The sequence below is a fragment of the Oryx dammah genome, unplaced genomic scaffold (genome assembly GCF_014754425.2).
Source record: "Oryx dammah isolate SB20612 unplaced genomic scaffold, SCBI_Odam_1.1 HiC_scaffold_3, whole genome shotgun sequence".
Classification (NCBI taxonomy): domain Eukaryota; kingdom Metazoa; phylum Chordata; class Mammalia; order Artiodactyla; family Bovidae; genus Oryx; species Oryx dammah.
The window spans coordinates 20,970,349-21,114,527 of record NW_024070187.1 but is presented as its reverse complement, the minus strand read 5'-3'; the positions used below and the strand labels follow the sequence as shown (position 1 = coordinate 21,114,527).

The 144,179-nt window shown below is 38.1% G+C and overlaps 1 protein-coding gene, 1 long non-coding RNA gene and 1 pseudogene across 2 annotated transcripts; 2 read left to right on the top strand and 1 right to left on the bottom strand.

The window, feature by feature from the left end:
- The first annotated feature begins 37,455 nt into the window (after window positions 1–37,455).
- On the top strand, window positions 37,456–37,939 carry LOC120861866 (annotated as a pseudogene).
- A 16,190-nt stretch (window positions 37,940–54,129) lies between these two features.
- Window positions 54,130–122,866, bottom strand: TACR3 (tachykinin receptor 3). The gene is made up of 5 exons (XM_040237745.1): window positions 122,258–122,866; window positions 95,633–95,821; window positions 93,522–93,672; window positions 56,403–56,599; window positions 54,130–54,791 (listed from the first exon to the last, which is right to left on the bottom strand). Exons 1-5 carry the CDS (start codon window positions 122,800–122,802, stop codon window positions 54,479–54,481), a joined length of 1,395 nt encoding a protein of 464 aa, XP_040093679.1. The 5' UTR covers window positions 122,803–122,866; the 3' UTR covers window positions 54,130–54,478.
- Window positions 104,006–131,936, top strand: LOC120861865. Its single transcript, XR_005720630.1, has 3 exons — window positions 104,006–104,214; window positions 114,282–114,294; window positions 131,925–131,936. It is a non-coding gene; the product is annotated as an uncharacterized LOC120861865 (long non-coding RNA).
- Window positions 131,937–144,179: the final 12,243 nt, after the last annotated feature.

Below are 144,179 nucleotides of genomic sequence, written 5' to 3'. Positions count from 1 at the left end.
ATCCTTTAAACATGGAAGAGGGAGATGTGTCAGTATTAGAAGGAGGTAATGTGAGAAATACTCAATCAGCCATTCCTGTCTTTGCAGTAGGGAGGGGGCCACAAACCAAGAAATTCAGGTGATCCCTCGCAACTGGAAAAGGCAAGGAAATGGATTCTTTTCTAGAGCCTCCAGAAGTCCTGCCACCATCTTGATTTTAGCCCTTTGAGTATCTTTTTTTTGTTTTTTAATTTATGACTTCCAGAAATGTAAGATAACAAATCTGTGTTCTTTTAAGCCACTGTTTGTGGTATTTTCTCGTTAGAGCAATAGGAAGTTAATACCCTTGCCTGAGACTTTAACTTCTAACTAAACAACCTAAGTTATTTATACCTGAAATCATGATTAAATTCATTTTCAGAATCTTTTATGGCTGATAGTTTTGTTTTCCACTCCGATACGAAACACTTGCTTGTATTACAGAAAATTCTGCCCTCTACCCCATTGGGCTTCCCTGGTGGCTCAGGGGTTAAAGTGACTGCTTGGAATGCAGGAGGCCTTGGTTCAATCCCCTGGAGAAGGAAATGGCAACCCACTCCAGTACTCTTGCCTGGAGAATCCCATGGAGGGAAGAGCCTGGTAGGCTACAGTCCATGGGGTCGCAAAGAGTTGGATATGACTGAGTGACTTCACTTTCTGCCCCATTAATCTTTTAAAATGAAAAATATATTTTACTTTCTTCTCAATTCCTTTGAAATTTTGCAGCTGGTACTCAGGAGTTCTTATATGTTTTTCCCCTTCAGCTTTGAACAGAAAGTCTTGTGTTTGGATTGCTCTTTATTCCATCTCCTCTTCATTCTTCCATTTCTACTTAGTAAAGCTTGCACCATATTAATGAAATCCAACTAAAATATACTGCCTCCTTTAAAACTGTGATAAAATACACATAAAATTTACCATCTAACCTATTTTTAAGTGTTAACACACTTAAAACACAGTTCATAGTGTTAACTACGTCTACATTGTTGAGAAGCTAATCTCCAGAACTGTTTCCATCTTTCGAAATTGAAATTATACCCATTTAACAACTCTCCTTTCCCTTCCCCCAACCACTGGCAGCCACCATTCTATTTTCTGTCTCTAGAGTACTGCTTCATTTTTGAAATAGTCCCTGATTATTCGATTACTCCACTTAGAAGAGACTTCTTCCTGGTGTGCAATTCCATCAGTGTGCTTAATTTCACCAGGACCCCTATATTGCCACACAGTGGTATTTTTATATACCTTGTATTATTTTTCTACTGTTCTGTGCACCAGATACCCTCTTCTGTCTATGGGCTCTTTTGCTCTCTGGCCTCAACTGGGAGCTTGAGCAGGAGATTAGAAGAAGGGAAAGTGAACGAGGTGTTGGCTTGGGAGAACCCTTGCTCAGCTACAGTGGGCTGGCTGCTTGTCTCCACCACAGCTCCTGTTGAGCAGCCTGGCACACACTGTCTTCTCTGCTCACTCTTTAGGACTGAGGTCAGTGGTAACAGCTTTCTGGTGTTATCATCCCTGGAGGTACTACACCATATGTTCTGATTTCCCTACACCCTGTACCAACTTTTGTAAATAGTCCTTTATTACCCGGCTGTGGTGAGCTGTCTGTCTTTTGCTGGGACCAGGACTTTTTAAGCTTTCAGAGAACATCTTTATGATACTTGTTTCGTTCTATCTCTGCTCCTGTCCTTGGTCTACTGCCCCTATTTTGAGTTAGGAAGACTTGCCCATAAAGAAAAGAGAGTATGGAAAGAGACCAAAAAATAGATTCTTTCCTTGGGTATAATACCAAGTTAGAAAGATAAACAGCTCGTAAAGAGGATTAAGTCATAGGTAATGACATTTTGGCCCTCAAAGTCTTTAAAAGACTTTATCTATATCTATATATATATAAATCAAAATCCTTACTTTCCCTCTTTTAAAATGACCTGTCATTATGGATCACATTTTTTAATGAAATGTATTTTCTGTTTTTTAGCCTTTTTTCTCAATAGAATTTTCACATACGTTTCTTCAAGTTTGCTTTTCACAAAAGAGATTACTGTTTACATTTTTCTTTGTAAGGTGGTATAATTCTCAGAACAATGAGATTCTTAAAAATTGCACATCCATGAAATTTAGTAATAAAATTTTATTTAATTAAGCGTGTATTTTGGCCATGTAAATATCCTCATTTAAAGTCTCTGTTCAAATCTTCCCATTTTAATAGAGTTGTTGCCCTAATAATTTTTATTGCATCCTTGTCTTTTTAATCTTATTAATGTGAAAGAAGTATATATGTATTTTAGAAACTACCACATTTTGCTTATTTTATATAGTTTCCTTCCAGTTTGTAGTGTCTTCTTTTTTTTAGCAGTTATTCCAGCATTGGATATTAATTTATTGGACTTGGCAGTACCAGGTCTGTGGAACAATGGATTTCCATAAAGGTTTGAGTATGTCTCTAGATTCTCAGCTGTCTTTTCCAATTAAGACAAGGCTGTCTTAATTACTAAAGCTTTATTATTAGTCTCAATATCTAGGAAGAAAATTCATGCTATTTTTAGTCCCTTGCTCTTCCATAGAAATTTTAGAATTTGTTTGTCAAGATCTAAAAAATAATAGGAATTTTAATTGGAGTTGTATTGATTCTAATAATCATTTTAGAGAAAAATAGATATTTTTATAGTTTTCTGTCTCTCAGCAATGAATTTATTTTGTCTCTATTTATTTAGGACTCCTTTAATGTCTTTCAATAAAGTGTCATAATTTTCTTCATTAAGTTATGAAGAAACTTAAACATCTTCAACTATGTTTATTTTCATTTTTGTATTTTTGTTACTTCTGTTAATAGGAGTCATATTTATTATGTGTTAAATTTTATAGTTTGATTTTTCATGCCTTAGGTAAAGTAAGAGTAAAAATTTTTGCTATCAAATTGATTAAAAATTAGCATATTAATTAAAGTTAAGAAGTTAACTGAAACTTCCTATATGTAACATTTTCTTAATCTAAAATATCAGTAAAATAAATATTAATAACCCTAAAAATTCTTATAAAAGGATTTCTCATGATTTCATTTAGAGACTTAATAAAGAAAGTGTGAATTAACACAAGGAAGATTTTTGTACAATTTTTTTTCTTTAGTATGTTAAGTGTCAGAGGATGTTGGAGGTTTCAGAACTGCTTAAAAGTAATTTTTTTCTACATACTCCTTTCATTCTTCTTCATACTTTTTATGAAATCCATATCCGTTGAAAGGTACCCAAAGAAGTTAGAATTGGCACTTTAATCTGTGGACTAATTATTGGTTCCATTGTTTAAAATTGTTTTTCATTTACAGTCAATTTCAATAGCACACAGCACATTTGACAGAGTTGACTTTTTTTTTGAGTTCTATATTTAGCATATTGTTAAAGCTCCAGGTTGCTGTATTTCATCTTGACGTTGCCTCAGAAATCTTATCAGATATTAATATCACTTTGCTTCTAGATTGATTCCTAACATTGTGTTTCCAGATAACTACTTTATGCATTAGTTTGCTCAAATGCTATTTTAAGCTTTCTACACTAAAATCATAGCTGTAGCCACCCTACATCTTCCTTACCTAAGCCTAACTGGTTCCTAGAGATAGATAACTATTTTTTTCTGGGTGACTTCAGTCATTCCACAAGTGCTCTACAAGGCATTCATGTTTTGCTGGTCGGAAAATGCCTATCTTCTTATCTGTTATGGTTTAGGTCTTGTCTGTCACAGGAATACTATACTCTGATTATTTGATTACAATTGGGCTTTTATGAAAAACTCAATACAGAATTATTTCTAAAGCCCATGCCTTTTTAGTGTTATTTATTATTAGCTCTTCCTATTACTGTCTGGTACTACACACTAGAAATGATATTAGAATTTTTTATTAAGAGAAATTGCATATTTATCAGAAATTGCATTCTAAGTTTCTGATAATGGAATAGATACTTGTGAACACAGTGAGCAAAACCAAATATTTAGGCTTTTGTATATTAAGAATTTAATAATAAAATATTTCCACTGAAGAAATTGAAGCATTCTATTTTTTTTGCATAATTTAATATGCTATCAAAATTTTCTCTGATTAGTAAACAATATTTTTAATGAGGACAGTGATATAGTTAGAAAGTGTCATGTTAAATGTTCAATGACAAAAACCAAAATAAAACATGCTGGAATGGACATTGCTCTAGAATGTAAACCATTTTCAAGTTATAATATATTCTACATAGCTAGTCAAAGATAAAATAAGATGAAATAAAATTTTTATTTGTATACAAAGTTCTTTATTAGAACACATTTTGAATTTTCAAAAATACCTAAAACCTCTGGATATTAGCAAGTTTCCTAATGCTAAATTAATTTGTAGTTAATATAGATAACAAGAGAGCTGTCTCTAATTAGTGCTCAGTGGTTTAGTAAAAATTGTCAGTAGGATATCCTGGAAAAGAGAATCATTTACATTTTCAGTTGGCTATAGACTAGTCTTTCACAAAAGCAGTAAAGTTTTAGTTATAAAACATTAGGCTCAGTTATAAGGATTTTGCCTATCTCATTTTATCTTACAAACCAAAGAGAAATAGAAATTGTTTGCAGCTATTTGACAAATTTTTATCAACCCATGGTATACTGGAGTCATCTTATAATGAGAGTTGATGGTGCTCATCTCTGTAATTCTGTGTTCAGTGGCATTGTATCGGTAATTTGAGATCAAGCATGGTGGGAGGATTTATACTCCAGAAATGGGCAAATGCTACAAATACTGTTTTTTTTTTTAAATCAACTAGAATGCTGTTTGTTAAACATTATTAGCATACCTCTGATAACAATCTATATTTTATTAATTTAATCTTCATAATAAACTAACAATGTGGGTTGTTATCACCATTTTATTAAAGAGAAAATTGCCAGAGACTAATTTTCTGAGGATTTTATGCACAGTAGAGTCAGGATTCAAACCCAAGTCTCTCAGATCCCATGGATAGTTAATGTGAAAATTTAATTATTTATTAATAAAATGAATAAATCAATAAAAAATTTTCCTATTTCCTTGTTGAGATGGATGTTTAGGTCACCTTTTAATATTACTCATGGCCTACCTTGAAGTAGTAGTAGTAGGAATAGGGGTAGGTGTTTAGTGGCTAAGTTGTGTCTGACTCTTTGCAACCCCATGGAGTTCTCCAGGCTCCTCTGTCCATGGGATTCTCTGTCCAGGCAAGAATACTGGAGTGGGTTGCCATTATTTGCAGGATGGCTTGAAGAAAAGAGGAAACTAGAAGAAGAATACAGTATGAGGTTTATTTTGGTAAATCTATATGCAGAAAAAGATGAGTGAAGAGCTGACAGAGAAAGCATAGATCATATCTCTTGATTGTTTGGAATATCCTTGTTACTCTCAGCACTGGATGAATGATTTAGCAATCCAATGTAAAATAAATCAATATTAATATTGAATTATGACTAACATAAGTATCAGTATTAATGCTAACATCACTATCATTGCTATTACTACTTCTACCATGTTTTGAGTGCTTACTGTGGCCCAGGCTTGTGCAAAATGTTTTCTTTGGGGGGTTTGTATTTTGGATTTTGTTTTATTTATTGAGGTAAAATTGACAGATAGAAGTGTATTCATTTCAGGTACGCTGCTGCTGCTGCTAAGTCACTTCAGTCGTGTCCGACTCTGTGTGACCCTGTACATGGCAGCCCACCAGGCTCCCCTGTCCCTGGGATTCTCCAGGCAAGAACACTGGAGTGGGGTGCCATTTCCTTCTCCAATGCATGCAAGTGAAAAGTGAAAGTGAAGTTGCTCAGTCATGTCCGACTCTTAGCCACCCCATGGACTGCAGCCTACCAGGCTCCTCTGTCCATGGGATTTTCCAGGCAAGAGTACTGGAGTGGGGTGCCATTGCCTTCTCCGGATTTCAGGTATACCACATAGTAATTCCATATTTGTATACACTGCAAAATGATCACCACAATAAGTCTACTTATCACCCATGACCAGTGGCCAAAAAATGTTTTTCTTGTGATGAGAACTTTTAAGATCTACTCTCGTAGATCTTTCAAATGTACAATTATTATTTTTTTAATTAAAAATTTTTTTCTTTTAATTGGAGGCTAATTACTTTACAATACCGTGGTGGGTTTTGCCATACATTCACATGAATCAGCCATGGGTGTACAGGTGTTCCCCATCCTGAACCTCCCTCCCACCTCCCTCCCCATCCCATCCCTCATCCCAATGGACCAGCCCTGAACGCACTGTCTCATGCATCAAACCTGGAATAGCAATATCTTATTTGAATCAACCATGTATTTAGCACCTGCTCTGTGTAAAGCATTGTTAAAGTCTCAAAACTTCACGAAGAAGTGTTAGGGACTGAATGTTTATATCGCCCCCAAATTCTCTAAGAAAGTGAAGTTGCTCAGTCGTGTCCGACTCTTTGCGACCCCATGGACTGTAGCCCACCAGGCTCCTCCGTCCATGGGATTCTCCAGGCAAGAATACTGGAGTGGGTTGCCATTTCCTTCTCCAGGGGATCATCCAGGCCCAGGGATGGAACCCAGGTCTCCCACATTGCAGGCAGACGCTTTAACCTCTGAGCCTTAAGTCCAAATCCTGAGATGGTAACCCCCCAATGTGATGATACTGGGAGATGGGGCCTTTGGAAGGTGTTTAGGTCATAAGGGTTGAGCCTCATGAATGGAATTAGTGCCCCTTCAAAACTGACCAGAGCAGTCTCTCTCCCTTTCTAACAGGTGAGGACACAGTCAGGATGGCTTTCTATGAATCAGGAACTGTGAGAAAAAAATATTTGTTGTTAAGCTACCTAGTTTATGGTATTTTTGTTATAGGAGTCCTAAATGACTAAAACAACATGTACTATTGTACTGTTGTAAAATGGGACTCCAGTTTGTAAGTGAGAAAAACAAGCTTTAGAGAAGCTTTCCAATTAATGGTCTAGACTCTCTCTCTCTCTCTCTTTTTTTTTTTTTTGTGTGTGTGGTAATTACTTTTTTGGGGACATTTATTATATATATATATATATATATTTAAATTTATTTATTTTAATTGGAGGCTAATTACTTTATAATATTATAGTGGTGCCATACATTGACATGAGTCAGCCATGGGTGTACATGTGTTCCCCATCCTGAACCCCCCTCCCACCTCCCTCTCCATCCCATCCCTCTAGACTCTCTCTTAACCTTATCTTGATAATGTGTGATTTACTAAACTGCTAGAATTCCCTTGCAGTTTTCTCTAAGACAATGTAATTGTGCATGACTAATATGACATATTGACCCAATAGGTCTTGAAATGATACGAGGAGTACCATCCTGCCCACTTAACTTCTGAGAGGAGGATTTATAAATCCATACCAAAGGGTGACATATTATAATGCAAAACCTTATCCTTTGGCTATATGAAGCCAAGATGTAAATAAAAGTTCAGCTTGACCAAATCCATAGCTTTTCAATCTCTCTGTTTCTACAGAGAATGAAAGGGACCACAAGGAAAAGATGACAAGGGGTTCAACACATGGAGGAATGAGTTAACAGCTACTGAACAGTTCTAATTGTTCTAAGAGCTGCAGTGGAAATCAATATTTAAAACACTAAGAAGTACAGTAGGCATTTTCATTTCTAATTTTGATGGGATTCTGAATTGGAGTTTTGACTTCACTTCTTAAATTTTCTTTGTCTGGCCCTATAGAAAATGCATGTCATTCAATGAAATTACATAAGATATAAGATTTTTCTTATTTTTCTTTTGGTTTCTCATAAGAAAAATGCCATATTTATTTCAAAACGTGTGTTACTTCAGCCAATGCATACTAAATGTAAGGTTTTTGAGCAACATGGTGATGAGAAACCAGGCAATTTAGTGGTCTCATGATTCAGACTTGAAGCAGCCCAGAGTGAATGCTATATAATACCACATCCTCAAACTGTGGAAGACCATGATTAAACTGTCAGTTCTAGGTTGATTTTCTTTCTCTCGGTATATGTCTCAAAAAATAATTGCAGTTTTGACTTTCAGAGCAGTTTTGATTGCTCTGTATCTATTGGAAAGCATACAATTCTTCATTGTTTCACAGCTCCATTAGAGATAAACGGGAGAATGCAAGGCAATGATTTGAGAACAACATACAAGATTGGGATGGAGCTGGTGGCGTGATGTACTTATGCTTTATAATACAAAAGGCATTGCAGAGATCATTGTCCTTCTTTTGAAGCTCTGCATAATACTTATAAGATAACTTCAAAAACAAGTTAGAATAAACTAAAAGAAAACCAGAAAATGATTATTTTAAAGTTTCCTTTTTTGTTATTAATCAAAAATATTAGGGCACATAAAACCAAAAATATGTCTTGAGTGCTTTTGAGTTTTAGAGTGTTATTTCTATTAATCATTAATTATGACAATTATATGTGCTAAATCATCATTACTTGTCAGATGCTGTTTTAAGTAGTCTACGTAGATTTTCTTGCTTGAAATTTCTGTTGTTATTAGCAGAAGCTTCCATACTTATTTCTGTAAGAATATTATCATGAAACAGATAATATCTGAGCTGTCTCACAAAATAGATATTTTGAGTCAGAATTTATTTTTTCAACAAATGTTTAGTGAATGTTAGCTATATAGGATATCCTATTTAAATTCTAGGTAATAAAAAAGACTAAACTTCTGTCCTTATGTACCATATATTCTAGAAAGTAAGACAGAAAATAAATAAGTACATAATATTATAAGTCAGTTCAGCTCAGTTCAGTCGCTCAGTCGTGTCCGACTCTCTGCGACCCCATGAATCCCAGCACGCCAGGCCTCCCTGTCCATCACCATCTTCCGGAGTAGCAAGACATAAAATAAAATAAAATACAATGGAGTGATGGGATAGTGATGGAGTGATGTGGTTGCTATTTCGGGTAAATTAATGAGGGACTTTTTCCCCTGAGGGGGTTCCTTTTGAGTAGAAGTGTACATGAATATTTAGGGTGAGAGTATTCAGGGAAGAAGGCGCAGCAAGTCCAAAGACTCCAGAAATTGGAATGGATAAAGAAGCTGGATGGCTGAAAGGGAATAGGCAGGGAAAAAGTGGGAGGAAATTAGGTCAGAGAGGCAGCCAGGAGTCAGTCAATCAAACACTTTGCAGGTCAGGATCACACAGACACATGCACTTTTAACTGCCTGGTCTCTCTTTTGTTTCTTTGTAATTGTTTGGAAACATCACATTCTAATTAAATAAAAATGTCTGTCTACTCTAAGACTGAATTATTTGAGCTGAAATTTGGAGAAAAACAAAAAAAACATTATTCTGACTGATCTCATTTTAAATCCATGGTCCGCAGCTACAGGTGAGTGGGATCAAGAATTCTGACATGAACTTGTTAACTATGAGATGCTTATTATAAATTCAGGTGAAGGTGCAGAATTGGATAAAAAGTAAGGCGTGTAGGGTGGGAAATGTGCGGTGATGGGAAAAATTTGAGTTATTTCTATGTAAATGGCAGGTGAGGGGATTAAACATGGCTAGAAAATAGTCCAAAGACTGAGTCCTCAGGGACACCAAAATTTAGCATGTAAATAGAAAATGTGCTTCCCTGGTAGTTCAGTAGTAAAGAATCCACCTGCCAATGTAGGAGACATGGGTTTGATCCCTGGATAGGAAAGATTCCTGGAGAAAGAAATGCCAGGGAGATCCCATGGAAAGAAGAACCTGGCGGGCTACAGTCCGTGGGGTGACAGAAGAGTCGGACGTGAGTTAGCCTCTAAACGACAACAAACAGAAGATGCAGAAAGGACGCTAACAGGGTAATGAGTTGGGTAGGAAATAACTCAGAGGTTTGTGGCATCCTCAATGTCAACTGAAGACAGTGTTCTGAGTAAAATGAAGTGATCAACTATGTCATATACTGTGGGATAGTTGAATAAAAGGGAATTGATCATCAGAATTGGCAACATGGATGTCTTTACAGGGGCCAGTCTAATGGAAACAGATTTGAGAGGATATGCAAAATGGTGAAGTAGTTTGCAATTTGGGCAACACTGAAGGAATATTGTTAGAAAGGGGATTGAAAACAGAGTGGCAGTTAGAACAGCATAGAGAATTCAGGAAGGATGTTTCTTAATGGGAAATATTATAACATATTTGTGTGATAATTGTAATAAGCAATTCAGTTTAGTTCAGTTCAGTTGCTCAGTCGTGTCTGACTCTTTGTAACCTCATGGACTGCAGCACGCCAGGCTTCCTTGTCCATCACCAACTCCCGGAGCTTGCTCAAATTCATGTCCATCAAATCAGTGATGCTATCCAATCATCTCATCCTCTGTCATCCTCTTCCCCCACCTTCAGTCTTGCCCAGTGCCAGGATCTTTTCCAATGAGTCAGTTCTTCCCATCAGGTGGCCAAAGTGTTGGAGTTTCAGCTTCAACATCAGTCCTTCCAATGAATATTCAGGACTGATTTCCTTTAGGATGGACTGGCTGGATCTCCTTGCAGTCCAAGGGACTCTCAAGAGTCTTCTCCCAAACCACAATTCAAAAGCATCAGTTCTCTTGCATCAACTGATTTCTAAAGCAAGCATCAGCTCTCTTGCTTTTTCAATGATTCAATGGATGTTGGCAATTTGATCTCTGGTTCCTCTGTCTTTTCTAAATAAGTCAATTCAGTTCAGTCGCTCAGTCATGTCCCAACTCTTTGTGACCCCATGAATCGCAGCATGCCAGGCCTCCCTGTCCATCACCAACTCCCGGAGTTTACCCAAACGCATGTCCATTGAGTCGGTGATGCCATCCAGCCATCTCATCCTCTGTTGCCACCTTCTCCTCCTCACCCAATCCCTCCCAGCATCAGGGTCTTTTCCAATGTGTCAACTCTTTGCATGAGGTGGCCAAAGTATTGGAGTTTCAGCTTCAGCATGAGTCCTTCCAATGAACACCCAGGACTGATCTCCTTTAGGATGGACTGGTTGGATTTCCTTGCAGTTCAAGGGACTCTCAAGAGTCTTCTCCAACACCATGGTTCAAAAACATCAATTCTTCGGTGCTCAGCCTTCTTCACAGTCCAACTCTCACATCCATACATGACCACAGGAAAAACCATAGCCTTGACTAGATGGACCTTTGTTGGCAAGCTAATGTCTCTGCTTTTTAATATGCTATCTAGGTTGGTCAAAACTTTTCTTCCAAGGAGTAAGCGTCTTGTTCTTTCATGGCTGCAGTCACCATCTGCAGAGATTTTGGAGCCCCACTCCAAATAAAGTCTGACACTGTTTACACTGTTTCCCCATCTATTTCCCATGAAGTGATGGGACCAGATGCCATGATCTTAGTTTTCTGAATGTTGAACTTTAAGCCAACTTTTTCATTCTCCTCTTTCACTTTCATCAAGAAGCTTTTTAGTTCCTCTTCACTTTCTGCCATAAGGGTGGTGTCATCTGCATATCTGAGGTTATTGATATTTCTCCCAGCAATCTTGATTCCAGCTTGTGCTTCTTCCAGTCCAGCGTTTCTCATGATGTACTCTGCATAGAAGTTAAATAAGCAGGGTGACAATATACAGCCTTGATGTACTCCTTTTCCTATTTGGAACCAGTCTGTTGTTCCATGTCCAGTTCTAACTGTTGCTTCCTGACCTGCATATAGGTTTCTCAAGAGGCAGGTCAGGTGGTTTGGTATTCCCATCTCTTTCAGAATTTTCCACAGTTTATTGTGATCCACACAGTCAAAGGCTTTGGCATAGTCAACAAAGCAAAATAGATGTTTTTCTGGAACTCTCTTGCTTTTTCGATGATCCAGTGGATGTTGGCAATTTGATCTCTGGTTCCTCTGCCCTTTCTAAAACCAGCTATAAAGAGTGTGAAAAAAGTGATGATGAGAGAGAAGGTATAATCTTTGAAGCAAGTTCTTTGAGTAGGTGAGAGGAGGTGGGACCCAGTGCCCAAGTGGAGAAGTTGTCCTTACACAGAATCCCAGAGTTTGCCTTTGTAATTGGACATTCCTGAAAAAGAGAATAGTGTGATCAAAGACCTTGTGTAATGGGAATGAACATGATCTGTTTGAGAAACTGAGAGGAGTTGTGTGGTAGGAAAACAGAGAAAGGGAGCAAATCATTGGTGCTGAACTTGGACTGGCAGGTGTGGCACAGGTTATACAGGGTCCAGGTGTCTAGGGTGAGATTTTTGGTCTTCATTCTAATATCGGTGAAAATCACTGAAGGGGATCACCATGCCAGCAGTCTGTGTGATGTAATTGGATTTGGCTGTTTTGTAAACAGATTGAAGGCAGAGGAGTGAATGAATGCAACGAGAAACAGTGGTGTGCTGTTGCATTGGTTTAGGTGAGAGATTATGGTAACCTTGGAGTGTGCTCAGACTGGAGATGATGAGAAGTGGAATCCTCCAGCTGTATTTAGGAGGTAAAAATCAAGACCTGTTGATGAGCCAGATTTGGAAAATGTCAGAGAAGAAGGAAAATTCCTTCTTCCTTATAGATTAAACTGCTTCTTATCTATTAAAACTCAGTTCAATATCTCCATTCATATTAACATTTTTTGACTATCCCAGTAGCATTAAAAACAGGCTCATGTCCTTTAAGTTCTTTTCGGACAATATTTAGAACCCTTTATGGCACATAAAGTGATTTCTCTGCTGAAGTAACTGTATCTTCAGTTAACAGCGAGCTGTGTGGGGGAAGTAGAGGGTAAGATGAATTGAGAAAGTAGCGTTGACTTATGTATCATGTTTAAAATGATAGCTAGTGGGAAGCTGCTCTACACCACAGAGAGCCCAGCCTGGTGCTCTGTTACAACCTAGAGGGGTGGGATGGGAAAGGGAAGGGAGGCTCAAGAGGGAGGGGTTATATATAGAATTATGGCTGAATCATGTTGTTGTATGGCAGAAACCAACACAACATTGTAAAAGAACTATCCAATTAAAAAATAAAAATATATAAGATAGGATTGGGAACACGTGTACACCCATGGCAGATTCATGTTGATGTATGGCAAAACCAATACAGTATTGTAAAGTAAAAAAAAAAAAAAAATAATGCTGCTGCTGCTGCTAAGTCGTTTCAATTGTGTCCAACTCTGTGCGACCCCATAGATGGCAGCCCACTAGGCTCCTCTGTCCCTGGGATTCTCCAGGCAAGAATACTGGAGTGGGTTGCCATTTCCTTTTCCACCTAATAAAAATAAATAAATGATAAATGGTTTACACTGCAAAAAAAAATAATAAAATTAATAATGACCACTTAAAAAGTGACTTCTTAAAAGCAGTGACCACACTTCTTTCTTTGTATTCCAACATGTGACATCATATCTTTCAAATAATAGATGTTTATTGAAATTTCTATTGACTAAATGATAGAGTAAATTAAAATGTCATAGATAAATAAAGCTAAAATTCATTAAGCACATATATATTTAATAACAAATAAAGATTTTTTTTTTTGGTAAACATATGTACAAAGATGGCTTAATCCACTAAAGGAAGATCTTTAAATCTGAATTCTTAGAAAAAAAATTTAGTAGTGTACATTTGTTATAATTATGGAAGACAGAAAATTCATAATTTTCAGTCTTCATTCATTATCCTATAGCTTTTCCAGTTCATTTCAAAGAATATTTTTGATTAACTGCACAAACAGTTTATTAATAGATATACTAAAGCAATTGTTTTAGAAATATATTAATAGTATTTATTCCACTGAAAAGTGATGTATTTCAAAGTTTTAGTAGAAATATATCTTGAAAATGCTTTGGGAATTCTATTAAAACTATGAAAAAATGACATATATCAATGAATATTTTGTAGTGTTACTTAATTTTTCCAATATTCATATTCCACTTAATTGTTTTTCATGTAAATTAATTGTATCTCCTTTAAATATTGTGAGGAATTATTATGTAGTTTTGTCTAGCTTTCCATGTTGTATAAAATACAAATTAAGGAATATATTATGCTAGATATTTTTTTGTTATTTGATATTTATTAGTTTGAATTTTATTCCCCAAAATTTATTGAGTGCCTGTTGTGTACAAGGTACTATTTAGGTGCTGCTGCTGCTGCTAAGTCGCTTCAGTCGTGTCCAACTCTGTGTGAGCCCATAGACTGCAGCCCACCAGGCTCCTCCATCCATGGGACTTTCCAGGCAAGAGGGTTGCCATTGCTTTCTCCGATTTAGGTGCTAGAAGTTCCAAAGCTTGGAATCTCCAGGGCCAAGACAGAGAGACTTCCCAGTCAAAGGTCAGATTTAGGGCAAAGCATGAAAGAAGTGCTGTAGGAACATATGGGAGGGGCTGGCTGACTTGTTCTTCCTAGAGAAATCAGAGCAGCTGTCTCAAAGAGGTAACTCTTGAAATGTCATGAAGGAAGAGAGGTCTAGGAAGGAACACATATAGAAGCAGCAGCATGGTCAAAAGCCTGGGTCATGAACTGTGTATGCTCAAGTAATTAGGAAACGCTAAGCATGACAAGAACAAAATGTTCATTTGGCTTAGTGTCAGACAATGAGGCTGTGTATTCTTTTGGGCTTCTCAATAAAAAAGCAACACACAAAAATATTCATTGTTTATGAAATGAGATTTGTCCTTATCATTCAAAGAATGAATAGTAACAACAAAGATCGTCTCAATTCCCAACTATTGACCATCTGCTGAACGCTGTGAAAATAATTAAGATGTTATAGATAGAATATGCCAACATTTATTAAATATGCACTCATTTTTAGGATTAGTGAATATGGATCTATATGAAAGGAGACACTAAAAGATGATTCATAACTTCTTAGGTCCCAAGTATGGTGATGTCTCTAAGAGGAAGTGCTTCAGTTCTGAAAGATTTCTTTAATACTTCTTTTCCTAGTTTGGATCAACAAGATCTACAGCATAAAAAGGGCTCTGGAAACCTGGTAATGTCTCTAAAGAGACTTAACTCTACACCCCAGAAACCACAACAACATTGCTGGGGATGTAAAGGAGAGGGACCAAATCCCCAGCACACCGTGGCTGCCATCTTTAACGTAGCCTGCACTGAAGGAAGATAAGCAGCATCACTACATTGAACGTGAGGAGACTGTGATGTGAGGAACTTCCCTGAAGTTGACCCCCTAAATTCTGAAAGTCAAGGTAAATTCTACTCCCAGGAAGAAGATGAAAGAAGTGTGGTAGTACTAGGCCATTCCTGACTGCAGAACTACAGAAGAGAAATGTAGCTGTGAACCTTTCCAGGCAGTAATTCAGCCTTCCTGCCTAATCCCACATTTGTGCTGCTACTGCTAAGTCACTTCAGTCGTGTCCGACTCTGTGTGACCCCATAGACAGCAGCCCACCAGGCTCCCCCGTCCCTGGGATTCTCCAGGCAAGAACACTGGAGTGGGTTGCCATTGCCTTCTCCAATGCGTGAAAGTGAAATTGCTCAGTCGTGTCCGGCTCTTAGCGACCCCATGGACTGTAGCCTACCAGGCTCCTCCGCCCATGGGATTTTCCAGGCAAGAGGACTGGAGTAGGGTACCATTGTCTTCTCCAAATCCCACATTTGTAGAAATAGCCAAACAGATGTCTAGATGGAACAGGCCTTATTCAAAGAAAAAAAGATGAAAAATAAACAGAAAAGTACTCCCATAGAATCTACAAAAGCAAAAGAGAAAGTAAAATGAAGGTACATAAGCAGAAGGGACATTGAAATTTAAAGGTAATGATTTTTTGTCTAGGTTTTAAAAAGTGATAATATTATTAGCAGATCTCATTAACAGTGTTTGAGTATTAAGATTAAACTTTAGGGTAGGGTAACAGTTTTTGCTACTTGTTCTCAGCTATTAAATATAGTCCATTTTTGTATATTAAAAAGACAAGTCCTATCTAAATTGAAACCTCAGCCTCCCATTTCAAACCCCCACTGTGCCTCCAACTCAGCTCAGGCCAGACTGTGCAGTCCAGCAGAGAAAGAGGGTGTGATCTGGCCGTTCCCCTTTTTCCCCTGTTCTACTCCCTCATCACCGCTGCTTTCACCTCCAGCATTGGGACAGGGAGGGGCCCAAGAGGAAATGGTACTGTCGTTATTTGTCTTTAGACCTGTCTGCCAGATGCATTAAAGTTAGCTTTTTGTGGGTTCTTGGAGAACTCTATCCACCCAGCTTGGACCTCTCATACTCTACTTTCTGATGCATTGACTTCAACCAGCTTCTCATTGCTCTAGCTCAACAGCTGTTGGGGTGGCATAAGCTATGCTGCTTCTTTCTGCAGGTTTTTATCCACAGCAGATTATTATCCTAGAAGGGCATCCTTTGAAAACCGATCAAGCCTGGCTAAATTCTAGAGTATCTGTTTTGATTTGTGGAAGTTATTCATTTTTCACGCTCCTCTACCAAGCCCTGGAAGTTCAAGCCTCTTCTCTATATAAGAGAATGTTTGTTGCAGAGGATATTATTAGGTTTGGGACTTTCTATTATATTTTCATAATTATGCCCTTTTTTATGATTTGAGAAACATTTTCTCTGGGTTTGTGAGAGGTACGATTAGCCCACTCAAAGCATCCACTGCAGAAAGTAAATAACTTCAGATGAGGCTAATACTAAGAAACAGTCTTTTTTTTACACGCTTGGGAGAAGAGAATGCAATTTGGGAAGTTTGCAATTCTTATTAAAACTAAATTCCAATATGTACTAAACTGCAGAGCAGAGGATATAAAAAGCAGAGTAGGAAAACATTTTCTGTCAATGTATTTAGCAAAATTTAAGGAGAAAGAGCTTGGTGAAAAAAGAAGAAAATTTATTGATCTATAGGAGTGTCTACTGGGTCACATGTATTAATTATCAAGCCAACAAATATGTAAGTAAGTGGCAGTTCCCAATTTATGATCAACTTAGGAGCAATTAATGATAAAAAGAGAGAATTAATTGAACTACTCTTTCTGTAATTACAGACGATTCACTGTTGTATATGTACTTGCAGCAGACTTGGCATATTTTGGCAGGCAACTGAAGGGTGCCAGAAAGACATCTCCAGAATATCTCTACCACCCAGATCATATAATGCCAGGAATTTCACTATGTGTAGTTTCTTCTTTTGGATTGAAGTCTTGCTCTCTCCAGGGAGAGAATAGAACTCTTTAAACTTTGCTGCCTTCTTTCACTGGAAATAAGAATAGCCAATAATACTGTGAATTCACAAGGGAAAAACTCTGCAAGGGGAGATAACATAAAAAGAAAAGTTGGAAATTACTAAGAACTCTGCCTTCTTTCTTATAAGTGGGAGGGACATGCCCTGCTCTCCTAGCCATTCAAATTTTCTCATCATGCAAGACTGAGAGCTGTGAAAACTCTAGGGAGTATAGAATCGAACAGTCTCCATGTTCTTTTTTAAAGCTATAAAACTACTGGAATATGGAGCATTGTACTGGACTGAAAAGTATATCCAAATACTAGCTGAAACAAATAGGAAATAAGATTAGAGGTGGAGAATCTATAACATGACCTTTTCCTACTGTTTAAAGTATGAATGCATATGGACCAGGATAAGACCATAACATGGAAAAAGAAAGATATTAAGATAAAGCCAATAATTTTACTTTTCAAAAACAGTTTTTTTAAAACAATAAAGCAAGTAAAAATATCTGAGGGATGCATAAGAAAAACTGAAATTCTCAAAAAACTCAGTTTCAGAGCAAAAAACCATCTATATTGAATTCAGTTGTATAAAGCAAAAGGCAGAAGGACAATTAAAAACTTCTCAATTGAATTTGATTCTTATTTTTTCTGAATTGTAAGGGCATAAATATGAAAAATAAAAAAGACTGTTTCACTGTATTCATGATTTATTATAGAAACCACTTAGGAGAATAAATATTTTGAACTATCTGCTGCTGGAATTCAGTTTTAGTTTGTCATAGTGAGCATCTTTTCATATGTTTGTTTGTTGTGCATGTATCTTCTTTAGTGAGGTGTCTGCTCAGATCTTTTGCCTATTTTTAAATGTGGTTGTTTCTGTATTGTTGAGTTTTAAGAGTTTATTTTTTTATTTTGGGTACAAGAGTTCTTTACAACTTTGGGTATAAGTCCTTTATTAGATATGTGTTTTGCAATATTTCCTCTCAGCCTGTGGCTTATATTCTCATTCTCTTAACAGTGTCTTTGCAGGGCAGACTTTTATTTATTTATTCAATAAAAGTAAATAAATGAATAATTGGCTGTGCTATGCCTTTATTGTGGGGAACAAGCTCTTCATTGCGGGGCACAGGCTCTCTAGTTGTGGTGTGTGGGCTGCTCTAATTGAAGTGGGTGGGTTTCATTGTTCTGTAGCATGTGGGATCTTAGTTCCTAAACCAGGGATCAAACCTGCTTCCCCTGCATTGGAAGATGAATTCTTAACCACTGGACTGCCAGGAAAGTCCCTAGACTTTTAAACTTGATGAAATCTAATGTCAATTTCTTCTTTCATGGATTACATTTTTGGTAGTTGCAAAACTCATCACCAAACTCAGGGTCATGTAGATTTTTTCAATGTTTTCTTCTAGAAATTTTATAATTGTGCACTGAACATTTAAATCTAAGATTGACCTGAGGTTAACTTTTGCATACAGTGTAAGCTTGTAAGTTTTTTACTTGAACAACTAAGTATATAATGGTAGGATTTACTGAGATGGGAAGACCGAGAGAAAAGTCAGTTTGGGAGTTGGAGATCAGAATCAAGAAGTTCAGGTATCAGTTCAGTTTAGTTCAGTTCAGTTGCTCAGTCGTGTCTGACTCTTTGCGACCCCATGAACTGCAGCACGCCAGGCCTCCCTGTCCATCACCAACTCCTGGAGTTCACTCAGACTCATTTCCATCAAGTCAGTGATGCCATCCAGCCATTTCATCCTCTGTCATCCCCTTCTCCTCCTGCCCCAATCCCTCCCAGCATCAGAGTCTTTTCCAATGAGTCAACTCTTCGCATGAGGTGTCCAAAGTACTGGAGTTTCATCTTTAGCATCATTCCTTCCAAAGAAATCCCAGGGCTGATCTCCTTCAGAATGGATTGGTTGGATCTCCTTGCAGTCCAAGGGACTCTCAAGAGTCTTCTCCAACACCACAATTCAAAAGCATCAATTTTTCAGCGCTCAGCCTTCTTCACAGTCCAACTCTCACATCCATACATGATCACAGGAAAAACCATAGCCTTGACTAGAGGGACCTTAGTCGGCAAAGTAATGTCTCTGCTTTTGAATATGCTATCTAGGTTGGTCATAACTTTTCTTCCAAGGAGTAAGCGTCTTTTAATTTCATGGATGCAATCACCATCTGCAGTGATTTTGGAGCCCATAAAAATAAAATCTGACACTGTTTCCACTGTTTCCCCATCTATTTCCCATGAAGTGATGGGACCGGATGCCATGATCTTTGTTTTCTGAATATTGAGCTTTAAGCCAACTTTTTCATTCTCTACTTTCACTTTCATCAAGCTTTTTAGTTCCTCTTCACTTTCTGCCATAAGGGTGATGTCATCTATCACCCTGTTTGACAAACATACAATTATGTCAAGTAGGAAGTTGAATAAAGAAGAGTCTAATTCTCAGATGCCCATCCTTAATATTAGGAAGTTCAAAAATCTTGGTTATACCTTAACCAGAACCTTGAACTCCATTCCTTTCCATCTCTTCTCCTTCCTAAAGTATATTGAGACAAAGTACCAACTTTCTGCTTTCAGACATTTTGTTGCTTATATGAAGTATGCAATAGGACTCCCATCCGAGCCCTATTTTGGTGCTTAGTATGTGATAGCATGCTTACCTGCCTCCTGCAAAACTGGTATGCAGGTTAAGAAACAACATGGAACAATGGACTGGTTCCAAATTGGGAAAGGAGTACATCAAGGCTGTATATTGTCACCTGTTTATTTAACTTATATGCAGAGTACATCATGCAAAATGCCAAGCTGGATGAATCACAAGCTGGAATGAAGATTTCTGGGACAAATATCAATAAGCTCATATATGCAGATGATACCACCCTTATGGCAGAAAGTGACGAGGAAATAAAAAGCCTCTTGATGAAAGTGAAAGAGGAGAGTGAAAAAGTTGGCTTAAAACTCAACATTCAGAAAACTAAGATCATGGCATCTGGTCCCATCACTTCATGGCAATTAGATGGGGAGACAGTGGAAACAGTGACAGACTTTATTTTGGGGGGCTCCAAAATCACTGCAGATGGTGACTACAGCCATGAAATTAAAAGAAGTTTGCTCCTTGGAAGAAAAGTTATGACAAACCTAGACAGCATATTAAAAGGCAGAGACATTACTTTGCCAACAAAGGTCTGTCTAGTCAAAGCTATGGTTTTTCCAGTAGTCATGTATGGAGGTGAGATTTGGACGGATAAAGAAAGCTGAGCACCAAAGAATTGATGTTTTTTAACTGTGGTGTTGGAGAGGACTCTTGAGAGACCCTTGGATTGCAAGGAGATCCAACCAGTCAATCCTAAAGGAAACCAGTCCTAAATATTCATTGAGAGGACTGATATTGAAGCTGAAACTCCAATACTCTGGCCACCTGATGCGAAGAACTGACTCATTGGAAAAGACCCTGATGCTGGGAAAGATTGAAGGTAGGAGGAGAAGGGGACAACAGAGGATGAGATGGTTGGATGGCATCACTGACTCAATGGACTTGAATTTGAGTAAACTCTGGGAGTTGACGATGGACAGGGAGGCCTGGCTGGTGTGCTGCAGTCCATGGGGTCACAAAAGGCAGATGTGACTGAGTGACTAAACTGAGCTGAACTGTATGGAAATCAATCCTGAATAGGCACTGAAGGGAGTAATGCTGAGGCTGAAGCTCCAATACTTTGGTCACCTGATGGGAAGTGCCGACTCCTTGGAAAAGACCCTGTTGCTGGGAAAGGTTGAAGGGAAGAGGCGAAGACGTGGTTGACCCAGAGACGAGATGGTTGAATGGTATCACTGATTCGATGGACATGAGTTTGAGCAAGCTCTGGGAGGTTGTGGAGGACAGGGAATCCTGGTGAGCTGCAGTCCCTGTGGTTGCAGAGTCAGACATGACTGAGCAACCACACAACCTGTGATAGGAAAGCACTGGCTCGTTGGTGAAATTTTACCTTGATGAGATCTATTCAAACTATGGGACAAGAGGAAAACTTTCAGATACTGGAACATATTTAACCCAGAGGCATAAATCTTTGAAATTTTGCTGTTATATCTGCTGGCAAGGGGAGAAAAGTAGAGGGATACCGAGTCAAATGGGCTTTTGAATTGCAATTCCTTCAACCCTTGAAAAGGGGTGAAAAACCCACCGGCCAACACGGGAGACACAAGAGATGCGGGTTCGATCCTTGGGTTGGGAAGATCCCCTGGAAGAGGGCACGGCAACCTACTCCAGTATTCTTGCTTGGAGGATCCAATGGGCAGGGGAGCCTGGTGGGCTGCAGTCCATCAGGTCTCAAAGAGTCGGACATGACTGAAGCAACTTGGCATGCATACATGGAAGTGGGACACCAATAGAAAGAATATAGCTACATACCAGACCTCATTCCAAGGGAGGTTGGGAAATGTAATGCAGTTGGGCATTCATATATCCAGAAACCATGGGGGAAAACTGAAGAAGAGCTTTCGCTACAGTTACAGCTCCATTTGTTCTTTCCTTCTCCATTCTCTGTATTCCAGAGACATTGAGTTTGAGTTGCTATATTGCTCTTTCCTTTCCTGTGGGTTGTGCCATTCTTTCTGCTTCATAAGCCTTTCATCCTCTTCTTCACAAGCTGAAAATTATTCAGAATTAAGAATATTTTATGTACCTGCAGAAAGTTGTTGTTTCCTATATGACACTAGGAGAACTTTAATAACTCATTCAATGACTGCCATGCTGGAATGTAAGATTCAGGAGTAAAACTCTGTCTTGTTCTCCACCAAATCCCCAGTATCTGGCAGATAGCAGTTGCTTGGCAAGTATTTCTTGAATGCATGCGTGGATGAATGAATAGGTGAATGGGTCAGTACGAACATAGGTAAGTTTAGGGATAATGGGAAATAAGCAGAGGCAACTCCAATATGACATCTTTGGTTTTTGCCTATGAATGATAACTGCAAAAGCAGAGTAGGTAGTTGCTGGAAGAAAAATTGAGAAGATTGGTGAAATTTGTGTGGTTACAAAGAGAAATGATGAAGGAAGACTAATGAGTAAAAGGAAAAAAGAGCCAATAATGTTAAATGTTTAATTGTGGTTGAAAACCACAGCTACATACCAGACTTCATTCCAAGGGAAGTTGGGAAATGTAACGTACATTGGTAATGTACTGTACTGTACTGTAATGTAATGTACATTGGTAGCTAACCATTATGATTTTCTCCAGTGTTGTATAGTTTCAGAGACAAGGCATTTTGACGATGATAATGCTTAATAATGGCTACAATTTATTTATACAAGAATGAGTTTAGCACTTTATATGTAATGATTCATGTAATATTTTCAACATTTTCCTTATTTATAGATGAGGACACTTAGGATTAGGAAATATAAGGCCTAAGCACATGTAATTATCTGTTAGAGAAGCTTTTTGATTGCACTCTCATCTGCCATACCTCCAGGACAGGGATTTACAAAGCAGGCTGGCAGAGGTGTGAGTGTCACAGGAAAGCAATAACGGTGCTGTGAGGATGCCCTGGAAGTGCTGGTTCCTAGGGTCAGTTTGAGTTAAGAAGATATAAGGCCTCATGGATGTTTAGTGGGAACAGGTAGCGGTAAATGTAGGTATGCAAATTAAATTTTCACATTTTAGATCAGAAGATGAATTTGGGAAAATGACAAGACTGGAAATATAGTCCTTAATAACATTTTGTCAGAGGGGAATGGGAGTGAAGATTGTTAAATGGCTGTCCACATGGGCTTTGTCTTCCAGAATAATAACAGGAGTCGGTGGAATAAAAGACTATAATCAGGAGACTAAAGGCATAAGAAAATGGAGAGGACAGTTAATGACTGTGATGAAAATGAGAAGCACAAGGTATAGTTGAATCTTTAGGGGTTTAAACAAGGAGGGATTTTGGGGTGAACATCAAATGTAATGAGAATGAAATTGCAGTGGATAAACAGGAGAAAGAAGAATGTATCTTCTCACTATAAAATATTGTACAAGGAGAATTAACAACTTCTGTGCAGGACCTTTATATCATTAGAGGAGAGCTGGGGTATAGTTAGGGGCAAGAGGTGAAGGGAATTGTTAGGATATTGTGCATTATAGAGAAGTTCTTTGAAACAGAATGGGATTCAATGTGGTTCCAGTCAGCAAGATAATGATAGCTCTGGGAGGGAGAAGAGATAAATTAGATGGAGGGCTTTGCAATGTGGATTATAGATCAAGGGCACTAGAAAGGCAAGGAATACAGAGGAAGATGGGATATACTTGAAAGTAACTAACTAGCCTCAGGGTTCCAGCTGGGGCTTTGATGGTAAGTTGTTCTGTTGCCACTGTAATTTCAGATCCAAGCATTCTGGGGGAGCTAAAGAACAAGAGGTGAATTGCAAAATAATATTAAGGGCTACTAGAGTGAGAAGAAGCCAGGATAAAAATAGAGAACAAAGTTGATCTAGGTGGAATACATTTTAAAAGGATATGGTGATTTGAGGGAAAAACAAGAAAAATAACACAGTTTTTTTATTTAAAAATTTTACCTTTTGTGTTGCTCATTTACTTTTTAGTGGCCGAGGCGGTCCAAGTGTTCTCCTCAGCTTGACCAAGTTTCTACTGGTTTCTTTCTGCCTACGCATGGCTCAGTGGTAAAGAATCTGCCTGCAATGGCAGGAGACCCCGGTTCAATTCCTGGGTCGGGAAGATCCGCTGGAGAAGGGAGAGGCTACCCACTCCAGTATTCTTGGGCTCACCTGGTAAAGAATCCACCTGCAATGTAGGAGACCTGGGTTCGAACCCTGTGTTGGGAAGATCCCCTGGAGAAGGAAAAGGCTACCCACTCCAGTATTCTGACCTGGAGACCCGCTTTGGAGGGTCGCAAAGAGTCAGACACGACTGAGCGACTTTCACTTCACTTCCTGCCTATAAGACTCTCTCTCTCATCTCTCCCTTTTAGGGAATCCATATGGCCTGACTCCCCAGGTCCCTCCCCTTCGTTTCCCTAGAGCATTTAATTTAGATAAACATGTGTTATTGTACATTCTTTTTCTGCTCTATTGAGATGTAAATCTTTAAAAATCCCTCTGGCCAGTTTTGACAGTTTCTGGTACTATCTTTTTCAAGGACCTGGGAGCTATGTCTATGAAATATAATCATCACAAAAGATAGTGGTCCCACCTCCCTGTTTCTCTGAGAGGGTCAGTTCAGTTCAGTTCAGTCACTCAGTCGTGTCCGACTCTTTGCGACCCCATGAATTGCAGCACGCCAGGCCTCCCTGTCCATCACCATCTCCCGGAGTTCACTCAGACTCAAGTCCATCCAGTCCGTGATGCCATCCAGCCATCTCATCCTCGGCCGTCTCCTTCTCCTCCTGCCCCCAAACCCTCCCAGCATCAGAGTCTTTTCCAATGAGTCAACTCTTCGCATGAGGTGGCCAGAGTACTGGAGCTTCAGCTTTAGCATCAGTCCTTCCAAAGAAATCCCAGGGCTGATCTCCTTCAGAATGGACTGGTTGGATCTCCTTGCAGTCCAAGGGACTCTCAAGAGTCTTCTCCAACACCACAGTTCAAAAGCATCAATTCTTCGGTGCTCAGCCTTCTTCATAGTCCAACTCTCACATCCATACATGACCACAGGGAAAACCATAGCCTTGACTAGAGGGACCTTAGTCGGCAAAGTAATGTCTCTGCTTCTCAATATACTGTCTAGATTGGTCATAACTTTTCTTCCAAGGAGTAAGCGTATTTTAATTTCATGGCTGCCTAATTTCAGTTTCCCCAAGTTGTAGAACTATCTCCTGTCATAAAGATAGGAGAAAGTTTGCTTTTTCTCTGGGTGAGGTCAATCAGCAAACACAAGTGGCTCATGTTCTCCTCTCATCCCAGTGATGAAAACGTCTTACCCTTTGTTGCTGGGAGTTGAGTGTAGCTGACTTCTGGTCGCTTTTTCCTATTGCAGTAGACTTGAGTGAAGACTTACACTGTTTAACTTTGCTCCAACTTTTGCTTTGACAGTAGCTTGAGAGTATTTTCTGTCATTTTCTTAAAGACAGACTTTTCAAAAGTGGACTGTTTCCTAACGAAGGGCAGGGAAATAACAACTTGAAATAGCTTAGGAAATTTGATCATTCACAAAAAATTTCCAAGCCTGCACAAATTTCTGGAGACAATTTTCACAGAAAACCTTGGGAAGTATATATTAAAGTATTCTTCTTTTCCTGGGATAGAAGAATGACACAGAATATTTTCAAAGTTAAGAGGAATAGAAGTTTGCCTTTGCATTACTGGTATCGACCTCTAATCTGGGCTTTCAATGAGTCTTGCAATGGGATGATTAAACCTTCTGCCAAGGGGGTCTCTGAGAACTTCAGTTGTATTTTCCAAAGGCACCACTGACCATACATTATTTCCTCTGCAAATCACCCTCTCATTTATGCTTTGTCATCAACGGCATGCTGACGTGCCATGGTCCATAGAGTCCATGAAATCGTAAAGAGTTGGACATGAGTTAGTGACTGAACAACAGCAACAATAAATGACAAATCAGGTGCTTAGCCAGTGCTTGATGGTGACAGTCTTTACCCTGTTTATAAAAGCAAGTGTTCAGGTACTGTATATTAGAAAACTTACTAATAGTATGCTCATTGAGACTTGAGGTGGTGATTAGGAAGCATCTCCTTGAAATTCTTGTCTTGGAACCACACGCTTAAAGGTGTGGTTTAGATATTTTAGACCATAACTGCTACTGATACAATCTTTATCAGTAGATATTAATTCCCTTTCCAAATAGTTTTTCTTCTATTGAGAGAATATATATATGTACTGGGTGTTAGTTTGAAAAAATAATATAAGAATCAAATATCTGTGAACATGTGAGTAGATACTATTATACTTACATGAACCTCCTTAAAGAAACAATAACAACAGCAACAACAGCAATAATACTTATAGAAAAATAACTATGCATTATCTGTCGCAAAGAGTTGGACACGACTAAGCGACTAAACAGCAATAAACTTTTGCTAAGAGTTTTGCACATATTATTTAATTTGTACAACAACCAGATATTTAAATTATGTACGTAATATGCATGATGCTCAGTCACTCAGTCATGTCCAACTCTTTGTGACGCTTTGGACTGTAGCCCGCCAGGATCCTCTGTCCTTTTAGGATTTTTCAGGCAAGAATACTGGAGTGGGTTGCCATTTCCTCCTATAGGGGATCTTTCCAACCCAGGGACTGAACCTGTGCCTCCTGCATCCCCTGCCCTGCATGTGGATTCCATGGTGGTTGCAAATTCTGTTTCTTTTGCCTTTTCCAGCTCAGCTTAAGGGAGAAGGCTAAACACCCCTTCCACTCTCTCTCAGGAGAGGAACCATCACAATGGTCTCTATATGGATTTCCTTCATTTTTATCTAGTTCGAATTTGTTAAAGGATTCATTTTGATAGCTCTTATTAAGTTCAATGTGTTTCTCATAATGTATCACCCATTTTCTCCAGCTTTGAAGTATTAGGTAAAATTTTGAGACAACAGAAAAAGTTCTATTCTCTTTTCTCAATAGAAAATTTGATTATAAATTTGTTCCTCCTTATCATGCTTAATTTTCATTTCAGTGTAAGTAACTCATAAAGGGAAAATTCAGAAAAGATAAAAGAGAGATTAGAAGACAAACACACTAAAACAAAACAAAAACAAATTTAAAACTAAGTCTACTGCTCTGCTTGAATAAAATGTCATGGAACTGGATAAATGTCTAAGAATCAAGGATTAGGTTATATAATCTCCAAAAGGCATTCAGGTATTATTTTAATTGTCTTTAAATCCTTTCTATCTTTATTTCATAAGGGTTACGTTTCATAGAATTCTCCTACAAATCAGAGATTAATGTACTCAGAGAGGCTAAAAAAATCAAACTCTGGGTGTCATCTCCTCAGGAAATCATTTGGAGAAAATTAATGGTCTATTCTGTCCTAACCGAGAGTTTGTTTTGCAGGGAAACACTTCACTAGGTCAATTTCTGAAGCAAATCTTATTTAAACTCTATCTGGGGACATTAGCTGCTTTTTGAGTCTCCTAAGAAGCAACTAGAAAAGCCACATTTATTTTCTTTAACTGCCAATGAATTTATGACATTTCTATTCTAGTGTTTCCAGTGTTCTATGAGCTAGATTAAACTGGGCAATGGACCCAAGTTAGGACTTCTTGAAACCAATTTCTGCTTAGAATGAGATTTTGATGTGTGTGTGTGTGTGTGTGTGTGTGTGTGTGTGTGTGTAAATGTGTTTATTTCTCTTGCATAAATAGTCAAAAGTGGGATTTTTGAGCCATACAGTAAGTGTGTTTTAACTTTATGAGAACCTGTCAACTGTTTTCCAGAGTGAGTATCCCTCATGCATATTCTCCTTTATTTGGATTTTTTTCTCTATACCAATTGTACACTGATAACAAGGACTTCCTTTGTGACTCAGCTGGTAAAGAATCCGCCTGCAATGTGGGAAACCTGGGTTCAATCCCTGGGTTGGGAAGATCCTCTGGAGAAGGGAAGGATACCCACTCCAGTATTCTGGCCTGGAGAATTCCATGGACTGTATAGTCCATGGGGTCGCAAAGAGTCAGACACGACTGACCGACTTTCACTTTCAGAAGAATAAAAGAATTATGACAATGGGAATTATGCTATCTGTAGGATAGAATTAGAAGGGAAAACAGCTTTCTAGAGGTGGATCCCTTAAGTTGCAAATAGTATAGCAATGGAAAATATATGCTCCTGATTTTCAGATCAGTTCAGACTTCAAGCATGAACATAGGTCCTGGTTTTGGCATTCAAAAGGACTCTGCTAAATTTTCTTTCATAATAAGTAGTACAAGAATTATACAGTTATATACATTTAACTTTTGCTGTGGAAGACTATTTTATTTTTTAACTTAATGTCTTGAGGTCTGGTTCAAGATCCTGCAATATACATTTAGCCATAGTGAGGGTTTGTCTTGGGACTTATTAACTCAAAGTACTCAAAATGTGGTTATATAAGTATGCTTCATGTATACTAGAGTTCCATTGCATGGAGCTCCTTTAACTTGATTTAATGAACATTTATATAATGCTTAACAGTTTTACCCCTTAAAATAGTCATTTTGTTATTATCTCTCATAAGAAAAGTAAAATTTTGGCTCAAGTTAGCTTCTGCTTGGAAGTCTTTAGCTGCAGGATCTAAGGAGGTCCAAAAGGAGGCCCTGACAAATGAGAACTAAAGTATCATTTGTTCACGTTGTGCTCTCATTTCTTTGACCTTTAAGGGAAAAAAGACGATTGCTGATGTCTGTTAGATTCAACCAAGGTCATCCATTTAAGACATCAGATTAAGGACCAAGGCACAAAATCAATCCATTCCCATGCTTAAACCCTTTACTCAAAGAAAACAAGCTTTTATTGCAATTTTCTTCAAATTCTCCATTTTCATTTGAGTTTTCAAATCATCTTATTTTTGCTGTGGTGCTGCCTTTCCCTGTTCTCTCTGGCTAATTCCTTATTTGAAGGCAGAACCCAAGCTAAGGTTCATGGTGAAGCCGTAACTCCTCTGCAGATTGACCATATGCTGATTCATCTTGTGATCTAACTTTGATTTCCACTTGGTGAGATTAAGATTCCATGGAGTATTGAGCACATTAAAGCCAGCCACTACCTGTATGTAGAATTCATGAAAAAATACCACCCCCAAGACAGTCTTAAGCCCTTCATCCTTTGCTGAATAGCAGCAACTTCAAGTTGTAAGAAAACAAACAAACAAAACAACAACAAAAGAAAAGGTTGGGCAGTAGGATCTATGTCATTCCTACTTTCAAGCATTGATGAATGATATGGGTATTTAATTTTAAACAGCTTTCTATAATTTGACTATTATATTTCATAAATACCTTTATTGTATCCATGAATATCTATGATTGGTCTGGAAAAGCTGCTGACTAGAAATGAGATAGTATTTAAATCTTTATTCCAAATTCAGGTTTACCATGGCTACCTTGGCTGCCTGGCTTTTATCTCTCCTAAAGGCTGTTGGTAAACTACAGCTTTCCTTCAATCTCTTTATTTACACTACGTTAAAAATGACAAAATACTCTTTTCCCTAGCAATTATCTTCTTATCTCAAAATTACATCTTTCGCAGAATGAAATTATCTAAGGAAGCAATTGTAATGTGTATCAGCTCAGATCAGTATGTAAGCTTATTAGCAACTTTACTAAAAGTTTTAATTTCCTAAATTAAAGTACAACTTTTAAATTTCTGTGAAGAAATTAATTATTGAGATAAGTTGGTTAAATGCAAAGAAATAGTTGTGTCTGCAGTTACTAAAATTTTAATTTTGAAATGTTAATCTCCATGTAGTGAAACTATTATTGACTGGATCTGCTTAAAAGGCTGTCATATAATTATTTTTGATAGAAATTGCTTTAGTATAACTTTAGTATAATACTGGTCAGAAAGAAATGCAATAAATTAGCCTACAAAGATTATAAAGCCTTAATTCAGTTTGGGGGCATCCTCAGTTAGATGACTTTGTTTAATTAGTATCAGTTCATTGGAGACAGGAGCTCTGGAATTTAATGCTTTGAATTTTACATGCCAATAATTTTGTGATTTTTGAAATATCTATTTTCTCTGAAGCTACTTACTCTTTTATTTTAGATGTTTTTCTGGAGGATAAATTAATCGATATGTTTATAACCTTTGAAAATTATTTTCTCCAATAAGTGGTTCCTCTGCACTAAAACTGAGATTGATATTATCATTTTTCCTATTTTAGACATAGATATCGATCAGAATTTTCAAAATTTAATGCCCCAATCTCTCAGAAAATAAAAACAGTCATGGTTGTATGTAAGTCAGTTATGATGCATTTAGATAAGGATCATTTTAAGTCTGTTTAATCAGAAGCTCATACCTAGATGGTCCCGAGGTTGGTTCACAGGTGTACTTGTCTTTCTCAGTCAGACTTATTATCCCTAAACATAATACCTACTGGGCTTCCCACATGGCGCTAGTGGTAAAGAACCCACCTGCCAATGCAGGAGACATAAGAGACATGGGTTCAGTCCCTGGGTTGGGAAGATCTCCTGGAGGAGGACATAGTAACTCACTCCAGTACTCCTGCCTGGAGAATCCCTTTGACAGAGGAGCCTGGTGGGCTACAGTCCATGGGGTGGCAAAGAGTCAGACACAACTGAAGTGACTTAGCACGCATGCATAATACCCTCTAGGTCCATCCACATTGTTGCAAAAAAGCAGAATTTCATTCTTTTTTAATGACTAATAATTCATTGTATGCATATATACCACATCTTCTTTATATACTTATCTGCTGATAGGCATTTAGGTTGCTTCCATGTCTTGGGTACTGTAAATAGTGCTGCTGTGAATATTTGGGCACATATATCTTTCTGAATAAGTATTTTCTTTTTCTTTGGATATATTTCCAGCAGTGGAATTACTAGATCATATATAGTTCTATTTTTAGTTTTTGAAGAGCCTTCATACTATTTTCTGTAACAGCTGTACCACTTTATATCTGCACCAACAGTGTAGGAGGGTTCCCTTTTCTCTACATTTGTTATTTGTGTTTTTCTTGATGATAGCCATTCTAATAGGTAATCACAATCTCACTGTGATTTTGATTTGCATTTCTCTGATGATCAGTGAAGCTGAGCATCTTTTCATGTGCTTGTTGGCCATCTGTAAGTCTTCTTCAAAAAATGTCTGTTCAGGTCTTCTGACCATTTTTAAAATAATTTGTTTTTTGATATTGAGATGTATGAGTTTTTTACATATTTTGGAATATTAACTCCTTATCAGTCATATTATTTGCGAGATTTTCTCCCATTCTGTTTTTTTTTTTTTTCATATTGTCCATGGTTTCCTTTGCTATGCAAACTTTTAAGTTTAATTAAGTTTCACCTGTTTAGTTTTGCTTTCATTTCCTTTGTCTTAGGTTGTTGTTCACTTGCTAAGTCATGTCCGACTCTTTGCTACCCCATGGACTGCAGCATGCCAGGCTTTCCTGTCCTCGGCTGTCTCCTGGAGTTTGCTCAAATTCATGTCCATTGAGTCGTGATGCCATCCAATCATCTCATCCTCTGTTGCCCTCTTTCCTTCTGTCTTCAATCTTTCCCAGCATCAGGGTCTTTTCCAATGAGTTAGCTCTTCGCATCAGGTGGCCAAAGTATTGGAGCTGCAGCTTCAGTCTCAGTCCTTCCAATGAATATTCAGGGTTATTTCCTTTAGGATTGACTGGTTTGATCTTCTTACTGTCCAGTGGACTCTCAGGAATCTTTTCCAGCACCACAATGTGAAAGCATCAATTATTTGGCTCTCAGCCTTCTTTATTGTTCACCTCTAACATCTGTACATGACTACTGGAAAAACCATATCTTTGACTGTATGGACCTTTGTCAGCAGTGATGGCTCTGCTTTTTAATACACTGTCTATATTTGTCATACCTTTTCTTCCAAGGAGCAAGCATCTTTTAGTTTCATAGCTGCAATCACCATCTGCAGTAATTTTGGAGCCCAAGAAAATAAAATGTGTCACTGCTTCCACTTTCTCCCCTTCTATTTGCCATGAAGTAATGGGACCAAGATCTGTCTTAGGTGGTAGTGTTTTGGTCGCTAAGTTCTGTCCAACTCTTGCAACCCCATGGACTGTAACCTGCCAGACTCCTCTGTCCATGGGATTTCCCAGGCAGGAATATTGGAGTTGGTTGCCATTTACTTCTCTAGGGGATCTTTCAAACCCAGGGATCAAACCTGGATCTCCTGCATTGCAGTTGGATTCTTTACTGACTGAGCTACAAGGGAAGTCCCTCTGTCTTAGGAGACAGATGCAAAAAAAAAAAAAAAAAAAAAATTGTGGTGATTTATATGTGTCCTGCCTGTGTTTTCCTCTATAGGTTTTGAGCAAAAGACTCAAGCCAGCACTTACAAGAAGAATAGATCTATACAACCAATATGTTTTTAAAAGGGTACTCAGCTTCATTGGTCATCACTGAAACACAAATTAAAACAATAAAGGATAGGACAGCTAATGTGAAAAAACAGTCTCAAAGTGGCTGAAGACATGCAGTAAATGGAACATTTGTAGACTGCCCATGAGAGTATCAATTACTGCAACCACTTTTGACAGTATCTACTAAAACTGAACTTGCATATGCCCTAAAACTTATGACTAAGGCACCTAGAGACAAATATAAGAATATTTCATAGCCTCACTTTTTGTAATGTCCCAACACTGGAAATATCCAGTGTTCAAACATAGAACAAGAGAGTACTATACAGAATTAACAAATTTCAAATCCCATGCAGCCAAAGAAGGTCAGTAGTTGCTTTCAAATGTTAGTTAAATCTTTAGCTCACTGTTGGATTTTATTTTTGGTGGTGACCTATTGGACTTGACATAGCCCTGTAACCTAAAATAGAACTAAAGTAGAACTTCCTATCATCAAATAGTACATTATATGTTATATGTTGGAGATGGTGTGAAGCAGAATAATTTTGGGGAAAATGCTCAACATCTCTTTATAACAAATGTTCAGTGCAAGTATTACACATAAATCAGTAAAAAATCATGTTTCATGATAAAATTAATTTCTTCTTGTTAACAAATTTTATTAAATACATATTCTGAACCATTGCTCAATAATGAAATATATAGCATTCGTAGTTCAAAAAAGTGAGGCAAGTTAAACTGTGTTTCAGCTTTTTAAAACTGCATATTTAATTTGTTTCACTCTTGTGATCACAAGCATCTATATAAATTTTCAGTGTGGTGCTACAGCACTATAACTTTTGTATATTTCTATACAATTGTACTGAGGTTTAACCAGAGTTTGGGAGATATGACTTAAAAATAAACAAGATTAGAACTCAGTCTAATAAAGCATAAAGGGCAAACTGTCTCTCTTACATGCTTATTTACAGCTTGTTTATTTTGCTATAATTTTAAGAATGGATTTTGACTAGATGCTCACAAGGAAGTTATATGAGTTCTATTCAATCCTCTTTAAAACTGTCTAACAGTTGAGAAATCTGTGTAAATTAGAATTTCAGAATTCCAATTTTACTTCTTTCTGTGTACTGTCTCAAAAGTTATTAGACGCTGACTGCAGTTGACCATGTCTGTTTAATTATGGTTTTTATTATTATGTAGGTACTGCATTTTAGGAATTGTTTAGAAACATGAAACTCGTAATATGAGTTTCACAGGAAACCTCTGTGAAACAGTTATTTTCCCCATTCTACAGAAGAAAATTAAGATTCAGAAAGATCACAAAGCTAGCAGGATTGGAACAATGGCTTGTATTAATCCAAACTTTATGCTTTAACAGCTGCATTCCTTTGCTTCATTCATCTGTTCTTTTAACCGTTTTATATTAATTTTCCTTATATGTCAGACATGGCCCTGGATACTGAGATTCCCTTGGTACATAAGCCAGTGAAGATACAGCTCCCAGTCTGATATGGGAGACAAGTTATCAAGTAAATAAGTAATAAGTAAACAATAAAGGTATCATATCAAAAAACGTATGAGGTGATAAGGTGGAGACTGAGAAATCAGGAAATATATCTAAGAAGAAATATTTTAACTGAGATCTGATTTACAATAATTAATCAGCCATGACAAGATCAGAAGGAAGGTATCGCTTGGCAGAAAGAAGCTAATTTAAAAGCCCAAAGGCAAGAATTCTAGGGAGAGAAGAAGAATTTAGTTCTATTGTTGAAACAGAGTGGATGATGTGAAGCCAGATGAATCAAGGAGACAAGCAGAATCAAATCATGTAAGACTTTGTAAGTCGGGAGAAGAACTTATATTTTGTTTTACGTAGGATGGAAAACTACTAGAATTTTTAAACTGGCTATTGCGTGAATAATGAATTTTTCATAGGAAGTGTTAAGACTAAGAGTCCAGATAGGGGATCACTGTGTTGATATGGGCGAGAGATGCTGTGCTGTGCTGTGCTTAGTTGCTCACAGTTGACAGATGAGAGCAACATCTTAGTTGTTCTTAGTTGTCTGGCTCTTTATGACTCCATGGACTGTAGCCCACCAGGCTCCTCTGTCCATAGCGATTCTCCCGGTAAGAATACTGGAGTGGATTGCCATGCCCTCCTGCAGGGGATCTTCCTAGCCCAGGGACTGAACCCAGGTCTCCTTCATTGCAGGTGGATTCTTTACCATTTGAGCCACCAAGGAAGCCCCAGGTGAGAGATGATGCTAGCTAAATATGAGAGGCAATGCAGGTGGAAAGAAACAGATAGTTTTGGATTACATTTCTGAGGCAAAGTTGATAGGACCTGCAAACAGATTAAATGTAAGAGGGAAAGAAAATTGTAGAAGATAGCTTATTGACTTAAGCAACTTGTTGGTTGGATGGTAGCACTATATATTAAAATGCAGATCAGAAGGAATTCATTTTGGGGATGTTATGATCATGTCCTATTCATTCCATGGCTGAAGGAGAGCTCCTATGTTCCAAATCATAGAAGATGGTCAAATAACAACACCTGACACTAGACAGATGAGACCAACAACTTATTAGTCATGTATTCTCACAGCCCAGGGGAAGAGGATACCACGTGCTATGCCAGGTCTAACAGGTGTTGCACTCTGGGCCTCAGCGAACCAGAAGGGGCAGTGGAAGTAGGTCGTATAGTAGGGTGAGTTGCCCGTGGTTCCTGCCCTCTGGTTCCTGCAGTAGGATATGATTAGCTTGCTTAAATAATTTCACAAGTTGGTAGGCAGGTGATTTTGTTAGCTTGAGGACCAGGTGGGGGCAGCTGGTTCAGCTGATAGGGAACCAGTAAGACAGGAAACATTTTCTATTGGGTAGGAGCATTTCTGGCAAGAGCAGGGAACTCACAGCTAGAACTTTGGGACCCTGTGAAGCCCAAAGATGTCATGGCAGCACTTGAAATATTAGATCTTATAATACAGCAGGAAAATCAAGTTCTCTTTGGTCATATTATGTTTGAGATGCTTGTGTGAAGATTCTATTCAAGTAGAGCTGTCAAACTGTATATACACATCTAGAACTATGAGAGGTCAGAGCTGGAAGCAATGATTTAGGAGATAGGAATATTTAAAATGATGACTCTGGATGGGAGAATATATTGATAGGGAAGAGAAAGGGGCCTAGGACTTAGCTTTGGATACATTTTCAAAGATATCAAATGTACACTGAGAAAAGGAGTGTCTAGCAGACTAGGAAGTGTAGATGGTGAGACTGGAAGAAAACCAAATGGCTGAAGTTTCTTGATCCAAAAGAAGCTTTCCAAGAAGGAAGGGATCATATGTGACAAATGCTCCTGAGTTGTCTTGTAAGATAAGTAGTCATTAGAATTAAAACATGATAACCACAACGAGAGTCTCTGTGGAGTTGTGGGAAATGGAGAGGATATTGGAGACTCTTTGTTGATCCTCATTTAGAGTTCATCTCTCTTTCAGGGCCTGATGTAAGAATTTGTGAGTTGGGTTTTATAGGGTAAGTACTTATCACCTGAGAAGTCACAAAGGGCAGAGGTACAGCAGTCAGCTCATGGTGCTGCCTTCCTCTTATGTCATACTCCCTCAGTATTTACCTCTGGAGCCTTGATAACCTTCTTTTAGTTTCACAAGCAAGACAAGTTCCTGCTTCAGAGCATTTGTATACACTTTTTTTCTCTGCCTGAAAAAAGAAACTTCCATTTTCTTAAGGATAATCTAAATCAGGATCAGCTTAGGTTTCTGTTTAAATGTCTCTTTTTCAGGAATCCTCCCCATGCTTTCAAATGAGGTTATGTTTCTCCAATTGCATTCTCACTGTGAATTCTTCCTTCACAACTCTTCCATGGTAATCATTAAATGCATATCCATGTAATTATTTGAGTATTGTCCCCTTCACTTGACTATAAGTTCTATGATGTTTCAGACTCTATTTTGTTCTTAATGGTATTTCATGTGCTCAACACAAATGCTGGTATAATGAGAATGAACAATAAATATTTCGATTATTGTCTTCCCAGTCATAAGTGAAAATGGAAGAGCTTCATTCAATAGGAAGGATAAGGACAGAACCCATTTTTAAATTTTTTTTATTTTTTATCTTATGTTTAGGATAGCTTTTTTAAAAAATTGAAATATAGTTAGTTTACAGTGATGTGTTAGTTTCAAGTATACAGCAAAGCAATTCAGATATACATATATATCTGTTCTTTTCAGATTGTCCTCTAGTTATTACAAGATATTGAATATAGTTCTGTGTGCCATAAGAAGGTCCTTGTTGTTTATCTTTTTTATAAGTGTGTATATGTTAATTCCAAACTCCTAATTTTAGGATAGCTTATTGGAATAATTTTATTGAAAATATTAGTATGTGGTATGGAATTTCCATGCTGAACTTCATCCTTTAAAGATCTATTCAAAGTTTTAATTGTAATATTGAATTAAAAAATAATTCCAGGGAAGACTACCCTAGTTAATATAGTTCTTTACCAAGTTATTTCATCTATCTTTGTAGCTATTTTTATATTGCATATATCTGTTAAATATTAGTAAATGACAAATATGGGAAAATTTTGTTGGTGTTGGAATAGTGCCTTGGAATTATTATTATTTTTTGTTATTTCATGGACATAAGTGTTAGTAATCTACTCAGGAGCAGTAGAAAAGGTTCTGAGGAAGGGCACTCTGACATGGATTCATTACCTTTACTTCATAGGGTGGTCTTCACCTCATTCTGAACTTGATGTCATTACATTCTTGATCTCCCTATCTTTCTTCCCCCCTCCACCTTAAGTCCTTGATCTTTTTACTCATACCTGACTCTCATCTCTTCCTTCATTTCATCCCTAATCTTAAGAAATTAGTCTCAGACATGCAGTAAGTTCATCTGTTTTACATTAAAGTCTTCCTGAAGCAAAAATGAGTTTATTAATGTTGCTAGGTTAAAATAAAATGTTATGTATCCAGTAGCTCCAATAGCTTGTACAAATAGTGTAAAATAATTAAAAAATCTTTTTTTGGAGCTTAGTGAGGCCTTGCAGGGCAGGCAGGCCCAGCCGGCGTGTGGCCACAGCTGGGGAAACTGAAGCTGGGGCATCGCGCACACAGGCGCCACCCGGCTGGGCTGTGAGCTGGCCGCAGCATTGGCAGTGAGGCCTCCAGAATGCCAGTTGGAGCTCTGCAAGGCAAAGCAGAGGCTGCGCCCTGGTCGCAGGCAGGGGTAGAAGGCCTGCAGGTCCGCTCTGCCTCGCACAGTGGATGCGGATGCGGCAGCGGGCGATGGATGCCCTAGAGGCAGAGAGCTTCTCTGCTTCTCTTACGCCTCTGATGCAGAATTTGATGCTATGGTTGGCTATTTAGAGGACATTATCATGGATGATGAGTTCCAGTTATTACAGAGGAATTTCATGGACGGGTACTACCAGGAGTTTGAAGACATAGAAGAATATAAGCTAACCTACACGCCTTTTTAAAATAAATATATTTCTTTGGTACAAAAGTATATAGAACAGCTGTTGAGCGGATTCCTGGATTTAACATGGCGGCTTTCACTACAACTTTACAGCACCATAAAGATGAAGTGGCTGGTGACCTTTGCGATATGCTGCTCACATTTACGGATTTCCTGGCTTTTAAAGAAACGTTTCTGGACTACTGAGCAGAAAAAGAGGGCCGGGCCCTGGACTTGAACAGCGGTTTAGTGGTGACTTCACTGTGCAAATCATCTTCTGTGCCAGCCTCCCAGAACAATCTGCAGCCCTAGGCCTCACCACTAGGTGGTGGGCTCTTCCTGGAGGTCGGCAACTCAATAGAGTGGGAGAGGCTTTGGCTAATGATGTCAGAAGAATACATACTAACTCTGTTCTGCAGCTCATTAATGTTAAGTATTGATGTGTCAGAAGAAAATTACTTGACCTTCTTGGGACAAGACGTTCTTGTTTTTGGTAACCCTAGTACTCCTCCCTGAGTAGACCCCTCTCTCAGACTTTGGAGTCTGGCTCCTGCAGCAAACCCAAGTCCAGCATTCCACCTGGGATTCCCGCCCCCAGCATTCATGTCGGGGTGTCTGTGTTGGGAAAATCCACCATCACCAACTCTCTTGGCTGAGCTGGCCTTACATATCCACTCAGGCTTTTCGTGTACTCACAGCTCTTTATATGGATCACAGCCCTGCAGCCTCAGTGGGCGTTTTGACTGGGAGTAATTACCTAGGGGTTAACTCAAGCTAGCTGCCCATCTCAAGATTTCTGGAAATCCTACCATCACAGCTAGTAGGGATCAACTTACAGAGATTTTCTTTACCTAAAAGCTAATGTGAAACTGAATTCCTAGTCTTATATGTGCAGTCTTTGTATCACTGTCTTCTACAGGTCCAGATGTTGTCCCATTGTTTCTATTTTTTTTTTGTTTTATTTTTTTTTTAATTTATTTATTTTTTAAATTTATTTATTTATTTTTAATTTTTACTTTACAATTCTGTATTGGTTTTGGCATAGATTGACATGAATCCACCACAGGTGTACATGCATTCCCAAACATGAACCCCCCTCCCACCCCCCTCCCCACAACATCTCTCTGGGTCATCCCCGCGCGTCAGCCCCAAGCGTGTCATATCCTGCATCAGACATAGACTGGCATTTCGATTCTTACATGTTATTATACATGTTTCAATGCCATTCTCCCAAATCATCACACCCTCTCCCTCTCCCTCTGAGTCCAAAAGTCTGCTATACACATCTGTGTCTCTTTTGCTGTCCTGCATACAGGGTCATCATTGCCATCTTCCTAAATTCCATATATATGTGTTAGTATACTGTATTGGTGTTTTTCTTTCTGGCTCACTTCACTCTGTATAATCGGCTCCAGTTTCATCCATCTCATCAGAACTGATTCAAATGTATTCTTTTTAATGGCTGCGTAATACTCCATTGTGTATATGTACCACAGCTTTCTTATCCATTCATCTACTGATGGACATCTAGGTTGTTTCCATGTCCTGGCTATTATAAACAGTGCTGCGATGAACATTGGGGTACATGTGTTTCTTTCAATTCTGGTTTCCTCTGTGTGTATGCCCAACAGTGGGATTGCTGGGTCATAAGGCATTTCTATTTGTAATTTTTTAAGGAATCTCCACACTGTTCTCCATAGTGGCTGTACTAGTTTGCATTCCCACCAACAGTGTAGGAGGGTTCCCTTCTCTCCACACCCTCTCCAGCATTTATTGCTTGCAGATTTTTGGATCGCAAACATTCTGACTGGTGTGAAGTGGTACCTCATTGTGGTTTTGATTTGCATTTCTCTTATAATGAGTGATGTTGAGCATCTTTTCATGTGTTTGTTAGCCATCCGTATGTCTTCTTTGGAGAAATGTCTATTTAGTTCTTTGGCCCATTTTTTTATTGGGTCGTTTATTTTTCTGGAATTGAGCTGCAGGAGTTGCTTGTATATTTTTGAGATTAGTTGTTTGTCAGTTGCTTCATTTGCTATTATTTTCTCCCATTCGGAAGGCTGTCTTTTCACTTTGCTTATGTTTTCCTTTGTTGTGCAGAAGCTTTTAATTTTAATTAGATCCCATTTGTTTATTTTTGCTTTTATTTCCAGAATTCTGGGAGGTGGATCATAGAGGATCCTGCTGTGGTTTATGTCAGAGAGTGTTTTGCCTATGTTCTCCTCTAAGAGTTTTATAGTTTCTGGTCTTACATTTAGATCTTTAATCCATTTTGAGTTTATCTTTGTGTGCGGTGTTAGAAAGTGATCTAGCTTCATTCTTTTACAAGTGGTTGACCAGTTTTCCCAGCACCACTTGTTAAAGAGATTGTCTTTACTCCATTGTATATTCTTGCCTCCTTTGTCAAAGATAAGGTGTCCATTCTATAACCCTCATTTACGTGTTTTTGAAAAAATATTTTCGGAGGTGAATACTCAGGCTAACCTAGTGGATACAGTCTTGGAACTTCCATGATTACCCACTTCAAGATCCAAGGATTATATGCTGTGTGCTTTTTAGCTGTTAGTATTGTGAAAGCTAAAATGATTTCTACCTTGGTGGTCCATTTTACTGGGTGCCAATGAATGTGTGCTGGAAGTAGTCTAAAAGATATCCTTTTCGTAGACCATGTTCGTGTTTGTGCAGGTTTGCTTAATACCTTTTCTATGTAAATCAGCTCCTTAGGTTTGGGGTAGGGGCTCTGCGCTTCCTTCTTGGCTGTCAAAATAATCCCACCAAGATGGTGTTCCATGGTCTAGCTTAGCATGAGTAGGACAGCAAACAGCTTTACTGGTTATCTGCTTAGATTCAGTACATTGTCTTATTACAGTGTTTGATAAAATGTTACTGGCCAGAAAACATGGGTGAAAGAAAAAATATAGTAGTTCAATTCCCAATGTATATTTTTTTGTTTTTATTTTTCAAGTAAAAATTAGAATCTCTAAAAAAAATTTCTTTTTAATTGCCTTTACTGACTTAGGAAACACACTGTACTCTGAGTTTGATCTGAAAGTTACAGAGGAGAAAGGCCTTGATCATTTGTAATCAGATTATTACCTGTTCTTATGATGTTGATGCATGGTTGGAAGAACCTAAGGAGAATGTGAAGAGGGCATTTTGTGTGAATCTAAATTGATGTTATAAAAGGTAACTGGCTCTGCCTAGTGGAAGTGATTTATTATTTGGCATAGTCAAGCCTCAAGATAATTTTGGGTTGCCTAATGATGTACTGTTAGCTTTCTTTACTTTTAACTTTAAAAGTAATTTAAAAGTTAGTGGGGAAAATGTAGATTATTTAGGCCTCCTTGGCCCTGTACACTCTATTTTCTGTGCTTCACTTTTTCTTCTCCTTGGATAAGAGATTTATCCTTGAGGATTCAGCTCAAGCATCACCTCTCCTGTGAAAAATTTTCTCTATACATCTCCTTTTTTTCTTCCCAATTTTCCCATGCAGACAGAGGTGCTCTTTCAAGGCACCTTATAAATATATTCTTTAATCCTTTGCTATATTGTAGTGAAATTATTTGTTGACAAATAAAACTGGGATATAGCATTTTGAGGATTCAACAAGAGAGATTCAAAAGAACAGATGTTATATTTGTCAACAGTGTCTTAGTCATAGTTAAAGAATTGTCCAAGGAAAAACATACAGAGAAAACTCATAAAAGAAAATGAATATAACTCTTGTTCTGATTCCATTCTCAATAAATTTCCTGAATAACTGTTTTTCCATGTAGGAAGCTAATATGCTAGTTAGCTAGTATTCTGATATCTTCTCCAGTTGCTTGTGAGATTTGCTAATATTACTCAACTACTGAATTTGGAGTTAACTCTGGGATGCTGCAAGCTTAGACTAAGAACCAGGACTGACATTTATTTATTGGGGTAACCAGACCTCATAAGATGTTTCAGCATCTAACTGGTCAGGATCTTCTCTGAAAATTCTATGTGTTTTGAAATGTTTGATGGTAGTAGTTCCTCTACTTCAAAACCACCAAATGCAATATATACTATCCATTCTTTAAAGATTACAATATCAGAATGCGTCAGGATTCTTTGCTTCCTAAGATTATTAGCAGAGTCAGAGACAGACATACATAACCTTTATTTCATTTTATATAGCTGGATCTCACAAGTTACTAGCCAAAGGTATAGGTAGCTTCTGGAGTCAAATACTCTGGATTCAGAGCTTTATTTTTACCAAAAGCAAGCTGCATAATTTGGGCAAGATGCCTAAAATATTTGTGTTTTCATTTATTTACCAAATTAGTAAATAAATACAGGTATAATATTTCACCTTATAAAGCTGTATAAAAATTAAAGCTCATTAAAAATATAGTCTAAGTGCTTCAATTGGTAATAAAGAGGGTGAAGCTGATTGAAGATGAATTTTATTTGTTGAAATAAATATGTGAACTTTAAAAATATTTTACTAAATTGGGTATGATTTTTCTCTTGCCTTCACATAAGTGTTTTTTGTTTAAAACAGACAAAATAAACTGAGCAATCTCCACATCTACATGGCAAGAAATCCTTATGTACTTGGCATAATATTATGGATTATTGTGAATGTTCTGTCCCTCATAGTCTGTATATATGTTTCTGAGGATGAGCATAATGATATATTTAAACATTACGGTTGTCTCAACCCTGTACTGAACAATGAAATTTTGTATGATCATTAAGGAGTATTAGTACCAAAGCAATTATATAATGTTTAGATAATGTTTAGCTGCTTTCACCTTTATCCATACGTGGCTATCCTTAATAGTCTGCTCTTCTGTTACTATGTGAGGTAAGTAGACTACATTTTAAACTTGACCCTGAGCTTTATGGACTCTGATGGGAAAAAAAAAGGAATGATTGATTCATGTTTGCTGGAAGTCCTTTGATTCCTGAGAGAAATTAGGAGGTGAAATCTAAGAGAAGTTAAGCCATCGGGAGGAGGCAATCATCTCTTTGAACTTGAGATAGTTGGTGTGATAGGTTTTTCAGCTTGAGAAAAACAGCTAGCTAGCATGAGTACTGTAACTGTCATATCAGGGTCAAAAGAACTTTCAAAGCAGTTGCTTAATTTTGGTTTACTATGAATTTGGAGCTCCAAGTCTGAAAGAAGGTTTCCAATAATCCAAGAACAAAAAGGAAAATTGCCTAAAAAATTTCTTCCTATATTCATCCTTATAGAACCTAAAAACACAATTTTCTGAAATATTTAAATCTTCTATATTAAAAGTTTTATTTTCAACACTTAGGCAGAATGTTAAAATAACGTTAATAACCTAAGAAGATACAGTACCTTTCAGTATGCTAACATAAGCAATTGAATTGCCAAGCAGAAAATAAGTATAATTATTTATCTTGTATGCTTATAATCTTAAGAAGTATTTTTACTTATCTCGTGTCTTAACGACCATAGTCAATAGTAAAGGGAGATGATAACATTTCATTTTTACATTTGATTCTATACATGTATTTGTGAAGCATGTATTTTTAGATATGACAGTCATTAAAATCAGCTACTAAAATACTCCACTGCCAGGCAGACACAATAGTTTTCCTCTAGAATTTTATCATTGCTAAAACCAGTGCCTGCTGTTTACTTCTATTTTTTCCCTTTTTTGAATTTAAGTTTGTAGTTATATTTGTTCTGTTCCTTTCCCACCAGTGTACATTGGATGTGGGGTGGGACAGATGCTTGTCTTTTAGACTAGATTGCCGGGCCAGGAGTAACTCCAATCAGGTAGATGGAGAGGGCTGCACACAACCTGGATATCTTAATCTTTGTACTGGATGAAGTAACTGGGTGTCACTTTGTGATGTCTACAATGGGGTGTGTGGGAAGTCTATTCTGTTTTGAGCACAAATGGTGCTCATACACATTTAGTGGTCAGATGGATCATCTGTGGCAGAGGCTAAATTTCCATGAAAGAGTTATGCCGTCCTTCCATAGTGCAAAGTTGTTGCTGGGGAGTGGCTGCCTAGCCAAGGTCCATATTTCTTCTGCTTCCTTGCATTTAGGTGGTGCCATGTAGATTAGGAATCAGACATACCTAAACTCATTTCCTTCATGTTTTGATTCAAGATAATGCACTCACTTTGGAAGCTGGGTTTTGAAAATACTGATGCTGTGAAGAAGGCAATGGTACCCCACTTCAGTACTCTTGCCTGGAAAACCCCATGGACGGAGGGCCTGGTGGGCTGAAGTCCATGGGGTCTCAAAGAGTCGGACATGACTGAGCGACTTCACTTTCACTTTTTACTTTCATGCATTGGAGAAGGAAATGGCAACCCACTCCAGTGTTCTTGCCTGGAGAATCCCCGGGATGGGGGAGCCTGGTGGGCTGCCATCTATGGGGTCGCACAGAGTCGGACACGACTGAAGTGACTTAGCAGCAGCAGCAGAGGAAAAGAGCTCAGTTCATTCACTCAGCTTGGAGGAGAACCACATCTTCCTTTTCAAAGACAGAAATTCTATCTTTGAACTTTGTGTGAAAAATAAACTGTTTAATATATTTAATGATTATTTTATAATATACATTTTTTTATTTCATGCACTTAATTGATCATTACTTGTACTAATGCCGATATGTGTTTGATATTTAGAAGTAAAATTCTTCAAATAATACAATATTTCGTGACTTTAAATTGGCTATGTTTGTGAGGACTATTTTTAGTTTTTGTTTCTCAAGGAATGCACATCTGATTTCTGAAACTATTGTTCATTTTTAATTTGAGGTGGTTAAGCTATCAACTTTAACAAATGCATCACAGGTCTGTGTTTTCCATAATATCACCTTGTTCTGTACATTTTAGAGGACTAACAGTCTTTCTAAAGTTTTTGAGTTTGCAGACAGCTATCTCTTTGCCATTTCCACTATTGGTTTTGCAAACCCAAACTTGGAATAATGTAAAGGTAGGATAAAAGCAGAGCACTGACTTGCCTAGTGGTGGTACAGGATGGCTGGGTTGAGGAGATGCAACATAAAAGGATAAGGTAAGATGAAATGGAATTCTTGTGTAGTAGCAGGGTCTTTGGTGAGTTGGGAGGTAAATTGCACAAGTTTTTTGAGCATATTAGCCTGGATGACTATTCTTTAGTAAATAAATTGTTATTCTGTACCTGTACTTGCAAAGCTTTGGAATGAAAAGGTAAAGAATATTGGCCAGGAATATATGTACTTCTTTTCATACCTTTATTGTGTATGCAGAAAAAGTTTAATTTCAGTCAGATCCCTCATTCTTTAGTAATTAGACATATTTGTCAAGATTTGCATTTTAGCATTAATTCTTTGAATATATAAACTATTTTTAAGCATGCAACATTGTCTTTGAGATGCCTGTATTCTTTACCTTTGTGTGTGTTAGTCACTCAGTCATGTTTGACTCTTTGTGACCCCATGGACTGTAGCCTGCCAGGCTCCTCTGTCCATAGGATTCTCTAAGCAAGAATACTGAAGTGGGTTGCCATTCCCTTCTTGGGATCTTCCTGATCCAGGGATCAAACCCATGTCTCCAACATTTCACACAGATTCTTTACCATCTGAGGCCCCAAGGAAGCCCTGTTTCTCTTACTTAAAACCCTCACACAGCTCTTCACTGATCCAAGGTCCCCACTGGACTCCCCCTTGATCGGTTGCACTTGGTTCCAACTTGCCTAATTCAAGTTCTCGGTGGCTTCTTGAGTGCTAAGAATTTGTTGCTATCATCAGTGCATATTAATCAGTTCATTCATCAATGCATCTTGCAAACTATCTCTACCCACTACACTTGCGTATTTAAGTATTAATGGTGCTCTGCCAAATAAGAGTCTTGTACTTTGAAGCTCTGCCTAAATTTTAGAAACACAAAGCTGAGGCTTTACATGTTTTAGTGCTTCTTTAGTCTAGTGCATAAACATGTGTTCAAGTTACATTCATTTAAAATTCATTTATCCTCTCAGGCTAACTAGGACTTCCCACCCAGATTGACTCAGGGTATTTGGAGGTTGGAGGAAAATGGATTCTAACAATTGAAACCTCTGGTATAGATAATGATTCTGATTTAGAATGTAGGACAAAATTCTGATGCCTTTTATTTTTTTCAAAATGTTTTGTTTTATTTTTTTAATATAAATTTATTTATTTTAACTGGAGGCTAATTATTTTACAATATTGTATTGGTTTTGCCATACATCAACATGAATCCTCCATGGGTGTACACATGTTCCCCAAATTGGAGTTAGTTGCTTTATAATGTTATGCTAGTTTCTGCTGTAAAATGAAGTCATTCAGCTATTTGTATTCATCTATCCCTTTCTTCTTGGACTTCGCTCCCACCCCTCCCACATCCATCCCACCCCTCTAGGTCATCAAAGGGCACCGAGCTGGACTCCCCATGCTATACAGCAGGTTCCCACTGGCTATCTATTTTGCATATGATAGTGTATACATGTCAATCCCAATCTCCCAGTTCATCCCGCTCTTCCTTCCCCCTGCCCCATGCATCCATACATCTGTTCTCTATATCTATCTCTTTGCCTGCCCTGCGAATAGGTTCATCTGTAGGATTTTTCTAGATTCCACATACATGGGTTAATATACAATACTTTGTTTTCCTCTTTCTGACTTACTTCACTCTGTATGATGCCTTTTTGATTCATACACTAGAATCCTTTTCTACATCCTCTCCAATACATTTTAGAATGGGCCGTGGGCATCTTGTTTAAACTGAAAAGAATGTTTCATTGCTAAAACAATGTAAAGTTAATTAAAAGAGGTCTTCATCTCATCCTCCTGAAATCTGAGACCAGGCAGAAGTTCAAGTTCTTTAGGAGGAGACTGGGCCATTCATCACTGCTTGTTTGGCTTGTCAGAGTCACGGGAGTTCCATTCTAATTTATACCATTTCTTTATGAATGTGACATTATATTTAGAGAGTAATTATGTTAATTTCCCCTAATCGTGATATCATCTGCCTATCAATAGCCAAATATTCTGACCTTTAAAAACCTGTAGCAATTGTTTTTCAAGTTTGCAAGGCATGGTAACCTTGAAAAACTGGAGAGATTTCCTGTGAATTCCATTTAAATAGTTTTACTCTTCTCCTCAGAATAATACTCTTAAGATTTCTATTACTTATGCTGCTGCTGCTGCTAAGTCACTTCAGTCATGTCCAATTCTGTGCGACCCCATAGACGGCAGCCCCCCAGGCTCCCCCATCCCTGGGATTCTCCAGGCAAGAATACTGGAGTGGGTTGCCATTTCCTTCTCCAATGCATGAAAATGAAAAGTGAAAGTGAAGTTGTTCATTAGTGCTGAACTCTTAGCAACCCCATGGACTGCAGCCCATCAGGCTCCTCTGTCCATGGGACTTTCCAGGCAAGAGTACAGCATATGCTTATTAAGGAAAATATGATTAACACAGAAAAAAGAAAAATTGTAAACTTTGTCTTCAGATGAGGGAATGTGGTATAGTAGGTATCTGATTGTTAAAGGGGTGTAGCAAGGTTTTTACTGTTATCTTGGTGGCTGCATGGAAAGCTTGTGCTGGAGTTGTTGAAAGATGGTAGCAGTAGGTGTCAACTGTTTGCTGCTGCTAGAACGCCGCTGACCAGAATCTTTCCCCTTCTACATTCTGAGTTCCTTCTACTGACTCCCATTATAGACCCTAACAAATTCAGGCAATAAGAGAATGTATAATTTTACAAAATATTAGTCTTGGTTTCACAGTGAATAGTATACAGAAAAGGGGGCTTGGTGGAGACAGCTGGAAAATGTCATCTGACATACTCTTACTAGAGAAATGATGGCTATATGAAGAAATGATGGCTTCAATCTCCACTATACTTTGCATCAAAGCTTTTATAGTCACTCATTAATTTAATAATTATTTAGTGAATCCATTCCTCGGTAGAGTTTATATTGATCTATTTGGGGGTAGGTAATAAATATAATGAATAAGTAAATTGTATGGTATTCTAAAAAATGATGAATGCAGGCTAATGTTAGCTTGGCTGGTAAAGAACCCACCTGCAATGCAGGAGACCCCGGTTCAATTCCTGGGTCGGGAAGATGCACCGGAGAAGGGATAGGCTACCCACTCCTGTATTCTTGGGCTTCCCTGGTGGCTCAGCTGGTGAAGAATCTGCCTGCAATGTGGGAGACCTGGGTTTGATCCCTGAGTTGGGAAGATCCCCTGGAGAAGGGAATGGCTACTCACTCCAATATTCTGGCCTGGAGAATTCCATGGACTGTGTAGTAAATGAGGTTGCAAAGAGTCAGACACGACTGAGCAACTTTCACTTCACTTCTGTGAAAAAATAAAGAGCAAGGTGGAGAATTGGGAGGAACTGGAGTAGGGGTGAGGATTTGTTGTTTTAAATGAGGTGATCAGGATTAACCTCACTGGACAAAGATTTATAGAAAACGATGGAGTTTGTCATGCAATTATCTTGGTGGAAAACATACTGGACAAAGGAATATTCTGAGTAGAAAGCAGGAGCAGATTAACTGGAACATAGACTCAAAAGCCAGTTCCAGAGTCCTGAGGTTGTAGCATGCTTGACACATTCCAGGAAAGAAGTTGCTGTAGATGGCTCAGTGGACCCATGGACTATGGGAGAGAAAAGCAGAAAAACTAAGAAGGGTTATATCATGAAGGGCCTTCTAGGCCATTGTGAGGATTTTGGCTTTTATTCTGAGTGGACTGGGAAGACATGAGAGGATTTTAAGCAGAGATGTGAGATGCTGTGATGCAATTTTAAAAGAATCACTCTGGTCGCTTTCTTGAGAATAAACTTTAAGGAGGGCATGGGATGGAGATTGTTGCAATAATCCAGGCAGGAGGTAATGGCGACATGGATTAGGTTCGTAGTGGTTGATGTAGTGTGACTCTATAGAACATTGGATATCTTTTAAGAGCTTAGAAGATTTCCTGATGCTTTGGATATGTGGTGGCTGGTGAAGATATCTTGCTTTTTTCTCTCCTTCCCTCTTCATGATAAATTGTTGGGATAGGTAGCGATTGCTTGTATCTAAATGAGGTTGAGAGACTGAATCAAATAAGATGTCCTTGCAGCTGGTGGAAATGGAGAGTCAGTGTGGGTCATTGCTACCCCCTGACCTGAAATTGTCCCAAAGCACTCTTCCTTGGAGCAGTCAGTGATGCTGCCAAGGAAACTGGAAAAGAAATATTTCTGCTTTTCTTCCCTCATCTCTTATCTTCTGAAGTTTAACATTTTTATTATTCAACCTAAAAGGGTTGCACAATTTCTAAGAAGTGAATTTAGTTCCATATGTCTGAAGCTACTCCTTCTATTAATTGGCCATTTCTAACCTTTCACCTGTATAGCTTTCCATAATCAGGGCCCACAGCCAGATGGCTAATTTCTAGAACACTCAGGTAATCGCTGAGATTTTGTGCCGACTCTGGAAACAGCCCAGAGCTCAGAGATAAGATGCTATAGGCTACTTATGCCTCTCAAGGATCTTTGGATGAGGGCAGAATGATACAGGCAACAAGGATTTCTTTAATCCCTCCATAAACACAATGACACCAATGATGTTTTTGAACATTTATTTAATGTTTGACTCTGCCTTATTCATGCACCAGCTCATTCAACCCTCACATTAGCACTTTGAAAAAATTACTGTTTTCTTTTTTCACTGATGAATTAAGTGATGCTCAGGAGAAGGCAATGGCACCCCACTCCAGTACTCTTGCCTGGAAAATCCCATGGACGGAGGAGCCTGGTGGGCTGCAGTCCATGGGGTCGCCAAGAGTCGGACACAACTGAGCGACTTCACTTTGACTTTTCACTTTCATGCATTCGAGAAGGAAATGGTAACCCACTCCAGTGTTCTTGCCTAGAGAATCCCAGGGACGGTGGAGCCTGGTGGGCTGCTATCTATGGGGTCGCACAGAGTTGGACACGACTGAAGCGACTTAGCAGCAGCAGCAGCAGAACAGACAATCACTTGCCCCAGGTCCCCTAGCTAGCAGATGGTGGGGCTTAGGTATAAACTCGAGTCTGTCACTTGTTACAGCTCTGATGCCATGCCTCTAAGATGCTCTGCTCCATACTCAGCTACGTGCACTTGTTTTTTTGGAGTTGAATTGCTTTACAATGTTGGCTTAGTTTCTGCTGTACAACATCATGAATCACCCTTATGTATACATATATCCCCTGCCTCTTGAGCTTTCCTCCCCGCACCCTTGCATCGTACCCCTGTAGGTCATCACAGAGCACCAAGCTCCCTGTAGAACGGCTTCCCACCAGCTATTGTTTCGCACACGGTGGTGTATCTACGTCAGTGTTACTCTCTCAGGTCAGGCCGCCTCTCTCCCCACTGTGTCTACAAGTCCACTGCCTATGTCTGCGCCTCTATTCCTGCCCTCTAGCCATATGCACTTTTGAGTCTATGTTCCAGTTAATCTGCTCCTGCTTTCTACTCAGAATATTATTCTACGGTTTAATATCTTTGCTCCCCATAGACGCTTTTTCTGAACTGAAGTAATTTAGGAAAACTAGACCTTTCTGGGCTTTCCTAGCTGGCACTAATGGTAAAGAACTTGCCTGCCAATGCAGGGAACACAGGAGACGTGGGTTCAGCCCCTGGGTTGGGAAGATCCCCTGAAGGAGGAAATGGCAATCCACTCCAGTATTCTTGCCTAAAAAATTCCATGGACAAAAGAGCCTGGCTAGCTACAGTCCATGGGCTCACACAGAATCGGACACAAGTGAAGCAACTTAGCAGGAGCACTAGACGTTTTATGAGGAAAAATAAAGGAGGAAGCACAAAATAGTGTTGAGGGATGGTTAGGTATGTTTAGATAAGATAGAACTTTCCATAACATATGTTTTGCTAACCAGTAGGAAAATATTGACTGCTTTTATTTTTAATATTATTTTAAATGATTTTAAAGGAAAATAAAAATAAATTAAATCTGTTACATATACCACACATACAAAGGGTATTGAATGTATTAAATTGGTTAATGCTCAGTATAATTATTGCAACTTGAAAATACTTTATTCACTAGCTACAAACCTTATATACATTTATTTCTTATGTACACAGAATTTTTGCCAAGCTATTTACAACACACAGTTACTATTGGACATTATTCTCCATTCATGCTTGGCCCGAAGGAAAATCTCCCAACCTGGCCAATGTCATGCTTGAATTTTCTTAACTTTTGGCACACTGTCAACAGTAAGTGGTATCTCAGATCGTTACTTTTAAAAGTGTGAGAAATCTCTATAATTCTCCTGCCTTTATATTTGATGGAATAATTTTCCAGACACTAATCAGAAGTTTTCTGATGGGATTCTGCATTGACAAAAATCAAATTCAGATTCTGAGCTAGCTAGCATTGATTTTTCACATTTATTTTGTGCTTCTGAGGTTTGATACTAAGCTTCTTGGCATTCTTCTGTGTGCTTTGTAAGGATGGAGCTCACTTTGAAGTACATAGGATCTCTGTTTATGAGATCAGCCAGATCTGGAAAAGAATATGAATTTGGCTGCTGGGTCAGAAATGTCATCATCATGAATTTGGAAGACAGAATAATACAGCAGCATACTGAGCTTGCTAAAAAAAAATGAAAGCTGTTAGGTTGTATTCTATAGCAATAACATTTGCTTTAATTTTTTTCCCATGCAGGTAATTTAAAAAACATTTTGTCCAGATGCAAAATAATGAAAATACAATGTTAGTTATTTTTGTCTTTAAGAAGAATATTTTAATTGACTCTTTTTTTGAGAACTTTTAGAGTGCTCTTGAAATAGTTTGTATTTTTCTGCTGCTGATCTAGGTACAAAAAAATCTAGAATGTTTTGACCATCTGCTGGTATTTCCAGTCAGTGTTTGCCGACAAACACTGAAAAAGATTCACAGTGAACTTGAACATCAGAGAGCAGAGTGAACTTTGGAAGCCAATTCTTCCAAACCCTGACAAATATGAAAACGCTGGCACAGCTTTATTTAAAATGACACCTACTAAAGCTGGTTTCCACGTGTTATTCTACAGTTCTCAGTGTGAAGATTCAGACAAAAGGACTAAAATCTCTCTTTCATTCTTTCATAATGTACTCATTTATTTTATTATTATTACTTTTCAAATTTTTGAACTTAAAATATTGTGCTTTATAAGGTCTCGGTTTAAGAGTCATGAGCATTGAGTTAATGATATCAGTTTTCTGTAAAAAGTATTAAGGATACTGTCTGGACCTCAGGTACTTCCATCATGCCAGAAGGATGATCCTTGGCAAGCAAAGCAACAACAAGAAAACATACAAAACAGTTGATTGGAGCAATATTTTCCCTTAGATGTCCTATGAAATTATGTTGAGTTTCTATAATATGTGAAGGCAGGAGTTATGTTTTTCAGATGTGTTAATATGCTTTGGTAATGGCTGATTACACTGAATTTGAGGGCCAGATTTCACATTCTAATCTACAGCAGAATATGGTCCCATGCATCTAGATCATGAATGCTGGTCTCACAATCATTTATAAGTTTAAGAAGAAGAAATATTTGCTTTAAAATGTTAGGCTTTTTCTTGACATTTTCACGTTGTATGATAAGCATTTACATGTTTTGGAATGAACACTTAAACACAATATTCATGACTGGGGACTAAATAATAATACATTTGCTTATCTAAAGCATGCATACAAGCTTCACAGACTTTATTAAGCTGTTTGTGGCAACTCTGTAATGGCCACTTACTATTTCAGCATTCAATTTTGCATTTAATTCTTTGAAGTTTTTGCATACACTAAACTGATTTTATGTGTCTGCACACTTGCCTGTTTATGTATATATGTGTATCTGTTTATTAGTGTAATTAAAATAAATTTGCTTAAACACTTATGATAGGGGTGTTTAGACATTTAACACTTTGTAACAGTTAGATACTTCTGATGCTGGATCCAAAACAGGGGAGGAAGATTGGAAAATTTAACATTATGCCAGCAAACACCATGCATTCTCTTAAAATAATTGTTTTTTATCTTGTTCTTAAGAAAAATGTTCCTATATTTATGGAAGCATAACAATCCAGTAAAGTGTCACAGGTAATTGTAGTTGGATAGCTTAAAAAATCTAACTGAATATTTTGAAGGAGAAGTTTGTACTACACATCCATATTCTCAGAAGGTTACTGCTTTCTTGAGCCGGATTGATGATATCTCTAATTCAAGAAAAGATGGCTTTTGAGCACTGAGGTCTGGAAGATAAATTCCACACTTAATGGTGTACCTTGATTTGTTATAGCTCTCAGAAATGTGTTAGTATATTTTTTTCTTATAGTAAAACAGATTCTTCTTTAGGACCATTAGCTCATTTCTTTCTGGGGGAATTTCTGAATTATCTAAGCAGATAAAGGAAGGCTCTTTCTGTAGAAATATGTATATTATACTCCTGTTTGCCCAGTATTAGTTCATGTGTATCCACATTTTGTCCAGCTTTTTATTCTAACAGTTGATTCCATTTTCTACATCTTACTTGATTTACCTATATGTATACTAGTGCATCCCATGGAGGGGGGCATGGTAACCCACTCCAGTATTCTTGCCTGGAGAATACCATGGACAGAGGGGCGTGGCAGGCTATAGTCCTTAGGATCACAAAAAGTCAGACATGACTGAAACAACTTAGCATGCACTCAAACAAGTACATATAAGTAGTACATAGATTTTTGTCCTAAGGCTTTGCATTTAAATGTATTTTCTGATACCTTCTCCTAGTCCTTACTCTCTCTTTTTTTTTTTCCAGTGGGGGAAGGGGAGAGAATAAAGGCACTATACAGTTGTTAATACTCACCTTAAACTTTTTCCTTGGGTTATGGAGGAAAAATACATTTTCCTTTGGAGCTAATAGATGCTCTTCTCTGCTATCATAACTATGAATTAGTATCTTTCATTCTTGTCTAAAAATTGGTAGTCAGGTTCAGAGATAAATGAGATTCTTCCCTTCTTCATTAGAAAGCCTCTTTACTATTATGTAATCTATTTTTTTCTTAAACCTACAAATATTTGTGAAAAATAAAATAAGGAGGATCATAAGGATTTGCTTTGTCATTTTAAAGTTCTATCTTTGACTATTTCTTAGTTTGGCTCTTTAAAATATGTAATAGTCAAAAACTAACTGATTATGTTTTTCTTTTGAAGCCACTTTCCCAGAAAAATAAAGAGAATAATGTGTGCAGCTACCTAGTAATTTGATCAGGTTTCTTTTTCAATTATATTTCATGGTGAATATCTTTAAATCTCAAAAAAAATTTATCCTACAGAGTTAATTCTCTTTAGCAAAAATTTTCATTTAATTTTACTCTTAGAGGTTAATTTCCCACCATTTTAGTCGTAAAATAAGTCATATAACTTTTTTTCTTTAATAGCTATAGATGCAAAAGTTTCATTTTATGTAGATTTTATTTTTATTCACTCACATCATTATATTTTTATGGTTCTTTAATCTTTTGGGGAAATCATATGTCACTTTAGTGTCACAAATATATACTGCAATTTTTCAATGAGAAAAATGAAACTCTTTACAAATACTTTTCAGAAATATTTTTTCTGTTACATACAATCATTACATTTTTCAAAGAATAAATTTAAAGCCCATTTTGTTTTTGAGGGGGCAAATACCTTAATAATGTCTTTGTTAAACTCAAATGCTACCTTTCTCAGTTGAAACACAGTTGCCTAAAAATTCCCTTCTTTTTTACAGAGACTATAGAGGACAGGGCTGACAATCAAGAGAGTGTGGATACTATGGTGACACCATGATGGCCTCACTCTACTCTTTCCGCTCAGGAAATGGATTTAAGAATATTCATCCACAGAAGTATAGGGTGAGCTTATGAAACTTGAAGTGGTGGAGCCAGATTTGGAATTCTGGCGGGAGCAACCATTGAAGCTTGGGTCTCTTGGAGGCACTCTCTTCTTCCGACTGGATCTGGTGTTTTCTGCATCACTAGGGTCAAACACCATCGTCATGGACTCCATCCTGGTCACAGTGTACACGCTGCTTTGCCGAGTCGGGTGAAACCTGGTAGTCTTGAGCTCCAGCTCATCATAGCTAGAAACTTCAATGAAAGGACACCAGCGGAATGCTCTCTTGAAGCCTGCTCGAAATCTGAGGAGAAGCAGGCCACAAGAAGAAAAAGTCATATTTTCAAGTGGAAATTTCCTTCAACTTCTACAGAAAATTCTGCTTAATGCAATCAAGCCAAGCCATTTTTTGAATTTAATTTTCTAGTCTAACTTTTAGAATTTATGCCACAGTATTGGTACTAGTTTTCTAAGTCTTTTTTGTTTGAATTGAATCTTAATTTCCCATTGATCAAAAGCAAGTTGTCAAAGAGTAAAAGTGCAGTATCAATAATCAATGTGCCAAAGAAGCAGTGTAGGTTTCTTCAATAATTTTATACATTTGCATAAGTGATTTAAGCTTTCTGGGTACGGCCCTGAAAAATGACGTTTGAAATAGATTCTTATGGTAATAATTACACATTTATAAATTAGTCTCATTTAATATTAAAATTAATGGCTCAGCTGGATGTTTTTATCTAATTGCATATGAAAGTGCAAAATCCTTGGCTTTTTAAGCCATTAAATGAAGTTGATTAAAAACATATGCTCTGCTTTTGGGGTTATTTGAATTGATATATGGCTTGTGCAATTAGTGAAAAAAAGTAAGAAATAATATTTTTAAGAAACTTAAGGAATGGTGTGGTAGAGGTCTAACTGAAAATAGAGCTGAGAATTTAGGTTGAGTAGCTACTTACACGAAGTCCCATTTTTACTTGTCCACCATATTGGTTTATTAAGGAAATTATTCACCTTATGAAATTTAACACTACCCCCTCCATGTGCTGACCTTACAAGTAAGGTGTTTTTAATCTGGAAACCAAAAGTTTACCTTTTTTTCCCAGTCTTAAATTTAATTGTGAATATTTCTCCTTTTCTTTCCAACTTCACTTTAAAACTAGCTTCCCCTCTTCCAGAGGTTGCACCCTGTCTTACTCACTGACTTCATCATACTGGAAGGAGGTTTGGGATTCTTCTCCATAGTGTTGCTTCTGTTACTCTTATGACGCCTTCTATTTTGAAGTCTATATACAAAACACCCTTCTTAATAGAGTCCACTCACATATGCCATCATCTCTCCATCTGTGCATTTTTACAAAGTGTCTTCATTTCTTTGAGGGCTTGAGCACACCTTCACCTCACTTCCTTTAATAATAGGACATTTCTTTTTCTTCGACAAGTAATTCTGAAGGATTTGGAGAGAATTTGGCCTATATAGAAATCAGCTGTTTAGAACCCCCAAGAGCATTGTTTTGAGGGGGACATTGTTATGGTGAGATAGTTCATTAAATAGGGAGGAGTTGGGTTTCCCTGGTGTCTCAGCTGGTAAATAATCTGCCAGCAATGCAGGAGCCCTGGGTTCGATCCCTGGGTTGGAAAGATCCCCTGGAGAAGGGAATGGCTACCCACTCCAGTATTCTGGCCTGGAGAATTCCATGGACTGTGTAGTCCATGGGGTCGCAAAGAGTCAGATATGACTGAGTGACTTCCACTTTCACTTTTTCACTAGAAAAATACCTAGCTCTGTGCTCCTCTCAGTGAATTTTTCAAGTTTCCATTCCTTTTGAAATTTAACTGTATACCAAGAAGCTTAAACAATATTATATGTTTTCAGTGAAGCCAGAAGTGACAAGGAACTTGCATTTGGTAGTTTTACCTCTTATTCAGACAGCAGTAGATGATGGGGTTGTACATGGTTGAGCTCATTGCCAGCCAAAAGCTAGCCAGATAGACCTGCTGAATATATTTCCACCTGTTTAGTTGTTGATAGATTGCAGTGAGGATGAAATAAATATGATAAGGCAGCCAGCAGATGGCAAATGTCACCACAACAATAATCATCATTTTTACAACCTGGAAAGAAAGAAAGAGGTCATTTTTGGTAAATATGGAAGTCATTATATTAGTTCTAATAGCTTACTGCAAATCATATTTTGCTACGATACAGTTAAATATATGGCTTGCCTAAGAAATAGTCAATAAGTCAAAAAATGGCAAGGCAATATCGGGATAGTTACCTACGTTTCAAGAAAGCATTCTTCTGTCACCTGGTGAATGGGTGGCACTCACTCAAATATAAATATATTTTAATTGGCTTGAAGAAAATAAGTGTTTATAAAAACAACAAAGAGCCTGGGAGCAGAAAGGAGAAAGAGCTAGGATTTGGCTGTGCTAGCCCACACTATAAAAGAGTGAAGACATTCTATCTAGAGAAACTGACTGTTGAGTGACAGTGGGGGTATATCAGACTGTAGGGGTTGAGCAAGTTCCTCCGTATTTATTATTGCCTGAGTATAGCTCATGACTGTTCAGATTTCTTTACTTTAATGCCATGCTCACTGGGAAACCTTCAGAATGTTAATTTGGTTTCTTTTGTAATCAGATATTGGGAAAGGTTTCTCTCGATAGTGATAAAGGATATTCACATTAGTCTGAGAAAATATCACTAACTTTAAATTTGTAAGTAGGCAGTTGGCTTATACATCTGGTCTATATATCAACTTCTGTGATTTTGGCAAGCATGGATTATTTCCTCTCTTTCCACACTTTTGAACTACAATGTTTGAAAGTCCTGTCAAAGTAGAATGCAATCTCTCCTCCACTAGTCTTTAAATGCCTAAAAAACATAGAGAATTCTTAATTATCTTAATATCCACAGTATCTAGCACAGTGTCTAGTGTATTGCTAGAGAGAGATAATTAGATATAAGATGAATGAATAAGGAATGAGTGTACAATTTGTAACAGGAAGTTGAGTGGGAGGATGTTTTGTATGTCTCTAAATAGGATAAAATAGGATAAAATTTTCTAGGCTCAAAGTAATCAGCACAGTGATTACTATGATGACAGTGATCAATACAGTGATTAAAGTGCACAGAGAACCAAGTAGTTTGGCTTGGCTTTCTAAGTGAAAGGGAAAAATTAGTAACAACATTCTAGAATAACCTCATTTAATAGTCCTCATTTACTCAACCATTCTGTTGAGTAAATTTGTTCATACTTTTTTTGGGAATTTGGAAAAAGTTTAAAATAATGCATATAAACAAAATAATTTTGAGGTTTACCCATAGTCATATTAAAACACAAATCAGAGAAAGTCCTGATGTAAATGACCTATGTAGCATCTTGAAACTATGAAAATACATTATTTAAGTACTGGGTTCATCATTTGATTGCAAATGGAGATTCAGATGAAAGTTGACAAGGTTAAAAATCATGAGAGACATGATTCTAGAAATAGACAAAGCATGAAATGGATCAGTGTGGAAGGCAAAGCTTTCCCAAGGGTCTAATCATGGTAACATCTAGGTATCTAGTAATAGGTGATAAACATTGGCCATCAGAGCTGAAAATCCAGATCAGTTCAGTTCAGTTCAGCCACTCAGTCATGTCCGACTCTTTGCAACCCCATGAACCACAGCATGCCAGGCCTCCCTGTCCATCACCAACTCCTGGAGTCCACCCAAACCCATGTCCATCGATTTGGTGATGCCATTCAGCCATCTCATCCTCCCTTCGTTCCCTTCTCCTCCTGCCCTCAATCTTTCCCAACATCAGGGTCTTTTCAAATGAGTCAGCTCTTTGCATCAGGTGGCCAAAGTATTGGAGTTTCAGCTTCAACATCAGTCCTTCCAATGATCACCCAGAACTGATCTTTAGGATGGACTGGTGGGATCTCCTTGAAGTCCAAGGGACTCTCAAGAGTCTTCTCCAACACAACAGTTCAAAAACATCCATTCTTTGGCATGCAGCTTTCTTTATAGTCTAACTCTCACATCCATACATGATCGTTGGCAAAGTAAAGTCTCTGCTTTTTAATATACCATCTAGGTTGGCCATAACTTTCCTTCCAAGGAGTAAGCATCTTTTAATTTCATGGCTGCAATCACCATCTGCAGTGATTTTGGAGACCAGAAAAATAAAGTCAGCCACTGTTTCCACTGTTTCCCGATCTATTTGCCATGAAGTGATGGGACCAGATGCCATGATCTTCGTTTTCTGAATGTTGAGCTTTAAGCCAACTTTTTCACTCTCCTCTTTCACTTTCATCAAGAGGCTTTTTAGTTCCTCTTCACTTTCTGCCATAAGTGAGGTGTCATCTGCATATCTGAGGTGATTGATATTTCTCCCGGCAATCTTGATTCCAGCTTGTGTTTCTTCCAGCCCAGCGCTTCTTATGATGTACTCTGCATAGAAGTTAAATAAGCAGGGTGACAATACACAGCCTTGACATACTCCTTTTCCTATTTGGAACCAGTCTGTTGTTCCATGTCCAGTTTTAACTGTTGCTTCCTGACCTGCAGACAGATTTCTCAAGAGGCAGGTTAGGTGGTCTGGTATTCCCATCTCTTTCAGAATTTTCCAGAGTTGATTGTGATCCACACAGTCTAAGGCTTTGGCATAGTCAATAATGCAGAAATAGATGTTTTTCTGGAACTCTCTTGCTTTTTCCATGATCCAGTGGATGTTGGCAATTTGATCTCTGGTTCCTCTGCCTTTTCTAAAATCAGCTTAAACATCTGGAAGTTCATGGTTCATGTATTGCTGAAGCCTGGTTTGGAGAATTTTGAGCATTACTTTACCAGCGTGTGAGATGAGTGCAATTGTGTGGTAGTTTGAGCATTGTTTGGCACTGGAATGAAAACTGACTTTTTCCAGTCCTGTGGCCACTGCTGAGTTTTCCAAATTTGCTGGCATATTGAGTGCAGCACTTTCACAGCATTGTCATTCAGGATTTGAAATAGCTCAACTGGAATTCCATCACCTCCACTAGCTTTGTTCGTAGTGATGTTTTCTAAGGCCCACTTGACTTCACATTCCAAGATGTCAGGCTCTAGGTGAGTGATCACACAATTGTGATTATCTGGGTCATGAAGATCTTTTTTGTACAGTTCTTCTGTGTATTCTTGCCACTTCTTCCTAATATCTTCTGCTTCTGTTAGGTCCATACCATTTCTGTCCTTTATCAAGTCCATTTTTGCATGAAATATTCCCTTGGTTTCTCTAATTTTCTTGAAGAGATCTCTGGTCTTTCCCATACTATTGCTTTCCTCTATTTCTTTGCATTGATTGCTGAGGAAGGCTTTCTTATCTCTCCCTGCTATTCTTTGGAACTCTGCATTCAAATGGGTATATCTTTCCTTTTCTCCTTTGCTTTTTGCTTCCCTTCTATCACACTGATTTGTAAGGCCTCCTCAGACAGCCATTTTGCTTTTCCAGATCAGTAGCTCACAAAATGTCACCATTAGCTACACCATGTAAAATGTTTTGATTTTTTCCCCATGTTTTTTCAATTGCATTTTTTTCTGAATAACTGTGTTCAGAATTCTGCATTTTATCTCTCTCATTTTATTTATATATTTGTAGAATACAAGTAAGGGGCATATTTAAATATAATTTACATTTATACAATGCTTCACACATCTAACAACTTACTAATTGGTTTTCAATTGAATTTTAGGAAGCTAAGGCAAAGACCAAAAGACTTGACCACTGTGATTCATGAAATCTAAGTTAGATTTTTTAAAACCCAGACTCTTAAGTCTGTTTTTTCTGCTTACAATTAATAACACTTACTGAATGTCTATTGGGTCTAAAAACACATAATAGAGAAAGATAATAGGTAGAGAATGAATTCCTTATCCTGAAAAAGATTATGATATAATGAAAAATATTGAAATATAAATTAAAGTACATAGAAATCTGAATGTAAACGTGTAAATAAAGTAAAAAATAATATTTATGAGAATTTGAAAGTGAAAGTCACTCAGTCCTGTCGGATTCTTTGTGACCCCATGGACTATACAGTCCATGGAATTCTTCAGGCCAGAATACTGGAGTGGGTAGCCTTTCTCTTCTCCAGGGGATATTCAATTCAGGGATTGAACCCAGGTCTCCCATATTGCAGGTGGATTTTTTATCAGCTGAGCCACAAGGGAAGCCCAAGAATACTGGTGTGGGTAGCCTATCCTTTCTCCAGTGGATCTTCTCGACTCAGGAATTGAACTGGGGTCTCCTGCATTGCAGGCAGATTCTTTACCAACTGAGCTGTCAGGAAAGCCCATTTACTCATTTATTATAAGCAGGAATGACTCAATGCATGTTACCTGTAAATCAGGGAAGATTAGGCTGAATGACATGGGTTTGGTTGATTTTTTTTCATTCTTGATTATGTGAACATCATACTGTTCTTCCAACATGGTACACAGAAGTTCCTGTCCAAGATTATTCTCCCTAGCTCCTCCCTCTCCCTAGCTTCCCCCCAGCCCCTCCCCCTCTCCCTAGCTTCCCCCCAGCCCCTCCCCCTCTCCTTAGCTCCTCCCCTCCCTCTTGCCCCAGTTATTCTCACTAACAACCTCTTCTCCCACAAACTTTTGCACAATTATCACTTTTTCTATGACCAGCCTATTCAAAATTGCAATCTGTCCTTCCAGCACTCCCTAAACCCCTTAGCCTGTTCTTTATTTTCAGTTTATGTGTCCTGTGTATTCTTTACTTTGTGTCTCCTTATGCTAGAATACTAAAAAAGAAAGCAAGAATTTTCTGCTTGTCTTATTTACTTACATATTTCAGTCATGTAGACTAGATTTCACATAAAAGTGGTGTTCAGAGTTTTGAAAAAATAAGTTAATTAAACTGAATAAAAGAAAGAAACTAAAAGACATGTGGTTGATTAGGTGATGCTCATGATTTTACTCCATCATGAATTACTAGTATCATTTGTCCTCCAACTTTAGATGAGCATATGTAATATACAATGAGTTATTTCCTTTTCCAGGCAAACAAATTCAAGTAATGTGTATGAGTGCACAAGTAATATTATCAATATATTATTTTGGATGCAGGAATGCATTGCATTTCATTCTGAATAAATGTTAAGAGCAAGAAAAAATATTTATGACAGTGTGAACATGGTTCAAGCTACTATGTTAAATACAGTATCAGCAAATATACATAAAATTGCTTTTATACAGACTAACCGCAAACTCCCTTTGCATGAAATTATTTTCCAACAATAGCTGAAGAGCTGCAAAGGCTATCAGAATCTTTTAACATAATTGCCAACCATCAATGTAGAAGAAGTCCAAAAGGAAGGAAAATTAAAGTGCATGTGTAGAAACAGGATCAGATAACTTATAATTCACAAACACGTGGCTTTAAGGATTCTGTTGCAAGAATTTAGAAGCTTATTTGAAGATTTTTAGGAAAAATCTAAAAGAATCTAAGAGAATGGATCTTTTACAGTCAAACAACTGCTATATTTTATTTATTGCTATATAATGTTTTAATCATTACTGTGGGTCTCTGCTCATAACATTTTGTGAAATGATTTCAGATATCAAACTCTCAGGCCCCCAGGTTTGATGTAAATGCAAAAGTAGTCTCTCGGGTGGACAGAATTACTTTGCTTTATGAAATACTGAAATCATGAAATTGTAATCATCTTTCTCATAAAAAGGCGAGGGAAAGAGCGCTTTGACACAAACCTTGAGCAATGATAGATGTGTAACTGCTCAGTTCCCCCATGTCTCATGGCTGGATAATGGCACTAGCTCAGATAGCCTCTAAATGCTATTCGGGAAAGTTGGTAGATTCGATATGTTTTAGGCAAGATAAGAGACTGGGATGAAGATTATTCAAATCTCTCACTATGTCTTAACAAATTTTATTGTGACTTGATACAAAGATGGATTGGTGTTGGGTATTTCTTGAAGCTGAAATACATATCCAGCTTCTGAGGCAATGGGATTTATTTTCCATGGCGACATGGACTCTTATGGCCACCCTGTCCTTGGTTTAGGCACATACTAGCAGAAGAAAGGAGGTGGGACAAGTGAGGTAGCTCTTGTAACAACACTGCCCCTCTTTAATAGTTTAGAATCCACTTGACTCACATAGGCAGGATTCGATGCATATCAAAAATTAGTGAGAATAAGCTTTGGGCACCTTTTATTCATATATCTAAGGGAAAAATATTCTTTGATTTTCATATCTTGTGCAGGTTAGACTGGAATGCCTGCAGCTGTTCTTATCGATCATATTAAATTAATGCAAGATAGATGATTTTGAGGTTTTTAGTTGTAAAAGAAAAATGGATCAGGCTGCTGCTGCTGCTGCTGTTGCTAAGTCGCTTCAGTCATGTCCGACTCTGTACGACCCCATAGACAGCAGCCTACCAGGCTCCCCCATCCCTGGAATTCTCCAGGCAAGAACACTGGAGTCCATAGCCATTTCCTTCTCCAATGCATGAAAGTGAAAAGTGAAAGTGAAGTCGCTCAGTCGTGTCCAACTCTTAGCGACCCCATGGACTGCAGCCCACCAGGCTCCCCGGTTCCTGGGATTCTCCAGGCAAGAACACTGGAGTGGGTTGCCATTTCCCACTGGGAAATTAAATGAAATATTGCCAACCTTAAAAAAAATCTGGGAATTATACTCTTCAAGGCAGAATTTATTCTTTGTAAATGTCTGGATTGGAAATGGTCAACTTGTAGTGAGAAGAAACATCCTGTTTTGATTAAAATCTCAGAGCATGCTTTAAAGAACCATCCCATGGACCTACTACTTCTCTGTAACTTTTGTCTACACAAATGTTCTTAAATGACAAATATTTCTCTTTAGGTCAAAATTACATGCTTGCTTATTCTAGCTTCATATTAGCAAATTATAATATTCTCAAGAATAATATATGGAAAAAATTAATGACAAACATCAAAATATAAAGTAGTGCATCTTGGATTATTTAGGTGGGCTTTTTTGTTGCTTCAGTTTCAAAGAATGCATTTTAAAATGTCAATCCCAAGTGAGAAAATAAAACTAAGCAGTAACACTTGTGAAAAAAGTTGAGGGTAGTCCAGAAGATGAGTTGAATTTTCTCAATAATTTCAGAATTAAATGAGAATATTGTGTTAGTGTCATCCAAGAAATTTGACACTGTTGCCAAATCCAGCTAATGTGACTATCCAGTTAACATTAGCTTAGAGCAATGATTGTATGGAATTATGTTAAGGCCAAACAAAAAAATCATATATGTATATGCATGGAAATGTGTAAAATGCTTCTGTGTGTGTGTGTATGTGTGTGTGTATGTGTGTGTGTGTGTGTATGTGTAGTATTGTGTTTAGATTCCACTTCTTTACATTTCATTGGTTGTTTCATTTTAATGTAATTTTAGTTTTCCGATGGAAACAGCCTTTTAAAGTATTATTAATTTCAGGTTTATGATGTTCTGAAGCCAAAACAAAAGGGATGTCACATAAAGGAAGGCAAGAAGACATTAGAAAAGAAAGTACATTAAGGCAAGAGGAATAAAGACTGATGTTATGGGATCCTGGCTAGAGATAGAACTTATAGAGGCTTACTATGGACTGAATTATGTCCCCACCCCCACATTTTTAAAGTTTACTTATCCTTTAATTTATCAAATTTTTTCTAGATTTATTGAGATATAATTAGCTCATAACATTTTGCAAGTTAAAGTGTACAGAGTGATGATTTGATACATGTACATATTGTAAGATGATTATTAACACCTTCATCACCTCACGCAGTTACTTGTGTGTATGTGTGTATGTGTGCTTGTTGAGAACATTTAATATCTACTCTGGTGTAACATCTATGAGGCATCCCCAGTGGCTTGTGAACTGGCTTCCTGATGGGATCCATGATGGGTTAGTAGGATCTGAATGCCTTTGACATGTTCAGTTTGGAGCCCTGCCTACTGCTCTCCCAGCTCTCTCCATCCCCTAGTTGTGCAGAGCTCCACAGTCCTCTGGATAGAGGGAGACAGAAGTGGGCTCTTTGGCAGGGCTCCGCACATCTGAGGAAGCTGAGAACTCATCCATCACATCTTCTTACCACCACCACCCCATCCTTCAGGGAGCAATCACAGCTGAGAAGACCCTTTTGGTACCGAGTTGCATCACCATGGGAACAACGTGATGTGTACAAAGTCAGTTTGTTCCTCTTACTCTTTCCAGGGCATCCAATCTCAGATTTTTTTTTTTTTCAGATTTTGTACTGCAACTTCTCTATTGGAATCCCAGACTTCCACAAAGGTTCTCTGTTCCATGGGTGACCATCTAAGTCAGTTTTTTCAAGGGACTCCTGGTTCACAGCTAAGGGCCACTCCAGGGTTCATGGAGTGAACAGGGTTTGAGGTCTATATGTTTATTATTTGACTCCCAGTGGGCAAGACTCTTCCCAGGTATGGTGCTGGTGACAGAACCAAAGCCAGACGGGAATGTGGCCAAGTCCTCTGAGGTGTGGAGTTGTTTCTGGGTCTATAGCTGGGACCATGGTAGGTAAGCCATCCTCCAGGGTGCAGGTCTATCTTTTCAAAGTGATTCTCCTCTTTCTCGTACTGCACGGTGGTTTTAGTCTCCTACCTGGATCCCCCAGCTACCAGAAAGGCACTATTGTTTATGGATAGATTTCCAATTGTTGTTGTTGAAGGGGTATGATGAGAGACATCTTATTTGGCCATCTTGCGGATGTCACTCCCCCAAATTCATATGTTGAAGTCCTAACCTCAGTACCTCAGTGTGTGACAGTATGTGGAGACAGGTCTTCTTCAAAGAGATAATTAAGTTAAAATAAGGTCATTAGGGTGGGACCTAAACCAATATAACTGGTGTTCTACAAGGAAAAGACAATTAGAATACAGACACACAGAAGGAAGACCACGTGAAGACAGAGGGTTGCAGCCATCTGCAAACATGGCTGAAAAACCACTCTTGATGACACTTGAACTTATACTTCTAGCCCCCTGAATTGTGAGAAAATATTTCTGTTGTTTAAATAGCAGTCTATGTTATTTTGTTATGGCAACCTGAGCAGATTAATACGATGTTTGAAATGCTGAGGACAGTTTAATATGTATAGCTTCATTCCAGCAAAGTAGGAGGCAAAATACTATACATTTTCCTAGTGAAAATAGAGATTTCCAGAGAGATTCTGATTGCCTGAGAATTGCTTTCAGGGAAGTAAAGGACAGATCAGGATCAACTGATTTCCATCAGTTGAGCCTCTCTTAGGTTATATATGGCCTTCCTTACAAGCGCTGTTTTCCATGATAATTCCTTTGCAACAGAAATGACAAGCACACAGAAAGCTTACTTGCTGGGCAAGGTGATAGGTTTTTCGTGGCTGTTATACAAATCAAAAATCCAATTGAATCTGTCACTTGAGCTTAGATTGAAGAGTGGTTCCTTTGTTTAAGGCAAAAGGCTTCTTTATTATACACTTAGATATTCTCTTCTGAAGGAGCAGATCTGGCTTGTTAGTATTTAGAGGAAAATAATTAAAATAGAAAATAGCCTTAAAAAATTCTATGGTTTATAGAACAATAGAAGTAAATCTATTTGCCAATATTTCATTTATTCAATTAAACAAGACCAATTTCAGCAGGGATTAACAAAAAACAAATTGTCACTTATTATGAATATTGGAGCCAAGTCATGTTTTTGAGGCTTCTTTTATGGTAGAATAGGGGAGGATGCTGAAATATGGTTTAAAATGTGGTTTACTTTAAAGGCATACATCTAGCAAATAACACAAAAATGTAATGAAATTAAAAGTGTGTGTGTGCTCAGTCGTGTCCAACTCTTTGAGGCCCCATGAACTGCAGACCATGATGCTTCTCTGTCCATAGAATTTCCCAAGAATACTGCAGTGGGTTGCCATTTTCTGCTCCAGTTAAGGTTTAGGATCTTTTGACATACAGAAGGGGAGAGACTCAAGAAAATTTCTGCCTCAATTACCCTTCTACAGAAGAGGGTTTAAGAGAGGAAAGAACTGAAATCAAATGCCAGGTCACCTCATCTTTCTGTGTTCTAGAAGTTGCAAAGAGAGATCTGTTTTCTTGAGAATGGGCCTGGCCAGAAAAAGGACTAGGCTGATATCATTTGCAAAATAACAGATTTCATGTCTTGTTATGTGTTGACATAGCTTGTCCTTTAAAATATATCATTAATATGTTATTATTAATATATTGTGGTCCAAAATGTTGAACCAGCCAGTGTCTTTTGCTGTTGACTTTTTATCTTGAAGGTGTACATACTTTGTTTTTTTTTGAAATGGCATAAATCTGGAATATTTGAGATTACTCTTTTCTGTATTTCTGTAGAAAATAAGATCAGTCACTGAAGATTAATTTTTTCTCTACAGTATATGACACACTAAAAAACATGATTTGTAAATGATGCTGTTCTTATTTGTAGTTACCTTGACATAAATCTTCATGATTTGTACATGCTTACCCTTGGAAAGTCCCAATCCAGTTTCTTTCCCTGTAAAAATTTCTACCGAAGCTTTGGGAGAGTAGTACCTCAAGCTTACTCTTGGAGTAGCTTCCCTCATATTTCTTCATGCAGGTAGGGTTAGATACTACCTAATTAGACCTAGTGGGCTTCCCAGGTGGCACTAGTGGTAAAGAACCCATCTGCCAGTGCAGGAGGTGTAAGAGAGGCAGGTTCGATCCCCGGGTCAGGAAGATCCCTTGAGGAGGACATGGCAGCCCACTCCAATATTCTTATCTGGAGAATCCCATGGACAGAGGAGCCTGGTGGGCTAAAGTCCATAGGGATGCAAAGAGCTGGACACAACTGAAGCGACTTAGCACACATACACACAGTTAATCCCAGCATATTATATAACACAGACGCATATTATATAACACAGATGCATATTATAGTCAAGGCTGTTTCTGTTTCCTTCTCTCTGGATATGGGCATGTGCATTATTAATCTTTGTGTCTCCAAAACTTAACATAGTTCTTGACGTTCAATAAATACCTTTTGATTGAGGATATCTTAACTTTACAGTCCATGTTATGAAAATTTTGATTGCAAGAAATATCATTTATCTTTTTCTTCCTAGTGCTTTGCCCTATCATGCACATAATAAGAATTCAAAAATAGTATTTAAGTAAACTGTTTCAAATGTTTTAAACCTAATTAAAATCATTATTATTGCCCTTGGTCTTTATATTTAGCAGGACATTTGGAAAGAACAGTTAAATGAACCATGTAAAGGTATAACCTTAAGAAAGAAGTTCAGTTATCTTTATTTACTTAATAAATTATATCCTTAAATTACAATTGTTCTATAATAATGCCACTTTTCTAGAGAAACCAAAGCCCTATGCTCTATAGTGCTAAATTAAAAATAAAATATATTTTCTGTTTTCACAACACTTACATTATACTAAGTTCAGTTCAGTCGCTCAGTCGTGTCTGTCTCTTTGCGATCCCATGAATCGTAGCATGCCAGGCCTCCCTGTCCATCACCAACTCCCAGAGTCCACCCAAACTCATGTCCATCGAGTTGGTGATGCCAGCCATCTCATCCTCTGTTGTCCCCTTCTCCTCCTGTCCCCAATCCCTCCCAGCATCAGGGTCTTTTCCAATGAGTCAACTCTTCGCATGAGGTGGCCGAAGTATTGGAGTTTCAGCTTCAGCATCAGTCCTTCCAAAGAACACCCAGGACTGATCTCCTTTAGGATGGACTGGTTGGATCTCCTTGCAGTCCAAGGAACTCTCAAGAGTCTTCTCCAACACCACACTTCAAAAGCATCAATTTTTTTTTCAGCACTCAGCTTTCTTCACAGTCCAACTCTCACACCCATACATGACCATTGGAAAAACCATAGCCTTGACCAAATGGACCTTTGTTGGCAAAGTAATGTCTCTGCTTTTGAATATGCTATCTAGATTGGTCGTAACTTTCCTTCCAAGGAGCAAGCATCTTTTAATTTCATGGCTGCAATCACCATCTGAAGTAATTTTGGAGCCCCCTCAAAATAAAGTATAGATGTATTTGCCATGAAGTGATGAGACCAGATGCCATGATCTTCGGTTTCTGAACGTTGAGCTTTAAGCCAACTTTTTCACTCTCCTCTTTCACTTTCATCAAGAAGCTTTTTATTTCCTCTTCACTTTTGGGATTGGAATGAAAACTGACCTTTTCCAGTCCTGTGGCCATAAGAGAGATATTTGTCTGCATTGCTCATTGCATTCTATTTCAATGGTGGCCAGAGAAACTATTTCCATACACAAACTTACTTTTATAACATGTGTGATTGTGTTAGTGAAGATTTATTTATACCCTAGGGTAAATATAAGTAAAAAATACATATTCTAGAAGCTTGTACTTTCTTCTCTTAATAGAAGCAATGGTAAAAAAGAAAGAACTTGCTTTTTAATTTTTTAATTTTTGCAATGTTGTGTTGGTTTCTGATTGCAAATCAAAACTACAGTGAGGTATCAGCTCACAGCAGTCAGAATGGCCATCATCAAAAAATCTACAAACAATAGATGCTGGAGAGGATCTGGAGAAAAGAGAACCCTGCGGCACACTTGGCAGGAATGTAAACTGCTACAGCCATTACAGAGAAGATTATGGAAATTCCTCAAAAAACTAGAACTTGTTTTTTATTGAAAGGAGTAACTCAGAAAATAACAATATGTAGGTACATTTATTTTTATAAGACTATTTAAGAAAGAAGATGATAGATAGATAAATAAATGATAAATAAAACTTCAAAAAGTAAAAGTAAGGGACAAACACTTGCTTCCTGAAGCAGAAGGGAAACTAAAACTTGTTGAGGCCCTTTTATGTGCAATGTACTCTGCTTGTACTGTATGCATTATATGCTCATTTTAATTAATGCTATTGGTATATATTAGCAGTGCCTAGCTAGCCATGTTTTAATTGTGAAATGTATAGTAGGCACAAATTTATTTTCTAATAGAGAGTATTGTCAAGGAGTTGCAGAGGTTGATTCTGGAGGTAAAGGTAAATAGAACATTTTTCTGCACATGAAATTCTATTCAAGTGAGTGACTCCACATTGCTAAGCTAGACCTCTCTTCTAACCTGTTATTTTTTGCCTTGTGATGCTCAGATACTTTGCAAATCTGCTTGTGTTTTGATGTATTTCTTCACTTTTCCATGGTAACATCTTTCAACAACTGGAATTTTAAATTTAAAAATGATACATGTAATTTCCTTATTTTCATGCCATAATTAAGAGATCTTATCTTTTCTGTTTTAGTCCATAAAGTAAACTTAATCTAGGTACTCTGTCTGGTTCTTTGTCTTGTTTCTAGCAGGTAGATTTCTCAAGTGCCGGGGTCCAGCCCCGGTGGATCCAGGGAATTCAAAGCGGGGACGGCGTTGGCATGGAAAACTTATTTGTTTAGAGATATAAGATTAGATTAGGAAGAAAATAATACAGTAGGAAATTTAGGTGGAGGGAAGAGGCTGAATAACTTGGATTATGTGGAAGACCAATAAAGTTCCAGACAAGGAACTTGCACCATCTACGTTAGGCCACCGGCATCTGTTTGAATATCAGAGAGTGCCCCGCCTTGGGCTCTCTCGCTTACGGATCTTAGAAGCCGGGACAAATAAGTAGACATGATGAGCCTCCCTGCTCCAGACGGGAATTCAGCCGGAAAAAGAAAAGAACGACATGGGGAAGCCCAGCATCGGTGCAAGACTCCAAAAACTATTTTTCAAAATCAGCTTATATACCCCAAGTTGTACATAAAGAAAAAGAGTTATGCAGGAGCAGCAGTCCTGACCCTCATTGAGACAAGGCTTTCTTTTTTGTATACCCTCCTGTATACAAAAGGTCTCAGGTGGTTTACATTATCTTCTGGCCAAGAGGCTTTTTAACATTTTTATGGCTCTCTTCCTGGATAATTGTCCAGAAAACTCCTTTTCCCTAGAAGTGTTTCCTCTTTACTCTGCATCAACCTCAAAGTAGAAAAAAGTTACATTCCTATAGAACAAAGGTGCAGTGGGTTATAACAAAGAAAGTACTTAACTCAAAGATCTAGTGTTGCTAATACCAGGTCTACTACCTGTTTTTCTATATACCAACTATACCTAAAAATAAAAGATATGAGAATTTGGCAGCAAGTATTGGCTCAACAAATGAAACCTTTAATTGGTCCTATTCTAATGATTTTGAGTCCTCGGAAGCCTCGACGTTCCTAGGATGTGTTAAGCTTCCTGTGCCCCCCACAGTCGGGAGGCCTCAAACAATCACGTGTGCAGCCTGCAGGCAGGCTAGAAAGCCATCAGAGGGGTTTTTGGATTGAAACACTCGTATTATGCCCAGGAGATTAATTATCTAAAAGCTCTAATTTTTTCCAGAAAAAGGCGGTGGGGGGACAGTCCCCTGTTAATGACAGAAGAGTAGGTGGAAAGCATAACATAGTAAAGCAGGCAGATTCTGGTCTTGGGGGGTGGATGCTCAGGAATTTCCAGGGGGAATCCCTGAAGCCAAACATGTCCTTGTGTTTTGTCCGGCTTCCTTCCGCATGACCTTGTCACGGGTGGGATTCCTCACGCTGGCTCCCTGCACTCAAGGTTTGTTTTTATTTCCTTTTTGTAAGTCCAGGCTCTATCACTCTTTGCCTGTAAAGATAAACTGAAAGTGTTCTTAAATCTGGGCATCACCGAAGGAGCACAGGCTTCTCTCCTGTGGGACAGCTATGTGTCCTCAGAAGACGGAGCAATCCGCCCCAAGTGTCCCTGCTGCAGCTGCTGCTGCTGCTGCTAAGTCCCTTCAGTCGTGTCCGACTCTGTGCGGCCCCACAGACGGCAGCCCACCAGGCTCCCCCGTCCCTGGGATTCTCCAGGCAAGAACACTGGAGTGGGTTCCCATTTCCTTCTCCGCATGTGTCCCTAGTGGGTGCATTAGCACTCTCACAGTCTCAGGAATAATGAGGTTGTTGTATAAAACCCTCTACTTTTCTCCCCTTGACTGCAGAACCCACTTGGCTTTACATACTCCTCTGAGCTCTGCCCATTGTCCTATCACAGTTGCTGTTTCACTCAGGAGATTTAGCAAGTGGCAGATGAGAAGGTAGAATTCAGGCCACCATCTTCCCCAACAGATAATCTGTCTGAATATCTCAAAGACATCAAAGTTTTATGTATTAAAGACATCAAAGTTTTATGTATTAAAAAAGCTCCCTTCATTCTCCTCTCCCCCTCCACCCCACCTCCAAAGCTATTCTTTCTGTGAACTTTCCTATCTTAGTAAATGGCACCACCGCCCATCTAGAGAATTAGAAGTCATGCTTGTTTCTTTGCATCTGCTCATTTTCACTGCCCCTTTCAATACCTAGGCAAATCCTGTAGACCATGTCACCAAAATATCTCAGCCTTTTTGTCTTAGCTCTATTACAATAACCTCTGACAAAAATCATTATCTTTCTCCTGGACAAATGCAATAACCACCAAATTGGATTTTACTGAAAGCGTGAACTTTCGCTTCAATCTGAAGCAGACTTTGAAGTCTGCATTGCACAGTGGTGTACAGCAGTGTCAAGAGCACTAGGCTCAAATACTTTGATTTAAATCTAGGCCCTGATTGTAAATAGCTATGTAAAATTGGGTAAATGACTTAAATCTTTCTGAACATCAATAATCTTGTTAGTAAAGAAGAGATAAGAACACTCATCACACAGGGGATTGTGAGGATTAAGTGGAAATGAGACTGCCAGGCTCATAAAATACTCAGGGCATGCTAAGGTATTCATTTTTACTTCATTCCCAAGAACTGACTAACTTATAAGCATATTTTAAAGTCATTGGTACTATGGCCTAAAATGATTATGAATTTTGTGAAGGCAAAGGATGGCTCTGGTGGTGGGCTGGGGGACAAGAGGTAAAGTGAAGATTGGGTACTGAAGAACTCAGGTTTTCTGTTAAATTTTGTGATAGAAGTTATACAGACAATAGGAGTTTTAAAAACAGCTCTTTTTAAGAATCATAATTCCTGCTCTCTGTGTTTATATGATTGTGACTAGAAGTAGAGATATATAGAGATGGCATCAAATCCATGTTTTAAGCCCAGTCATTTTATAGTTAAACAATGGCTTTGTCACTTCAATACAGCATATTTCTATAAAAGTGCAAGATAACTGATATTCCTTGAAAAGCTTTTCTATAAGAAAAATGATTAAAATTTTTATAAGAGGAGGGAAAAGAAAAATAAATATTCTCTTCTTGATATATATTTTAGTTTTATACTAGATAATTAGAAAATTGAAATTTATTTAATAAAACATTAATTTAACAACAAAAAGACCATAAATATTTTTAAAAGTTAAAAATACTTAGACTCACCTGGCCATTTATTTATTATCTATAATATTTACAGCATAAAATTAATCCAAGGCATATAATCTCAGTATCTTTTTATTGGTATTTAAGATTTCAATTTGTTTGCAAAGTTTATCTGACAAAAATAAAAATTAATCTGTCTATATATTTATTCTTTTAGATACATGAATAATTTCAGGAAAAGAGAAATGTCCTATATTCTAACAGTTCCAGAAATATATTTTAAAACATCAAATTTAAGTCCTCAGGATATGACTGGAAAATTGGGGATGTTCCAGAAAATTAGCTTCTTAATCCTTGACTGCTCCTGCAAAGTGCAAGACAAAACTATGAGCAGTTAATTAGGTGAAAAACAGTTGAAACTTTTGAAGAGTGGAGACATTTTAGCAGCTACTGCTCATAAGGGAGATAGAATTTAGAGTTTGAGTCTCATCAGACTAGAATCTCAGGAAACAACTTGGGTTTTCCTAGAAGTTCTGGGCCTTAGGAATAAATACTGTGCTAACGATTAAGAGATTAACCTTAACACCAAGGGCAAAAGTAAAATTGATGCATCCTTAAAAAGTACCAAACCTCTGCAGATTTGAATGATGAACTGGCAGTTTAACTGCCTGCTAAGAGAAAGCATTGCACTTTTCAGATGAACAGCAGTCTGTGTCTTATCATGTTTCATAGCATTCGGTATACCCTCTCAGATGGGCATACATGCAAAGGAATTAAAAATGTGATCATATCAAGAAAAAATGAATCAGGTTTTACAATTAATAGGTAAGCCTTTAAATAACTATGATAAGTATGTTAAGTGAAGTATTTACAGAAACAGATGGTTATAGTGAATTAAAAGGTAGAGAATTTCAGGAGATAAGTGAAAACTGTAAAACTAAAAAATTCATGTGAAAATATTAGATATCTGAAGTCATCTAATAAAGTCCTAGATGTTTCATTTCAATTCTGATTATGTAAATATTGGATAATACATACTAGATAATGCTTGATTCATTTTGTCAGTATCTCTTATTACTTTCCAAGATTGTACTCCCAGAAAAAGACATTTATTTTGTTTCCACTACTACTAGAAGAGAAAAATACTTTTTTAAGATCACGGAAGTGCTAAATTCACATTAATTGTTTCTCTTTCTTGCCAGTGTCTATTCTTGCTGCTGCTGCTAAGTTGCTTCAGTAGTGTCCGACTCTGTGCGACCCCATAGACGGCAGCCCACCAAGCTCCTCTGTCCCTGGGACTCTCCAGGCATGAACACTGGAGTGGGTTGCCATTTCCTTCTCCAGTGCAGGAAAGTGCAAAGTGAAAGTGAAGTCGCTCAGTCGTGTCCAACTCTTAGCGACCCCATAGACTGCAGCCTACCAGGGATTATCCATGCAAGAGTACTAGAGTGGGGTGCCATTGCCTTCTCCTCTAGCAAGTCACAGAACTTGGTACATTAATTGTACCAAGAATTGGTATATTAATCAAAAATCATTGCTTCTTCTCAGGAAAGCTATGACAAACCTAGACAGTGTATAAAAAGCGAAGACATCACTTTGCCAACAAAGGTCTGTATAGTGAAGGCATTGGTATTTCCAGTGCCTGCAGTTGGATTGCTCCTATTTGAAGTGCAGAGTGACTGCCCAGTTGGGTGGGAACAAAACTCAGGTGATCGTGGCTGCAGAATAATTGTGCCTGCAGGTTCATCTTGTGGCCTTGGACTCTAAGGCAGAGTGCCAAAGAATTGATGCTTTTGAACTATGGTGCTGGAGAAGACTCTTGAGAGTCCCTTGGAGTGTAAGTAGATCAAATCAGTCAATAGCTCCAATACTTTAACCACCTGATACAAAGAGCAGACTCATTGGAAAAGACCCTGATGCTGGGAGAGATTGAAGGCAAGAGGAGAAGGGGATGATGGTTGGATGGTATCACTGATTCAATGGAAATGAACTTGGGCAAACTCTGGGAGATAGTGAAGGACAGGGAAGCCTGGTGTGCTGCAGCCCATGGGGTTGCAAAGAGTTGGACATGACTTGGCGACTGAACAATAACAACAAAAATGAAAACCAGATTTGGAGAATCAAAATGAGTCATGATCTTTTAATATTTTGAGTCATAGATGTTAGAAGATCATGAATCATTTGAGTTGTGGTTTAAGACAAGCAAACAAAGAAACTTAGAAAACTTTCATTCAGTTTGAAATATTTCATCTTTCATAATAAGCATGACCTTTCACATGCAATAATAATTCTTTTTAAAATAATGATTCACTTGAATGCTTATGCTTTGTAAAATTTGTTGGAAGAGCTAGTTAAGCAAATTGATGTTTCCTGTATAATGTTGTAAGTTGCATGCTAGAGTTTGCCATGTGATATAATAGGAGCACATGGACAAACACTGAATGCAGATTGGGGATGGAAGTTTGAGAGAGGCTTTCTAAAGGAAGAAGTGCCCGTGATACAGTTTTAAAGACAAATAGGAAATAGCCAGGTGAGAGAAGCAGGAAAGGAGTGGGAGAGAGGGGAGAAGAGTGCCCTAGTCACTGAAATAAAATATGCAAAGCCCAGGCCTCCCTATAGTACTCAAACAGTTTGACAGTGATTTAGTGCATAATATTATTATGAGATATGCTGATGGAGAAAGTGAGAGAGATAGAAGTTAGATTAGGGAGGGCTAGAGAAGCTACTAAAGGACTTTTAAGGAGAGTATTAATAAATTTGGGGCTTCCTGGTAGCTCAGATGGTAAAGAATCTACCTGCAATGAAAGAGATCCTGGTTCGATCCCTGGGTCGAGAATATCCCCTGGAGAAGGGAATGGCAACCCACTCCAGTATTCTTGCTTGGAGAATCCAATGGACAGAGGAGCCTGGTATTCTACAGTCCATGGGGTTGCAAAGAGTCTGACACGACTGAGCGACTAAACACACATGCATATTAATAAATTCAGATTTCAGAAAGATTACTTTGAAGACAGTGTAATATCAGTTTTATTTGAATCAGATCTAATGGAGGCAGGAAGATCTTTAGTTGACAAGTATATTAATCTAGGCAAGAAGCTGTGGGTGTGGGCACAGTTGTGGCTGACACTTTGCAACCCTATAGACTGTAGCCCAACAGGCTCCTCTGCATATGGAATTTTTCAGGCAAGAATACTGTAGTGGGTTATCATTTCCTACTCCAAGGGATCTTCCTGGTCTAGGGATTGAACCCATATCTCTTGTGTCTCCTCCATTGACAGGCAGATTCTTTACCATAGGGCCACCTGGGAAGGTCACTTTACTAGGCAAGAAACTATGTAGGTCTAAACATAAGTGAAGCAGGAGCTTAGGCAAGAAAAAAATATATTTGAGTGCTTTTAGAGTTAATTTAAAGGACTTTGTAATTAACTGGATTTCAGCTGAGGAAAGAGAGATGTTATAGATCATTTCCAGTTTCTTTTATCTTAGGCTACTCTATGGAGTATTCCTCACAGTAGTATTACTCACAGTAATATTCCGTGAAATGTGAAGAGTTTCAAAGAATTGATGAAAATGATTATTTCATTTTGACAAGCTTATTTTGAAGTGTCTGTTATCCATAGCCCTGGTGTGAGAGATGGTTAATAGGACTTAAAGCTGGAGCTCAGAGCCTGAATCTTAGAAGTCTAGATATGAACAGAATGTTAATGTCAATTTGGAAGTATTTTTCCAAAGGTGTTAATGTCCTGGGAGTGGATGAATTTATCCAAATAAGACTGTATTTGAAAGCTATAAAAATGTGAAGAATTGCCTTCTGCGGTAAAGAACAGCATTTACGTGGTAGAGGAAGGAAAGTGAGTAAAGGATACTAAAGAGGCGTGGCCTGAGGGGAGAAAGGAGGTAAATAACATGGGAGGAGAGCCTTCTGAAGTGGAGAGGGATCAAAAGGTTTCTGTTGTGTCAGTCTGGTCAAGGACTGAATATATCCAGTGAAGTTCATTAGGTGTAAGTTAGCAACAAAGAAGGCAAAGCTAACTTTGGCAAGACTGGTTTCAGCAGAATGGTATGTTGTAAGTCACAAGGCATTAACCAGAGGAGTCAAAGATTGGCAAACAGGAGAGAGCAAATGTGAGCAAAAAAGATGGAAGAGCTGTGCTTACATTTTGAAAGGGAAGTATAGTGAAATGAAAGAGGACATGGTTCAGAAGAGAAATGGTTTAATTGAGGGATGACTGCTCTTGACAAGGAGGTGCTAAGGATCTAGAACACAGGTAATGCATGGGTGAAGAACAGAAGAAGACAGTGACGGAGGAAGAAGGCAGCCACTTGACGAGGTGTGCGGACAGTGAGCCTCGTCAGCAGTCCATGACCACTTGAACCCCCATCCCCACACTGAAGGGAATCCAAATATGATACTGCAGAAGAGCTATGTCGTGAAGATGTGGAGCTTAGTTGCAAGGAGCGATCATACCCAGAAGAGACCAGTGTCAAGGTAACAAAGTAAGGGTATTCATTAGGTGTAAGGAATCACACTTCCAAAAATAAAATGAAGCACATGGTTTTAACCAAAATGAACTGTAAGGAAAAATGATCAATGGGAATGTTGTGAATTCATTTGCTATATCTACCTGTTCTCAAACAAATACCTACAACTCTCAGGATAAAGGATTCAAACTGAATAGATTAATTCTGTTTCCTAATACTTAAAGCTAATATAAATACAGCTATCAATATAAGCTTTTCCCTACTCAACTAGTATAACCTGGTACTTTAGTTTGGATGAAAAAAATGATTGTGTGTGAAGCCATCCATTTCAGAGAAATGAGAATCTGATAAGTGCTGTTAAATCACCCAAAGACACAGACTCTGTGACTTTCCTCTAAAACTTTAAAATGCTATTAACAAATTCATGTGTGGAAAATAGTTCCTTTTGTGTATGATTTTTTTTTTTGCTTTATTATTACAGAATATAATAGAGCAGCCATTGCTATACCTTATATGTATTGAGAAATGAAATCATGTAGTAAAACTCCCAAACTATGCTTCTCATCTCAGACTACGAGACTTGCTGCTGCTGCTGCTAAGTCGCTTCAGTCATGTCTGACTCTGTGCAACCCCATAGATGGCAGCCCACCAGGCTCCCCCATCCCTGGGATTCTCCAGGCAAGAACACTGGAGTGGGTTGCCATTTCCTTCTCCAATGCATGAAAGTGGAAAGTGAAAGTGAAGTCGCTCAGTTGTGTCCAACTCAGCGACCCTGTGGACTGCAGCCCACCAGGCTTCTCCATCCATGGAACTTTCCAGACGAGAGTACTGGATTGGGTTGCCATTGCCTTCTCCAATAAGACTTGAAGAAGGTATAGGGTGAACACATTTCCCTTTGAATCATTTGCTCAAAACTGCCTAAATTCTCAGATATAGAAAACAGATAAGAAAGCAAAAGAAATGGAATTGTAAGGTATAGGGTCTCTCAATCCTTAAGCGAATGGAAGTTCTCTTTTATTTATTTATTAACTCAAAGCACCAGAGTTTGTGCTCATTGTACTGAATACTTTCTAGTGAAAATATGTGGTCTGGTAATGAGATGTTCCAGGAGATGCCTCATGAAATCTTATGTCTAGAAGATAGACTGTGATGTTCCAGGTATTGTAATGATGGAGCTCGGGTTTGTATTTTCAATCAAGTAAAGGATCTTCTGCTGCTGCTACTGCTAAGTCGCTTCAGTTGTGTCCAACTCTGTGTGACCCCAGAGACGGCAGGCCACAAGGCTCCCCCGTCCCTGGGATTCTCCAGGCAAGAATGCTGGAGTGGGTTACCATTTCCTTCTCCAATGTATGAACGTGAAAAGTGAAAGTGAAGTCGCTCAGTCGTGTCTGACTCTTAGCGACTCCATGGACTGCAGCCCACCAGGCTCCTCTGTCCATGGGATTTTCCAGGCAAGAGTGCTGGAGTGGGGTGCCACTGCCTTCTCCGAAAGGATCGTCTAGTTCTCCATAAAGCCTTGTCTAAAATAAAATACTCTCCCTTGTTCAATCTGGATTAACTGTGGCATACAAACTTATGGTCACCAATCATTAGTTTTCAATTTCCAGACGAGGCACTGTGTATGTAGGGAATTATTATCACTTGATTTTCTGCTTTTTAATCAGCATGAGTGTCATTTGAAGGATGTTTATGCTAATGAATACTGGGGTTCCTATTCCCTTTGGTATGCAACTACTATTCTGTCCATTATTTCCAGTTCTTTTAGGATGCTGTTTTCCTTTACAAATTTAATATGTGAAACATATTCCTTTAAGGTATCAGTGAAAATCCTTGTTTTCATCTGGGCTTAGATGGCTGTGGCAAAAAGGCTTTAGAAATCCCTATTTCAGAGGCTTATATAATTTGTATGATTTATATTTCAGAGCATGTTGGAGGATGATGAAATAATGAGGGTAATACCTGAGAATCCAAAGTTAAGAAGTATCCATAATATTTTATCTCACCAATTCTAAATATTTCCAAATAGAAAGAGATTAAAGAAAAGTTTGGGAGAAGTACAAATGCACAAATTTGAAAATCTGTAAGTCTGGAAATATACTGAGTGAAGCATATAGAAGTACAGAGAATCATAGTCCTTTGGGGATCTACTGCTTAAGCAAAGTAGTAGAAGAAAGTCTTTATGAAATCTTTTTACAAGTGAAGTGAAAATAAAAACAGTAGAAGAAAAACCTATGGAAAGACTTGGAGCAAGTAAATAGAATTGCATCCATAAAGGGTTTACGTGTTACCTGGTATGACAGAAATAGTAACAACAGCGATGGCAGCATTAGTTTTCTATTTATAGTTCTCTCCTGACTTGAAGGAGAGTGAAAGTGGGTCTATGAAGATTATTTTGTCTGCTGAGAAGGGTAGTAGATATAAATTGGGATTGTAAGTTTGGAATCCTTTGAATCATAGGATCTGTACTACAGTTTGAATTGTAGGAACTGTGCTGGATTTGTTTGGAAAAATGATGGGTGAATGATCTTTCTGAGGCAGAGAAACAGAAATAGATCAAGGAGAGACTACAAGAAGGAAGTGTAAAGAGGGAGAAGGAAAGTGGGAAGAAGAAGAGGGAAAGAGAGACATATACATATTAATACAGTCACCCAGGAGCTGACTAGAGATGAAATGCCAGAGGAGTTTTGTGTTCCAAGGGGCAAATTCTTTGGACTAACATACAAAATCCTCAGTAAAATTTCCATCTCTCATTCAGGTTACATGAAAATGAAAAAAAAAAAAGTGATAGACATGAAGTTAGTTAAAATTTGGGTCATATAAATAATGGTAAGTGAAAATAGGTTATTGGGAACAAGCTATCCTACAAAATCAAGGGTAAGAATCACATAGAGCACTATGTGGAGGCAGACAGGTGTGAGTCTAGGCTCTTCTAAAGGCTGCACCATCCCCTGATGCAAAAAATAAGTAAAGATGGAAAGGCAAAATAATTTAAAAAAGAACTGTCTCCTCTAAGGCAGGAATGAAGAAAGAGGGGTCGAGGAGAAAGGGGAAATAGAAGCGTTCTCAAAAGTAAATTGCCCACTGGGAATGAGATAAAGGAGTAAAACGTTCAAGTCAAACAAACAGAAAAGCAGTTTCATCAGTTTTCTTTCTGCTCAAGGATATGCTGTTAGAGTGAAGAGGAGAGGGATGATACACTGGTGTCTCGTTAAAGAGCACTCACAGGCCAAGGATCATGCACCTTCATTGCAGAGCAGACGTCCTCCTTGGTGCCCAGAAGCCTTTGACTCTACCAACCCCTGTGTCCTCACTGTCAACCAGGGGGACACTAAGAAAGAAATGTACTCATGGATTCTTTACATTTTAGAAAGGAGTTTTGTTTTCAGGAAAATTATTTATACCCGATGTTACCAGCTAAGGGGCTGGAGTAGGAGTAGGCTTATGGAAATATATGCTAGGCTACTAAAACTGTTTTGGAGATACTCACCACTTAAGCACGAGAGTATAACCCCTGCGATCCATCATTCTGTTAACTGAACCTCTCAATTATTTTCTCAACTAGGCAATTTATATTTGATGTTGATAAAGTTAGTCTTGCAGAATTCGGAAGTGTTTTTTCCCCTCTAAGAAAGAGGCAATTTTTTTTCCCCCCAGCGTAATTTGATGTTAAGGGAATACGGAATTTTACAATGACAGGTATATGCATGGTATAAATTCTTTTTACTAACTTAAAATTTCAGTTTATTGGAATACTATATCAAAAATTGTATACAATGGGGGAGATCTTATATATTGTTTTACTTGTGGCAGGCCTAAGAAATGTTTTTATTTAATGAAATACAGAAAACTTTCAAGAACAATTTAATTTATTCAGCAATAGATGAATAAACCTCATTTTTAATTCTGAGGATATTAATATAATCCTGAAGACATGCATTTTGTCCTGAAGATTCAGGCCAAAATCCTTCCTCTGTGTGCTGGGTCTAGGGGTAGAGCATCAGGTTGGAACTCAGGAAAGTTAGTTCTCCTCCTAATAATTTTTGACCTTTAGCAAATCACATTACATGCCTACATTTTCTCATGTATAGAATGAGAAAGTAGCTGATTCACAAAACTTCATTCTTTCATCATTTATTAATTCACCATCCATCCATCCATCCAGAAAGCATTATGCTAGGCACCAAGGAGATAACGGTGAGTATAGCACATCTCTTGATTAGTAGTCTACAACAGATCTGAGAATTTACCTGTGATAAAATGCCCCACATTTCTTAGGGGTATTACCAAGCATCATTTTAATTTAACCTAATTTTAAAGTACCTTGTTCTTTCCTCCTCTATTTTTTTGTATACTGTAACAGTACTTGAACTTACTTGAAAATGAGGTTTAATTATAAACTGAAGAAGTGTGGATGGTTATTAGATGATATATTATTGTTGACATAGTGAAATTTCAATCATTCACACATAATCTAGTTAAGACTACTTAAATTTACTTTAAGAACTACTCAAGCAAGGCAAAATAGGAGAATATGATTAACACTTAGCAATGGGCATTAGTTTTAGGAGCAGGGAAAAGACAGCATATTTGAGGAGATTTACCTTTATCAGATTAGAAGTGGAAAACATTGAAATGCATTTTGTCAAGAAGAGACTCAGAAGACCTTCACACTGCTGGGTTTCAAGGAAGATTTTCAGATGGACGTTTTTAAAGTCCTGGTGGCCATCCTACATCTGGCAATGTACAGACTGCAGCAGTGGGCAACAAGAGATGGGTGATTGGCGTAAGATATGTGACCTAAGTCAAGAATCTTGTCAACCGAAAACCTGCGCTAAAAGCTGGATGAAAGGATATGAATAATAGCCAGGACATGGAAGCAACCTAGATGTCTATCAGCAGACCAACAAATAAGAAAGCTGTGGTACGTATACACAATGGAGTATTAGACATTAAAAAGAATACATTTGAATCAGTTCTAATGAGGTAGATGAAACTGAAGCCTATTATACAGAGTGAAGTAAGCCAGAAAGAAAAACACCAATACAGTATACTAACACATATATATGGAATTTAGAAAGATGGTAACCATAACCCTGTATGTGAGACAGCAAAAGAGACACAGATGTATAGAACAGTCTTTTGGACTCTGTGGGAGAGGGCGAGGGTGGGATGATTTGGGAGAATGGCATTGAAACATGTATATTATCATATGTGAAACGAATCACCACCAGTCCAGGTTCGATGCATGATACAGGATGCTCGGGGCTAGTGCACTGGGATGATCCAGAAGGATGGTATGGAGAGGCAGGTGGGAGGGGGGTTCAGGATGAGGAACAGGTTTGCACCTGTGGCAGATTCATGTTGATGTATGGCAAAACCAATACAATATTGTAAAGTAATTAGCCTCCAAGTAAAATAATTACATTATATTTAAAAAAAAGAAAGGACATGAAAAAAGAAAACCATACATTAAAGTACAAAGCCCAATCTATTCCCATATAAGAGGTGCCATTAGAAAGGCAGAAGAGCGTTTTAGCCTTAAGTACAAATCTAACAACTGGGCTTCCCAGGTGGTGCTAGTGGTAAAGACTCTGCCTCTTTCTACCTTGCTAGATTCTCCTCAAGTAAATTTATCTTCTTCATCCAAAACTGCTATATTTTCTTATAGGCTTCATAATTCTTGTCAATAATGTCCTAATTTTCTCAGTGATTGACTCTTTAAATAGAATTTGTCAATTTCCTCTCCCAGTCTTCTGATCAAACATGATTATTTTAAAAGTTTTTTTTTTCACATAGTTATTCATTCCAATTCCAAAGAAAGGCAATGCCAAAGAATGCTCAAACTACCGCACCATTGCACTCATCTCACATGCTAGTAAAGTAATGCTCAAAATTCTCCAAGCCAGGCTTCAGCAATACGTGAACCGTGAACTCCCTGAAGTTCAAGCTGGTTTTAGAAAAGGTAGAGGAACCAGAGATCAAATTGCCAACATCCACTGGATCATGGAAAAAGCAACAGAGTTCCAGAAAAACATCTATTTCTTCTTTATTGACTATGTCAAAGCCTTTGACTGTGTGGATCACAATAAACTGTGGAAAATTCTGAAAGAGATGGGAATACCAGACCACCTGACCTGCCTCTTGAGAAATCTGTCTGCAGGTCAGGAAGCAACAGTTAGAACTGGACATGGAACAACAGACTGGTTCCAAATAGGAAAAGGAGTATGTCAAGGCTGTATATTGTCACTCTGCATATTAACTTCTATGCAGAGTACATCATGAGAAACGCTGGACTGGAAGAAACACAAGCTGGAATCAAGATTGCCGGGAGAAATATCAATCACCTCAGATATGCAGATGACACCACCCTTATGGCAGAAAGTGAAGAGGAGCTAAAAAGCCTCTTGATGAAAGTGAAAGAGGAGAGCGAAAAAGTTGGCCTAAAGCTCAACATCCAGAAAATGATCATGGCATCCGGTCCCATCACTTCATGGGAAATAGATGGGAAAAGAGTGGAAACAGTGTCAGACTTTATTTTGGGGCGCTTATGACCATCCTAGATAGCATATTCAAAAGCAGCAATATTTGCCAACTAAGGTCCCTCTAGTCAAGGCTATGGTTTTTCCAGTGATCATGTATGGATGTGAGAGTTGGACTGTGAAGAAGGCTGAGCATCGAAGAATTGATGCTTTTGAACTCTGGTGTTGGAGAAGACTCTTGAGAGTCCCTTGGACTGCAAGGAGATCCAACCAGTCCATTCTGAAGGAGATCAGCCCTGGGATTTCTTTGGAAGGACTGATGCTAAAGCTGAAACTCCAGTACTTTGGCCTCCTCATGAGAAGAGTTGACTCATTGGAAAAGATTCTGATGCTGGGAGGGATTAGGGGCAGGAAGAGAAGGGGACGACAGAGGATGAGATGGCTGGATGGCATCACGGACTTGATGGACGTGAGTCTGAGTGAACTCCAGGAGTTGGTGTTGGACAGGGAGGCCTGGAGTGCTGCGACTCATGGGGTCGCAAAGAGTCGGACATGACTGAGTGACTGAACTGAACTGATTCAGTTGCTCAGTTGTGTCCTACTCTTTGACACCCCATGGACTGCAGCATGCCAGGCTTCCTCGTCCTTCATTTCCTGGAGTTTGCTCAAATTCGTGTCCACTGAGTTGGCGATGCTATCCAACCATGTCAGCCTCTGCCACCTCCTTCTCCTTTTGCTTTCAGTCTTTCCCAGCATCAGGGTCTTCCAGTGAGTGGGCTCTTCACATCAGGTGGCCAAAGTATTGGAGATTCAGCTTCAGCATCAGTCCTTCCAATGAATATTCAGGGTTTTCCAGACTGATCCCTTCTATTTTGCCGTGACTTTCTCTAGCTTCAACATTTCTGCTTATCTGTCTTTGAAATAAAATATTTTCCATCTATTCCAGAATATTATCATAAGGTAAAATTTTAAAAATGTGTATATATTGCATTCTATAAAAATAGAATTGGCAAAAAAAGGAAAAAAAAATTGGAAAGAATTTTCTTCACAGATTCTGAGCTAGTTTTGGACTCCATGATTGCTCTCTTGCTTTGCCATCTAGAGCACATATATTTACTATGTGCATTTTACATGCATTCATATATACATATTTATAAAAGTAATGGATAGAGAACTACTATATGAAAACAACATGACATTGCACTATAAATTGATGCTCTACGTATTAATATTTCCTGTGATTTTCCTTCCTGTTTCTGTCCCACTAGTGTGCCTATGAAACACCTACCTAAGCATAGGTCAAAGCATGTATTTTTTTCTTTCCTCAAACTAGATAGGGCTAGAGGTAGGAGAAGAAGGATGTGGAGGAGTGGCTGAGACCGGAGAGAAAAAGTGTAAGAACTGAAGTCCAACAAAGTAGAAGAAGAGCAAATTTTATTTTTGAGTTGGGGGTGCTTCATGCTGAACTGACCTTAAGTGTTGATCTTCCCATTCCAATCTCTGCACAGTATCCTTGTAAACAACAGTATAATATGAGTGACTGGTTACTTCAGTCAGTTCAGTTTGGTCGCTCAGTCATGTCCGACTCTTTGCAACCCCATGAACAGCAGCATGCCAGGCCTCCCTGTCCATCACCAACTCCCAGAGTCCACCCAAACCCATGTCCATTGAGTTGGTGATGCCATCCAACCATCTGGTCCTCTGTTGTTCCCTTCTCCGCCTGCCATCAATCTTTCCCAGCATCAGGGTCTTTTCCAATGAGTCAGCTCTTCGCATCAGGTGGCCAAAGTATTGGAGTTTCAGCTTCAACATCAGTCCTTCCAATGAACACTCAGGACTGGTCTCCTTTAGGATGGACTGATTGGATTTCCTTGCAGTCCAAGGGACTCTCAAGAGTCTTCTCCAATACCACAGTTCAAAAGCATCAATTCTTCTGCGCTCACCTTTCTTTATAGTCCAATTCTCACATCTATACATGACCACTGGAAAAACCATAGCCTTGACTAGATAGACCTTTGTTTGCAAAGTGATGTCTCTGCTTTTGAATATGCTATCTAGGTTGGTCATAACTTTCCTTCCAAGGAGCAAGCATCTTTTAATTTCATGGCTGCAATCACCATCTGCAGTGATTTTGGAGCCCAGAAAAATAAAAGTCAGCCACTGTTTCCACTGTTTCCCCATCTATTTGCCATGAAGTGCTGGGACTGGATGCCATGACCTTACTTTTCTGAATGTTGAGCTTTAAGCCAACTTTTTCACTCTCCTCTTTCACTTTCATCAAGAGGCTTTTTAGTTCTTCTTCACTTTCTGCCATAAGAGTGGTGTCATCTGCATATTTGAAGTTATTGATATTTCTCCCGGCAATCTTGATTCCAGCTTGTGCTTCATCCAGCCCAGTGTTTCTCATGATGTACTCTGCATACAAGTTAAATAAGCAGGGCGACAATATACAGCCTTGACGTACTCCTTTTCCTATTTGGAACCAGTCTGTTGTTCCATATCCAGTTCTAACTGTTGCTTCCTGACCTGCATACAGGTTTCGCAAACTTATGTGGGGTCAAAGGTTTGAAGGAAAATTTTGCCTCCAACTAAAATCAACTACACAGAACCCATTAGAAAATTTTCTATAAGCTTTGCTCACTAATGTTTATGACCTGAAATATATCCTCTTTTATAGGATTTTACAAAGTTTAAATAAAATCACTTGTGCACAATGCCTGGTCCACATTATATGTTAAATAAATTTTGATCATCTCAACCATGGGTATGTATAGCTGGAAGAGAACTTGAAAGTGATCTGCTTCAATCTTCTCGTTTTACAAATATGACAATGAGCCCAGAGAAAAGTGATGACTCAAACAAAGTAAGTCTGAAATAAAATACCACATCTGGAATTCAACTGTCCAGAGTCCCAGTTCTTCCACAGTAGTATCTCTTATATATCTTTTGTTTTGTATCGTATCTATCACTCTCTTTCCTATTACGTCTCTCTCTCTCAGGCACACACAAGACATTGTGCTCATTTGGCTTTACAAACCTGAATTTTCTCCAGATATGAGAAACAATTACTTTTATATGTCTATTTATATTTGGCAGTGGTGATGTAATTATTGTAGAATGTTTTTACTTGCATCAAAACCATTAATATCATTATGTGTTAGCATGTTATATTAACTGAGGAGAATTTGTAAAGGGAGGTTGTGTATTCTTTTTATTCAGCGTATGTTAGAGGAGCTTTAAAGTGTTTAAAAAACTCATTTGAACTAAAAACAAAAAAAGTACTCAGTTAAGCTGATTTATAATTTTTAACAATCAAAACCAGGTTTTAGTGTATATTTTTGCAGGTAAGATAGGTGCCTCCTCACTTTGGTAATTGCATGAAGTTCCAGTGTACAGATAAACTGTTTATTAAGATGTAATTTTTGTTGATTGCTGGTACTGGAAATAAGTGTTAAGTTGACTGGTGGTATTGGAAGATAATTTTTTCTTAAAAACAACATTATGTATTTTGGTCCTTTTAACCTACAAGAGCTTTTAAACTCAGAATGTATCAATAAATAATATAATAATGTATTCAATTGTACTCCCGGTAATTAAACAACTAAAAAGCTAAGAAAATAATTACTTTATCTTATTTATCACCACCACCCAGCAAAGTACAGAAATGATCATTAAAATATAGAAATTATGATCACGTTCTCTAAATTAGACTTTCTGGGTTTATATCCTGACTCTGTCATTCAACAGACTAGGCAGTTACCCCAGCTAATGACTGTTTCTTCATCTGTCAACTGAAAATAACAATAATGCCTCCCTTATGTGGTTGTCAGAATTCAATTGGCTAAACTATTTAAAGCACCTAAATCAAGGGTCTGGGACATAACAAGCACAGTAAATGCTTGTTGCTTATATAGAGCTATCACAAGCATTGTACTTTATATTAGTGATAATAATTAGGTTTATTTTTGTCTCATAAATAGATGAAGATACATGCAGATTGGAAGTACATGTTTATGACATTAAGTACCAGACACATTAATACATACATTATCTTTGTTAGCCCTCATCAAAAAACTTTCAAGAAAAGGAACAATACTTTCATATGCTGTGAATGAGAAGATGGACAGGAGACTGGCTCAAGGTAGCTGTCAACTCTTTGCAGTTCAGTGTAATAGAAAGAATGCATTCCACAGGACTGAAAGGGCTTACTTATACTATTACCAGCTGTATGAATTTGGGTCCCATTCACCTTCCCAGACCTTCAGTTTCCTGATTTGTTAAAAATGGAAGAAAGTAATTTCCAGTATGCCTACCTCCTACGATCCACTGGATCATAGAAAAAGCAAGAGAGTCCCAGAAAAACATCTACTTCTGCTTTATTGATTATGCCAAAGCCTTTGACTGTGTGGATCACAACAAACTGTGGAAAGTTCTTCAAGATATGGGAATACCAGACCACCTTCCCTGCCTCTTGAGAAATCTTTATGCAGGTCAAGAAGCAATGGTTAGAACTGGACATGGAACAACAGACTGATTCCAAATTGGGAAAAGAGTATGTCAGGGCTGTATATTGTCACCCTGTTTATTTAACTTATATGCAGAGTACATCATGCGAAATGCCAGGCTGGATGAAGCATAAGCTGGAATCAAGATTGTCGGGAGAAATATCAATAACCTCAGATATGCCAATGACACCACCCTTATGGCAGAAAGTAAAAAGGAACTAAAAAGCCTCTTGATAAAAGTGAAAGAGGAGAGTGAAAAAGCTGGCTTAAAACTCAACATTCAAAAAACGACGATCATGGCATTTGGTCCCATTCATGGAAAATAGATGAGGAAACAATGGAAACAGTGACAGATTTTATTTTCTTGGGCTCCAAAATCACTGTAGATGGTGATTGCAGCTGTGAAATTAAAAGATGCTTGCTCCTTGGAGGAAAAGCCATGACCAATCTAGACAGCATATTAAAAAGCAGAGACATTTGCTGACATAGGTCCATCTAGTCAAAGCTATGGTTTTTTCAGTAGTCATGTATGGATGTGAGAGTTGGACCATAAAGAAAGCTGAGCACTGAAGAATTGATGCTTTTGAAGTGTGGTGTTGGAGAAGACCCTTGGGAGTCCCCTGGACTGCAAGGAGATCCAACCAGTCTATCCTAAAGGAAATCAGTCCTGAATATTCATTGGAAGGACTGATGCTAAAGCTGAAGCTCCACTACTTTGGCCACCTGATGTGAAGAAATGGCTCATTGGAAAAGACCCTGATGCTGGGAAATATTGAAGAAGGCGGGAAGAGAAGGGGGTGACAGAGGATGAGATGGTTGAATGGCATCACCGACTTAATGGACATAAGTTTGAGCAAGCTCCAGGAGTTGGTGATGAACAGGGAAGCCTGGTGTGCTGCAGTCCATGGGGTTACAAAGAGTCAGACATGACTGAGTGACTGAACTTATTTACTTACTTACTTAGGCCTACCTCTTGGTACTACGGTGAGATTAGTACAGTCTATGTATGAGAATGCACTTCATATAATATAAGTAATACTCAGACATAAAGTATCATTCTGAAACCTATTCCTTTGAGATAGCTCTCTGAAAGAGCTCAACTGTAAAAATTTTGTTTAGGATTCAAGTCCAAGGTCTGCCACTTATAATTTTGTGAATTTGGGGCTCAATTTCATTTTTCTGTAAACAAGAAAAATTCACATAGATAATGTGAGAATTAAATAATATTCATGTGAAAGTTATTTATAAACTGTGACTCATGTTAAAATGTAGGTCAATATTATGTTTAAATAGATAAATGACCAGTTTTATACCTCTTTACTTTTCTACCACATGATGCTTTCTGATCTTCATAATAAAGTGCTTTATATATTCAAAGTAAAGTGCCTATATAATAAAGTGCACATATATACAAAGTGCCTTAAGTAACAGGTACCATTTACTCAGAACAGTTCTATGTACCAGGAAATTTTTGAAGTGTCACTGGTATTATTTTCAAAGTATGCATATTGTTAGGCAGGACAAATGTAAAGGTTGAGTGGGGGTGGTTAATCCTCATTTTTTTGACAGCTTCACGTTAGTTCAACTTTTAGGCCTATTAGGTTCTATATAGCTTAGACATGGAATTTATTTCCACTGGCTGTTCATAGAATTTAATCTACAGGACCCAAAACTGAATACAGTTCCTGAAGACCTTAAGAAAAAGAGAAATGGCAGCAATGTTTCTTAGTAGTTGGAAAGATCTTTTCAGTATTCTGACTAAAATTTCTTAAACTTTTTTTTATTCTTATTCATGTGTCTGGGGAGCTCAATCAGTAACTGCTTTTTTTTTTTATTAATAGTACATTGACTCAGAGTTGTTTATAGAGTTGTTTTTTCCAAGCAGTCATGATGAATTTGCTCTCTTGTAACCAACACTCTCATTTCTCAAGTCCAATCTGTAGTATCAAAGATGTAATCTCTAGGAGACAACATATGATTGAATGGCCCATCCAGGGTAAAATTCATATCTTTCACCTAAACAGTCATACTGATATAAGAAAAGAGCATAATTACTAGAAATAACAGTATTCCAAACTATACTAAGTAAGTGAAGTGAAGTTGCTCAGTTGTGTTTGACTCTTTGCGACCCCATGGACCCTACCAGGCTTCCCCGTCCATGGGATTTTCCAGGCAAGAATACTGGAGTGGGTTACCATTAGACAATATTTAAATTTTAAATAAAAAAAATTAAGAGAAGAGCTATTTTTATTTTGAAATTTTAAATTTTGGGGCAAAATGAGTGTTACTTTCACAACACTAATAATGGTCATATCAGTAAGTGACTGTGAAAGAAACCTAAGGACAAGGTGATTTATTATGAGAAGCCCATGTCATAGATGTCATTTTATACTATTTCAGCCAAGATCACAACCTGAGAAACAGAAATATGGATTAGAACTTTCATATGTCTTAATTTTTGAAATATTCTAGAAGAGTCAATCTCTCAGTTTGAATTGATATTTATACTTTGAAATTGCAGAGTAATGCAGAAAAATGAAATACGTATGCCATATTCTCATCTGCTATAGAGGGGCAAATGCAAAAATATTCCTTCTTTCTTTTGTTCCCTCTGGGATTCAACTCAAAAATAAAAAGGAACACTCAGATTAAATTTTTATCTCTTCCTAGAAAAATATTACGTCAATATTAAGGAAAAGGAGCTATAATCTATAATTACTGAACTTATTTTAAGTTGTGTAGAATTGAATAGGGGAAAAGTGTTTTTAAAATGCTTAAACTAGTAGGAAAGAAATAAAAGACAAGAAAGTAAGCAGGAAGTACAAAGACAAGTGATTCTGAAATATGGTACGTAGAATATGGGGCTTCCCTGGTGGCTCAGTGGTAAAGAATTCTCCTGCCAATGCAGCAGATGCAGGAGACCTGGGTTCGATCCCTGGGTCAGGAGGATCCCTTGGAGAAGAAAATAGCAGCCCACTCCAGTACTCTTGCCTGGGAAATCCCATGGACAGAGGAGCCTGGTGGGCTACAGTCCCTGGGGTCGAAAAGAATCAGACAGGACTTAGCAACTGAACAACAACAGCAATGCAGACTATCACATCAGTTATTTAATGTGATTATGCCTAAAACATAGCTGTTTAGAAAATATGCCCCTGCAAAGAGTGTCTTGCAGCATGAACAAGATGTGAGAAAGTGAGGATCAAAATAAAGGAGAGGGAGAAACTGTTCACTTAAGATGATTATGTTACTGAAGTTCTGCTAGTTCTACGATTCTTTTTTTTTTTTTTTTTTAGTGTGATAAAGACATAGTTTGGTTGCTTGTGCACTTTATTTTTAAATTTTATTGAAGTATAGTTGCTTTACAAGTTTTGTTAATTTCTACTGTTACAACAAAGTGATTCAGTTATACATATATACATTCTTTTCCATTAGGTTTTATCACAGGCTATTGAATATAGTTCCCTGTCCTATACAGTAGGATCTTGTTGTTTATCCATTCTAAATGGAGTAGTTTGCATCTACTAACCCCAAACTTCCAGGCAATCCTCTCTCCCTCCCCCACTTTGCCTTGGGAACCACAATCTGTTCTCTATGTCTGTGAGTCCGTTTCTGTTTTGTGTGTGGTTGCGTGCATTCTATTCTAACTCACTTCAGTCATGTCCGACTCTATGCAACCCTGTGGACTGTAGCCCACCAGGCTCCTCTGTCCATAAGATTCTCCAGGCAGGAATACTGGAGTGGGTTGCCATGCCCTCCCTAGATAAGTTCATTCATATTTTAGATTCTACCCTTAAACGATGTCCTATGGTATTTGTCTTTCTCTCTCTGACTTACTTCACTTAGTATGATCATTTCTAGGTCCATCCATATTACTGTAGATGGCATTATTACTTTCTCTTTGTGACTTAGTAGTATTCCATTATACATATGTATCACATCCTATTTATCCATTTGTCTGTAAATGGAAAATTAAGTTGTCTCCATGTCTTGGCTATTGTAAATAGTGTTGGAGGGAACACTAGGGTGCATGTTTTTTTTGAATTATAGTTTTCTCTGATATATATGCTCAGCAGTGGCATTGTGTACTTCATTTTTAAGGTTTTTTTTTTTTTTTCCCAAAGAGAAATAAAATGAAATTATATATCCTATGGGCTGAAATAACTAAATTGATGTGAAAAAATATTTGCTTTCAAATACTCAACCTAACAATAAAATGCTAACCAAACATAAAGTCTTGCCTGTTTGTCAACAGAGAAAAAACCTATTAATGTTAAAATAGAATCTATTTTCTATACTAGGTTTTAAAAACCTGATTGATTGTTGTTAAGTGAGTGTCGGTAAGCAATAGTTCCACATGAATAAATGAATCATAAATGGAATAATAATAATTGACATAATCGGTGTGTCTCACTTATCCTTGGAAAAACCTCTGTGATTTGCACTAGGTACTCATGACTTGGAGAGAGAAAGATGGAATAGAGATTCTAAGATTCCTTTTAACTATGCAAATTTATTATAAAAAAATCTCACCCACTGAGTCACATAATAGTAGTCAGAAAAGGAAACAATGAAAAAATAATCCTATTAAAATGTCACTATGATAATTATTATAGGTTTTCTTGCTTAATGTGAATTGTTCAGAAATAATTTTTATCATGTCACCCAGTAAGTTGTACAACAGTATTAATGTAACTTCATCTGTTAATCAGATGGCTGTGTAGAAGCCAGATAAAGGATAGGGGTGGAATGTGAGGAGGTGTAGGGAAGAGAAAAATGGGATACATAAATGGATATTATAGATTTATAGCACATACTAAGAGAGATGCCTTTCCTGGGATAAATAGAACTTCTGAAAGATTATATAGTACATCAGAGGCATTTTGTTTAATAAAAGACTAAGATAACTAGAGCTGCAGAAATACAACCAACTGTGACTCCTACAGTGAAATTTCAGAAGTTTCTAGTGGTATAATTAAGAATATTCTGCAAAAGGTAATAGTTTTTCTGTAAGGAAATGACTACTCTTATCATAAACTGCTATTGTACATGACTAGTGGCTTATAGAAGATAAAAAGAAAGCAAAATTTAAAAAAAAAGAAAGAAGGGGGAAAAATAAAAGTAGCAGTAAAGCATCAAATTATATATTAAAATGCCATAACTAGATTTTTTTTCCCTTCTCTGATGCACCACTATTTATGCAAATGCTGGAAAGTTATATGGAACAGTACCTTTCTTTTAGCCTTTAGCTGCTCATGATACTTGTCACAGGTGTCCCCCGGGATCTCTCCTCCCCAGAGGGTGATTCCAACGATGGTGTATGTGATACCCATGACAAGCAATGGGAAACAGTACACCAGGATAATAACAATAATATGGTAACTGCAAGAAATAAGAAAAATACATGCTGAAGAGCATATTGGAGTAAAATAATGAGACTTTGAATTCATCCCATTTTAAGTCATAATTGAAAATGCCAACGATTAGCCCACATTTTCTCTTCTAAGTCCTCATTTCACAATTTCACCAAAACACCTAGCTACTGTCACCTGTACTGTGTACTGTGCTCAATCGCTTCAGCTGTGTCCAACTCTTTGCAGCCCTGTGGACTGTAGCCCACCAGGCTCCTCTGTCCATGGGATTCTCCAGGCAAGAACACTGGAGTGGGTTGTCATGCCCTCCTCCAGGGATCTTCCTGACCCAGGGTTTGAACTCACGACTTCTTCATGTCCCACACTGGAGGTGGATTCTTTACCACTGAGCCACCAAGGGAAGTCCCAGCTATTGTCATCTACAATCATCCACATACTACCAGTTTAAATTTGTCAATTTTTACTTCACATATGAAAACTATAGCATTCATACAGAGCTCGTTTAAACTGCACATTTCCCCTTGCCTAGAGGCTTCAAGATGAGTATTTTCCTTTGCTTGGTAATCACTAGGCTAACCTAATTAAACAGATAATCAGAGGAAAAGAGATGGCACAGAGTAAACTGATCAACTGATACATTTTCTTCTGTGTAAATCTTTTACATACATCTTGCAACATCAGTCATATTTGAAATAAATCACTCTTCATCTAAAGGAAAAAAATGTAACTAGATGTTCTGAGTCATATTAGAGTTTTATCAAACTCTTGGCACATTTTGATTGTATCATTAAATTTGGTAAATAACATATGGAGGTATTAGTCATGTCAAAGTCATTATACTATAAATTAAACTAAATTTTGGGATTTCATAGCTTTCAATAAAAATTATAAAAATATTACTATGGTGGACTAAGATAGGAGCCAATAATATAACAGCCAAATTAGAATTTGTATAAACTTTTGAGTGACTTCCACTGACTTAGAAAGGCTTTAAAGTAATTAAAGATTTTGGTATACTAATCTCAATATCTGTGTTTATTTGGTAAAGCTGTCTTCCTGATAGCTTATTAAGTGTTAAAGTCAGTGGTGAATTGATTCAGTCAACAAATAATTTAATTTTATTATTATGAATAATTTTGTTTTGCTATCATACAATTAAGATATATTAGTATTACATAATGGAAAGAATGCAGTCCTCAGTTTAATAACTGCTGCCTGCTTTTCCTTTAATAAACACTCTTCAATCTTTTTCTTTAAAAATCTGGACTCTGAGTAGAGCAGAGTTTGATAAAATATCTACTTTAAAAGATTATCATTGTATTTGCATTATTTGTTAGTTTTTAAAGGAAAAAAACAGATCACTAAATAAGAATTTTATTTGAAATAAAATTTAAATGGTCAGAATAAAAAACAAAATGGAAACAATTGTTTTGCTAATTTGCTTTTTTTAAGGTGTGTCCAAAATATGAAATACCAAAATCTAACATGTAGCATTCCTATCTCCTTTCTGACCTAAGTGTTTAAGTTTTTAATGCTAAAACAAAGGAACACAACCAGGAACATACCAAGACTCCCTTTCCTTTCAGCCAGGCTTCTTACAAGAGCAATCCACACTTTGGGTTTCAGTTCCACCCTTCTCACTCATTCCTTAATGCAGAACAACCTGGTTTTCCTTTGCGCTTTCATCTCCAGTTATCTTATCATCTTCTCTGGAAATTCTCCAGAGGTACCCCATATTTTCATCATATTTTTCCAATTAGAAATCACTTTAACTTATACAAACTAATTGATCATATCATACAGTATTATATACAGATAGTATAGTATTTTTATGTGTCTTTTTTCCGAAGTAATGTTTGAGCCCTTAAAGGAACTGTTTATGCCTTATCTGCTTAACTGTTGCTCCCAACCTATAGTTCCTTAAGTGCTCAGTGCATTTAGTTGAAGATTATAATAGATAATTAACTTACGTGAAATGTTGCTTGGGGCCTTCTGGCCATTGCACGTAGCAAAGAGTACGGCCCGGCATGACTTTGGTTTTGGAATAAAGACACTGAGGGAATGCAAGTAGAAATGCTAGAACCCAAATGCCTCCAATGACAATCTTGGTTGCGGTGGCAGACAGTCTGGGCTTCAAGGGGTCAATGATGGCCATATACCTGTATGAAAACAAACAAAACCATTTTGTTGGGTCTCTTGTTAGCAGAGTTTAAAGTGATTTCAGAGGACTTTCAAGGGCCATGGTTGTCTCTTTTCTAGTAAACAAATTAATAAAAATTTCACTTGCATAGAGACAAACTAGAGTAATTATGGCATAGTCTTATCAATCAGGCAGATCAAGGTTCAAATCCTATCCTGTCACTTATTTAACTTTTTGAACTTCAACTTTATTATTTTTAAAATAGAAATAAGAACACCCCCTCTTAGTGGTGAAGTCAAGATCAATAGAAATAATACAAGTGAAAGGTATCAATTATTTGGTGCTGTGCCTAGCACATTATCAGAACTCTGCTGAACGGAATCGGAAAGGTATGCATTAAGTGCTTAAAAATATGAGTTCTGTACCCTAAGAAATGCATTTTTCTTGTGTATGTTTAACTTTATAAAAAGAAAGTTCTAGAGAACTAATATAGATAATGTCTACATGATTGACAAAGATGAGGAATCCCTAGGAAAGATATTGTCAACATATCCATTGAAAAGCATCCAGAGATATGGTTCAGGATTTAGATAAGGATGAATAAACCAAGTTTGACTAAGATTATGCTGTTACCTCCAAAACAGTTCATACTATATCATATAAATCTACATAGTGTCTATGTAACTATATATAACATAATTGTTATAGGAAAATATATTTAAGGCTCTAAGAAACATCAGTTCAGTTCAGTTCAGTTCAGTCGCTCAGTTGTGTCTGACTCTTTGCGACCCCATGAATTGCAGCACACCAGGCCACCTTGTTCATCACCAACTCCCGGAGTTCACTCAGACTCATGTCCATCGAGTCCGTGATGCCATCCAGCCATCTCATCCTCTGTCGTCCCCTTCTCCTCCTGCCCCCAATCCCTCCCAGCATCAGAGTCTTTTCCAATGAGTCAACTCTTCACACGAGGTGGCCAAAGTACTGGAGTTTCAGCTTTAGCATCATTCCTTCCAAAGAAATCCCAGGGCTGATCTCCTTCAGAATGGACTGGTTGGATCTCCTTGGAATCCAAGGGACTCTCAAGAGTCTTCTCCAACACCACAGTTCAAAAGCATCAATTCTTTGGTGCTCAGCTTTCTTCACAGTCCAACTCTCACATCCATACATGACTACTGAAAAAACCATAGCCTTGACTAGATGGACCTATTATTATTGCACATATTATTTTTAGAGTGCAACATTTTGGGAAATTAGAAACTGTTTGAATATGGTAACAAAAGCCAAGCTTTATTCACTTGGTAAAATAGTAACACTATGTCTGGGAGAATCAAATTCTAGTTTTAAATTGGATAATATGGCTCATTGCCAACTTACGGCCAATAGTCAGAGTAGAAAATAATGTATGCTAAATTAATTGTATCTTGGCATTTCTCTCAATAAAGCATATTATCTAATCATACTACTTTTACTGTTTACCATTTTGTGTTTTTCAAAGGTAACAGTTTTATCAAAGACTGAATATTACTTAAACCAAAAACATTTACTTTTATGAATAAGTATTTCAACATAAGAGTAATTCATTAATTTGCTTATTGCTCTTTGCTTTTGCAACTATTAGGTAGAACTAGATCTTCAGTGATATATAGGTACTTATATACTATTCATAATATTAGCTTCAGTTGTAATTTACTTAAAGGAAATATTCTTAATTTATTATATATGACAGCTAATGTGTCTGATTCTTTTTGACCCTATGGACTGTAGCCCAGCAGGCTCCTCTTTCCATGGGATTCTCCAGGCAGGAATACTGGAGTGGGTTGCCATTTCCTTCTCCAATGACAGCTACTAGGCAAAAGTGAATGTTAGATATGACAAAAGTAGCGGTAAAACAGTACCTTGGTTTAAGCAAATACATAGCCTAAAAAAGAAAATAAAATGCATACGTTTAAATCTGAAAACTATTTAAAATTCACCTCTCATGCTTATGTTGGTAAAAATTAATTCTAGCAATGTGTATTGATTGCTAAGCATAACCAGGCAACTTATCACACACACACACACACAGAGACACACTGTATATATATGTATATACATATACATATTTAACAGCCAGAAAAGTTCAATAAATCAAATAATACTATCTCTATTTTACAGAAAAGAAGACTTGAGGCTTAAAGTTTAAGTACATTGTTTAAAAATGTCCAAGATGGTAAGAATTGGAATTCTAAGCCAGTTCTGCCAATCCTTGAAGTCTTTATAGGTACAGATTATAGCTTTGAGTATAACTATTCATATAAGGAATTATGGGAGGGAAAGAGAAATATGTAAGGTAGATGTCTTCCAAAGAATCAGAAGTCACATTTTGTCTGTAAATTCAAACATTTCTGTGTAACATTAAAGACAAATGTCAAATATATAAAGGCAATAATTTTGGTTGGTTATTTCTGTTCCCCCCTGCCATGGACTGTAGCTCACCATGCCATTTCTCTCATTATATTGAAGTGTTGCGTTATGGTGTTTACAGAGTCAGACACAGAACTTATCAATAAATGTTTTACTGAACTGAATATTCCTAAATCCTATCATAATCTTTGCTTTTTTTGCTTGTACTGGAAATTTATGAATCCAGTTTGAATGTTTAGACAGTTGCTATTTTGAAACTAAAATAAGAAGTTGAGTGACATGAGTAGGTTTAAAATCCTGTACAGCCACTTCAGCATGGACAATTCAAAATAAACTGCAAAGTTTTCAGTGATCTTTTAAAAACAATCTATTAGTTTAGTGTTAGAGAAATTATTTCCTACAGGTAGAATACTGTTTCACTTAAACTGTATGGAAGCAAGCAATCAATTTATGTTCTCACTAACATTTAAGTAAAAGTAGAAAATTTGAAACTTCAAGCTGACATTTTTGTCATTTTTGGTTTGATCTATTATTCATTCATTCAACCAAATATTTATTGGATGCCTGCTGTAACATTCCAGACACTGTAGTAATACAACAGTGAGAAAAAATGACCTTTGCAGAACTCACAGTTGAGTGAAGTAGGTAGATACTAATCAAATAATCTCATTATTAAGTTTAAAATTACAAATATAAGTGTTACAAAGGCAATGTTTATGGCTGTTTTACTGCATTTATTGGAAAAAGGATTTAGATGATCAATCAGTTCTCCCTAAGAAAAGAGTTCTGGGTTGAAACCTGAAAAGGTGACTAGGCAAGGTAGCAGAAGGGTGAGGGTTGTAAAGAAGATTTCTGAGAGAACAAACAACACGTGGAAAATTCCTGTGCAAATGGTGGGGTTTTCAGTTCAGTTCAGTTTTGCTCAGTCATGTCCTACTCTTTGTGACTCCATGGACCACAGCACGCCAGGCCTCCCTGTCCATCACCAACTCCCAGAGTTTACCCAAATTCATGTACATTGAGTTGGTGATGGCATCCAACCATCTCATCCTCTGTCGTCCCCTTCTCTTCCTGCCCCCAATCCCTCCCAGCATCAGGGTCTTTTCCAATGAGTCAGCTCTTCGCATGAGGTGGCCAGAATACTGGAGTTTCAGCTTTAGCATCATTCCTTCCAAAGAAATCCCAGGGCTGATCTCCTTCAGAATGGACTCGTTGGATCTCCTTGTAGTCCAAGGGACTCTCAAGAGTCTTCTCCAACATCACAGTTCAAGAGCATCAATTCTTCGGTGCTCGGCTTTCTTTCTTTTCTTTTTCAGCTCTCACATTCATACATGACTACTGGAAAAACCATAGCCTTGACTAGATGGACCTTTGTTGGCAAAGTAATGTCTCTTCTTTTTAATATGCTGTCTAGGTTGGTCATAACTTTCCTCCCAAGGAGTAAGCATCTTGTAATTTCATGGCTGCAGTCACCATCTGCAGTGATTTTATGGGTTGAATTATATCCCTCTAATGAAAGTGGAGAGTGAAAAAGCTTAAACTCAATGTTCAGAAAACGAAGATCATAGCATCCGGTCCCACCACTTCATGGGAAATAGATGGGGAAACAGTGGAAACAGTGTCAGACTTTATTTTTTGGGGCTCCAAAATCACTGCAGATGGTGACTGCAGCCATGAAATTAAAAGACGCTTACTCATTGGAAGAAAAGTTATGACCAACCTAGATAGCATATTGAAAAGCAGAGACATTACTTTGCCGACTAAGGTCTGTCTAGTCAAGGCTATGGTTTTTCCAGTAGTCACGTATGGATGTGAGAGTTGGACTGTGAAGAAGGCTGAGTGCCAAGAATTGATGCTTTTGAACTGTGATGTTGGAGAAGACTCTTGAGAGTCTCTTGGGCTGCAAGGAGATCCAACCAGTCCATTCGGAAGGAGATCAGCCCTGGGATTTCTTTGGAAGGAATGATGCTAAAGCTGAAACTCCAGTACTTTGGCCACCTCATAAGAAGAGTTGACTCACTGGAAAAAACTTTGATGCTGGGAGGGATTAGGGGCAGGAGGAGAAGGGGACGACAGAGGATGAGATGGCTGGATGGCATCACGGACTCGATGGACGTGAGTCTGAGTGAACTCTGGGAGTTGGTGATGGACAGGGAGGCCTGGCGTGTTGCGACTCATGGGGTCGCAAAGAGTCGGACACGACTGAGCAACTGAACTGAACTGATCTGAATAAAAGATACATTCAAGTCCTAATACCCAGTATCATAGGAGGTGACCTTGTGAGGAAATAGTTTTATATAGGTAATCAAATTAAAATAAGGTCATCAGGATGGGCCCTAATTCAATATAAGGCATAAAGGAGAATTCTGGAAACAGAAAAACAAAGAATGCCACATGAAGATGGAGGATTGAGTGACGTGTGTACAAGCCAAGGAATGCCAAAGACACCAGCAATCCACCAGAAGCTAGGAAGGGCAGGCAGAATTTCCTCATAGGCTTCAGAGGAGCATGACCCTTGCCAACCCCTTGATTTCAGACTTCTAGCTTCCAAAAATGTGAGAAATAAATTTCTGTTAAGTCACCCAGTTTGTTCTGGTTTGTTACAATTTGATAGGTAAGGGTGGGAGAACCATGTGCACTTGAGGACCTGAAGGCTAAAGTAATTGAAATGCTGAAAGTGAAGGGGGAAAGTGATTTGAGATGAAGTTGTAGTGTAGGTCATGGAATTTTGTCCTCTCGAAAGTAATTGAAGTGATTCAATCAGGAAGGGAGAGTAATCAGATTTTAGCCTGGAGAATGGATTGAAAGAGGGAAAGAATGGAAGCAGGGAAGTAAGTTACCTCATTACTGTTTTTGTTTGGGTGAGAGATGATTGCTGCTTGGGACAGAGAATCACCACTGGAGACTGAATTACATTAATGACTGAGGAAGACGAAGAAATGTTGAAATATTGCAGAAAGGGAGAGCCAGTTGGCCAAAGAAATAGGTGGAAGTGCCAGGTACTGCTGAAGAAATTGGTGATTGAAACTGGTGATTAGAAATTCACTGCGGCATCGATATTTCCTATTCTGCAACTCTCTCTAGGAATAATAATTCGTTCAACAGTAACATGAAGAAAATGGATCCTTAGGGTCTGCAAATAAAGACCCTTTGGACCTTGAGGAGAAATGATCAAATCCAGGATATAATTTTACTCAAATGATTGTCAGTACTTTATTATTCCTTTAAATAAATATATATCTTTGATATGATCACATTCGACTTTTCTAGGTGTTTGTTTGAGCTCACTACCATTCTTCCCTCACCAAACAGATTCTCAGATATATTAGAGCCCCCTTAGTATGACTTGTTTCCCAAAAAATAGCTATGATTGGATTCTTCACTCTTCTGCTTAGCATATCACCTAAGGAAGTTTTAAAGTCACTTTTTAAAAAAGATATTTTTCTGATGTGGATGATTTTTAAAGTATTTATTGAATTTGTTACAATATTGCTTCTGTTTTATGCTTTGGGTTTTTTTGGCTTCAAGGCATGTGGGAACTTAGCTCCTTGACCAGGGATTGAACCCCCTGTGTTGGAAGGCAACGTTTTAATCATTGGACCACTAGGGAAGTCCCTATATCCATCAGAAGCTCACATTTAATGCCATCTTTTCTTAGTTTTCCTTTTCACTGCAATACTAGATCACTTTCCTTTATCATTTACTTCTTTTTCTGATATGATTCAAGGGGTCCTTTTCATCAGAAAGTTGTCTTTTGCAAAACAGAATTCTTTGACATAACTGCTTATACTCAGTAAGTAAGCTTTTCCATTTTGTGATTGTTATTGGTATATGGTATAATTCTTCCTTTCATTAGCCTTTTTATAAGCTCTGTTTCTGGATCTTTATATGCTTATACACACTTAAAATTTTGGATATAAAGACATTGCAGCCTTCAAATGTTTGCTTGCTTATATTAAATATTATCTACCTGAAATAATACAGATTTTACTATTTTCCACTTTGCTTCTGGCCAGAGTAGACACTGTTTTAGTATGCAAATTCAGGACCTCTAATCTGAAGTGAAGAGATGAAGCCTTAGGAAGAAGTACTTGGTAAGAAATATGTGTACAGCTGGAGACTTAGCCAATTTGTAGCAAAACTGAAAGGCAAGAGTGGTACATATATCTCAGAAGTTATCTTCTTCCTGCCATGCCCTCCAGGGGCCTACATTATGTAAAGCCAAGAAGAGGCCAGAAAACAAGGGACGCTATTGATATAGTCAGTCTATAGAAGTAGTCAGCCTGGTAGGCAGGGTCAGAAAAAAGAGTGGAATAGACACTGAGTAGATCTGAATTGACAAATGGAAATTATCCAGCTCAGATATAATTTCAGGTTTTTTCACATGCTGGTTTCCTTGCTGAAGTGATTTTCTCTTGCTCATACATTATTCTAAAGTTCTACGGCTGGAAAACTTCTATCTATCCTTTAATTTCCACTCAGATTACAGAATGACACTGTAGATTCTCTTCCTCTCTCTATCCAGAGTTTGTTTTTATGTCTTCAGTGCTGCAACAGAATTATGCTCATACTTTGATTTTAGCTCATTGGAGATGTGATTTATTCTTCAGTGTTCTCTAGCACCTAACAAATTATCCATAGTAGTCAGCTTGACTGTTGAATAGTGACTGCAAATAGTTGTTGAATATTTGGACAGATAGATAAGTGAATGCTGCTACTACTGCTAAGTCACTTCAGTCGTGTCCGACTCTGAGCGACCCTATAGATGGCAGCCCACCAGGCTCCCCCGTCCCTGAGATTGTCCAAGCAAGAACACTGGAGTGGGTTGCCATTTCCTTCTCCAATGCATGAAAGTGAAAAGTGAAAGTGAAGTCGCTCCGTCGTGTCCGACTCAGCGACCCCATGAACTGAAGCTACCAGGCTCCTCTATCCATGGGATTCCCCAGGCAAGAGTACTGGAGTGGGGTGCCACTCCCTTCTCTGAGATAAGTGAATAATTGTTTATAAATGAAAACTTCAGAGGGTACACAATTTTAAAAAGGAAGAAAGAAGAAAACAAGGGAGGAGAAGACAAACTAAAAATGATTCAGGAATATTAACAAATGGTTGAGACTGAGCTAATCTGTTGTGACAATCTGGATGTACTGGACACGTCATTCGAGCAGCTAACACTGGTGAGTCCAGGGTTTTCTATTATAAAATAAAAGGGGACTACCACAGGTGTCAGGCTGAATTTGCCACAGGAAATGACAGGAAGGAGGCTGCAGAGAACAGCCTAGTGGCTTATAAAGCTGCTAGTGATACTGGAGAAGGCAATGGCACCCCACTCCAGTATTCTTGCCTGGAAAATCCCATGGACAGGAAGGCTGCAGTCCATGGGGTTATTGAGGGTCAGACACGACTGAGCGACTTCACTTTCAGTTTCATGCATTGGAGAAGGAAATGGCAACCCACTCCAGTACTCTTGTCTGGAGAATCCCAGGGATGGGGGAGCCTGGTGGGCTGCCATTTATGGGGTCACACAGAGTCAGACATGACTGAGGTGACTTAGCAGCAGCAGTGATATTGCAATGACAGAATGTCCCTCAAAACATCCCATTTGCTTAAGTCTTGCTCTCAATTTTTCTGTATTCTACTATGAAATTCTTAATTCCCCTGACTGTGCCTGCAGGTTGGCAAAAGCAGCTTTTGATGATGCAATTGCAGAACTGGACATGCTGAGTGAAGAAAGCTATAAAAACTCTACACTTATCATGCAGCTATTACGTGATAAGCTGACACTGGACTTCAGAATAAGGAAGCGCTGCAGGATGTGGAAGACGAAAATCTGTGAGACATAAAAGTCAACAAGAGAAACCATCTCCGACCACTCTAGACCTTCCCATCCCACCCCTCTTGGAAATTCCCTCATTGTCACTGAGAAACACCAAATCTGACTTTTACATTTGGTCTCAGAATTTAGGTTCCTGTCCTGTTGGTTTTCTTTTTTTTACACAGTTTTCAAAAGTTCTTAAAGGCAAGAGTGAATTTCTGTGGATTTTACTAGTCCCAGCTTTTAGGTTAAGAACACTATCAGGACTGCATAGAGGCTTTTTCAGCATTACTGTACTGTCTCCTGCCAGATGTGGCAAGATCACCATTAGAATGGAAATTACATTCATTCAAAAGCCATTAGAATTTTACGTGATGCAAGCATCTAACAGAAAGGTTAATCACACTATAGAGGTGTATGTGGTATCATTTCCCCTTTTTCTAATTGTTTAACTGAATTTTATACCAGTGTTTAAAATTAATTGGATGTCAGCTTGAGGTGGTAAAAGGTTGTTTGGGGAGTTTATTGTATGGTTTTGCTGTAAGTATTTCAAACTCTGCTGAAATGTTGCTGAAAAGCACAGTGCTGGTAACAGTTCAACAATCCATGGCTGCTCATTCTTGCCTACTTTTACTCTGCCTCTGACGCAGGTTAGCGTTGAAGGTGGTATGGAAAAGCCTGCATGCATGTTCAGTTCTTTGTTTCTTTTCTTTCCCTCTCCCCCTGGGCCCCGCCCCTCCCCTCCTTGCTTGTCAACGTCTGTCTTTTGTTCAATATGTGTAACCTGAAGCTAATTTGTACTGCTGGATATCTGACTGGAGTCACAGATACAGAATCTGTACCATACTGAAACACAACATGGATTAACGTTAAACAAATAGAACAAACCTAAATTAAAATGGAATAGCTTTCTTCATTGCTGTTCAGTCATTAAGTCACTTCGGTTTCTTTACTTTGCTAAATGGGAATAATAAACATAATGTAGAGTATAATTATGTGGTAAAAATGACATTAAATTACATAGTGTATACAAGGAGACTTAGATAATATCAGGCACAGTAGACCCTCAAATCACTCTAAAACTATGTTGAATACAATTAAATTAACACTTGAAACTTAAAAACCAAGCTGCTGTGGTAAGCTTGAGACAAAACCAAGCAAAGATAACTCATCTATTGTGGTTCTTAGCTAGTTGTGAATAGAGTGGAAAGAAAAATAAGTTCATGCCAAAATTCTGACCTAAGGATTAAAAAGATTTCTTTTGATATTATCCTAGCTCCTCGCAGAAACTATTTAATCAGGGTAGTGTATTACAGGTCATTTCTCTTTCAAATCTCTCCTTTAGACGATTTCCCGTATGGAGAGTAGTAAGGTCTTTGCACCCTCAGTCAGGGCAACTAGTGCTCACTGGTTCAATGATTAAATAGAAATGTTCAGTGTTATACTTGGAGACTCCGTAAGTTCTTTGGGTGCAATGGGAATTAATTTCCCTCAGTTTTGTTTAATATCATCTATACCATCTTAAACTCCTTTTTGAAGTGGCCTGTGGCAATTCCACTCTGTTATCTTTAGCATTAGAGAGACAGTGTTGTCAATCAAGTATAAGGACTTCTACATCTTCAGGTAATTTAAGTTGTGATGATGTAAATGCTTACTTAACTGTGCAAATAGAAGAAAAGAGGTATAGATAACCATCGCAAAGAGTCGGACACGACTGAGCGACTGAACTGAACTGAATGAACTGAACTGAAACTAGAAGAATAATATAGGCTTGGATATCATGCTCATGCTCAGTCGCTTCAGTCATGTCCGACTCCTTGTAACCCTGTGGACTATAGCCCACCAGGCTCTTCTGTCCATAGGATTCTCCAGGCAGGATTTCTGGAGTGGCTTCCCATGCCCTCCTCCAGGGGCTCTTCCTTACCCAGAAGTTGAACCCAAGTCTCCTGTGTTGACTGCGTTGCAGGCAGATTCTTTACCTCTGAGCCACTGGAGAAGCCCATTCTTGGATATATACTTAGATTATAAATATATTCATAACATCTGTGATAATACTGCACATATTTGGCACCCATAACGTATTTATTGGGGCTTCCCTGGTGGCTCAGTGGTCAAGCAGTCACCTGCCAATGCAGAATATGTAGATTCGATACCTGGATTGGGAAATCCCTGGAGCAGGAAATGGAAACCCACTCCAGTATTCTTGCCTGGGAAATCCCATGGACAGAATAAGCCTAGTGGGCCACAGTCCATTGGGTCATAAGAGTCCAACACAACTTAGCAATTAAACAACATATTTATTATATCACTAAATTAATGAATGAATGGAGGTAGTTTAAAAAATTGTTTTTCTATTATTGAAAAATTTGTACTCAACTTAATAAGGTAACATGAATATATAATTAAAAAGAAAAATCAGCCATGAAAATAATCGCAAACAATAGCAACAATAACAGCTACAAAGAAAGAAAGAAAAGACATCCAGATTCAACAGGAATACTGTATTTCTTTATTTATTACTGACAGGAGTAATACTGGCAGAAATAATACTGCTTTTCTTAGCAGATGAAACGATTTTCCATATTTCCATTGCCTACCCCAATTGAAAATCCTCAGGGATCTGCAAAACTCAAAACCTATTAAAATTAATAAATAAATTAAAAATTTATTTATTAAAATTAATAAATAAATTCAGCATGGTCACAGGATACAGGTTCAATCAACTGTATTTCTATATACTAGTTATGTCTTACCCACACTAGTGGTAGATATGGGCAAGACATAACTAATATATAGAAATACAATTACATCTATTACTTTGGGCAAGAATCCCTTAGAAGAAATGGAGTAGCCCTCATAGTCAACAAAAGAGTCCTAAATGCAGTACTTGGGTGCAGTCTCAAAAATGACAGAATGATCTGTGTTCATTTCCAAGGCAAGCCCTTCAGAATCACAGTAATCTAAGTTTGTGCCCCAACCACTAATCCTGAAGAAACTGAAGTTGAACAGTTCTATGATGACCTATAAACCTCCTAGAACTAATACCAAACAAAGATGTCCTTTCCATCACAGGGGACTGGAATGCAAAAGTAGGAAGTCAAGAGATACCTGGAGTAACAAGCAAGTTTGGCCTTGGAGTACAAAATGAAGCGGGGCAAAGACTAATAGAGTTTTGCAAGAGAATGCACTGGTCATAGCAAACACCCTCTTCCAATAACACAAGAGAAGACTCTACATATGGATATCACTAGATGGTCAACACCAAAATCACACTGATTATATTCTTTGCAGCCAAAGATGGAGAAACTCTATACAGTCAGCAAAAAAAAGACCAGGAGCTGACTGTGGCTCAGATCATGAACTCCTTATTGCCAAATACAGACTTAAATGGAAGAAAGTAGTGAAAGCCACAGGCCCATTCAGGTATGACTTAAATCAAATCCCTTACAATTATAGAGTGGAAGTGAGAAATAGATTCAAGGGATGAGATCTGATAGACCAGGTGCCTGAAGAACTTAGGAGAGAGGCTCATGAAATTGTACGGGAAGAAGTGATCAAGACCATCCCAAGAAAAAGAAATGCAAAAAGGCAAAATGGTTTTCTAAGGAGACTTACAAATAGCTAAAAAAAGAAGAGAAGCTAAAAAGAGACAAAAAAGAAAAGGAAAGACATACCCATCTGAATGCAGAGTTCCAAAGAATACCAAGGAGAGGTAAGAAAGCTTTTCTCAGTGATCAATGCAAAGAAAGAGAGGAAAACAACAGAATGGGAAAGACTAGAGATCTCTTCAAGGAAACTAGGGATACCAAGGAAACATTTCATGCAAAGATGGGCTCAATAAAGGACAGAAATGGTATGGACCTAACAGAAGCAGAAGATATTAAGAAGAGGAGGCAAGAATACACAGAAGAACTGTACAAGAAAGATCTTCACGACCCAGATGATCATGATGGTGTGATCACTCACCTAGAGCCAGACATCCTGGAATGTGAAGTCAAGTGGGCCTTAGGAAGCATCACTATGAACAAAGCTAATGGAGGTGGTGGAATTCCAGTTGACCTATTTCAGTCCTAAAAGATGATGCTGTGAAAGTGCTGCACTCAATATGCCAGCAAATTTGGAAAACTCAGCAGTGGCCACAGGACTGGAAAAGGTCAGTTTTCAACACAATCCAAAAGAAAGGCAATGTCAAAGAATGCTCAAACTACTGCACAATTGCACTCATCTCACACGCTAATAAAGTAATGCTCAACATTCTCCAAGCCAGGCTTCAACAGTACATGAACCGAGAACTTCCAGATGTTCAAGCTGGATTTAGAAAAGGCAGAGGAACCAGAGATCAAATTGCCAACATCCGCTGGATCACTGAAAAAGCAAGAGAGTTCCAGAAAAGCATCTACTTCTGCTTTATTGACTATGGCAAAGCCTTTGACTATGTGGATCACAACAAACTCAAAAATTCCTCAAGAGATGGAATACCAAACTGCCTTCCTTGCCTCCTCAGAAATCTGTATGCAGGTCAGGAAGCAACAGTTAGAACTGGACATGGAACAATGGACTGGTTCCAAATTGGGAAAGGAGTATGTCAGGGCTGTATATTTTCACCTTGCTTATTTAACTTCTATGCAGAGTACATCGTGCAAAATGCCGGGCTGGATGAAGCACAGGCTGGAATCAAGATTGCTGGGATAAATATCGATAACCTCAGATATGCAGATGACACCACTCTTGTGGCAGAAACTGAAGAGGAACTAAAGAGCCTTTTGATGAAACTGAAAGAGGAGAGTGAAAAAGCTGGCTTAAAACTCAATATGCAAAAAACGAAGATCATGGCATCTGGTCCCATCTCTTCATGGTATAAGATGGGGAAACAGTGGAAACAGTGACAGACTTTATCTTCTTGGGCTCCAATATCACTTCAGATGCTAACTGCGGCCATGAAATTAAAAGACAGTTGTTCCTTGGAAGGAAAGTTATGACCAACCTAGACAGCATATTAAAAAGCAGAGACATTACTTTGCCGACATAGGTCTGTCTAGTCAAAGCCATGATTTTTCCAGTAGTCATGAATGGATGTTAGAGTTGGACTATAAGGAAAGCTGAATGCCAAAGAATTGATGCTTTTGAACTGTGGTGTTGAAGACTCTTGAGAGTCCATTGGACTCCAAGGAGTTCCAACCAGTCCATCCTAAAGGAAATCAGTCCTAAATACTCATTGGAAGAACTGATGCTGAAGCTGAAGCTCCAATACTTTGGCCACCTGATGTGAAGAACTGACTCATTTGAAGAGATCCTGATGCTGGGAAAGAATGAAGGCAGGAGGAGAAGGGGATGACATAGGATGAGATGGTTGGAGGGTATCACTGACTTGATTGACATGTGTTAGAGCAAGTTTCTAGGAGTTGGTGACAGACAGGGAAGCCTGGTGTGATATAGTCCACTGGGTCACAAAGAGTCAGACATGACTGAGCGACTGAACTAAACTGATACATGATACCTGATACATGATACATGATACATGAAAAAGCACTAACAACATTAAATCTATAATTGATAAGTGAAAGATGCAATCTGAAAGAGGCTACACACTGATTCCAACTATATGATTACGGAAAAGATGAAACTATGGACACAATAAGAAGATCAGTATTTGCTAGGGATTCAAGGAAATAGGGTTGAATAGGCAAAACACAGAGAATTTTCAGGGCCGTGAAAATACTCTGGAAGAGACCATAATGGTAGATACATGTCATTATAATTTGCCTAAATTCATTGAATGTATAATACCAAAAGTGAAGCCTAATGTAAATGACAGACTTTGGGTGATTATGATAAGTCAGGATAGGTTCATCAGTGCTAACAAATGTGCCAGTCCAGTGGGAGATGTTGATAACAGGGAGGCTGTGCATCAGGGGGATGGGGCAGAGGATATATAGGAAATCTCTGTACCTTCTCCTCAATTTTGCTGTTAACCAAAACCTTCTCTAAAATAAACTCTTTAGGAAAAAAAAAGTCCTGAATTTGAATATTGTTTACTTTATTCTTTTCTATAACATATACAGAGCCAGCATATTTTTTTATACCTTTGTGAGTTTGAATTGACTTCAGCATTTTATTCTTGAACTTGGAAAGTGTTGAAATATCTCTGAGAGGTTTGGTTTTGTTTTTTAATGTGACGCCTTTTGCCAGTGTCTCTTCCTCTCAGACGTCTTCCTCATTTGTCAGTATCATCTTCCTCATTTATGTTGGTAAATTCACCTTTACTAATTTCCCCTGGCTGCATACTTTGAGTCTCTTATTAAGTGACTGTCAACATTCACATATGCAGCTGTTCTTCTTTATCTTCACCTATATTGAACTTGAATTTCACTTTTGGTGTTAATACTTTTTATTTCTTCACTACACCCTCTTCTTTGTTGGCAAGTCTTTCTTTTGATTAGAGCCATTTTTCTAAGATGTCATTTGAGTTTATCACTGAAAGACAATGAGGCAATGCAGCTACGTGCTTTGCTGTGTGTGCATGCACCAACTAACAGATAATCAGTGACCAGTCAGTAACAGATTTTGAAAAGTAGGAATATGATTGACCACTGATTATGAAGTGCATATGTTATTTGTGGAACAATTCATGGACTGAAGAGCTAACAGCTTTACTTTATGCAGATACAGTTAACATGACATGGTAACAAAAACTTGAGCTTGCTCTTGAGGGGCACGGTATTATTTTATATATATATATATATATATACACACACACATATAACTATTATGTATGTTATATTACTATATTACAAATAAATGTATAAATATATAACTAAATAATCTTGGTTAATTGAAATTTGTGCAAAGGAAGGAGTTCACATATAGAATTGTGGATGTATAGAATCTGTTGCATATGTGTGTGTTCTTTGGCATATGTGTTCTATTTTTGAGCTGCTAAAACTTTAAGATGGTATCCTTTTATATGTTCCTAAGGAGACCTGTTTCATTCATTTTCATTAAAGATAGTCTCTGCAATGGTTTTGTGACTAGTCAATGGGGATTGTCAGTAATTTCTTATATAGAAAAACTTTGAAATCTATTATGTTAAAAATATTATTATACAGTTTTGTTTCTGAAATATCAGATCCCTCAACATGAAATTTAGATTATGTTAATTTTTGTTGAAGAGATATTGAAAATATTTGTATTTTTGGAGTAAAACATTTTAAGCTAATGAAACAAGAAGGACGTTTAAGAGTTTTGAATTTATTTTATACCATGTACTTAACTTAATGGAGAAAATAGCCTTCATATATCCATTTAGTTTGAAGGTTTAAAACTATGGTACTGTGACATATGGTACTGTGACATCTTTTAAATTCAGTTAAGTTTATTCATCTAAGAATTCTGAATTGTGATTAAGAGTACTTACGTAGCATAAACATTCCATTTGTATTTTAATTTCTTTAGAATTGTTCCCTTTGCTCATTTGAAAATCTAATCTTTTTCTTTATAGCTAATTCAGTTTAATATGATAGTTACATATTAAGCTGTATAGTTATTTTAAATGTTTCATTTTTATTTAAAAAGTAACTACTCATAGCAAATTTACTAGCAGAAATTTTCTATACTTTTGTAAAATAACTTTAAAAATGTTTCTAGATATATTCCCAGTAGTGGGATTGCTGGGCCATGTGATAGTTCTATTTTTATTTTTTTGAGGAACCTCCATACTGTTCTTCACAGTGACAGTATCAATTTACATTCCCACCAACAGTGCAAGAAGGTTTCATTTTCTCCACACCCTCTCCAGCATTTATTGTTTGTAGATTTTTTGATGATGGCCAGGATGGGGTTGGGGTGGAAGGAAAGAACAAGAAATAGCCAATGTATGTATGCATATAGCTAACTCACTATGTTGTACAACATTGTAAAGCAACTATATCCCAATTTAAAAAAATATCAGTGTTTCCCAAATAAAGGTGATCACCATGTGAAAAAAATGCTTCTATATTTCTGTGTTTTTCTGCTCTAACACTATAAAAGTGCTTTCCCCTGCTATGTGTTCTCATAGTTACCATAGACTCTATTATTTTTTTACTCCATAGAGATGAGCTGGTTATATAGTATTTTAGAAGGAGATACAGATACAGGTGGCAAAGAAAAAATTAAAGCAATTAAAACAACAGAGTGCTCAAGGTCCAGAGTAGTACAGGTAATGAACACTGTGGTCATCTGGAGGAAGAGTGTTTCGCACAGAGTGTAAGATCCTGAGGCAGAAACAAGTTTAGTATATTGATGTAGCAGAGGAGTCTAGAGATGGCCGAGCAGAGCTGTGACATGGTGAGTAGTAGGAGATAAGATCAGAGAGTAACAAAGGACCGGTTATTATACAATCTTATAGACCATTGTAAGAACTTTGATTTCTACCCTGAGAGAACTGAGGAGCCATTGGGGAACTTGCCGAGGGGATAAATGATCTGACTCATTACAAGATCACTTTGATAGCTGCACTGAGAAAGGGAAACAAGAGCGGGGATAGAGAAAACTGTTCAGTTCAGTTCAGTCGCTCAGTCGTGTCCAACTCTTTGCGACCCTGTGGACTGCAGCAGGCCAGGCTTCCCTGTTCATCACCAATTCCCAGAGCTTGCTCAAACTCATGTCCATCAAGTCGGTGATGCCATCCAACCATCTCATCCTCTGAGAAAACTCTTAGGTGAGAAACAAGATTGACTTGGAGTAGGGAGGCAACAGTAGACATCTTAAGGAGTGATTAGATTCCATATATATTTTGAAAGTAAAAGCGATTAGATTTGCTAATTGATTAGACACAGAGTATGAAAGAAGAGATGAGCTGAGAATACTTCCAAGAGTTCTGACCTCAAGACTGTAGGGCGAGCAAGCTTTGGAGGAATGTAGGGAACTGAGTTTGAAGCATGTGAATTCTGAGATGATTATTAAACATTCAAATGATAAAGTCCAATAGATTGTTCAATTTAGGACTATGGAATACAGCCAAGGGGTTCAAGTGGAGATATTAATTACAGTTTCATTAGAATAGGGGACATGTCCATCTTGTTTATCCCAGTGTGCCCTCTTTTTATACAGCGTTAATACTTGCAAGGTACTTAAGAAATACTTTCTGAGTGAGTGACTACAAGTATAGTGATTTGTGTGCTAGAAAGCTGAGCACCAAAGAATTGATGCTTTTGAACTGTGGTGTTGGAGAAGACTCTTGAGAGTCCCTTGGACTGCAAGAAGACCCAACCAGTCCACTCTGAAGGAGATCAGCCTTGGGTGTTCTTTGGAAGGAATGATGGTAAAGCTGAAGCTCCAGTACTTTGGCCACCTCATGCGAAGAGTTGACTCATTGGAAAAGACTCTGATGCTGGGAGGCATTGGGGGCAGGAGGAGAAGGGGACGACAGAGGATGAAATGGCTGGATGGCATTACCAACTCGATGGACATGAGTTTGGGTGAATTCTGGAAGTTGGTGATGGACAGGGAGGCCTGGTGTGCTGTGATTCATGGGGTCGCAAAGAGTCAGACATGACTGAGCGACTGAACTGAACAGAACTGAACTGAAATGTTTAACCACAGTCTCTCTAAAGAAAAAATAAACAGAACAAAGCAAAATTCATGATTTATAGCATTTGCAGATTTCTGTGGTGCAAATATTCCTACTATGATTTCAGGCTACCAAAGTAACATCGCTGACAGCAGTGTTGAGAAGAAATATGCACAGTTGATTCCCTCTAACAAGTAATAATGCAGCTCCAGAACAAAACTGAGCCCTTTGTTGCTTAGTGATACAATCAGATACATATTTTCCTTACTTATAGGTATGGAAAATATAAATAATCTTTGACACTTGGGCAGATTTGAAGGTAAAGAAATTCATAGATGATAATACATACAAGCTCAAAATCGAGGACTTGAGCAAATATTTAAAAACCTTTGTCATATACCAGACTGAATAATAGAAATACTGAGCTAACTTATCCCTGTACCTTTAGGCTGTCTTCTAAATTACTCCACACAGATGGGATATCTTTACATAATTCCTGAGAAAATAATTTTAATTTATAAATTAATCCATTGTAATATTAACAGCACTCTCTTGCAAGAGTGTCTTCATGATTTCTAAATTATCCTAGAAAGTATGTTAAAAATGTTGCCATAAAACATTTATCAATAAAATATCTATGCAAAGTTTAATCAAGTCACTATCTTCTTGAGTCCAAACTCTTTGGCTTGACATTTTTAGAGTCATTATTAGGTTTTTAAACATTGTTTACTTATTTAATATTTAAAAAATTTTATAGTGGTCACATATACCAAACATAAAATTTATTAGGTAACTATATCTAGGTGTACAGTTCAATGATACATTCACATTGTTGTGCTACCATCAGCGACATACATCTCCAGGACTTTAATTAACACTGTATTTTGTTTCATTAAAAGGAGCAGATTTTGTTGTAGATAATTAGAAAAGGAAAAGTATAAAAGATAATAAAATTACTGAAAGTCTCACCATTCAGAGCAAATCAAATCTACATCTACCTTATTGTACATATAGAATTATATCAGACTGTTAAATCCATTGTCTAACAATTCCTCAGATCCTGTTAAGTCTAAAATGGCTTTCAGATTCTGACTGTATGATGAAGTGGTGGGGCTGCAAATCCCAGTTGTATGTTTTACAGCATTTATTTAATGTACCATGATCAAGCCTTAATTAGAATGGTTTATTCTCAGAGCAATGAAGCATAGGGAAGTAGGACAATCCCTCATCCTGAACGTATGGTTTAGAGCTGAGCCCTGGGGAGAGGGAGTTGCAAGTAGATGAACACTGGTCATTAAGAAATTGTTAATGGAGCGAAGCTTAGGGATAAGATAATTTCTCTGAATTCTATATGGAACACAAATAGACATCATAAAAATATCAGGCAGAGGGCAGTTTGTAACTTAAGACTTTTGCAGGTTTGGCTGCAATATGCCCAAAACAGCCACCGGGAAAGGGCATGGCTTATTCCAGACACACTATTATGCTCTGTACCAAAGAGCATTTTTGTCTCTCTCTCTCTGGCCAGGGCGGAATAGGGAAAATGGAAATGTTAAAGAAGACTACTGATAAACTGTTATCAGACCTTTCTAGGGATTCTTTGAAATAACTGGAGACTAGTTGTCTTTGAAATAACTAGCAAGAAATGGTTTATAAGTAAAGGTTACGGACTAAAAAGTGTTGGGTATGTTAATGTTAGCACATTTATATATATGTGCCTAGAGACTTGATTGGGATTCCCTAGTGGCTCAGATGGTAAAGCATCTGTGCAAAACGTGGGAGACCCGGGTTCAATCCTTGGGTCAGGAAGATCCCCTGGAGAAGGAAATGGCAACCTACTCCAGTACTCTTGCCTAGAAAATTCCATGGATGGAGGAGCCTGGTGGGCTACAGTACATGGGGTCGCAAAGAGTCGGACATGACTGCTCGACTTCACTTCACTTCAGAGACTTGATAAAATTGATGTTATATTCAAATGTAATTTCTAATTTGCTAGGTAAAATTTTATTTTTAAATGCTTCAACATTTATTTGCTCATTTCTTTTTGTTGGGGGTTTTAGCTGTTTTCAGTTCTTTGAATTTTGATTTGAAAAATATTTTTGAACTTGTTGGAAAATTGCACCCCTGCAATTTGACAATACAATCATATAAAATAATGACATTTTAAGCTATAAAAATTGGCAGTTACATATGGTTCAATCTAAAATCATGTGTAAAAATGTCATATTTACAACAAGATAGCAATATCTGTAGATTTTAATGGAAAAGGTTGTATCTCATCACTTTAATTTTTATTTGATTACTTTTATGATTATTTTATTCAGTAGTCTGGATTGTGTGCTTACCATGTGCCAGCTAGTATGATAGACATAAGGATACAATAAGGGCTAAGCACAGAATAAATATATTTTAATAACCCTCTAATGGTAAATTTAAAATGACACAATAATGTGATGCTATTTTAGTAAGTTTAATAATTAAAAAATGTATCTTTATTTATGCATATGTAAAATGTACTATGCAAGAGTTGTGTATATATATATACATATATATAATACATACATGTGAGATAAATATATCACAAAAAATGAGAGTTAAAATGTGACCATCAAGATCATAGATTGGCTATATTTGGGGTGTAGGACAATTATGGATAAATTTAACTTTCTAATATATATGTTTAATTTTTTCACTATGCCTGTATACTCGTTATAATTAATCAGGGGAAAATACATTTAAATAAAAGATTGGTATAGAGGATGGATCAGGATCAGAGATTGGGGACTGGAATGAGAATGATTTACAGAGTTTTTGCCATATGTTACAACTTTGAATTATTTGATTCTTAAGCTATATCCAAAATTCAGGGAAAAAGATACTTTTGGAGGAAATGCATTTTATCCTTTCTGGCAGTTTTTTCAATTCAACAAATCAGACCATCTGGAAATTGTGATCAGATAGAGTTTCTACAGCTTCATTCACTGAGCTTGCTTTAGTATATGCCTGGGCTTCCCAGGTGGCTCAGTGGTACAGAATGGGGAAGAATCCACCTGCCAGCGCAGGGATGGAGGAGGTGTGGGTTCAGTCCCTGGGGCGGGAAGATAACCTGAAGGAGGAAAGGGCAACCCACTCCAACATTCTCGCCTGGAGAATCCTGTGGACAGAGGAGCCTGGAGGGCCACAATCCATAGGATCGCAGAGTCGGACACAACTGAACTACTGAGCACGACACCAGGTAGAGAAGAATGAGGAGACTGGTCAGGCACTAGAATTAAAGGCTGATAAAGGCATTTAAAAAAATTTACTGAAGTATTTATAGCCATAATATTTAAAGCAATGATAAAATTCACTGCAGTACATTTAGATAATTTGTTATCAGATTGAGGCCTCATGATTTATGATTATATATTTTCATCTGTCCCTAATAAATTTCAAAAGAAATCAAGGTTCTATGACAGTTTGCATAACAGTTAGCTCTATGAAAAGCAAATTTTAAAAAGTATAGCATACAAGGTAAATTTTTAATTTATTTGGATAAAAAGAAATTATTTCAGTTAGATTAAATATTTATTTTAATAATTATTTATGTCAGGTGTCCCTGGGCTTGAAGAATATAAAGAATTTTTTGCTGTGTTTGTTAAGGCTTTTGGACTACTAAATAAAACACATTAAATTACTTCCTTAAGGTTTCCAGGTGAAAAAACAGTGACTGTCACTTAAAAAATCTTTAAATATTTTAATTAATACTGGACTCTATGCTTTGAAATTGTCCTTTCAGTTCAGTTCAGTCACTCAGTCGTGTCCTACTCTTTGTGACCCCATGAATCACAGCACGCCAGGCCTCCCTGTCCATCACCAACTCCTGGAGTTCACTCAAACTCACGTCCATCGAGTCCGTGATGCCATCCACCCACCTCATCCTCTGTCGTCCCCTTCTCCTCCTGCCCCCAATCCCTCCCAGCATCAGAGTCTTTTCCAATGAGTCAACTCTTCGCATGAAGGGGCCAAAGTACTGGAGTTTCAGCTTTAGCATCATTCCTTCCAAAGAAATCCCAGGGCTGATCTCCCTAGAATGGACTGGTTGGATCTCCTTGCAGTCCAAGGGACTCTCAGGAGTCTTCTCCAGCACCACAGTTCAAAAGCATCAATTCTTCGGCGCTCAGCTTTCTTCACAGTCCAACTCTCACATCCATACATGACCACTGGAAAAACCATAGCCTTGACTGGACGGATCTTAGTTGTCCTTTACTGTATATTAATAAGGGCTTCCCTCATAGCTCAGTTGGTAAAGAATCTGCCTGCAAAGCAGGAGACCCGGGTTCAATCCCTGGGTCAGGAAGATCCCCTGGAGAAGGAAGTGGCAACCCACTCCAGTATTCCTGCCTGGAGAATCCCGTGGACAGAGGAGCATGGGGTCACAAGAGTCGGACATGACTTAGGGACTAAACCACATATACTGATACACTTTCCTAGAGTTTCTAACTTAACTTAAAAATGTGCTTAGAAAATGGAAGAAAATATTTTCTAATATCCCTATTTATCAAGTGGTATATACCATATACTTAAAAAGATAATATTTTTATTATATTAATTGTTCTATTAATAATTTTCTAACATCTCAGTTAAAATTCTAGCATTCTCAATTAGAACATAGGTAAATATATGTGAGATATTGTTTATAAACATGTAAAATATATAGCATAGACAAGTGCTAAATTTTAATATTAACCTATAGTTAACGCAACTAGTTAGGAGTCGTAAGAAAGTGTAGAAGTTAAGAACAGTAGGGTCCTGGAGTGGACTGAAGTGGTTTGAAGCGCTACTGCGTGATCCTGTGAGAGCTGAACATCTTTCAGATAAAAGTTGTGTTCAAATGTTACGTTTCAAAATGGCAAATTTCAGAAGGATAGTGTAGAGAAACAGTGACTCTTCGTTGGCACTAATTCCACTGTGTGTGTGTGTGTGTGTGTGTGTGTGTGTAAGGATGGTGAAGTAGCCTTATAGGCAAGAAGGAACTGTGTAGAACTTAAAGATGATGTTTTGGTCTACAGAACATATATAAGATTTCCAAGAATTTCTAACAAAGCAAATGGATAGGATGTTTCAGGATAAGATCAGAACCTGTGAACTCACATTCAAATCTTTAGTAAAAATATAAAGTTAGAAGTCAAGCAATTCTTCCAGTGCAGAATGAGTGCAAAACACTTAAAGGAAAACACAAAGTTTTTATTCAAAATGTGTGACTGTTGGTTTTTTCATGTGTAAAATTCAAATGTTCATTAGGGAGGATCTGTAATCCTTTTCCGGTCTAAGATTTTTGAGGTCAGAGGAGGTTGTAAGCATTTTGCTACGGCTGAAGCAAAGCCATAAGCGCCTGGGTCAGAGCTGAAGTAGTTTAAACGTCAGAAGATCTTTTTGATTTTAGGCAGATGGACACAAGGGCTCTAGTTGTGAAGACTCCATCTGCCAGTGCAGGAGACACAGAGATGCAGGTTGGATCCCCGGGTCGGGAAGATCCCTTGGAAGAGGAAAGGGAAGCCTACTCCCGTATTCCTGCCTGGAAAATCCCATGGACAGAGAAGCTTTCAGGCTACAGTCCATGGGGTCACAAAGAGTCAGACACGACTGAGCACACACACGGAGAGGGATACAGTGAGTTCAACACATTTTTTATTTAGGTTGGGAAGACACAATTCAGTTTATGTTAAATGGGAATAGAGGGGCTTCCCAGGTAGCACTAGTGGTAAAGAACCCATCTGTCAATGCAGGAGACATGAGACATGGGTTCAATCCCCGGGGTGGGAAGATCCCCTGGAGGAGAGCACGGCAACCCACTCCAGTTTTCTTGCCTGGAGAGTCCCATGGACAGAGGAGCCTGGTGGGCTACAGTCCATAGGTTCACAAAGAGTCCAGCATGACTGAAGTAAATTAGCACAAGACAGCACATGGGAAATTATACTTAATATCCTGTAATAACCTATAATGGAATATAATCTAAGAAAAAAATGGGAATAGAAAACACTCACAATTCAATAAGCCAAGTGCTACTATCACAGTCTAAGTGATATAATCCTTTACCAATTAAGACCTAATTAGGGCTTATGTAATTTTATGGTTATTTCAATAAAGCATTAATTATATTGGGAACTAAAATTTCTTCAAACATATTGCACTGAATATATCTCAGATTTTATTGCAAATTGTATGATCCTAAATTTTGAGTAGTTTTGGTAATTGAATAATGTTTTCTAATAAGGAAATAGTAAAGTATAAGTAGTAAAACATTCATTGATTTCAAACCAGTGAATGTGATGAAATAGCATTACATTATCAATTAGAATAACTCCAATGTTATTTCAGATTTTACATAAATATTGGCAGAAAGTAACTGGGAAAATGACCTTTTTTCCCCTCACATACTTGAAACACTAAATGTTTTTTCCCTCACAGCCTTCACACACTAAATTTTCATCAAATTTCATAATGTATCATTAACATTTTAAGGACGTTGTGAGAATCTTATAATCTGATATGCTAATGCATATCTCCTCCAGATTAGAGCAAAGAATAAATCAAACCATAACAAAACTAAAGACAGATGCTCAAACCAAAGAAACATTCCTTTCTAGATCAGTGGAGCAAGATTAGAGGTGGTTTCACTTGTTTTCTAACTTGAAACTGACTTTGTTTCTTCTTCGTACTCACCTTTGTGCCTACAAAAATGAAGGAGTGAGATACTTGAAAACTAGAGATAGAGGGGAAAAGAAGACTGGCAGTTTCAGAAGCTTTAAAAACTGTGGTTTTGTGCTTACATATCCTAGTCAGTGGTAACTAACCACTGCTCCTTCGATTTAAACCCATGGGCCTGGCATTTGAAAATTGTTTCTAAAGCTTTATGCCTTCGATACCTTCCATTTCAAAACAATAAACACAGAGGATGGACTGATGGGAAAAAAGTCATTTTTTTCATAATGTTGACTTAATATAGTAAGAATTAATATTAAGCTCCATTTTATTTTCAAACAAGTTTATTAATATAGAAAAAAGTATTCTTTCCTTTTCATGGATGAGAACATTGATACTTGAAATTAGTCACTTCACCTCCCCCACCCCCATCAATCCCATGCAAACTGCCAATCACAAAATGGAGACTAAAAGCCACTAGTGTGGTTTATTTTTACCATAATATTGAATTAAAGTATAACCATCAGTAACAGGGCTTCCCTGATAGCTCAGTTGGTAAAGAATCTGCTTGCAACGCAGGAGACTCTGGTTCAATTCCTGGATGGGGAAGATCTGCTGGAGAGGGGATAGGCTACCCACTCCAGTATTCTTGGGCTTCCCTTGTGGCTCAGCTGGTACAGAATCTGCCTGCAATGTGGGAGACCTGGATTTAATCTCTGAGTTGGGAAGATCCCCTGGAGAAGGGAAAGGCTACCCACTCCGGTATTCTGGCCTGGAGAATTCCATAGACTGTATGGGGTCTCTAAGAGTCCAACCTGATTAAGTGACTCTCACTTTCACTAGTAACAGGTAGATATTTCCCATTGTCTTAACACAGTCTGCATTGTCCATAATATTCAATATGAGGAAGCAAACACACACTGAAATTTCATAAACTGGATTATGAGAACAAATGGATGTCTCTCCAGCTTCTTATAGTTGCTTAAGAATCTCGGGATTCCCAAAGTAGATGGGGGAACATTCTAAAAGATTATCTTTAAACAGTTATCAAGTGGTATGCCTCATTTCCTAACCACTTAGTCTTTGGGCTTTTTCTTGTCTATCGTCTGAATCAGTCAGATACCATCTTCCAGGCACAGGGTTTGCCTAGCTCATGGTCTCCACAGATTACTGGAAGTGAAAGCCAATCTGAAGAACTGGAGAAACTGCTGGCTGATAGCAATCATTTGGAGGGAGCTTACTGCCTCTGTTGGATCCTCTATAACTGGGAGACCAAACCGGTGCTGGCCTTGGGGCAAGGATCAGGTACAGGATGGCTGGCACTAAGAATCAGCAAACCAGAGAGAGGAGGTGGGTAGCATTCATTTTTCTGATAGAATAGTGACTGACAGAGAGGAGGAAGCCCCCAAAGTACAAGTTAAAGGTCACATAATTTTTGTGGCAATTATTTGAAGCCATTTGAGAAAATGTACTAGTGTTAAGTGTTTTTAGTTGAGTTTGTCCTTCTTGGAAAGACTGGTTTTCCCATCTCTTTCATTCACCTTCTTCATTCCCTCTAGATGACCTCAATGGGGATTAGGGGTTTAGGGTGGGAGTGGGGAGGCCATAGAAACAGAACAAGTTCAGCCACTGATGGACCCATTTGTAAATGGGTTCATCATCATCAGTGTTAGTCACTCAGTCCTGTCCGACTCTGTGACCCCAATGCTGGACTGTAGCCCTCCAGGCTCCTCTGTCCGTGGAATTTTCCAGGCAAGAATATTGAAATGGGTTCCCATTTCCTTCTCCTGGGGATCTTCCCAACCCAGGAATCGAACCTGGGTCTCCTGCATTGCAGGCAGATTGTTTATTTTCTGAGCCACTAAGGTTAGTGACCTCCTTTAAGAACTTTCACCTAGGCCCTTTCCTTTCATCAGATCCATTTTGTCACCATTTCCTTTTAACCTTAGCCCACTGCCCAGCTTCCCTGTCTGCCTCCTCCTCCCTCTCAGTGTTCTCCTCACCTGTCCACCGAAATGGCTGTCATAGAGTAGATGCTGGCGAACACCGCTGTGATAGGAAAGAAGTTCTGGAAGCGACAGTAGTTGGCGCCGAAGTACCACTCGCTGTGCAGCGCATAGATGAAGTTGACCAAGGTGTTGAAGGCGGCCATGGAGGCGTCGGAGAAGGCCAAGTTCACGAGGAAGTAGTTGGTGACGGTCCTCATGCGCTTGTGGGCCAGAATGATCCAGATGACGATGAGATTCCCGAAGACGGCCACGGCCACCACCACGCCGTAGGCGAGGGACCAGAGCGCGATGCGCCAGGACGGCTGCACAAACTGGTTGGTGATGTTAGACCGGGACTGCGAAGGCGCCGGGGAGGCCGCCGCCAGACCCAGCGGGGAGAAGGAAGCGGAAAGATTGCCGGCTTGGACGAGCAGTTGCAGCCACTCAGTCTCAGCCTCTCCCGCGGCCGCCCCAGTCTCGAGCGCGGCACTCAGGTTCCCGGTGTCCGCGCCGGCCATTCCTCCGTCGGTCCAGTTCGCGGCTACGGGGAGCGAGGCCATAGCGATGGGTGTGCAACCCGAGTCCCCTCGCTCACCCACCGAGAGCCCGGCCCGTCTCCCGCGAAGTTCTTCTCTGCCTCCCTGTCGCTTCGCTGCTGAGCGGACCTCAGCCCCGCCCCGAATCGAGATGGAGAAGGTACCACAGCCCTTGCTGGTTAAGGGATGCTTTGACCCTGCAGGTGATGGGAGAAAGGAGGCGCTTTCTCCAAAAGCGACTTTGAGCATCTATCGGGCAGGAAGGATGAGACAGTCTGAAAAAAGTGATGTTAGGAACTGGCGCCAGCGGAAACCCTCCAGGAATCACTCCTGCTGGAGTTCCCCGGGCACGAGCTGAAGCGCTGAGGCTCAGGAGCCGCTGCGAGCTTTATAGTCTCTTACAGGGCTCTGCTTCGGTGACGGTGTGGGGGCCGCGGGGCTGACAACCCCTTCTTGGAAGACGACTGCGCTCCTTTCCTCCACCCCCGCCCTCTGGGTTTCATTCATCCGCTACTCGCTGGAGCTTGGCGGGTTGACAGGCTCAAGGAAGGGCTGCACTTTCTTATATGTAATTAAAATCTTGACAAGATTGTTTTTCGTCTTTTAACTTCAAGATATTTTGCTGAGGTCCCTGCTTTCAGCTGTATTGTGGACTTTTATTTTCTAAACCAATTAAACCATTCACCCCTAAGGCATAGGCAAGGTCCCAGAAGATTTTCTGGCAAGATCGCCTGTGGGTGCAGTTAGCTGAGGACTATGAGAACCACTCGCTTTGTTCCACCGGCTTTTGGAATTTCACTCGAATTTCTGCTTGTGTGTTTCTGTTCTCCCTTCTCAGATCCCGTTGCTTTTCCTGCTTCCCAAATCCACCCATTCCCTCTCTTCCTGTAATCTCAGTCACCAGAAATTCTTCCCCTCCTCTCTCCTAAACCCCAGGCAGAGAGAGACTTTGGCCCAGAGGATTCTTCTCAGGTTGGAAGGCCGTAACATACTGAGGGTAAATCAGAAATATCGAGATGTAGGTCTTCTTGAAACACAAGGACAAGACTTAAATTTCACCATTTCTCTGGGATGAATGTATCCTATGAACAATCTACATAAGTACACAGGGCTATAGGGTTTTGAACATTTGGAGCCTTGGCTTTTAGGGCCTGATCATGTGGATACACTAATGAGAATGAGACAAATGAGCTTTGGCTGACAGCCAGTGAGCTGGAGTGTTCGGTGGAGTGTGAGCTGGAGTCTGTGCTTAGGTGGATCTCACCAGCCATTTATCAGGATGTTCCAGAGCCAAGACTCTCTTTTATATTAGTCTCTTGTGGAAGGGATTAGGGTTACATGTGTTTTAGCAATCTCCCCAAAACACTTGAAATCTTTTCCCCCCATTTGAGCATTTTTTCCCCCACTTGAACTCTTTGTGCCTTGATTTCTTCACTTGAAAGTGAAGATTTTTTTTTTTAATCTAAATTTCAGTGTAAACAGGGGGATAACAACAGCCTTTCAACAACACCAAGCAGGAGAGAGACCTCAATAAATGTTAGTGCCCTTCTCTCTTGTTCAGTTCAGTTCAGTCGCTCAGTCGTGTCCGACTCTCTGTGACCCCATGAGTCGCAGCACGCCAGGCCTCCCTGTCCATCACCATCTCCCGGAGTTCACTCAGACTCACGTCCATCGAGTCCGTGATGCCATGCAGCCATCTCATCCTCTGTCGTCCCCTTCTCCTCCTGCCCCCAATCCCTCCCAGCATCAGTCTTTTCCAATGAGTCAACTCTGCAGGAGGTGGCCAAAGTACTGGAGCTTCAGCTTTAGCATCATTCCTTCCAAACAAATCCCAGGGCTGATCTCCTTCAGAATGGACGGGTTGGATCTCCTTGCAGTCCAAGGGACTCTCAAGAGTCTTCTCCAACATCACAGTTCAAAAGCATCAATTCTTCGGCACTCAGCCTTCTTCATAGTCCAACTCTCACATCCATACATGACCACTGGAAAAACCATAGCCTTGACTAGACGGACCTTAGTTGGCAAAGTAATGTCTCTGCTTTTGAATATACTATCTAGATTGGTCATAACTTTTCTTCCAAGGAGTAAGTGTCTTTTAATTTCATGGCTGTAGTCACCATCTGCAGTGATTTTGGAGCCCCCAAAAATAAAGTCTGACACTGTTTCTACTGTTTCCCCATTACAATATGCATTACAGCCAAACATTTTCAGATAAGATGTATTGGAGAGCAAGTTTGATTTGCTTCCAGAGAATGTAGCTTGTGATTTGTGAACACTATTCTTTAGTGTAAGTACCTATTCCTTAAAAACCTAATTATTGCATATATGGACTTAGGGTGATGAATAATATTCTCTTTCTTATAGTTTTTATGACAAAAAATTAGTCTATAGAAATAAATTTGAGGCACCCTAATAATAATTCTATGGACACAACACTGCTTCAAAATAAATGCATGCTAAAAATGATAATTATTAGAGGTTATTATTTTCTATTTCTTCCCAGAAATACCTGAAAAACATATGATAAATCATAAGTTAACAGATTCCACACTTCCTGCTAATTAATTCTAAATTAAATTGCTTTCTTTTGAAAGGCAAATTACTTCTCTCTGTCAATTTACCATCTTGAAATTACTTAAGTTAAAATGAAAGTCTTCCTTCCCTAATGAAATTAAGGAAGAATTTTTTTTTAAAATTCTTTCATATGGCACACACCATTTATCAAGATTATGAAACGGACCATGTTGTGGTTTGGTAATTATAACTTTAAATATTTGATCAAAATATGCATAAAAGTTACTTATTTGTGTAAAAATGTATTCAGTTTACATTACTGTTTTACTTATCTGTAAGTGTTAGTTGCTTCAGTCGTGTCCAACTCTTTGCAACCCCATGGACTGTAGCCTGCCAGGCTTCTCTGTCCATGGGCTTTCCCAGGCAAGAATACTGGACTGGGTTACCATTTCCTTCTCCAGGTACTTATCCATACAGATCATCATAAGTCTGTAATTTTGTCCTCATTGTACTTACATAATAGTAGAAGTGATATGACAGAAAATGATTGGCAATGGAATTAGGAGAAGATACAATAAAAGGCATTTAAAGAGTTGTTTTCTTTCAGAAGAAGAGAGGGATCCAGGTCATAGCTTTCCTTTTAGATCTGCCTTATATAGAAAGACTCTCCTTGTGTCCCAGTAGAGTAGTTATTGTTCATGCATTGCTTCAATCATTCCTGCAATGTGTATTGAGTGTACTTCTTTCCAGTTCAGTCCAGTTGCTCAGTCGTGTCCGACTCTTTGTGACCCCTTGAATTGCAACACGCTAGGCCTCCCTGTCCATTACCAACTCTCAGAATTCACTCGAACTCACGTTCATCGAGTCAGTGATGCCAGCCAGCCATCTCATCCTCTGTCGTCCCCTTCTCCTCCTGCCCCCAATCCCTCCCAGCATCAGGGTCTTTTCCAATGAGTCAGCTCTTCACATGAGGTGGCCAAAGTACTGGAGTTTCAGCTTTAGCATCATTCCTTCCAAAGGACACCTAGGACTGATCTCCTTTAGAATGGACTGGTTGGATCTCCTTGAGACTTCTCCAGCACCACAGTTCAAAAGCATCAATTCTTCGGCACTCAGCTTTCTTCACAGTCTAACTCTCACATCCATACATGACCACTGGAAAAACCATAGCCCTGACTAGATGGACCGTTATTGGCAAAGTAATGTCTCTGCTTTTCAATATACTATCTAGGTCGGTCATAACTTTTCTTCCAAGGAATAAGCGTCTTTTAATTTCATGGCTGCAATCACCATCTGCAGTGATTTTGGAGCCCCCAAAATAAAGTCTGACACTGCTTCCACTGTTTCCCCAACTATTTGCCATGAAGTGATGGGACCAGATGCCATGATCTTCGGTTTCTGAATGTTGAGCTTTAAGCCAACTTTTTCACTCTCTCTTTCACTTTCATCAAGAGGCTTTTTAGTTCCTTTTCACTTTCTGCCATAAGGCTGGTGTCATCTGCATATCTGAGGTTATTGATATTTCTCCCAGCAATCTTGATTCCAGCTTGTGCTTCTTCCAGCCCAGGGTTTCTCATGATGTACTCTACATATAAGTTAAATAAGCAGGGTGGACAATATACAGCCTTTTTGTACTCCTTTCCCAATTTGGAACCAGTCTGTTGCTCCATGTCCAGTTCTAACTGTTGCTTCCTGACCTGCATACAGGTTTCTCAAGAGGCAGGTCAGGTGGTCTGATATTCCCATCTCTTTAAGAATTTTCCACAGTTTCTTGTGATCCACACTGTCAAAGGCTTTGGCATAGTCAATAAAGCAGAAATAGATATTTTTCTGGAACTCTCTTGGTTTTTCCATGATCCAGAGGATGTTGGCAATTTGATCACTGGTTCCCCTGCCTTTTCTAAAACCAGCTTGAACATCTGGAAGTTCACGGTTCACGTATTGCTGAAGACTGGATTGGAGAATTTTGAGCATTACTTTATTAGCGTATGAGATGAGTGCAATTGTGTGGTAGTTTGAGCATTCTTTGGCATTGCTTTTCTTTGGGATTGGAATGAAAACGGACCTTTTCCAGTCCTTTGGCCACTGCTGAGTTTTCCAAATTTGCTGGCATATTAAGTGCAGCACTTTCACAGCATCATCTTTCAGGATTTGAAACAGCTTAACTGGAATTCCATCATCTCCACTAGCTTTGTTTGTAGTGATGCTTTCTAAGGCCCACTTGACTTCAGACTCCAGGATGTCTGGCTCTAGGTGAGTGATCACACCATCATGATTATCTTGGTCATGAAGAATTTTTGGAAAGTTCTTCTGTGTATTCTTGCCACCTCTTCTTAATATCTTCTGCTTCTGTTAGGTCCATACCATTTCTGTCCTTTATCGAGTCCATCTTTGCATGAAATGTTCCCTTGGTATCTCTAATTTTCTTGAAGAGATTTCTAGTTTTCCATTCTGTTGTTTTCCTCTATTTCTTTGCATTGATCTCTGAAGAAGGCTTTCTTATCTCTTCTTGCTATTCTTTGGAACTCTGCATTCAGATGCTTATATCTTTCCTTTTCTCCTTTGCTTTTCGCTTCTTTTCTTTTCACAGCTATTTGTAAGGCCTCCCCAGACAGCCATTTTGCTTTTTTGCATTTCTTTTCCATGGGGATGGTCTTGATCCCTGTCTCTTGTACAATGTCACGAACTTCCATCCATAGTTCATCAGGCATCAGATCTACACCCTTAAATCTATTTCTCACTTCCACTGTATAATCATAAGGGATTTGATTTAGGTCATACCTGAATGGTCTAGTGATTTTCCCTACTTTCTTCAATTTAAGTCTGAATTTGGCAATAAGGAGTTCATAATCTGAGCCACAGTTAGCTCGTGGTCTTTTTTTTGCTGACTGTATAGAGCTTCTCCATTTTTGGCTGCAAAGAATATAATCAATCTGGTTTCCGTGTTGATCACCTGGTGATGTCCATATGTAGAGTCTTTTCTTGTGTTGTTGGAAAAGGGTGTTTGCTATGACCAGTGTGTTCTCTTGGCTTCTTTCCAGAAGCTATAGCAAATACTAGGGATATAGCAGTGAAACAACTAGATACGAACCCTGTCTTCACAGAACCTGCAGTCTAATAGTATTTTTGACTTTGAGGTGAGAATCATGAGTAATAGAATGGAAAGGCACAGAGAGCAATGGAACTATGTCACCAAGGAGGTGGATGTTGTGCCCACTGGATTCTTTTAACTTTGCCTAAAACTTTTCTTTGTGAGGATAAATTGAAGTGCTAAAATAAAGATAGACTTAACAGAAGCTTATGCCTTGAAAAATAGGAAGGCTTAGGGGATAATGGTTAAGGAGAAGGTTTTCCAACTAAGAGAATTTGTTGAATAAACTGGCTATCATAGCTCCAGAATCTGAATCCTGCCCTTATCTGAGCCCACTCTGCTGATTTCATAATTCTTCCTCATCCTCTTTCCCTTACCTGAAGAACTCCAAAAGTCTTAGCCTTGAACTACCAAGGAAAGTGGCAAAGAGGCCAAGACACACCTTCTAACACAGTAGAAGGTGACTTAGAGAGGTATTCCATGCTCCCATACCTAGAACCTGGAAGTATGTTTGAGTATGTGCCTATGGAAACATCTGAGGATCCTGGGAAGTCAGCCAAGCATGGTACTGTAAGAGACATTAATAGGTTTTAGATTTAGTGTGTAAATCTTGGTTTGATGGAATAAATGTAATACAAATTACGATCATTTATGTGACTGCTTATAGTTTGTTCCTAATAACCAAGAAATGTTTGCCTATTTTACTGTGCATAATAGATTACATTTTTCCAGATTTTATTTACTCTCCATATTTTTATTTATAATACTTACTGGTGATGTACCCCATTAATTTGCTAACAATTTATATTAATAGAATGGATCCTGGCCATGTATTATTTTTTTCCTCTCTTACAACTCAAGAAAACAATATGGCATATTTCATGCTTATATTTTTATTTTTAACAGGCCTCCCCAAAATAAACATTTCAGGATAGAATTTCAGGTACTGTTGCTGGCTAGTGAAGGAGTTATTTTCAGAAAGGAAAGGTTGTCAAATGTCCAGATTTCTGTCTCTGACAATAATCTTTTTGACAGTTCTCCAGCACTTTTAGTTTCAATATGTTCATCATTCCCCATTATGTTGAGATATTCTTTTTCATCAGTATCATTTCCTGATAAGTCTACTCTTTGACTCTTGCTTTATTGGTTTCTGTTTATTATTTCATTGTACCTGCTTTGCAATTACACTGGGTCATTTCCACCCTCTGAGTTTTGGGCTCCTAAAATCAGACTGCTCAGTATTGCTGGCAACCCACCAATTAATCAATAGTAGATCATCTCCAGGTAATTGTGCAGACAGCTACTCAGCAATATTTGCTGTCTACCAGACACCCTTTCCATGTGGGTCTCTGATCGGTTCCCAGCCTTTCTTCAATTCTCTTTCTTCTCCATCTTCCTCTTTGGGTTTAACAAATTATGTTGTTTCCAAAGTATCTGACAGAAGTATTTCACATTTCTGTGCACTCCATCCATCTTTTAGGAATTTATTGTCTCTGTGAAAGTGGTTTATCTTCTTTCATCCGTGCTATGTGTTCTTTCAACAATTTCTATCCTCTCTCTCTCTTAAACAGTTACTTTTCTTGAAGATTGAGGCATATTTAAGAATCTATATTAAATAGCCCTTTTCCTGATTACATTCCATTTTGGTTTCCACTGTTCTCTCTCTTCTTTTGTTTCTAGATGAAATTTTTAAACAAAATATCTAAATTTAATATTTCCACTTCACCACTCACAATATCTATAGGTATGAAAATACTTAATACTGTTGCCTCAGTTCAGTTCAGTTCAGTTGCTCAGTCGTGTCTGACTCTTTGCAAACTGCATGTTAAACAAGTTTCCACTTTCCATCCTTAACTTTCTTGATCTCTCAGTAGCATTAGCATTTGACATTTGCATTAGCTTCTTAGGGCTGTCATAACACATTAGCACAAACAGAATGGCGTACAACAGCACTTATTTTCTCACAGTTTGAGAGGTTAGAAATCTGAAATCAGGACGTGAACAAGGTCGTTTTTTTCTTCTGGAAGCTCTGAGGGAGAATATGTTCCATGTCTCTCTCCTAGTATCTGTTGGTTCTTGTCAATCTTCAGTGTTTCTGGGTTTGTAGATGTATTACTCCAATCTCTACCTGTCATCACATGATAAATTTGTATGTCTTTACATCACATCCCTATATGTTGTTCTGTGTCCAAATTATCCTTTTCTTATAAAGACATTAGTCATTGGCTTAAGGGCAACCCCAAGCCAGCATACCTCATCTTAACTTGCTTACATCTGCAAAGACCCTATTTCCAAACAATGTCTTCACTTGTATAAATATATTCATTTTAACCCAACATGCCCCAAAGTTTTACCTATTCCATGTCAAGTACAAAATCTTATTAAATATTAACTCAAAAATCTCCAAATCTTATCATTATCAGAAATGCATAAGATTCTGAGTATAGTCTGTCATGCAGCAAAATTCCTCTCCATTTATGGATCTTTGAAACTAGAAAGCAAGTGATCTGTTTTTAAGATACAGTGGTGGGGGCTTCCATAGTGGCTCAGTGGTAAAGAGTCTGCCTGCCAGTGAGATGGGTTTGGTCTCTGGTCTGGGAAGAATCCACAAGCTACGAATCAGCTGTCACTGTGCCACAACTACTGAGTCTATGCTGTAGAGCCCAAGATCGCAACTGCTGAGCCCACACGCCACGGCTACTGAAGCCCGTGTGCCTAGAGCCTGTGCTCTGTAACCAGGGAGAAGCCACTGCAGTGAGAAAAGCCTGGGCACTGCAACTACAGAGTGTCCCTGGTTCAGTTCAGTTCAGTTCAGTTCAGTTGCTCAGTCGTGTCTGACTCTTTTGCGACCCCATGAATCGCAGCACGCCAGGCCTCCCTGTCCATCACCATCTCCCGGAGTTCACTCAGACTCACGTCCATCGAGTCCGTGATGCCATCCAGCCATCTCATCCTCTGTTGTCCCCTTCTCCTCCTGCCCCCAATCCCTCCCAGCATCAGAGTCTTTTCCAAGGAGTCAGCTCTTCGCATGAGGTGGCCAAAGTACTGGAGTTTCAACTTTAGCATCATTCCTTCCAAAGAAATCCCAGGGCTGATCTCCTTTAGAATGGACTGGTTGGATCTCCTTGAGTCTTCTCCAACACCACAGTTCAAAAGCATCAATTCTTCGGCACTCAGCTTTCTTCACAGTCCAACTCCCACATCTATACATGACCACTGGAAAAACCATAGCTTTGACCAGACGGACCTTTGTTGCCAAAATAATGTCTCTGCTTTTGAATATGCTATCTAGGTTGGTCATAACTTTTCTTCCAAAGAGTAAGTGTCTTTTAATTTCATGGCTGCAGTCACCATCTGCAGTGATTTTGGAGTCCCCCAAAATAAAGTCCCTGGTTACCACACTAAAAAAAGACTCGTGCAGCAACGAAGACCATTACAGCCCCAAATACATAATTATTTAAAAAACACAGTGGTGGGGCAGGCATGAAATAGGCATTCCCCTCTGAAAAGGCAGATAATGGAAGGAATTAAGGAATCACAGTTTTAAAGAAAATTCACAATCAAGCAAGCAAAATCCATTAGATATAAGGCATGAAAATTACTTTCTGTTGCTTGATGCTCTGTCCTCTGGGTCTGCAGATTCCATCGGTCCTTGCTTCTGGGTCAGCCAAGGCCCTATTTGTTCCTGCCTTGGGCTCTTAGTGGAAGTCCTGCCATTTTAGCTCGAGGTTTTCCCATCCTGTGGGCTCAAGGAGAGGGTAGCCCTATGCTCAGAAGTGAGGAGGTACCATTTTGCTGACCACTTAACCAGCAGGATGGTTGAGTGATGTTTCTTTCCTTTTCTGGAAGGACAACACACATTTACAGTCTGGTATCTCTACTAGTTTATTTTTTGTTTCCTACCAACAGAATTTCAAAAGTCCAAATGCCCTTCTTCATTTCATCCTGTCTCTCTCTGCTTCAGTCCAAGATGACAGTGTTTCTGCTAAGATGACTGTTTGGATCCATCACATGCCTAATCTTTCCAAAAGTTTCTCCAGCCACACTCTTGGTGTTTTCTCCAAAGCACAGTATTCTCATTTTTTACCATATGGACAGGCTGAGAATTTTATAAAATTCTTAAGTTTTCTAGCTCCTTGTTGCTTAGCAGGGCTTTCTACAAGTTAACACTTGCATTTTATTACAAGTAGCAAGTAGAAACCAAGCCTGAACTTCCATGCTTTGCTTGGACATAGTCAAGATATTTATCCAAGATAAATATCCAAGTTTGTCGGTTACAAGTTCTATGCTTCACTCAAAAGCAAATCTCCATTCAGCCAAGTTTATAACAAACATAACAAACTGGAAACTTTCTTCCAGTTTCCAGTAACTTATTCCTTATTTTCTTCTGAGATCTCATCAGAATTGCCTTGTACAATCATATTTCTTTCCTTTCTTTTTTTTTTTTTTTTTACCATTTTTGAAGTATTTACTGAATTTGTTACAATATTGCTTCTATTTTTGAGTTTATGTTTTTTGGCCAAGAGGCATGTGGGATCTTAGCTTCCAGACCAGGGATTGAAATGCCCCCTATATTTGAAGGTGAAGTGGTAACTACTGGACCGTCAAGGAAGACTCTTTAACCATATTTCTAACAGTCTCTTCAAAGCAATCTAGGTTTTTACTACCATATACCTCAAAATTTCCTGAAGAAGAGAATGGCAACCCACTCCAGTATTCTTGCCTAGAGAATTCCATGGACAGAGGAGCCTGGTGGGCTATAGTTCATAGTCACAGACACGACTGAATGACTAACACACACATACACACACACACACACACACACACACACACACACACATCCCTCAAAATTCTTCCAGCCTTTATCTATCACCCAATTTCAAAGCCAATTTCACATTTTAAAATATTTTTTACAGCTGCACCCCACTTTCTCACAATGTAACCTAAAGCATTATTATTAATTTCTTCATTCTTAACTTCGTCTTTCTTCATTCTTAACTTCATCTTTCTCTATAGTGGAACAACTATCTGCTGCTTTCTCCTTCCTGCTTTCTCCTAAAGCATTATTATTAATTTCTTCATTCTTAACTTCGTCTTTCTTCATTCTTAACTTCGTCTTTCTCTATAGTGGAACAACTATCTGCTGCTTTCTCCTTCCTCCCTACATCCAAACAATATGTAAAGGCTTTACTTCCTCTGACTACCATTTATTTTTGGTGTTTTCAAGGATTACTGTCTTGATCCTTTGCTTGAGTTTCTCTGTATACTCTCTCTGAGATATCTACTTTATGCAAATACAAGTCTTTGCTGCCATTAGTCATGGTGTCTACCAAACCTATTTTCCATGCTTGTATACTCAGCTACCTACTGGACATGTCCCTTCAGATGCTCTACAATCACTTCAGACTCTTCAGTACCCAAATCGAACTCACCTTTAAGGTCTTAAACCCATTCTTTCCATTTTTCCCATGTTGATGAAATAAATCTGGCTGAATTTAATTTTTCAAAGTACAAACTGGGAAATTATTCTAGATTTCTTTGCATTTCTCTTTCTCCCTTCATTCCACAAATTCAATCACTTACTGACTCCAGTATAATAGATTCAGCATTCTTAGGAGTTCTTACATCCATGGAATAATAGAGAAGTCGTGACTTCTCTTTCTTTCTCTCTTTAGATAGTTAAAGAGAAGAGCCGTGCAAGGGAGAAGTAAAAGATGAAGCTGAAGAAGCAAACAGGACTACAATAATATTTTATTCTTTTACACATCATGTTTTCCCAGTCCCAGCCTCTCTCCCAGAATATTTCTTCCCTTTCTGTACTTTATCACCTATTCTTCAGATTTCATTTAGATTATTTTGAAGAGGCTTCCTATGATGGAGGCAGTCCACCATATTACCCTTGTTTATGTCATTAGCTTGCCTTTTTTCACAGGATCCTGTAATTACTGATTTACCTGGATGTCTTCCCAACTAAACTACGAAACATTCAAGAGCCAAGTATGAACTTTGTTCAACAGGATAGCTTAGAACCTTTAACAAGTGTATGTGAATGGAATAACAATGCTGAACAGTCCAGTTCTTTATATATATAATATGAAAATAACAACCCTAAATTGGACATTGAATTATTTAAGAGCACATTTGACTTCTAAAAATGTGACCTTTCAGAAATAAAGTTTTATTTTATTGGGTTTGTTATTTATAGGTGAAATTTATTTTGCATTGAAAACGGTAATTTTAGAAGTTAATTTGTGTAGTAAACGATGTTAGGAAGAAATAATTGTTTTATTCAGGAAGATACATTGTGACATTTTACATAAGAAATGATACCCTGGCCTTTTCCCCTTATCCCAGAGACCTTGAGGTTAATACTGTCAGCTATTATTACTATATTTATAGAAGATCATATTAGATTTTATTTTTATAATAAGTTCATAATTGTCTCAAGATATATATTCATGTGTGCTTAATCAAATAGCATAGTTTTATGAATTCATTCAGTTTATATGCATACACACAGGGTATTCAAATACCACATTCATTCCTTGTAACAAAATATCATATTCACAAAATTTTAGTTTTTGTCCCCTTTTCATACAAAATATATTGAAAATGAGAATTTTCTTCTATCTCAATAAGTTCACTAGAAACATTGAAATATTTGATTATATATCAAATACTGAAATATCCTCTAATAGCATATTAATAAAAATGAATAATATGTGACCAAAATTACTGATTCAATTTATGACTGTTATTGGTAACATCATCAATTCTTTTGTATATTTACCCTGTTAAATTTCAAGCAAAGAAACGCAATACAGACATGTATAGTTTACATTTCAAGCAATAAATTTGAGAAAACTTTGGCATTGCATATTAAGTCAACTGAGAAAGTTTTGTAAAATCTCAATAAAGAAAAAGTATATAGTTCCACTATACTGATTAGGAATGTAAGAAATTAAGTTTGGGTGTCCAGTTGGTTTCCCAGAATCTACAAATGAATCACTTGTGGAAAAGAGACAGTAATAGTTTATGATACATGAATCAGAGAACTATGTTAATTTTAATAATTAACTTTCCTTGAAAATGTACTATTTTCATAAAAGAGAAACTTAATCTTTCTTATTTTGTTTATTTTTGTCATTTTGTATTATGATTCAGTTCTATGTTCATATTATGTGGAGTGAATTTCCACATAATATGAATATAATGAATGAATCATGCATAGAGTTATTCTTTTTATGCTACTTCTATTTAAAAAACAATGACCCATATAGCTTAGGTAAAAAGAATAGTGGGATCTTTGCAACATAAGAAAATACTTTGGAAGCATAACTCTCATTTTTGGAGTAGCTATGGTTTAAAGACTGGGGCCATGGACGAGAGCATATGGATATGAGCCATAGTGATGACTCAGAAGTGATTGATATCCTCATGACCAGAGTTTTTAACCATCCACATGCACAACATAATCACAGACTACATGAGGATTAGCTCTTACAATTTGAAGAGAAAGTCATATTATTGAAGTCACCCTTGAGAATCCTCTATATCACTTATGTAATAGTGTAATATGTACACACAGCATATTTCCTAAGGGTTAATATAGATGGTCTTCAGGCTGGAATATATTGTTGTTTCTTCAGTTTAGCACATGATAAAGTATTAGATTGTGTTTAGAGTCCTGCTGCTGCTGCTAAGTCGCTTCAGTCGTGTCCGATTCTGTGCGACCCCATAGATGGTAGCCCACCAGGCTCCCCCGTCCCTGGGATTCTCCAGGCAAGAACACTGGAGTGGGTTGCCATTTCCTTCTCCAATGCATGAAAGTGAAAAGTGAAAGTGAAGTCGCTCAGTTGTGTTTGACTCTTAGTGACCCCATGGACTGCAGCCTACCAGGCTCCTCCGTCTATGGGATTTTCCAGGCAAGAGTACTGGAGTGGGGTGCCATTGCCTTCTCCACATTTAGAGTCCAGATGGTATAAAATACACATTTAAACACTAGAATCACACTTATTTGTACAAAACCTTTATACAGAGAGTTGAGAATGACTGAATAGAAGATTCATGTCTCCCGTCCCTCTTCTGCCTGGGATTATGCTAAATGGAAGAAATGAGAAATGTATTATATGAATAATGCAAATTATTTCTCTACTTCCTTTCTTTTCTCCCTACCTCTCATTCCCATTTTTATATTCTTTATTTTCCAAGTATATTTATTGGAGTCTTAGAAAATTAAATGGGTATATAATGTAATTCCATAGAATTATATAGTGATGATAATTTTGCCACCTGCATTTTTACTCTCAAGTAATTTGGAGACAATTTCCCATAGAAATAAAGAACATTTTCATACAAATGAGTTACAAAATAATTGCAGTAACATTAGAATTTGTTTATTTTTGTGTAAGGAGAGAAAGTGTTCTATCAAGTAAGTATAGGGTGATAAGTTAGACATCTGTTGATTATCTGCAGATACTGGGATTTCCCGGATTGATTCAAGAGATACAGGTGACATAATTAAGAAAAAAATTAATCTTTCAAAACCATTAAAGTACATATTTTTCTAAATTTAAGAACTGCTGAATTTGAGGGGGAGTAGTTAGTTGAACTTCCCTGATAGCTCAGTTAGTAAAGAATCCACCCACAATGCAGGAGACCCTGGTTCAATTCCTGGGTCAGGAAGATCCCCTGGAGAAAGGATAGGCTACCCACTCCAGTTTTCTTGGGCTTCCCTTGAGCTCAGCTGGTAAAGAATCCACCTGCAATTCGGGAGACCTGGGTTGGAAAGATCCCCTGGAGAAGGGAAAGGCTACCCACTCTAGTATTCTGGCCTGGAGAATTCCATAGACTGTATAGTCCATGGGGTTGCAAAGAGTCAGACATGACTGAGCGACTTTCACTTTCAGTGGAATAACTCAGCTTCTTTTTAATCCTCGAAATGAGAGCTCCTTGGAGAGCTCCTATCTGGTAATTGAATCAGAGCTAATCAGTACAATTATAGGATTTCATGATTGGTATATAATTTCTGTGCCATGCATTCATTTACTATCATTTAAAGAAAGAATCACAAATTATTAGGTACAGGAGGTGCTGTTATCTTTATTCACATATGTTTGGCATAATTTTTCATTTGAAATATGATCACTGCATAAGCTCCACAAAATGGAAGTATATTAAAGAGAAAACAGGTCAAATTTACTCATAGTAGTGCATGAAATTTTCTGGATACACATTTATTCTGAAATGTTCTTAGTGGTCTAAGAAGATTTCTAAGAACATAATCTATAAACAAATCAACATTTGACATGGTTTAATCTAAACATGGTTTAGATTAAAAATTCATATATAACATTCTCTCAGGTATAAATTACATTCTTTTTAAAAAAAATTATTTATTTTTGGCTGTGCTAGATCTTCATTGCTACGTGGACTTTCTCTAGTTCCGGAAGAGTGGGGGCTACTTTCTAGTTGTGGTGTGTGGGCTCCTCGTTGCAGTGGCTTCTATTGTGGAGTCCAGGATCTAGGGCTCCTGGGCTTCAGTGGTCGATGTACATGGGTTCAGAGATTTTGGTTCCCAGGCTCTAGAGCACAGGCTCAACAGTTGTGGCATATAGGCTTAGCTGCTCTGCATATGGTATCTTCCCAGATGAGGGGTTGAGCCTGCATCTCCTGAATTGGCAGGCAGATTCTTTACCTGTGCAACACCTGAAAAGCCCCACCTAACTGGTATGGGAATATAAATTAAATGCAAATTAATTGTAAATAATTTAAAAATATGTTCCCCTTTATTTTCTTTTTCATTCTGTTAGCTTTTAAGAAATATCAGTGCATATTTATTTATTTTTTTGGTCTCACCTTATTTTCAACCCTTTGTGTGATGTAAAACTAGATTAGCCTCTTCCAGTGACTTCCCAATTAAACTGAGGCCAGAGAGTAGGTGATTAAAACTATAGATTTTCCTGTTGAAACATCTGGAATTCAATCCTGGTCCTGCTAGTTCAGTCTCAAATTATCTCTCTTACTTTTCCCACTTATAGAGATGTTAATAACAATTACAGCATTCTTAAAAGTTACAAATAAAAAAACAAAATTACATTTTAAAAAACAAAGTTACATTTTAGAAAACAATGGCAGGAGGAAATACTAGTGACACCTCTTCATTTCAATTTGGAGGTTTGATCCCTGGGTGGGAAATGGCAACCTACTCCAGTATTCTTGCCTGGAAAATTCCATGGACAGAGGAGCCTGGCCGGCTAAGGTCCTTGGGGTCGCAAAGAGTCAGACACGACTGAGAGACTGAGCACGTAGACACACATAGGAACAATCCGATTAGATACTTTTAATGGAAATAAGTTCTTATCAGTTTCCCACAAAAACAAAATACCTATGAGGATATTTTACTTGATAGTTTCATTATTAATCTGAAAAATCAAATTCCTGATATAATCAAGTTACTTAACAGAAAAAGATGAGGGATTTCTAGGAAACAGGCCAAATATCTAATGGTGGTAGAATCTAGGAATTATAAATTTCTGTGGTCAGTGGCATAAAATATTTTTTTTTCTCTCTCTTTTTTCTTAACAGGAATACCAATCTTAATTTTATAATTAGATTTTAAGAAAAACACACTTCCTAATCTGTGAAATAAATTGATTTTAATTTGATACTTAAATATAGGAAAATTACATTAATTTTAAAACAACTCTCATGGTCTCATTATTTTTATGCTTTCTATGGCAAAGCAAAATTCTCAGAATGGTTGAATCTCTAGATTCAAAATTCTCATAGGGTTTTGAAAAATGTACTAAGTTTATATGAAATAAGCCAGTATGAAAATCTGAAAATGCTGAGAAAATTAACATTTAAAAATCTCTAGGAATAACAATATTCATAAAATGATGAAATGGGAGGCATTATTTCATCTAAATGAATATGAATGGTTCTAACTCTAGAATCTCTCTCATTTATTGTTGGTCTCCAAGGGAGGTACATATTTACTACATGCAGTGCTAGAGATGATTCATTAGGAAATGAGAAGACCTATTTGAACTTTTATTATTTTATAATTTATCTTGTCCTTCAAAGGTTTTATGTTGTTAGTACATTTTAAAATTTACATATTAGTAAGTAGAACAGTGATATAAATTGTACATTGACAACTGTGTGTGTGGTGGAGATCTCTTATAAAAGATCTTTATGCTGTCCTTCCCTTCCCTATCCAATTTCTCCCATTGACACCTCATTCCCCAGCCAGAGAGAAGGTGCCTTGCTTTCTGCCCCTGACAGATATCTCCGTTCATTTAATGTAGCAGCACTGTGAGGATGCTGGGGTAACAAAACCACATCTACCCTCTTGTTTGTGCCATCTTCCTGAGTCTCAGTGGTAGTGTGAAAATTCAGTTCAGTCTCTCAGTTGTGTCCGACTCTTTGTGACCCTGTGGACTGCAGCAGGCCAGGACTCCTTGTTGATCACCAACTCCTGGAGTTTACTCAAACTCACGTCCATTGAGTCGGTGATGCCAACCAACCGTCTCATCCTTTGTTGTCCCCTTCTCCTTTCACCTTCAATCTTTCCCAGCATCAGGGTCTTTTCAAATGAGTCCATTCTTCCCATCAGGTGGCCAAAGTATTGGAGTTTCAGCTTCAGCATCAGTCCTTCCAATGATTATTTAGGACTGATTTCCTTTAGGATGGACTGGTTTGATCTCCTTGCAGTCCAAGGAACTCTCAAGAGTTTTCTCCAACACCACAGTTCAAAAGCATCATTTCTTCTGCACTCAGCTTTCTTTCTTTTCCTTCTCAACTCTCACATCTGTACATGACTACTGGAAAAACCATAGCATTGACTAGACAGATCTTTTTTGGCAAAGTAATGTCTCTGCTTTTTAATAGGCTGTCTAGGTTGGTCACACCTTTTTTCCAAGGAGCAAGCATCTTTTAATTTCACAGTTACAGTCACCATCTGCAGTGATTTTGGACCCAAGAAAATAAAATCTACCACTGTTTCAACTCTTTCTACATCTATTTGCCAAGAAGTGATGGGGCCAGATGTCATGATCTTAGTTTTCTGAATATTGAGTTTTAAGCCAACTTTTTCACTTTCCTCTTTCACTTTCATCAAGAGGCTCTTTAGTTCTTCTTCACTTTCTGCCATAAGTGAGGTGTCATCTGTGTATCTGAGGTTATTGATATTTCATTCCAGCTTATGCTTCATCCAGCACAGCTTTTCTCATGAGGTACACTGCATATAAGTTAAATAAGCAGGGTGACAATATACAACTTTGATGTGTTCCTTTCCCTATTTGGAATCAGTCTGTTGTTCCATGTCCAGTTCTAAGTGTTGCTTCCTGACCTGCATACAGATTTCTCAAGAGGCATGTCAGGTGGTCTGGTATTCCTATCTCTTTAAGAATTTTCCATAGTTTGTTGTGATGCACATAGTCAAAAGCTTTGGCATAGTCAATAAAGCAGAAGTAGATGTTTTTCTGGAACTCTCTTGCTTTTTCAGTGATCCAGCGGATGTTGGCAAATTGATCTCTGGTTCCTCTTCCTTTTCTAAATGCAGTTTGAACATCTGGAAGTTCTCGGTTCACATACTGTTGAAGCCTGGCTTGGAGAATTTTGAGCGTTACTTTACTAGCATGTGAGATGAGTGCAATTGTGCAGTAGTTTGAACATTCTTTGGCATTGCCTTTCTGTGGGATTGGAATGAAAACTGACCTTTTGCAGTCCTGTGGCCACTGATGAGTTTTCCAAATTTGCTGGCATATTGAGTGCAGCACTTTCACAGCATCATCTCTTAGGACTTGAAATAGCTCCACTGGAATTCCTTCACCTCCACTAGCTTTGTTTGTAGTGATGCTTCCTAATGCCCACTTGACTTCAGACTCCAGGATGTCTGGCTCTAGGTGAGTGATCACACCACTGTGATTTTTCTCGGTCATGAAGATTTTTTTTTAATATATAATTCTGTGTATTCTTGTCACCTCTTCTTAATATCTTCTGCTTTTGTTAGGTCCATACTATTTCTGTCCTTTATTGTGCCCATCTTTGCATGAAATGTTCCCTTGGTATCTCTTATTTTCTTGAAGAGATCTCTAGTCTTTCCCATTCTATTGTTTTCCTCTATTTCTTTGTATTGATTACTGAGGAAGTCTTTCTTATCTCTCCTAGCTCTTCTTTGGAATTCTGTGTTCAGATGAGTATATCTTTCCTTTTCTCTTTTGTCTCTTTTTTAGCTTCTCTTTTTTTTCTCAGCTATTTGCAAGGCCTCCTCAGACAACCGTTTTACCTTTTTACACTTGTTTTTCTTGGGAATGGTTGATTCCTGCCTCTTGTACAATGTCATGAACCTCTGTTCATAGTTCTTCAGGCACTCTGTCTATCAGATCTAATCCCTTGAATCTATTTCTCACTTCCACTGTATAATCATAAGTGATTTGATTTCAGTCATATCTGAATGGTCTAGTGATTCCCTACTGTCTTCAATTTATGAAAATTTGGATTATATAACAGCTTTTTTTTTTTTTTCACCTTTAGGAGATTATTCTCATAATTGCTATTCTGCCTGGCAGAAGTTTAATCCAACCCTGATGTTTTCCATTCTATTCAAGTGTTAATCCTTTATCTGGATAGTTTAAATTGTTTTTCTGGGAATATTAGACTAATAGATTTATTGAGATTTTTCCTTGTTTATTATTATGTTAAGATAGGGGTTTTTCCAATGGTTCAGTAGGTAAAGAATCCGCTTGCAACACAGGAAATATGGCTTTCATCCCTGGGCTGGGAAGGGCCACTGGAGGAGGCCATAGTGATCCACTGTGGTATTCTTGCCTTGGGAATACCATGGGGCAGAGGAGCCTGGCAAGCTATAGTCCATGGGGTCGCAAAGAGTCAGACCTGACTGAAGTGACTGAGCACATGTTAGGACAGATCAAGTGTAGTGAGAGAGAAAAGTCTGAGTAAACCATCCTTAAAATGGGAAAATTGTGATCTTAGCCTTTGCTGTTATTACCACTTTGTTGTTTGGTTGCTACAGTTTGTTATTTGACAATAAAAAATATACACTGAGCTATAAATAAGGCTGTGTCTTTGAAACCTTAGAGAGTGAACTTATAAAAAGATACAGCTATTTATAGAAGCGTATCTTCAGACAAGCATTTATAACTCTTCAGACAATTGTTCTCCCTGGGCTTAAAAGAAACTGACTGGTTATCTCCATAAATAATTTCTTTGGATGGCTGAAGAAATAAAATCAAGGGAGAGAAAAATTAACTCAAAAATATTCAGAAGTCTCTTTTTTAGAGGGACTGTTGTAATCACTTAATCCAAATCTCTTAGACAAGAAGCAGTTGAGTCACCAGGAGTTGACAAGTCATTTGTGATGTATAGATAAAATTACTTAGTGGTAGTGCAGAATATATACTAGTATTGCTGGACACTGGTGCTCAATGTACTGTTATACCTAGTTAGCAATTGCTGGAATCAAGATTGCCGGGAGAAACATCAATAACTTCAGACATGCAGATGACACCACCCTTATGGCAGAAAGTGAAGAGGAACTAAAGAGCCTCTTGATGAAAGTGAAAAAGGAGAGTGAAAAAGTTGGCTTAAAACTCAACATTCAAAAAATGAAGATGATGGCATCCAGTCCTATCACTTCATGGCAAATCGATGGGGATACAATGGAAAACAGTGACAGAATTTATTTTCTTAGGCTCCAGAATCACTGCAGATGGTGACTGCAATCATGAAACTAAAAGATGCTTACTCCTTGGAAGAAAAACTATGACCAACCTAGACAGCCTATTACAAAGCAGAGACATTACTTTGCTAACAAAGGTCTGTCTAGTCAAAGCTATGGTTTTTCCAGTAGTCATGTATGGATGTGAGAGTTGAGAGGGAAAAGAGAGAAAGCTGAGTGCAGAAGAAATGATGCTTTTGAACTGTGGTGTTGGAAAAGACTCTTGAGAGTTCCTTGGACTGCAAGGAGATCAAAGCAGTCCATCCTAAAGGCAATCAGTCCTGAGTATTCATTGGAAAGACTGATGCTGAAGCTGAAACTCCAAAATTTGGCCACCTGATGTGAAGAACTGATTCACTGGAAAAGATCCTGATGCTCGGAAAGATTGAAGGCGGGAGGAGAAGGGGACGACAGAGGATGAGATGGTTGGATGGCATCACTGACTCAATTGACGTGAGTTTGAGCAAGCTCTGGGAGTTGGTGATGGACAGGGAAGCCTGGGGTGCTGCAGTCCAGGGGGTCACAGAGTCATGCAGGACTGAGCGACTGAACTGAACTGATTAGTTCTTCGGGTTTAATTAGAACTTCTGTTGAAAAATGCAGTTATTATGAGACCTGCAGTACCTATTACAGCCTGTGTTGTAGCAGATCATGATCCCAACAGAGTGGGAAGTGCATGGAGTCTTTACATGCAACAGGGGAAAGCACTGTGGACGCCAACCAACCACATCAGTGAACATGCGTGCTAAGTCACTTCAGTCGTGTCTGACTCTCTGCAAGCCCATGGACTATAGCCTGCCAGGGTTCTCGGTCTGTGGGATTCTCCAGGCAAGAATACTGGAGTGGTTTGCCATTTCCTTCTCCAGGGGATCTTCCCCACCAGGAATCGAACCAGCATCTCTTACATCCCCTGTACTGGTAGGTAGGTTCTTTACCATTTGTGCCACCTGGGAACACGTGACTGTTATTCTTTGGGTCTCTCGTTAAATTTTCCTGAGGAAGTATCTAGCATTCTGGCTAAATGGAAATTTCTCAATAATCAGTTACCTG

Bases quoted from the DNA above. Each gene is read 5' to 3' on its own strand.
- TACR3 (XM_040237745.1), bottom strand. From the start codon at position 122,802: ATGGCCTCGCTCCCCGTAGCCGCGAACTGGACCGACGGAGGAATGGCC. The intron at 95,822-122,257 runs GTGAGGAGAACA...GTTTTCATACAG, and splicing joins ACAGCCATTTCGGTGGACAG to GTATATGGCCATCATTGACC. The intron at 54,792-56,402 runs GTAAAACTACCA...GCTTCTCCTCAG, and splicing joins TACTGCTGTCTGAATAAGAG to ATTTCGAGCAGGCTTCAAGA.